Source organism: Salvelinus fontinalis, chromosome 1, assembly GCF_029448725.1.
Source record: "Salvelinus fontinalis isolate EN_2023a chromosome 1, ASM2944872v1, whole genome shotgun sequence".
Classification (NCBI taxonomy): domain Eukaryota; kingdom Metazoa; phylum Chordata; class Actinopteri; order Salmoniformes; family Salmonidae; genus Salvelinus; species Salvelinus fontinalis.
The window spans coordinates 23,645,226-23,789,404 of NC_074665.1; the positions used below are offsets into that span (position 1 = coordinate 23,645,226).

Below are 144,179 nucleotides of genomic sequence, written 5' to 3' on the forward strand. Positions count from 1 at the left end.
TCTTGTTGTACACCGGGAGCCTCTCCACAGAGTCTGTGGACAAGGCCTGTGGAGGGAAGGAGATCGAGTTGTATTTTGTGTTCAAAGCATCCCCCCAAAAGAAAGAAATATCACTTCTCTTTTCCCCACTAGCACGGCCTTTGCTGATAAATACTTTGTCGAGGGAAAAATGTAATTGATACGATTGTGATGTGTTGTCTCACCTAGCTATCTTAACACGAATGCACTAATTGTAAGTAGCTCTGGATAAGAGCGTCTGCTAAATTAAAAGAAAATACAAAATTCGAATGAATCCATAGTCAGACGAGTTAAATGACAATTACACGAGTCCCATTGTCTCAGTATGTAGCTTACCTTCATGTGGATGACAGCGTCAGTGCCGTAACCCTCCATAGAGTAGAGCTGCAGGTCTCCCTGGAAGTACTGAGCGTAGAGCCGGGAGATGGGCAGGCCGTAGCCAAAGCCAGCCTGGAGAGGAGACGACACGGCTCTAAACCATGGCTGCTTCAATAGTCTGATAAACATGGGTGTTTTGGAAAGTTCGGATAGAAATGTATTGTGTAGGACAGACATGCCTCTCTGACATGTAGAGTAAGGAATCATGTCAGCGCTACTTCACAGCATTTCTACCGGCAATGTTCAGTACGTTGCACCCTCCTGAATACGAACCTGGTCCGTGAAAGAATAGAGCAGAGGCACTCACCAATGGGGTCTGCGAGTGCTCACCCCTCTCTGGTGTGGGTGCCGTAGAGTACATGTAGCTGAAAAGATTCTCAATCTTCCTGAAAGGGACTCCGCCACCCCTGTCACTCACCTACGCATCGCCAGAGAGTGAAGGAGAGAAGTAGGGGAGAGAGAAAAATAAAGTCAGGCAGAGGAATGGCCAGTCATAAAAAAGGTGGAGATGCTGCCAGAAAGAAGGGTGCCCCTCGTGCCATTGGCTTGAATTCAACAGCCTGCCTAACGATAGGCCGAACCAAGGCATCCATTCTGCATATCCTCAAGGTAACTGGGAAACAAGGCCACTCAGTTTCCTCTGTTGTGTTTTAGTTCACTGCAAGGAGCATATTCCTTACAGAAAACATTTAAGAACCAAACAGAGCAAATTGAGTTTCTATTGAACAAATTCAGGTAGGTCCTTCCCCATTTAAGAAACATTTTGCCACAGAATCAGAGTAATGAATACTCCCCAGGTGCACCGGTCAGCTCACCAAAAGAACAAGCAGTACTGAGATCAAGTTACTGCAGGACAAGGTTAAAGGGGCTCTTAGTATGGAAGTCAATGTAGACCCAATCCTGTTAATCTAATCTGGGATTAGCAGCTTGGTTTAACATTAAACAGAATTAATAATGGGCAAAATCTTACATAAGAGCTTTAAATAAGGATTTTGGGGGGAGGGGTGGAGACAAATAAAATGAAAAGATAGTCAATTCATTATGCCACAGTTTATCATTAGCACTTGTGAGTTTGACAATGGTATTCATTGGGAATAGTGGCAATTGTAATGTTTTTAAACATAGCAATACAATTCACTAACATACTGTACCTTAATTGACAGGTCCTCTCCTCCAATGGCCACCATGACTTGAATGGGTGGTAGCCTGTTGCTGGATTCATGGTTCTCAATTGTGGCCCTCATAGCATTCTGGAAAATGGACCAATAGACAACGTAAGATTCACATTCACAAGTGACTAACATCTTCGATCTAAGAATACATTTTTAATGCAGGTTCTACCATACCTTGAAAAGCTCAAACAACATGTGGTAGAGATGGGAGGGCACATAGACAATGCTTATAGGTTGTTTCCGGTTGTTGACTGGGTAAAGCAGAAAATAATAAATGAATAAACATCTGCAGTATAATTAAAATACAAAAGCCATCAGGATGTAAAGCGTCATTGACAGATTCTGTTGACATCCATTTTGATTATTCTGGGAAGAGAGGGGAGTTTAGTCACAGTGTCAATATTGTTCGAGGCAGCCAGCCAGCCATCGCCACTTATCCATTACTTTTGCCTCGCTGGAATAATTACTTGGCCCTCAGGTCCAGACGGCAGAGATTGTTGGTACACACAGCGGTGGCGCTCAGACAATTTCATCCAAGATTCCCAAATGAGCATAAAATGGTCATCTACATGCATAGGTGATATCAGTGGAATAGATTAGTTCATCTTGGTTTGGTTCTTACCATTAATTTCTTGCAGCATCAGGTCTGGCGAGCTCAGATAGTACTGATCACACACCAACTTGGCACTCTGGTAAGCATCTGGAAAAATACAACACCATGAAATGACACAATAAGGGTGTTTGGGTACAAGAGAAATCCTGTCATTTAAAAAAATATATTTCACTCCATCAAAAAAAATACAATTGGTCACCTCTATTCTCTCCATGCACCCATAGATTATATAGACTTGTAATATCCTATGACAGCTCAAAACCACATTAAAGAGCCATTAATTATTATTTTCTACCTCTGACCACCTCTGAGACATCACAGTGAGGGTCGATGCTCCCTATTGTGTTGGGGTGAAGTGGATTCGTTGCTCCATCAAAGACAAGAGCTACAGAGAGTCCAATGAGTGGAAATGAGTCAGTTTCAAAATGGCCGACAATTGTCTATAAAATAATGGATAACTTAGTGGACTGACATCTGTACTCACTGTGCTGGTTGATAAGCATGCGGATAGATATACGGCTCATGTAGAAACGGTCCAGGAAGTACTGAATGTTCTGGTTGGTGACTGGGTCCTGGCCGAACACTGACTTGTACTCAATGACACCCTGTGCCATGGTGGGCACTACGTCATTATGCCTGTTCCTGATATTCACCAGGGTGTCCACAAACCTAGCGGATAAAAGGCAAGACAAACAGCATTAGATAGCCAGGTAGGCCCTCTCAATCTATCAAAGGTTATTGAGGACTTACTCATCCAGGACACTGTGGTTGTCAGGAGTCTTGTCCAAGAACTCCAGGATTTCCATCAAGCTCTGGACATACCTGAAAACACATTTTTTCAGTTTACATTATTCCTGAGTAGTGTGGTGTATATGTTTAACTGCAGCAATACAACTTATAACTAGGGTTGCAAAGCTACCGGTAATTTAACAAAGTTCACGGAATCTTCAGTACTTAACAGAAAACCAATGGCAATCTATTTTCATTTTGGTCATTTATACGTGAAGAACTTTTTAAAAATGTATTCATATATAGTATTCATTCATCAGTGTCCATATCGTCCATGAGTTTCTAGTAGACAAACCATATGGTTCAAGAGAAAATAGCCTAGATAAGAAAGCATCTAATCAACAATGGCATTTTCAATTAACTCGGCAACTCTTCCAACTATTGACTTTTTTACACAACTGCCACCAGTTTGACACCAAAACATTAACATATGGATATTGACATAGTAAAATAAATTAAAGGATATTTCATGCTGAAACCCTCATTAAAACACCAAATGGTAATCAACACATTGATAGCTTATATTTAGGATAATGTTTTACAGCTTCGTCATTCTATTTCTTATTTAATTACCTTATGTAATTATTTAACACGTGCTAAGGCCAGACAGAGGGTCAAGGATAATCTGAAGTACCCAAAAGAGCCACGTGATAGATTACATAAAATCCTTGAAAAATGTTCATTCTATAGCTAGAGGACTCCTGATATTACCAGAAGTGATAAGTATACTTTTTTTTGCCTTTATCTGTTGTGATATAGTACTGTGTTTTTGCTAGCTGGGGCCATCTACTTTAAGTGCTGCCTGTCTTCCCAGTGGCCTACTTGGTGTGTGAACTGCATCATTTGCAGATAGTTGTTGACACAACCAGGATCAAGGTAATCAGTGGCTGTATTGGAGGGGGAGTGGCTTCATCTCTACTAGGCAATCAGCAATTTGTACATGGAGGCGTGCTCTCCACCTCTGCTAAGCAATCCCCTGGTTTCTCAGGTTTGTCGCAAAACTAAGACCGTTGCCGAAACAAAAACTGTTTTGCTGAGTTCGAGGAATGAAAGGGAGGAAGGCTCCACACCACTCTCACTTGAGTATCTTACCTAGTTATTGACAGATTCAAATGTTGCTCTTTTGTAGCTTTGTGTGTTTTCTATACCCGTTTGCACCGCTCCCTGTAGGCTTTATAGACACTCCAGTCCCCACTCCTTGGCTGCAACCCTTGTAATTTAGTGTACCCTGCTCGCACAACCCATTTGGAATTCAGGGTCTCTGGCAGTGTTTGGATCTGCGGTCAAGAACGCTGAGCTCAACTCAGCCTATGCTGACCTTCAGTCCCTTGAATTTTTGGCCCGGACGGAGACCTGGATCACCCCAGAGAACACTGCTACTCCAGCTCCTCTTTATTCATCTGACTGTTCTCTCAGAGCATCTGGTCGTCGCAGTGGTGGCACAGGTCCACTTATTTCTCTTAAGTGGAGATTCTCTTCTCTCTCTCACCTGTCCATCTCATTTTAATTTCCATGCCGTCACTCACTTGTCCACTCAAGCCAAATGGGCGGTAATTTAGAATGCATAGGATACTGTATTTACGATAGCACAGCTTCTCCCTTTGTTCCTCAGTCTTCCCGCTCTTTCACTCAAACCCAACCCCCTTTTCTTTGTGTAACCAGCTGTCATATCTGCTCCGTCCGCTAGGGACGTTTTACTTTATGACGTCATTTGTAATCAATGTATGGTTCATTCTGTGTATATGTAATTGTGTGATTAGTTAGGTATTTAGTAAATAAATAAATACACCAAATTTTGTATTGCTGATTCAACTTGTTAGCCAGGGTTCGTGAAGATATCTGAAAGTTGTAAATTCTTGGTTGAGACACCTTATTAGGTGACGATTAATATTGACTGCTATTGATGTAAAATATTACTAGGTCTTTAAGAGTTTATTCGGAAGATAACAGCTCTATAAATATAATTTCGTGGTGCCCCGACATTCTAGTTAATTACATTTACATGATTAGCTCAATCATGTAATATTAATTACAGAGAAAGGATTTTATAGAATAGCATGTCATATCACTTAATCCGGCATAGCCAAAGACACGACAACTCCTTGATAAACTCATTTCCTGATATGGCTCACCGCTTTTCGTAATTGGCAACTAAAACTACCCGACGTCTGCTTTCGATTCGTTCCCCCCCCCCCCCCAACTCTTTCCCCTCCTTGCCTCTTGACCTTTCCCAACCCCCCCGACTCATAAAGCAGGCAATACGCTTGACCTCATTTTTAGAGGTTGCTCACCTTCTAATCTCACTGTATCCCCCCCTCTAGGTCTCTGATCACTACTTTGCCACTCAGCCCCTACCCAGATAGTCATGCGTTGTAGCAATGCCCCCCCACAACTCTTTCCTCTATCCTATCATCTCTCCCTTCTGCTAAATCCGTCTCCCTCCTGTATACTGATTCTTCAACCCTACTCTACTCCCTTTCTGCATCCTATGACTCGCACTGTCCCCTTTCCTCCCGCCCCTCCCCTCATGCGCGGTGGCTGAGTGACTCATTGCGAGCTTACAGAACATGGCTGCGGGCAGCTGAGCGAAAATGGAGGAAAACTAAACTTCCAGAGGTCCTATTATCCTTTAACTCTGTCCTCTCCAGCTTCTCTTCCTCTGAAAGCCAAGCAGCTGCCTCTAACCCTAGGAAACTCTTTTCCACCTTCACCTCAGTCCTCCAACTCTTCCCCTTCCGGACAACTGTCTACCACTTTGAAAAATGTACATTCACTCAGCCTATTGAGTCCACTGGTCTTACTCACACAGAACTACCGCACGCCTTGACCTCTTTCTCCCCTCTCTGTCCAGATGACATCCTGTTACTAGTGAGGTCTGGCCGCCTGACATCCTGCCCGCTCGAGCCCATCCCCTCAATTCTCTCAGAACGATCTTCCAGTCAGGCTTCAAGACCAGTCAGGCTGGTCTTGGCTTCAAGACAGGTCACTCAAACGAAACTGCTCTGTGTCATGGAGGCTCTCCGCACTGCCAAAGCTGACGGTTCTCATCCTCCTAGATCTATCCGCTGCCTTCGACACCGTGAACCATCAGATCCTCCTCTCCACCCTCAGGGCTGGGCGTCTCAGGCTCTGCACACTTGGTTTGCATCCTACCTGGCAGGCCGCTCCTACCAGATGACGTGGAGAGGATCTGTGTCTGCACCACATACTCTCACTACTGGTGTCCCCCAGGGCTTGGTTCTAGAACCTCTCCTCTTTCTATACACCAAGTCACTCGGCTCCGTCATATCCTCACATGGTCTCTCCTATCATTGCTATGCCTTCTGACACCCATGTTGCGACACACATCTCTGCATGCCTGGCAGATCTCAAATTGGATGTCGGCCCACCTCAAGCTCAACCTTGACAAGATGGAACTGCTCTTCCTCCCGGGGAAGGCCTGCCCGCTCAAAGACATCTCCATCACGGTTGATAACTCGAGTCACCATCCCAGAGTGCAAAGAACCTTGGTATGACCCTGGAAAACACCCTGTCATTCTCTGCAAACATCAAAGCAGTGACCCGCTCCTGCAGGTTCATGCTCTACAACATCCGTAAAGTACAACTCTACCTCACACAGTCCTAATCCAGGCACTTGTCCTCTCCCATCTGGACTACTACAACTCACTGTTGGCTGGGCTCCCTGCTTGTGCCATCAAACCCCTGCAACTTATCCAGAACGCGGCAGCCCACCTGGTTTTCAACCTTCCCAAGTTCTCCATTCTCCTCCACACTCCACTGACTTCCAGTCAAAACTCGTAGTGGATGTGAGACCATGGTGCTTACCTATGGAGCAACAAGAGGAACTGCCCCTCCCTACCTTCAGTCTATGCTCAAACCCTACACCCCAACACTCCGTAAGAGCCTCTGCTAAATGACAAAATGTAATAACAAAATTCTGGTAGTTTCTGGTAAACTTAAAGTTGTCACCCTCGTCATATGAATTTTCAAACAATATTTGCAAATCTGTGATCTGAATACAAAGGCTGACAAATGGACCAACATGGTTTTAGATAGGCCTTAAGTCTATGGAAATAGTTTTATTTTCTTTAAACAGCAGTGCTTTCCCTATATTAACGGCTTTCCCGATGCAAAGCCCACTGCAGAAACTCAGGAGGGGAAAACATAAATAGCTTATATGAACTACATTTTCAAAAAGTGAATGAAACAATATTACATTTACATTTTAGTCATTTAGCAGACGCTCTTACCCAGAGCGACTTACAGTAGAGTGCATACATTATTACATTTTACATAATGAAACAAGTATATCCCTACCGGCCAAACCCTCCCTAACCAGGACGACGCTATGCCAATTGTGCGTCGCCCCACGGACCTCCCGGTTGCGGCCGGCTGCGACAGAGCCTGGGCGCGAACCCAGAAACTCTGGTGGCGCAGCTAGCACTGCGATGCAGTGCCCTAGACCACTGCGCCACCCGGGAGGCTGTATAAATATAATATAAAACTTGATCTAAAAAAAAAAAAAAACTTCAGTATCACCCTCAAACTTAACTACACTTACAGAATAATCACTCTTACCAGCTCTGCACCATCTGCACGGATGGGGTCGTAAGCAATTGGTCAGGTAGCAAATTGATCTCCTTCATGATGTTAGATAGTCGCACAGGTAGCTCTTGTCTCAAAAAGACAAATGATGTCGTCTCGCATGCATTGGTGGAACCTGGGAAAAAATAATAATAATAATAAAGTAGAGGCAGGCAGGCCTAGCTTCTTTGCTCTGGGAGACCTGTACATAATGGGCTCCTGTCGCTGAAGGATACATCCTGTATTCCTAAAACATAAACCTATTTACCAGCCCTCTGGTTCGATAAACTTTTCCTGTCACCGAAGGCTTGCCTATAATCCAGAATGCCTTGCCAGTCACTAAAATGTGTTAACTATGGTAAAAATCAGCTTTTACATTTCCCGAAGCTCACTCCCTAGTCACCATACTCTGTAGCTCTCACCACAAGATTACTGCGTGATCTTAGATGGCGGCCCAGTAATCCCTCCTGAGGCAGATGACAAATACGACGTAAAGGAATAATAACGCCATCTGCTAGCCGGTTGGGCTAGGGAAGTACTAGCCTTCAATGACAGGAGCCCAGTGTGTAGGATACAAGGTCTCCCAGAGCAAAGAGTGCAGCCTGGCTAAATAACTTCTATAAATTTCTAGTAGGGGAAATTATACATAAGGTAGGCTACAATAGGAAATAATGTCAGTGTTTTTGTGCCAAATTATGAATCCATAAAGATAATTGTTGCAAGTGCTGTTGAGGAGAGGATAGCATACTTCTGATTAGTTTACTTCTGACCAATGTTCCCTCTAAGCTGTGTGTGGGCACGCTGTAGCCCTGAGACTACCGCACAGTTCCCCCAGGACTGATGCGCAGAAATATCTGCCCACGAAGAGAAGTGGTGGTCACCAACCAGTCGATCACGATTGACTGGTCACTCTCCAAGGCATTCCTAGTCGATCGACAAACATTTGTGAGAAGAAAAAAAACCTATAAAGACTTATGTTCCTGTAATTTTTTTTGTGTCTCAGGCTGTTAGGGTTATGTGCACCCGATTCAACTGCCCTGTGCTCCGGGTAGGTGAACAGTTGCCATTATGAGCCATTTCATGTCTGAAAAAGGTACAAAGTCTGCTTTCCCGGATAGAAAATCAAGTGCACTATAGGCCTACCGCTAGGCAATCGGATGGCTCAGATTAGTGTCTACAGTAACATAGCAGGCATTAAAGAAACCTAAAGCAATGTTATTACTGAGAGATTTCAAAACATTAAACCATGACTAGACAGATGGTCAACAAACTGCTGTGTTGAATTCATGTTTCAGTTCTTACTCAGCACTGTCAACAATTTGTATTCAACACTTCTATAAGCCATAAAATGCAGGCTCTTCTTATTTCCACTCAGGGAACAAACAAGCACCGCAGCATTAATGAATGAGTAGGAAAGTGTATCTATAGGCTTGCATTGTTGTTATTAATAGCGGCTTGGGTCTTTTTTTAATATCAAGTAATATTTCTCTGTTCATAAGAGTAACAATATTAATTTGTGCATGAGGCAGAAGTAATGCGGTGCGACTCGAGTTTCGCCATCAGCCGGAAGACGGTGTCCCTTTTTGGTCAGTGTCAGTGGAGGAAAGGGAGAGCAGAGGGACGTTGAGAAGCAGACACTCAGTCTGCTGCGCTCTCCCTCAGCTGAGACTGACCAGCTGATGCAGGCACATCAGCCCATTTAAATAAAAAGCAAACAATTAAAAATGTATGCTCACTCATCTGTGCCTCAAGTAGTACAACAACGGATCTATTACCGGTGTGATCATATAGACTACCTCAATGATGAAATGTTTTATTAATGGCCCAATCAATGCATTGGCAAGGAAATTCAAGCAAAGTCAACGAGGTGAAAATGTATTGGGCCTATAGCTTACTGCACAAACCTCATTGCTACAGTACTGTGTTTAATTGGTTAATGTTATATAGCCTTACATTTAAGTCACAAACAAAATCTGAACGGTCAATCTCTGCATTTTGACTGAAAGGGATCGATTCAAAGGTTGGTGACCGCTGTTCTACAGCTTTCCCTTTTAACACTATAAACATTTCCCTCTGCTGTGACAATTGTGATCAAATCAACTCAATATTAGCCACTTTCAATGCAACATCCCGAAACAAAACTATGCAAGAGATTTTGTTGTAGGCAGAACGCATCGGTGTAGGATTCTATTGCATTGACACACGACTCAGCCCGGTGCGGCATAACCAATCAGAGCTGCAGTAGGACTATATGCAAATAGACCATTGCCAAATATGGATGTGCCATTCACTTTGAGCTGGACTGTGTTAACATGAGCAAAAGGGCTTGTTCTGAGATCAAAGGGAGAGCTGCAAACTGTGCAGTTTTTGTCTTAAAGGAGCAGTGTTGTATTTTGAGACTGGCTACATAGCTTATTCAAGCCTATAGGCAGGATGGCATAATATCTGATTCTCTAATAAATGGTATGGGAATAAATATGCATTTTATTTAGTAGTGTATACTCGCATCAAACAACATTTTCAGCCACCTCTATCTGAAAGACAAGTGGATAAACAGGTTCATGTCAAGCCCTGCATGTTTTTTCTCACAAATCTCATGGAATGTAGGCCTACATTTAACACAACACATTGGCTGCTACGGTAGGCAGTGTGATAGAACAGCCATTTCCATGTTAATGTTATGGGATGCATTTAATCCATTGTTTTTGATGGTAGACCCACATTATGATGAAGTAGCCTACTTGGCCACTTAAAACTAACTTAAAGCGGGTACAGACTCAGTGTTCACAGTAAACGCGCGCTGGAAGTTCCAGAGTTTTCACAACGTTCAAGTTTGCGCTCAGCATAAATTACATTTGCTCAGCGGTGAAAACCATTTGAGGGAACATTGCTTCTGACTAGCAGTTAAATGGGAGTTTGCTACAAATGCTGACGCAATACGCAGCACTATGAAGTAGCCTAGTCTAGGAAAGGCAGACCAAAATATCCAGGAATTTCTCCCAGTAGAGTAAACTGAAACAAATGCGTACATGCCAAGACAAGCATAGTCTTGTATCTGTCATTCAAAACAATAATCTCTCTGAATCTGACCATTCAAAGTGGTGCAAAGTCATAAATCACACTAGCCGCCTATGTCGCTCCACAACAAGAGCGCGATTAAACTCCAATTTAATTGCATTGCCTCAGCTCAATGTTACATATTGCATTAAATAATTGTCAGTTGTCCAACATGGTAGCACAACATTGAAGGGCTACTCACCAAAATCGAGAAATTGTTTCATAGAGAGTGGTGAAGGCGAAAATTTTGCAAAATGTTCTATATGTTTAGGCACATTGGCCAATGTAGCATTTTTCATTATAAATCTCACGAATTTCATCGTTGGTGTTTTCAGTAAATCGCTTTGGAAAAGAAAAATAGGGCTACTACAAGTGCTCCTGCTGTTCCAGTGTTGATTGCCCTAAAGAACAGGCTCCGTGAAAAACCTGCAGCCAATAGGACACCAAGGGGGTTGATTTACCATCCAATAAAAAGGCGGTGGGTCGGAGGAGGGGAGGGGCTTCTGACTAGACAATTGACGCACCCACACTTTCACAGCTTCTAGCTTCTTACAAATAGGTTTATTTTCAATTTATTTTACAAATTGGCTTATTTTGAAATAGAAGGCTCTAGAAATATCAGGCTCTGGAAATAGAACTGCTGGACAGTTTGAGAGTAGAATGTCCTTTCATCCAAAGTTGCAAGATGCTCTGAATAAGTAGGCTTCCAATAGAGTACCACAGTATGAGTCATAATACCCATAAAACCTAGCGGTCAAACAGTGAAATGGTTCCAATCTTTTTTCCACCATAAATTTTTCCCATAGGGGATTTTAGAAACACTTAAAATAAGGGCTGTGTTTCATGTAGGCTTACCCTGGTCTGACGTTTTGATAAGCGTGTAAATCTCTCTAGGACAAGGTGACTTTTATCAATATTTGCACCACCACGAAACACAGCCCTTATTTTAAGTGTTTCTAAAAAATCCCCAATGGGGAAAAAATTAAGGGTGGCATAACGATTGGAACCATTTCCCTGTTTGACAGCTAGGTTTCATGGGTATTATGGCACCGCCACTGTGGGACTATATCTCTACGATGTGTTGACCACAGAAGCTGCAGCCATCATATGATAATTGCACCCCAATGCACTACCACTATAAAACACGTAAACAGTATAAACATGAACAGTTAAAGGCCCAGTGCAGAAAAACATTTCCACACTGAGGTGGGAATAATATTGTGAAAATTATCATAATGCCCTTTTAGTTAGTGATGGAGCCGTTTGAAAGACCACCTCAAATTGTTGCCTGTTTTCGTGGGATGGAATTTTGTCCTGCCTGGTGACATCATAACAGCTAATTTTCAGTCCGTCCCTCCCTCCTACTCAGACCACTTCCAGACAGTGAAAGAGAGCGACCTGGCTCTCTGTGTTTGCTGGTCTGTGATCCGCTAGCACCTCCCTGGGTAAGATGGGAATGAGGCAACCTCAGAGTTACACACAAGGATACTTTATTGACACACACAGTGAATGAAATGGACATGGATAGCTAGTGGTTCTGTAACAGGAGAAAACAGAAGCAATGAATGTACACATACCTAATGAATACACCAGGGCAAGAATGCACAGATATCAGAATAAAGCAGTAATAAATGATAAAGGACTATATGGAAATTTAAGCTGACATGCTGCTGAACAACTGGCCATAATATACACAAATACACAACTTTATACACGCACACCATCCCACATGTCCAGAGATATGAATTCGTCCAGTTGTGCAGGACAGAGATGACATCATACCCCTGCACATCAACTCAGTACTGGTACCCTGAGTATAAAGCCAAGTTATCGTTACTCATTGTGTATTTATTCCTCTTTATTCTTTTTCTATATCTCTTTTTTCTCTCTGCATTGTTGGGAAGTGCCCGTAAGTAAGCATTTCACTGTTCACAGTCTACACCTGTTGTTTAAGAAGCATATGACAAATAAAAATGACATTTGTTATGCGCGTTGCTGCTCTCTCTGTGACTGCTTGAAGGAGACTGAAAAGTGACAGATGGGCAGATGTCTGGCCCGCTAGCAACCGCCCTAACAACTACCCTGTCAACCAATCAGTGACCAGGGCCCTAGGTGTAAAAGGACAGTTTATGACATTATGACCCCTAACCTAGCCTGCTAGGCTCCAGTGCGGGAAGGTTGCCTACTGCAAAGGTTAGAAAGTTAGTGTTTGTGTCTCTGAGAGGACTGTGAGATGGTATGCTAAGAGTCTCCGGCAGGGAATTCATAACAGATAGTCCTAGCACAATTCTTGCTTGAGAAAAAACAAGCTGTTTTTGTTTCTTTTTGACCATTTTAATTTAAAATAATCACAGGAAGGTACTTGATTGTTACCCAGAAATGATTTGATATTGAGATAAAAACTGCTTTGGACCTTAAATATTCAAGAGTATTGCTGCATTCAAGTTCTAGTCAGAACTAGGAACCTCAGAGTTAAAAGGAACTTAAGTTATTTGCGTAGAGCTTCCTATTGGTTGATTCTGATATCTCCCAAGTAGTAAACTTGGGATCCGATTTAGGCATAACACATCAGCCCTTGATCACAGTAGGTTGGTGTCCCCTTAAATGGGGAGAATGCACTTGTGGTAATGACTGGAGGAGAGTCAGTGGAATGGTATCAAATACATCAAACACATGGTTTCCAGGTGTTTACCATTCCATTTGCTCCGTTCCGGCCATTATTATGAGCCGTTCTCCCCTCAGCAGCCTCCACTGCCCCAGATAGGCTAGATTTCTTTAAAATACAAGTGCACATTTTTCGGTAAGCTTGCATTCAATTGCCCCTCCCTGTTGCACACAACACGTTTCCATCCCCCCTGTCACAAGAGAAGCTATGGCTAATATAGGAGGATTTAGTAATTTTTCAGAATTTTACCTCTTGAGACGTGAAAACATGTTTGTTATGAAGTTGAACATGTTCTCTTTATGCCGGAATGTTAAAATTAGGTTAAATAAAGTGCACTACCAGAAAGGCACTCTATTCGTGGAATGACCCATCAAATAACCTTGAACAATAATTGTTAGGTGTGTGTATATGGATCACACATAGTACACTGATTAATATCTGTAATTTCAAATTTCATGACGCAAAAAAGAAAACTTCACAGCAGTTGATAATAACATTTTATTTGACATGGTACAATGCCACGGAGTGTTGTGTTATCAATTGTAATCTTATTTAATGGCATTGTATTTATTTACGTAAAGGTTTGTCAGCCGCTCAGTAGCCTACTGTATAGTGCTATCCATCAGCCACCCTGTCTGTACTGTCTGCATGGTCTGCATCCATGGTCCTTTCTCTCTCTTGGGCATGGAAATTGTCCCTCCAAGCTTAAGCCCCTGGCAACTGACAACCCGCTGTTTTGAATAGAAATGCCATTGTTGGGGGGTCCGTGCAATCCAAGATCCTTGGGAGGTCCCTACCCCATTGAAGTTAATGTAAAATAGTGAAGGTTAGGGTTAGGTAAAGGTTATGGTTAGGGATGTCCCAAGGATACTGTATAGCACTGGCCATTGTCAGGGGGGACATGCATTTTCACCATCAAATCCATCATTACATAAGCTATGCCAATAAGGTGCAAATTCATATGAAGTGATTTCTCCCTTGATCAACTTTTAGATAACTTGGCTATTCAAAACAACTCTCCAAAGATTACACTGTGCTGTTGCTGTATGATTGAAAGATTGTAAAATAAACAAGCTGGAGTGTAATTCAATAACTATGAAAGGTGCAAGAGAGTCATGCAGAATAAAGTCTTGTATCATCAAATTATTCTGCTACACCTATGCCTATCTAACTATTCGGTATTCATTTTGGCAGCAGTTCGCTAACTAATGGCCGATGCCTTAATACAGCTCAATCTGACAGTATTAGTCACTTTGTTTTCAGGTGTCAATAATGTAGAAATACCATGTAAAGCACTTCTACTATGATTATACACCCCCATGTGGTGATTATAAGAACATCATTCAGCATTATTTTCTAATCTACAACCCTTGCTCTTATACCTGTGTGTAATTACTAGTACCTAACAACGAATCAATATATTCTTGGATAATAATTCACTAATTGCTTTGAATTTGCATATTAATGGGATTGAGTGAATGCCCTCCCCTAAAATCCAGATGTGTTGGTCAATACTGAGACGTGGTTAAGAAAGAATGTATTGAACACTGATGTTAACCTTTCTGGTTATAACCTTTTTCGGCAAGACAGATCTTCCAAAGGTGGTGGAGTGGCAATCTTTACCAACAAACACCTTCAGTGCTCAGTTGTCTCCACCAAGTCTGTACCCAAACAATTTGATTCACTGGTTTTAACTTTAGCATTCAACTTTCAAATAGCTCATTTGTTGACTGCTGCTGGATGTTATCGTCCACCATCAGCACCGGCCTGTACTCTACCTGCCCTAAGCTCTCTCCTGGCCCCTTATACTAAGTCTGAATCTGTCCTGCTAGGTGACCTAAACTGGGACATGCTTAAACAACCTGACCAAGTCCTAAAGCAATGGGACTCCCTAAATATTTATCAGATTATTACCAATCCCACAAGGTATGACTCCAAACACCCAGAAAAGGATACTCTCCTTGAAGTTATCCTCACAAATAATCCTGATAGGTATCAGGATTATGTGTTCGTAATGGCTGCTCAGTGAAATGACCTGTTCTGATTTGTCATACACGCTTGCTAAAAAAGTTTAATGAGCAAGCCTTCCTTCATGACCTGGCCTCTGTAAATTCGTATAGAATCAGTTTCATTCCCTCTGTTGAAGACGCTTGGACCTTCTTTTTTAATATTTTCAGTGGTATTGTTAACAAACATGCCTCCATAAATAAAATGAGAATTAAAAACAGGTTCAGCCCCAGGTTTGACCTTGATCTGGCAGAGTTACTCCACCTCAAGAATTCAATTTGGCGAAAGGCTTGGCACACTAATACTCAGGCTGACTGGCTCTCGTTCAGGCAAATTAGAAATAAGTGCACTCAGGCCATCCGGAAGGCCTTTCATCTTTAAGGTTTCATCGCCAAGCCTATCTCTGACCTTATTAACCTGTCTCTCCTCTCTGGGGAAGTTCCCATTGCTTGGAAAGCAGCCACAGTGTGTCCTTTATTTAAAGGGGGAGATCAAGCTGATCCTAACTGTTACAGGCCAATTTCTATTTTGCTCTGTTTATCAAAAGTGTTGGAAAAACTTGTCAATAATCAACTGACTGGCTTTCTTGATGTCTATAGTATTCTCTCTGGTATGCAATCTGGTTTCCGCTCAGGTTATGGGTGTGTCACTGCAACCTTAAAGGTCCTCAATGATGTCACCATTGCATTGATTCTAAGCAATGTTGTGCTGCTATTTTTATTGACTTGGCCAAAGCTTTTGATAGGGTAGACCATTCCATTCTTGTGGGCCGGCTAAGGAGTATTGGTGTCTCTGAGGGGTCTTTGGCCTGGTTTGCTAACTACCTCTCAAAGAGTGCAGTGTATAAAGTCAGAACATCTGCTGTCTCAGCCACTGCCTGTCACCAAGGGAGTACCCCAAGGTAGGCCCCACGCTCTTCTCAATTTACATCAACAACATAGCTCAGGCAGGAGGAAGCTCTCTCATCCATTTATATGCAGATGATACAGTCTTATACTCAGCTGGCCCCTCCCCGGATTTTGTGTTAAATGCTCAACAACAAAGCTTTCTTAGTGTCCAACAAGCTTTCTGTACCCTTAACCTTGTTCTGAACACCTCCAAAACAAAGGTAATGTGGTTTGGTGAGAAGAATGTACCTCTCCGCACAGGTGTGATTACTAACTCTGAGGGTTTAGAGGTTGAGGTAGTCACCTCATACACGTACTTGGGAGTTTGGCTAGACAGTACACTGTCCTTCTCTTAGCACATATCAAAGCTGCAGGCTAAAGTTAAATCTAGACTTGGTTTCCTCTATCGTAATCGCTCCTCTTTCACCCCAGCTGCCAAACTAACCCTGATTCAGATGACCATCCTACCCATGCTAGATTACGGAGACATAATTTATAGATCGGCAGGTAATGGTGCTCCCGAGCGGCTAGATGTTCTTTACCATTCGGCCATCAGATTTGCCACCAATGCTTCTTATAGGACACATCACTGCACTCTATACTCCTCTGTAAACTGGTCATCTCTGTATACCCATCGCAAGACCCACTAGTTAATGCTAATTTATAAAACCCTATTAGGCCTCACTCCCCCCTATCTGAGATATCTACTGCAGCCCTCATCCTTCACATACAACACCAGTTCTGCCAGTCACATTCTGTTAAAGGTTCCCAAAAGTACACACATCCCTGGGTTGCTCCTCTTTTCATTTTGCTGCAGCTAGCGACTGGAATGAGCTGCAACAAACACTCAAACGGGACACTTTTATCTCAATCTCTTCATTCAAAGACTCAATCATGGACACTCTTACTGACGGTTGTGGCTGCTTGTTGTGATGTATTGTTGTCTCTACCTTCTTGCCCTTTGTGCTGTTGTCTGTGCCCAATAATGTTTGTACCGTGTTTTGTGCTGTTACCATGTTGTGTTGCTGCCATGATGTATTGCTACCATGATGTCCAAAAAGTATCCAACTCTACAGTATCTTACTCTCAGAGAGACTATTCTAACGGAACTCTCAGTGATTCACACTTACAGCCTCTCCCATCCACTGCTCAGCCCTGAGGGTCAAATAACTTAACCAGTAACTACTCTGGTCATTGTCCTCTCCCTTGCTAGTCCTAGCTGCAGTCCAGGCTGCAGTCCAGGCTGCAGTCCCCCATTGTAAATAAACAGGCTGTTATGTCAACCCTGATTGCCGGAGCATTCTGTCTGTGCCTTAGTGATTGCCAGATAGGAGAGTGGATAACAGCCCCAGTGGAATTTTCCTCTGCGGCAGGGAGGGGAGCTGATGGCCTACTTAGCACAACCAAACCACCCCTACTCCAAATGGACCAATGCACCGCTTGGCCACTTAATGAGATCAATCAGCTCCCATCGCATTGTTGGTGGATGAGGCTGTTCTGAGAACCACTCCAGCATTCACCTTTAGAGGGCATTTAATTGTGAATTGCTGAAATGCCAACATCATGTTGTGCTATGCCCTTAACAGAGTGCACAGTTGAAGTGCTACTTGTGAACAATTCAGAAGTGTAATTGGGGAGGTGAACAACAGTGCAGAATCTGCTGTCTGTCAGTGGTCATTGTCATCAGTCTTTTGCTTGTTGTGTTTTGGGGATGGGGGATGCAAAGAAAGAGGGTGATTCCTTTGAAATACAAGTGTTCTTGTAGGAGCATGGCCCATGTGAACAGAAGGTCCATGATTTGACAATACTTCCACCGTTTGAACTACGTAAAGAAAAGAAAAAGTACATGAGACAGACTGAAAGTGTGTGTGTGTGTGAGAGAGAGAGAGAAACTATGAGAGAGAGAAACTACTGTTTCTGTAGTTACTTTGAGCACACCTGAGACCACAACCAAAACATCATACATTTGCAATAAGCCTGACTGGATAGTTTTCTTGTGCATCTGTTACTTTGCTCACTGCAATGTCTACTATTGCCCAGACAGCACTGGTCTCTTGTGGCTCAGATGACTAATGGCTGTTGGTTTTCATGGTCAATTTATCCAAATAAACTTTTGCAGATGACAGCAGCAATGAGCTACCAGAGGAGAAATAAGATAATGGTCTTTTGAAATATGTGAATTGCAAGCTATTGGATTCTTGGAATAGACCAAGGTGGATAATACTGTACACAGCAAATTTGCAGGTGTTACAATCTTGGTGTTCAGGTAAAAAGTGTTGTGTGTGTTATATCTGAGTGTTGATTCTAGTGAGGTTAACACTAGCGGGATTGAAAATGACACCACATGGTGTTGTTACTCGACTATGTTGAGTTAATTTCTGCTATTTCCCAGCATGCTTTGAATTTTTTGTTTTTTTTAATAGTTTGTTTTAATATCCATGTTTCTGCATGCACATTGATTGAATTATTCTTGTACTATACAAATAATAATATAACTTTTTTTCTCCCCTTTTTCCGTGATATCCAATTGTTAGTAGTTACTGTCTGGTCTCATCGCTGCAACTCCAGTACAGCGTCGCGAGAGAGCCATGCGTCCTCCGAAACACAACCCAACCAAGCCGCACTGCTTCTTAACACAGCGCGCATCCAACCCGGAAGCCAGGCGCACCAATGTGTCGGAGGAAACACCGTACACCTAGCAACCTGGTCAGCGTGCACTGTGCCTGGCCCGCCACAGGAGTCACTAGTGCACGATGAGAGAAGGATATCCCTGCCAGCCAAACCCTCCCTAACCCGGACGACGCTAGGCCAATTGTGCGCCGCCCCATGTGCCTCCCGGTCGCGACAGAGCCTGGGCTCGAACCCAGAGTTTTTGGTGGCACAGTGCCTTAGACCATTATGCCACCCGGGAGGTCATAATTTACATTTTTCAAAACTTATCCAATCTGTTGGACTTATTGCAGCCGTTACTGAGATGGTTGTTTATATTTATATGGTTTAGGTAGTCTTTTACTAGCAAGTCGTTTTCTATAGCATTAATTCTGAATGCAGGTTACAGGTGTTAAAATGTTCCAACTGTTGAATATTCTCCCTGTAGCTGGACTCCTATAGGAATTACAAATCCCTTCACAAGCCAGCATATTGTTTACCTGGCTACCCAAACTCTTAGCTCTGGGCAAATGCTATGTCACGCCCACGGATGCTAGTTTGTTCTCTGCAATGAGTCTGGATCTGAGTAACTCCCCAATGATTTCTAGAACGCAAAAACATTCTAATTGTTCTGATTGGTCCCAAAAACCGATGTGTTGGGCCAGAGCCAGAACACAACTGGGTAAAGCACCGTTTGGAAAATGCGTCATTGGCTTTGATGGTTAGAAATGAACCAATCGCTGATGACTTTGTTTTGTACAACACCCCTCATTTTGACATCACCACGAACGACTTCAACGATGGCAGTCTCAGACTGATGTATGTAGCGAACAAAGCGGAATAATTATTTTTGAGCCGTCAGGCATGCATATTGTTACTTTCAGATCTGATGTTGGCCATGAGACCACAATGTTGGGGGAAAACTAGGTCATAACTAAAGGCCTTATGAAATGTATAATACATGGTCATAAATGGTTTGCTTTTAATTCCAAAGCATTTACTTAGTGAATGAAGGTTGGTGAAGGTTTCAGGACTGGAAATTATTGACTGCAAAAACCATGTCTCTGTTACTAACAAACACAGGGATACGTGGGTGTCTCTAACAGTCATTTGCAAGGCATGGTGGGAAATACTCTTAGGGTGTAAATTTGTCAACACTTTGAAAAGTGTTCATTTAACACTTTTTTGGTGGGTCACATATACACACTAAGAAACTGTTAAATTTAACACTGTGGGTATTACAATTATTATCTAAAATTTGCTATGTAGAATGATTGATGTTATAAGAGTAGTGCATAATCTGAAACATACATTATTTTGACAGATTAAGATTGTCTTTATAGTTCGTTTTCTTACAAACCGACAGACAAAAACGACTTATTGAAACGTTGAGACAGTGTGATGTGCTGTTGCTGCGTTTTTGAGCCGTATGACGTTCCTATTCCCGCGACAAGAATCCACACCAATCGAGCACAGAAGTGTGTGATCTCCAGTCATATCAGCGGTTACTGTGGAAGAAAGGAGAGGTGGAGAACACTGGCCACTATCAACGGACATTGGGACTCGCCGTGAACAAGCGCTTTTTGAGGTGCACTGTAACCCTCTTGAGCAATGGCATCAATAGATCGATCAAAGGGAACGTGTGAGTATTGTCTCGCCTTTTTTTATTACGATTTATCCTCCGTAGATTATATATATCGTACGGTGATGGTGATAGTAGAGTTTCCCATACAGCCTCTTGATGTGTGTGCAAGGAGACAGATGCAGACAAGGTTGAGAATGTAAAAGAAGCAACGCGCTCCATGTATACAGCCATGTTGTACAGATTGCACAACAAATGACCACGGAAAAGAACGGCACAGTAAGTCTTGATTCATTGTCAGCAGCAAGTGAACATACAATAAATTAGCAGTATCTTAAAGGAGACGCGCGCGTGTTTTGACAACATCAGCACCACCTCGAATGGATGGAGTTGTCATCTGATCCTGGCGACAGAAATCGCCCAACTTCCAGCGCCACGTAGGTGAGGGATGCATGCTCATACGATATTTTCAATAGACGATCAAACAATTTTCTCAAGGTAAAATTGTGCAGGTTTATTTAATTAGACCACTGATTTAGTAGCCTAGACGAATTACAATGATATACCAATACATCAATTAAGATAGTGTTTTGTTATTATTGAAAAGCAAGGAATATTTGCACTATGTGGGAAGGAGTTTAGGCATGGGACGCCTGCCTGCCTGTTGACTTTTGGTGTAGATCGACTTTTGCTCTCCAGTTATGTCAGAAATGTTTGGTTGGCTATAGGACAACCATAGCATGATGACGTGCAACTAATAGACCGTGTGATCTTGGGATGGAATCAGTCTAATGGAAAACCACAGTAGCAACATCTGGACTGAAACCTAAAGGGGAATGTGACATGACACAAGGTTTCATTGGATAGGCAATGACGTTTATTCTGAGGTGAGTGAAAGGCAATGCATTTTTTATTTATCTTGGATAGGCCTAAACTCACAATTGTGCATGTAATACCGGCATATAGTGTACCATTTACCTAAAGAGGAAGTATCATTTGTCTACTTGTGGGATATTATGTTTGAGTCTTTCTGGTGTCGAGGGAACCAGGTAGCGTATCGGTTAAGAGTGTTTGGCCAGTAACCGAAAGGGCACTTGTTCGAATCCCTGAGCCGACTAGGTGGAAAAATCTGCCGATGTGCCCTTGAGCAAGGCACTTAACCCTAATTTCTCTGGATAAGAGCGTCTGCTAAATGACTGCAATGTAAATTTAGTCATTGAGGAAGCCTGTATAAAATGACTAGCATGATGACAAATTCAATCACAGTACTGAGGTGCTTTAGGGGGATACGAGGTTGCCTTGAGAGGATAAATTATTATTGTCCAGTGGAGTGGACTGGACAGTCGGCTGCAGTGGCTCTACTGTGGCAATGAAGAGTGAACAGCGCCATGGTGCTGAAATTCATCCGCATCGCTTTGCGGAAATGTAAGGGTTTAAATAGGACTTTTCAGAAGAGCGAGAAGGAGGGATTGTTGAGTTCATCTCGACTGTAGGTTGTGCTTATATTGGGGTTTGGGTTCTCTGACAACCCAGGTCCTTGTGTATTGGTCGTCATGTATACAACCACCACCACTCTAACCTGTTCCCCCTGCAGACCCTTGTGTTGTCGCTTGTGCTCTGTTCAGCGTTCACGCCATGGCTTAAGCCTGACTTGATTACTTTGCGCTCCATTTGCAGTACTGCTGTACTGCTGGGCCCGCTGGGGCCTGTCCATCTGTGTGCAGTTGCTTATTTAAGGGCCTGAATCACTTTGTGTGTTAGCCTACCTGCTAATCACCAGCCACGTAACTACTGTAGCCTCTAACGGGGCTGTTGCTGTGTCTCTCAGCTAACCATGTTGTTTGTCTTTTCTCACCCCTAAATTGGATTGTGGGAGCAGCTCAGCTTGTTTCTGACGTCTTATGTTAAGTGTTGTGTTTGCGCTGTAATTAGCGCAGAACTGTGGAGCTGAGGTACTTGTTAGTAGGTTGTTTGTATGTCTATTTTGAGGCTTTACTGCTTCCTTTAAGGAAAACAAAGCACAGACATGCTGCACAGCAGAAGACCAACAAGGAGTACATAGGGAACCAATGGGAGAAAGATGTACAGTATCTCCAAACCACTGACAACCGTGGGGACATGTATTTACCAGTTACATCACCATGTGTGAAAGGGATAAGGCCATTTGCTGGTCCAGACCAATGTTGCCCTATCCGAGGTCCCATAGGACACAAATCTCTCCAGTTTCTGTCTTGTCTGGCGTTTTATGGGTCACCCATAATCAGAGGCCCGACCTATCAAGCAGCCGATTTGCTTCAGTCGATTAATTAAGACTGTTGGCGCTGAATTGTGCTGTCCGACCTTCACTAAGTGGGTTTAGCCTAGGGAACTCACCAGCTCCTTACTCTCCACTGGTGACAAATGGGGCAGTTTGGGACCATACTGTTGGAATGCTGAATAGAAGAGTGTTTCTCTCTGAAAGGTATCCCGCCGAGGGGGAGTAATGCGTGGAATCGAATTGGTCTGGAAATTGCAGTTTCTCTTCCCTATCATCGGAGTCAACTCTTTCCTTTAGAATTCAAACTTTTTGGGCAATCTGTGAGGGCCGGTGTGGGTGCAGGTTTTTGTTCCAGTCAGGCAGTATCACACCTCATTCTACAAATCTAACAACTAGTTTTCAATCAAGACTTCTTTAGAATTGGAACATCCAATAGCAGGAGTGGGCAGTCTTACCCACATAGGCTTGGTGTAGATGCCGGCTCTTTTGTTCCAGCTTTTCAATCAAAACTTTGATTAGTTGAATCAGAGGCGTCACCTCTTGCCCTTCTTGCCCCTCTCACCTAAACCCATACTGCAGTGAGATCTACCTCTGCAAAGCCTACCACCAGAGAGTATACCTGAGTGATGTGTCTTTAATACAGCCAGTACCTGCAAGACTGCCTAGCCTAGCACACTGGCTTATTGAGGTCATCCATCTCCGTCCATGGTGTCAACACCTGAGACCTGCATTCGTTCCACCTCTGGGCTCTCTGCTTAGCTATGCATGTGTAGTAACTTCATAAGCATGACTGAAGTACCCCTCACTACCAACCAAGAAACAGCCCTAACGTGACTCACGGCATAGCCTGCCCATGTATATAAAACAAATTCCATGTCTCACCCAGTGTCTTTCCAACGATGTGTCACTCATTTCTGCCTAGCCCATTCGACATTGATGCTGCTGGACATTTATGTAAGCCACTCACACTCTGACACATTTAGCTGATGATGAGGGAGGAGAGAGAGCAGGAACCCTGCTACATGATGGAATATTCATGGCCTGCTTTTAAGGGTTGCGAGGGATGATTGAAGGAGAGACGGAGAGAGGGAGAGAGACGGAGAGAGAGACAGAGAGAGAGACAGAGACAGAGACAGAGAGAGAGAGAGACAGAGAGACGGAGAGAGACGGAGAGACGGAGAGAGACAGAGAGAGACAGAGACAGAGAGAGAGACGGAGAGAGACAGAGACAGAGACAGAGAGACAGATGGAGAGAGAGAGACAGAGAGAGAGAGAGACAGAGAGAACCTGAAGTTGTGCACTGATCTCTTCTTCCTTCAAAAGTAGCCTACTGTATAACAACACACCTGGCAAATCTATTAAGTTGCATACTTTCTATGGCCCATTTCTTCTCTCTCCCTTTGTGATTCTGACTTGAACCCGAGGTGACCCAGCATAAACGTCTCTTCCTTTGATCTAATCCAGGTCAGGGGAGTTTTCCGGCTATTGTCTAAGTCAGAAAAGTGCAGCGTTAATTTGTAGAATGCAAACAGGTTTCGACCATCAAATGGCACATCACTTCGGTTGAGTTGTGAGGGAAGGAGGGGCATTCTCTCTCATGTTCAGGCTGATGAATATTGGGGAAACAATCACCATGTTAGCCCAGGGTCGTTGCTAGTGTCATTGCTAGCTCCTGCCCAGAGCTTTATCAACTACCAGAGACAGTGGAAGCTCTGCATCTCTTACTGACTGTCAATCATTAATTCCAAACATCAAAATCATCCATTCAAACAGACAAGCAGCAGAATCCAATTAACCATAATAGATCCTTAGGCGTGGCTACTGAGGGGAAATTGAAATGCATGGTGCTTTTTGAAGTATGACGGATAATACTGTTTGTTTGATGACTAGCCCACACAAGTGTTGCCGGGTGCTTGACTTAATATGAGCACAGTAGCAGCCACCGTAGAGCCAACTGTTGTTTGCCCAAAGCACAATAATGTGCAACCAGCTAGCACATACAGTTTGCGCTACTGTGCTTTTCACTGCAACACATACACCGGGTGGACAAAACATTAGGAACACCTGCTCTTCACATGACACGGACTGACTAGGTGAATCCAGGTGAAAGGTATGATCCCTTATTGAGGTCGCTTGTTAAATCCACATCAATCACTGTCGATGGAGGGGAGGAGACAGTTTAACGAAGGATTTTTAAGCCTTGAGACAATTGAGACGTGGATTGTGTATGTGTGCCATTCAGAGGGTGAATGGGCAAGACAAAACATGTAAGTGCCTTTTGAATGGGATATGGTAGTAGGTGCCAGGGACACCAGTTTGTTCCAAGAAGTGCAACGCTGCTGGGTTTTTCACGCTCAACAGTTTCCCGTCTGTATCAATAATGGTCCACCACCCAAAGGACATCCAGCCAACTTGACACAACCGTGGGAAGCATTGGAGTCAACATGGGCCAGCATCCCTGTGGAACACTTTCGACACCTTATAGAGTCCATGTCCTAACAAATTGAGGCTTTTCTGAGAGCAAAAGGGGGGTGCAACTCAATATTGGGAAGGAGTTCCTAATGTTTGGTATGGTCAGTGTAGACGTTAGCCAGAGATCTCCCGTTTCTAATGCAAAGCTTTCCCAATTCTTCGCTTGATATGAGCACAACAAATATCTGTCATGTCCAGCCAATTTGCTTCCCCAAGAGCATTCTGTCCATTTATGATCATCCTCATTATCACCTTCTATGCCTCGAGACTTGGTGCTACAATGTTTCCAAATGAGAGGTCAAACTTAAAGCAGTGACCACATTAAGGAAGTTTAAGTACAGTTTTGTTCTCTGACCTCTGGCAGGTTACAAGAGCCATAAACTGTATATTGCAACACATACCTGCCTCTCTAATGTTCCTCCATTCTCTCTTTCTTTCTCTCTCTCTCTCTCCCTCTTCTATGTCCATTCCCCTTCTCTCTTTCTTTTCAGTCTGGCCCTCTCTCTCTATGCCCCGTTCCCTCTCCCCCTTTTATTCCTCCCCCTTTCTCTATATCCCGGCTTCTGTTTTTCGCCTCTCTTTTCTCTCCCTCCCTCCTTCGCTCTCTCTTTCGTCTTGTCTCTGTTACATAACATATCATAGTCTGTGCGGAGACAGAGGCGGTGACCCCGCTTGACAATATTTTGACAGCCAGACAAAAGGTAGGGCTTGGCACTGGCAGCTGCCCTGTGTCTGAGCTCCTCCATCAGAGTGTTTGCTTCAGATGAGTCTCTGCTATGACTTATTCATTCTGGAAGGAAGGGGCCTCATCTTTCCATCCCTATTTGTTTGCTCCTCTCAATAAGACGCAACTCTACTGCTTGTCCAAGCTGTTTCGATAACTCTGCACACAGACTACTTCCCTAGCGGCTCCACTCTATTTGGTGCTTACTAGTTAGTCAGACAGTGTTATTGTGGGTTTGTCTCAATGTGACATATCTTTGCCTTGACGTTGCTGAGGCGTTGTGTCAGCGTTGGGAAGGTACATGGTCTCTGTTCTGTTCTTTCAGTGTAGAGAACACCTGGTTCAATTGGTGACTGACTGGGAGAGAGTGATGCAACTGAATTGAAATGGGACCTCTCTCTCTCTCTCTCTCTCTCTGAGCCCACTCAAGGCAATAAGCCCGACCATGGAGGCGTAATGTAATATAATCTGTAAAAAGAGAGCAAGGGGGAGAGAGAGAGAGAGAGAGCAGAGGAGTGTGTGTAACAGAGGTAGGGGGGATTTGATAGAGAGCAGGCTGTGTGTGTGTGTGTGTGTGTGTGTATGTGCTGTATGAGAGGGAGAGAGAGAAGGAAAGAGTGTGTGGGAGAGAAAAAGAGACAGAGTGAGAGAGAGTGTGTGTTGTGTGAGAGAGTTTGCTTTAGGCCCTTATTCACCCTGGGGATTTACAGGGTTCTTTTTGTATCTCGGAAAACCAGGTTACCCACTTGCCTGTCACTTGGTGCTGCGCTGGACTGCCTTAATTCCCCCAGGTGGCACTAAAAATAATCACTAATGCTCTGAGAATGCCCCGACTGCTTCGTTTGGCTGGAAAACCCTCTTTCCTTCTACTGACGTCTTCAACGTTAGCAGCGCCATGACAGCTATTGTTAACAGTCCTAATACTGCTGCAACCGAAGCATCACAGCCCTGCACATGAAATAAACCACAAGAAAGTAAATTGACTCAGAGGCACCGAAAAGTATTTCATCTGTGAGAAAATCGTTTGTGGCCGTAACAGAGCTCACGCGGCCAATAGATTTCCTATAAATATCTTCCAAAAAAGGCCAGCTGAGGAAACAGTGATGTGCTAGCTGCTAAGATGCATTGTTGGTATCTGGAGAGAACAGAGATTGAGAGGAAGCTGAGACTTGTCTTTGAACTCCATTTGTTGCAGTCTTTTGTCGAGCGGAGGGGAGTCTAAACTGGGCCTCTCTCTCTTTGTGCCTCCTAGCTGAGTCAGTGTTTGATGCTCCTAACAACTGACACGGACAGTTTTGTTGTTTTGCTGACATTGGTTGAGAGTAAGTGAAAAAAATATATATCTGGATCGCTTTGGAAGGGTTCTTTCCTGCAGTGCAGTATGGTCACTGTCCATGGTCTTGAATCTATGTGACTGTGTTCACATGTGATTATTAGGTTTCAGTTACCCCTAAATTACTTGTTCAGGACCTACTTTATACTTTCACTATTAAAGGGACAATCTGCGATTGTTACTTACATTTTTGGACTTTTAAGTTAATGATTGTCACGTTCCTGACCTATTTCTGTTAGTTTGTTATATGTGTTAGTTGGTCAGGATGTGAGTTTGGGTGGGCATTCTATGTTTTCTGTTTCTGTGTTGGTTTTGGGTTGCCTGGTATGGCTCTTAATTAGAGGCAGGTGTTTGGCGTTCCTCTAATTAAGAGTCATATTTATTTAGGTAGGCGTTGTCACAGTGTTCGTCGTGGGTGATTGTCTTCCGTGTCTGTGTCTGTACACCACGCGGGACTGTTTACGGTTTGTTCGGTTTGTGTAGCCTATGTTCCTATTCGTGCGTTTTCTTGTTTTATGTAAGTACGTCGTCTAGGTCTGTCTACACCGTTTGTTGTTTTTGTTAGTTTATCAAGTTCGTGTTTTGTTAAATAAAATATGTCTGTTCTTTACGCTGCGCCTTGGTTCCCTCAATACTCCTCCTCTGCAGAAGATGAAGAGGAGGAGGACAGCCGTTACAGAATCACCCACCAAGAATCCAGAACCAAGCAGCGTAATTTGGAGCAACGGGGAAGTATACAGGACTTGTGGAGTTGGGAGCAAATATTTAACGGAGAAGGACCATGGGCTTAAGTGAATCACCGTCCATGGGAACAGCTGGAGGCAGCTCGGAGAGTGGAGGAAAAGAGAGAGAGGAACCGGAGTTATGAGGGAACGCGTCTTGCACGGAAGCCCAAAAATCCCGTGAGTAACACCCAAAAATTTCTTGGGGGGGCTAAGAGGTAGTGGGCCAAGGGCAGGTAGGAGACCTGCGCCCACTTCCCAGGCTTACCGTGGAGAGCGGGAGTACGGGCAGGCGTCGTGTTACGCAGTAGAGCGCACGGTGTCTCCTGTACGAGTGCATAGCCCAGTGCGGGTTATTCCACCTCCCCGCACTGGTAGGGCTAGATTGGGTATTGAGCCAGGTGTCATGAGGCCGGCTCAACGCGTCTGGTCTCCAGTGCGTCTCCTCGGGCCGGCATACATGGCACCTGCCTTACGCATGGTTTCCCCGGTTCGCCTACATAGGCCAGTGCGGGTTATTCCACCTCCCCGCACTGGTCGGGCGACCGGGAGCATTCAACCAGGTAAGGTTGGGCAGGCTCAATGCTCAAGAGAGCCAGTACGCCTCCACGGTCCGGTATTTCCGGCGCCACCTCCCCGCCCCAGCCTAGTACCTACAGTGCCTACACTACGCACTAGGCTACCAGTGCGTCTCCTGAGCCCTGTTCCTCCTCCACGCACTCTCCCTGTAGTGCGTGTATCCAGTTCGGTGCCTCCAGTTCCGGCAACACGCACTAAGCCTCCTGTGCGTCTCCAGAGCCCTGTACACACTGTTTCTTCTCCCCCTACTAATCCTGATGTGCTTGTCCTCAGCCCGGTGCCACCAGTGCCGGTACCATGCACCAGGTATAGAGTGGGCTTTGAGAGTCCAGTGTGCCCTGTCCCTGCTCCCCGCACTAGTATGAAGGTGTGTGTCCTTAGGCCGGTGCCTCCAGTTCCGGCACCACGCACCAGGTCTACAGTGCGCCTTATCCGGCCAGAGCCATCCGTCTCCCCAGCGCCATCTGAGCCATCCGTCTCCCCAGCGCCATCTGAGCCATCCGTCTCCCCAGCGCCATCTGAGCCATCCGTCTCCCCAGCGCCATCTGAGCCATCCGTCTCCCCAGCGCCGTCTGAGCCATCCGTCTGCCATGAGCCTGCAAAGCCGCCCGTCTGCCATGAGCTTGCAAAGCCGCCCGTCTGCCATGAGCCTACAGAGCCGTCACCCAGACAGGAGCCGCTAGAGCCGCCCGCCAGACAGGAGCCGCTAGAGCCGCCCGCCAGACAGGATCTGCCAGAGCCGCCAACCAGACAGGATCTGCCAGAGCCGCCAACCAGACAGGATCTGCCAGAGCCGCCAACCAGACAGGATCTGCCAGAGCCGCCAACCAGACAGGATCTGCCAGAGCCGCCAACCAGACAGGATCTGCCAGAGCCGCCAACCAGACAGGATCTGCCAGAGCCGCCAGCGAGCCATGAGCGGCCAGAGCTGTCAGAGAGCCATGAGCGGCCAGAGCCGTCAGCCTGCCATGAGCGTCGAGAGCCGTCAGCCTGCCATGAGCGTCGAGAGCCGTCAGCCTGCCATGAGCGTCGAGAGCCGTCAGCCAGCCATGAGCGTCGAGAGCCGTCAGCCAGCCATGAGCGTCGAGAGCCGTCAGCCAGCCATGAGCGTCGAGAGCCGTCAGCCAGCCATGAGCGTCGAGAGCCGTCAGCCAGCCATGAGCGTCGAGAGCCGTCAGCCAGCCATGAGCGTCGAGAGCCGTCAGCCAGCCATGAGCGTCGAGAGCCGTCAGCCAGCCATGAGCGTCGAGAGCCGTCAGCCAGCCATGAGCGTCGAGAGCCGTCAGCCAGCCATGAGCGTCGAGAGCCGTCAGCCAGCCATGAGCGTCGAGAGCCGTCAGCCAGCCATGAGCGTCCAGATTCGTCAGTCAGCCATGAGCTGCCCTTCAGCCAGAAACGGCTATATACCCAGAACTGCCCCTCAGTCCAGAGCTGTCTCTCTGTCCGGAGCTGCCTTTCAGTCCGGAGTTGCCCCTCTATCTTGATCTCCCTCTATTTTCTGATCTATCCCTCTGTCTGGTGCTATCCCTCTGTCTTGATTTATCTCTCTGTCCCGGTGCTGTCCCTGTCATTGATGTTACTAAGAGGATTTTGTGGGGGTAAATTGAGGGTGGACATTTTTAGGGGGAGAGGGAGGCTAGGATTGATTATGGTGGGGTGGGGACCTCGCCCGGAGCCTGAGCCACCACCGTGGTCAGATGCCCACCCAGACCCTCCCCTAGACTTTGTGCTGGTGCGCCCGGAGTTCGCACCTTATGGGGGGGTTATGTCACGTTCCTGACCTATTTCTGTTAGTTTGTTATATGTGTTAGTTGGTCAGGACGTGAGTTTGGGTGGGCATTCTATGTTTTCTGTTTCTGTGTTGGTTTTGGGTTGCCTGGTATGGCTCTTAATTAGAGGCAGGTGTTTGGCGTTCCTCTAATTAAGAGTCATATTTAGGTAGGCGTTGTCACAGTGTTTGTCGTGGGTGATTGTCTTCCGTGTCTGTGTCTGTACACCACGCGGGACTGTTTACGGTTTGTTCGGTTTGTGTAGCCTATGTTCCTATTCGTGCGTTTTCTTGTTTTATGTAAGTACGTCGTCTAGGTCTGTCTACACCGTTTGTTGTTTTTGTTAGTTTATCAAGTTCGTGTTTTGTTAAATAAAATATGTCTGTTCTTTACGCTGCGCCTTGGTTCCCTCAATACTCCTCCTCTTCCGAAGATGAAGAGGAGGAGGACAGCCGTTACAATGATATAGCTATGGTTCTTGAAGAATATAACTTACACTATAAATTAGAGGTCGACCGATTAATCGGAATGGCCGATTAACTAGAGCCGATTTCAAGTTTTCATAACAATCGGAAATCGGTATTCTTGGACACCGATTTTTTTTTTTTACACCTTTATTTAACTAGGCAAGTCAGTTAAGAACACATTCTTATTTTCAATGACGGCCTAGGAATGTTCAGGGGCAGAACTACAGATTTTTACCTTGTCAGCTCGGGGATTCGTTTTTGCAACCTACTAGTCCAACGCTCAAACCACCTGCCTTACATTGCACTCGACGAGGAGCCTGACTACCTGTTATGCGAGGGCAGCAAGAAGCCAAGGTAAGTTGCTAGCTAGCATTAAACTTATCTTATAAAAAACAATCAATCTTAACATAATCACTAGTTAACTACACATGGTTGATGATAATACTTAGTTAGTTTATAGTTTATCTAGCGTGTCCTGCGTTGCATATAATCGATGCGGTGATTGTTAATTTCTTATCGAATCACAGCCTACTTCGCCAAACGGGGGATGATTTAGCACTGTTGTTGCACCAAACCTAACCATCAACATCAATGCCTTTCTTTAAAATCAATACACAAGTATATATATATATTTTTTTTTTTACATTTTACCCCCTTTTCTCCCCCATTTTCGTGGTATCCAATTGCTAGTAATTACTATCTTGTCTCATCGCTACAACTCCAGTACGGGCTCGGGAGAGACAAAGGTCAAAAGCCATGCGTCCTCCGAAATACAACCAAGCCGCACTGCTTCTTAACACAGCGCGCCTCCAACCCGGAAGCCAGCCGCACCAATGTGTCGGAGGAAACACCGTGCACCTGGCTCCCTTGGTTAGCGCGCACTGCGCCTGGCCCGCCACAGGAGTCACTGGTGCGCGATGAGACAAGGATATCCCTACCGGCCAAACCCTCCCTAACCCGGACGACGCTAGGCCAATTGTGCATCGCCCCACGGACCTCCCGGTCGCGGCCGGCTGCGACAGAGCCTGGGCGCGAACCCAGAGTCTCTGGTGGCACAGCTAGCGCTGTGATGCAGTGCCCTAGACCACTGCGCCACCCGGGAGGCCCTTCAAGTATATATTTTTAAGCCTGCATATTTAAGTTCATATTGCCTGCTAACATGAATTTCTTATAATTAGGGAAATTGTGTCACTTCTCTTGCGTTCCGTGCAAGCAGTCAGGGTATATGCAGCAGTTTGAGCCGCATGGCTCGTTGTGAACTGTGTGAAGTAAATTTATTCCTAACAAAGGCCGTAATTAATTTGCCAGAATTGTACATAATTATGACATAACATTGAAGGTTGTACAATGTAACAGCAATATTTAGACTTAGGGATGCCACCAGTTAGATAAAATACAGAACGGTTCCGTATTTCACTGAAAGAATAAACGTTTTGTTTTTCGAAATTCGACCATATCAATGACCAAAGGCTCATATTTCTGTGTGTTATTATGTTATAATTAAGTCTATGATTTGATATTTGATAGAGCAGTCTGACTGAGCGATGGTAGGCAGCAGCAGGCTCGTAAGCATTCATTCAAACAGCACGTTTTTGCGTTTGCCAGCAGCTCTTCGCAATGCTTCAAGCATTGACCTGTTTATGACTTCAAGCCTATCAACTCCCGAGATTAGGCTGGTGTAACCGATGTGAAATGGCTAGCTAGTTAGCGGGGTGCGTGCTAATAGCGTTTCAATCGGTGACGTCACTTGCTCTGAGACTTGGAGTAGTTGTTCCCCTTGCTCTGCAAGGGCCGCGGCTTTTGTGGAGCGATGGGTAACGATGCTTCGAGGGTGACTGTTGTCGATGTGTTCCTGGTTCGAGCCCAGGTAGGGGCGAGGAGAGGGACGAAAGCTATACTGTTACACTGGCAATACTAAAGTGCCTATAAGAACATCCAATAGTCAAAGGTATATGAAATACAAATGGTATAATAGTGTCACGATCGCTGATTTCGTGGAAATGACCGGACCAAGGTGCAGCGTGGTGAGTGTACATTTTGCTTTATTTTAAATGTCGCCAACAAAACAAGAAACAACAAAAACAAACGTGAAGCTTACTAGGGCTATACAGGCCACTAACAAAGGTGGAAAACAGGCTGCCTAAGTATGATTCCCAATCAGAGACAACGATAGACAGCTGTCCCTGATTGAGAACCATACCTGGCCAAAACATAGAAACAGAAAACATAGAAATAAAGAAACTAGAATGCCCACCCTAGTCACACCCTGTCCTAACCAAAATAGAGAATAAAAGCCTCTCTATGGCCAGGGCGTGACAAATAGAGAGAAATAGTCCTATAGTTACTATAATAACTACAACCTAAAACTTCTTACCTGGGAATATTGAAGACTCATGTAAAAAGGAACCACCAGCTGTCATATGTTCTCATGTTCTGAGCAAGGAACTTAAACGTTAGCTTTTTTACATGGCACATATTGCACTTTTACTTTCTTCTCCAACACTTTGTTTTTGCATTATTTAAACCAAATTGAACATGTTTCATAATTTATTTGAGGCTAAATTGATTTTATTGATGTATTATATTAAGGTAAAAGAAAAGTGTTAATTCAGTATTGTTGTAATTGTCATTATTACAAAAAAAAAAAAATGGACCGATTAATTGGTATCGGATTTTTTTTAATCGGTATCGGCGTTGGAAAATCATAATCGGTCGACCTCTACTATAAATACAAAAGTATGTGGACACCCCTTCAAATTTGTGGATTTGGCTATTTCAGCCACACCCGTTGCTGACAGGTGTATAAAATTGAGCACACAGCCATGCGATCTCCATAGACAAACAGTGGCAGTAGAATGGCCTTACTGGATACTGACCAAGACTCCCTGTGAGTTTTAGAATTTATTTGAAGATTCTTCGATTGATTTTCAAATCAATCCACGATTATGCACCCCAACACATATCAGACATGCTTTTAAGTTATGTATCCAGTACGTCCTCTGGAACTGGCCTTTTAACTATCCCAAAGCCTAGGACTAAGTGGCATGGAGAGGCTTTCCCTTAGGGTGCTTTTTACTTTGAATTGTTATTGTTTAAAACATTTTTATCCTCTTATGTTTGTTGTGTAGTAAGTCTTTTAGTTATTTGACTTTGTTAGTTTTTTTACTGTGAAGTGCTTTGTTGCATTCATGTCTGAAATGTGCTGTATATACTGAACAAAAATATAAACGCAACATGTAAAGTGTTGGTCCCATGTTTCATGAGCTGAAATAAAAGATCCCAGAAATGTTCCATTCGCACAAAAAGCGAGACCCAGATGCAGACACAGGAGGCAGATGGTTGGAGTCTTACAATGTTTATTAATCCAATAGGGGTAGGCAAGAGAATGGTCGTGGACAGGCAAAAGGTCAAAACCAGTTCAGAGTCCAATAGGTACTGAAGGGCAGGCAGAATCAAGGTCAGAGCAGGCAGGATGATCATGCAGGCAGGAAAGTAGTCCAGAGTCAGGCAGGGGTCAGAACCGGGAGGACTATAAAAAGAGAAAGAAAAGGAGTACGGGAAAAACACACTGGTTGACTTGACTAAACATACAAGACGAAGTGGCACAGAGAGACAGGAAACACAGGGATAAATACAGTGGGGAAAATAAGCGACACCTGTAGGGGGTAGAGACAATCACAGGAACAGGTGAAACAGATCAGGGAGTGACAATTTCTCTCAAATTTTGTGCACAAATTAGTTTACATCTTTGTTAGTGAGCATTTTAACCTTTGTCAAGATAATCCATCCTCCTGACAGGTGTGGCATATCAATAAGCTAATTTAACAGCATGATCATCACACAGGTGCACCTTGTGCTGGGGACAATAAAAGGCCACTCTAAAATGTGCAGTTTTGTCACACAACATAATGCCACAGATGTTTTGAGGCAGTATGCAATTGGCATGCTGACTGCAGGAATGTCCACCAGAGCTGTTGCCAGAGAATTGAATGTGCATTTATCCACCATAAGCCGCCTCCAAGGTCATTTTAGAGATTTTGGCAGTACGTCCAACCGACCTCACACCTGCAGGCCACATGTAACCACACCAGCCCAGGACCTCCACATCCGGCTTCTTCACCTGCAGGGTTGTGGAGTAGTATTTCTGTCTGTAATAAAGCACTTTTGTGGGGAAAAACTCATTCTGATTGGGGGTGCCTGGCTCCCAAGTGGGTGGGCCTATGCCCTCCCAGGCCCACCCATGGCCGCGCACCTGCCCAGTCATGTGAAATCCATAGATTAGGGCCTAATGAATTCATTTCAATTGACTGATTTCCTTATGTGAACTGTAACTCACAAAATCTTTGAAAAGTGCTGCATGTTGCTTTTAGTTCAGTATAAATAAAGCTTGATTTGATTTGGTGAGTAATGAACTTCAATTAACAACAAGTGTGCTATTTGGAGCGAGGGGTATGTAGGCCTGTACAAAGTGTGTGGAGAGTGCTGAACTGGAACATGTGCAATCATTGCTCCTTAACAAGCCTGTGTTTGTTTCCGAGTCTGTGGGTAATAATTGGCTGTCATGCACAGCTCACCGTTCTGTCACTCTAAATAGAAGGTGCCGCCTATTTGTTTAGCCTGCATCCATTCATCTCCCCTGCTATCTCTCTCTTTCCTTTCTCTATCTCTCTCTATCTCTCTTTCCTTTCTCTATCTCTCTCTATCTCTCTCATTCCTTTCTCTATCTCTCTCTAACTCTCTTTCCTTTCTCGATCTCTCTCTATCTCTCTCTATCTCTCTCTTTCCTTTCTCTATCTCTCTTTATCTCTCTTTCCTTTCTCTATCTCTCTCTATCTCTCTCATTCCTTTCTCTATCTCTCTCTAACTCTCTTTCCTTTCTCGATCTCTCTCTATCTCTCTCTATCTCTCTCTTTCCTTTCTCTATCTCTCTCTATCTCTCTCTATCTCTCTCTTTCCTTTCTCTATCTCTCTCCATCTCTCTCTTTCCTTTCTCTATCTATCTCTCTCTTTCCTTTCTCTATCGCTCTTCATATTTCGCCCTCTCTCTCTCTCTTTCTCCTTTTTCTGTGTCTCTGTCTGTCTCTCTATCTTTCGACCTCTTTCTTACCTCTGACCTTTTCTGTTATGTGTTTTTCTGTCCCTCCAGTTCTTCAGTTTCTTTTCCCTCTCTGAGTGTTGCGTGTTCTGTGCTCCGTTAGGTCCTTCCATCCCAGTCTCTCTCTCTCTCAGGTGGCAGCTGCACATCTCTGTCGTTAGCAGAGACAAGTGACGTCTGTTAGTACGTGCCTTCCACTCACTGTCTGCTGAGGACTTCTGTGTGTGTGTGTGTGTGTGTGTGACTGTGTGTTAGTGATGGGCGGGTTGACTCATAACCCGCAGTGCCCGCGGTTATATCCGTGGGGTGGGCGGGTTTAGGTTCATAAAATATTGTTTGGATGAAGGGCGGGTGGATGCGTGGCAGATTGAACAAAGAGAAAATAATGCATGTATACATCTTGTGTTATTTAGATCTATAGGAAACATTAAGGTTTTTCTTTCATATTTTTTTATCTGACGCTAAGCTTTAGGGCTTAACTGTACGCAGGCCAAATACACTCCAATTGCCGAATGCATTTAGGATCTTGGGAAGAAAAAGTTCACGTTGATCCACTGAGGTTAATTCAATAAGAGAAAAGCTGCAAAATGGAGAGTTGAAAATAAAAAGGGAGGGCTTCAGAACAGTAGCCTTATGTTTGGAAATATGTTTTTGATGATTGTGAGGCACTATACAAATTCAACAAACTTCAAATATGGCAGGTAAAGGGAACTGTACTGGTCAAATGGGTAAAATGGAATAGTAACTGAAATCTGGGCACTGAGTGTTGGTCTAACCTCTCACATACCCTTATATAATATTAACTCATGCAGAATTAAGCAGTTTGTGAAGTACAATGATACACTAAATGTACATTTTGACTCTAGAAGAGGAGTGGAGATATATGATTTATTTATTTCAGCAACTTGAGAGAATGAATGCATGGGTAGGGACTGTCTGCAAAGGTGCTATCTTTATCAGCACCATAAAAGCTAATAGTATTTCAACCACATAAAACATGCATCCAAGCCAAACTGAAATCTTATCTGAAACATATTGGGTCATTTTCATAGCTTTAAATTCCCTTAAAACTGGACAAACTGATGTAATTTGGAAATTTTGCACTGAAAACATTTCCTGTTTTTGATTAATTATTGCATTTTCTCCCCGGTCCCTTAACATCTTTGCCGCGCGAGAGAAGCAGAGATGAAAGCAAGAACTTTACCAATGTCAACTAGATTAAAGCATTCATAATGATGAATGACATATTTTCTGGTAAGCAAGGGTTTATTTAGTATTCTAGGGCAACAAGTAATGACAGAAGGTAAGCTGCATGTATCTAATTATAGGCAAGTTGACTAACAAATAGCCTACAGCGCATTTGTGGGTTAGGGTCAGGTGCAGGCCTCAGATTTTCACTTCATCACATATAGTCAGGCGGTTGCGGATGAACAAACACCTGACCCGCGCATCACCACTGTGTGCGTCTCTGTGCTCGTGTGTGTGCGCGCGCGTGCACGTCTTCATAGCGTCAACACTCCGCTGTGTACAAGTGACATTCAGCTTAACTCTCTCCCTGAGCTCCATTCTTTTTACTCCAACTAGAATGGAGAGACAGTACTCCTCTTTTCCCAGTCACCTTCTTACAGCCCTTTCTCTAGTTTCGCTGTGTTTCCATCATCTCTTCACCCACTCTCCTCCCCCTTCCCCCAGTCTGTGAGGAGATGAGCAGAGCGTCACAGGGATGGTGGTGGGGTGAGAAGAGGGGGGGCCTCTGTCCTCTGCCAAGGACACCCCAGGCTTTTCATTAGAGTAATGGACTAATGCCTTGAGAGAGAGGAACACGTGTGCACACACTCTGAGACACACAACTTGGCTGTGTTTACACAGGCAGCATAATTCTGATCTTTTGCCCAATTTATTGGCAAAAGATCAGACCTAATTGGGCAAAAGATCAATAAAATGGCAAAAAATCTGAATCGGGCTGCGTAAGCTGTGTAAACGCAGCTGTGTTTCTCTATCAAACCTACACAGACGCTGACATAGACACACTGCACTACACACACACACACACACACACACACACACACACACACACACACACACACACACACACACACACACACACACACACACACACACACACACACACACACACACACACACACACACACACACACACACACACACACACACAGAGAGTGAGAGAGGGCAATATTGCTTACGTTCATCAAATATTCCTCCTGATCCAACCCACTGCTTTCACACTCATCTTTTTCTCAGCTGCTGGTCCAGGCTGAGAGGAGAGTAAGACATGTGCTGTATTCATTAATCTGAATGTCATAGCTATGAATGTCATAGCAGTGAATGCCATAGCACTGAAAGTCAATTAAATCACACATATCGTTATTGATTGACTAATCAACACGGTCTTATTTATCATCGCTCGGCAGCAATATCCCTCGAGGAGTTTGCAATGGATTTCACATGACTGGGCAGGGGCGCAGCCATCAGTGGGACTGGGAGGGCATAGGCCCACCAACTTGCGAGACTGGCCCACCCACTGGGGAGCAAGGCCCAGCCAATCAAAATGGGTTTTTCCCCACATAAGGGCTTTATTCCAGACAATCCTGCAAGTGAAGAAGCTGGATGTGGAGGTCCTGGGCTGGCATGGTGACACGTGGCCTGCGGTTGTGAGGCCGGTTGGACATGCTGCCAAATTCTTTATAATGCTGGAGGCGGCTTATGGTAGAGAAATGAACATTCAATTCTCTGGCAACAGCTCTGGTGGACATTCCTGCAGTCAGCATTGCAATTGTACGCTCCCTCAAAACTTGGGACATCTGTGGCATTGTGTTGTGTGACAAACTGCACATTTTAGAGTGGCTTTTTATTGTCCCCAGCACAAGGTGCACTTGTGTAATGATCATGCGTTAATCAGCTTCTTGACATGCCACACCTGTCAGGTGGACGGATTATCTATTATCTATTATACATTTCTGGGATCTTTTATTTCAGCTCATAAAACATGGGACCAACACTTTACATGTTGCGTTTATATTTTTGTTCAGTATAGTTGACCTGGTTAGCATTGTACTACAGATGTAGGATCTTAATTTGAGCCACTTTGCTACAGCAGGAATATAATCCTGCAGCAACAGGAATTATTTTGTGGATTATAATTAATGGACCTTTTTGTAGGGGTTGATACATTTTTAGGGCAAATCAAGGTCTGAAATGTCAAAGTTGAAATTACAAACTTTAGAAGCCTTTTCAAAACTCAAATACACTACATGTTTGCATTTCTCAGCAACAAAAGGGTGATCAAATTAAGATCCTACATCTGTAGTTGATCTGGGATGAATACAACATGGGCATGTAGAAAAGTTGAAAAGGCTTTTAGTGGTGTGTGTGTGTATGTGTGTGTGTGTGTGTGTGTGTGTGTGTCTACGTAGCGACCCTGAAGACTGCACAGCACTACTTCACTTCTACATCACACACTCTTCTTCTCTGTGTGATTCTGGTCCTCTCTATCTCATCCTTCCATCTTATCTTTTTCAGTGACGTGTGGTGAGGTCGGTGGCAGGGTAAGCACTGGCTATTATCAAAGCCAAATTTACTCAAAAATAAACCTTGATGAATCCCAAGTTCACCATGCAACAGATAGCTCCAACAACCAGAGTGACCTAGGCTATTAACCAAAATGTACAAACAATTTTAACCAAATGTAAATACCAACGTAGCCAAGATACACAAGCGATCGCCTACGATGGCATCATATTTAAATTTCATCCAACCAAAATGTCACACTGATCAACTCAGGTCACCCAGAGACCGATGCAGCATCCACAGTTACAACTGAAAGGCACTAAAAGACCAATATATGGACACATTTAATCGGGAGAATTTGCAACACAAAATCCATAGCCTTTCACAATGGATTTACAATTCTTCCAATGATCATGGCTATTCTGTGCCACTAGTGTAAAGTGAAGTAGCTAGTTACATTGCTGGATAGCTAATCAGATGTGTGGCTTTCAGATCACAGACATCAGAAATGTAACACAACTTCAAGGATACATATAGTTATAGCTCGTTACAACTAAATAGCTAGCTACACTAGCTAGCTAGTAGCTGCTCTTAGCAACGCGGGTGTATTTACAGCTTTCCTTTATTAGATTATCACTGGGTAACCACTGCCTTCCCTGACTTCACGTCACTGATCTTTTCCAAGTAGCAATTGTTCACTCCAGTATTTATGCCTTCTGTGCATGTGGGCTGTACTCGGTGGCCTTGATGTTGCTCCGTAACGGCTGAGCAGCGGAAATTATGGGGAGGGAGTGTTTCACTGTGATCCTTCCTGGGTAAAGCCTCTGACTCACTACTGTGTGTTTGTGTGTGTGTGTGTGTGTGGGGGGGGGGGGGGGGGTACACTCATGTGTGTGCGTGTGTGTATGCACCTGCATGTTTGTGTGTTTACCCAATTGGTGGTGATTGGATGAAGAAAGACATTAAAAAAACAGACCAAAATCTCATTGTTTTCTCTTTTCACTTGGAGACTGCTGCAGACTTTGAGCTAGCCTTGAGAAGGAGGGACTGCAGTGCTAATAATGAGGAGATGAATGTATTTTGTGGGAAAGTTGTCATTGAAACTTGGTGCTGAGAGTAATTCCCCCTCCTTGGGGGGGTGTGATGAACTTTTCTGCTGGAGCTGCGGGTCCCCGCTCAGTACGACAGGGTGGATGACTGAGATGGAGGGAGGAAACGAGGGGAGGAAGGGAGGGAAGGCGATGCAGAGCCAGGCTCCCACAGGTTCGGGAGAAAGAGGAGGATAGGGAGAGAAAGATAATGAGCGAGAGAGGGGGAAGAAGAGAGAGGAAAGAGAGACAGAAAGAGAAGAGGCGAGAGAGAGAGAGAGAAAGAGAGAGAGCTCATTGTCCACCCCCTGCTCTCTCTATCAATCTAATGGGTGACAACCGCCTCTACATCCTCACACAAACCCCCTACACACACACAGCTCGAGGCTGCATTTTGCCAGGCTGCCTACGCTGATGCGGAGGTATGAATCATGGCATGGAATGGAATGGCACAGCATGACGTGATGGCTGTGCATTGTTAACACAGTACAGTTTGGTACAGTTATAGTACTGACATCCTGTATGGGACAACACAGCTGATGTCAGACTGTAGATACATGGGGACATGGTGTAGGTCAAGCAGCTATACACCTGAATTCTAATCGGACAAAACAGTACAGAGAAAAAAACCTGGTAAAAACGGTGTGCAGGTGAGGTTGGTGGAGTGCTGCAGATGGAGTGTAAGCAAAACCAAAACAGGTTTTTAGAAATGTTTGCAAATGTATTAAAAACAAAAAACAGAAGTACCTTATTTACATACTGTAACTATTCAGATCCTTTGTGATGAGACTCGAAATTGAGCTCAGGTGCATCCTGTTTCCATTGAACATCCTTGAGATGTTTCTACAACTTGATTGTAGTCCACCTGTGGTAAATTCATTTGATTGGACATGATTTGAAAAGGCACACATCTGTCTATATAAAGGTCCCACAGTTGACAGTGCATGTCAGAGCAAAAACCAAGCCATGAGGTTGAAGGAATTGTCTGTAGAGCTCCGAGACAGGATTGTGTTGAGGCTCAGATCTGAGGAAGGGTACCTCATTCTTAAATGGAAGAAGTTTGCAACCACCAAGATTCTTCCCAGAGCTGGCCACCCGGCCAAACTGAGCAATCGGGGGAGAAGGGCCTTGGTCAAGGAGGTGACCGAGAACCCGATGGTCACTCGGACAGAGCTCCAGAGTTCCTCTGTGGAGATTGGAGAACCTTCCAGAAGGACAACAATCTCTGCAGCACTCCACCAATCAGGTCTTTATGGTAGAGTGGCCAGACGGAAGCCACTCCTCAGTAAAAGGCACATGACAGCCCACTTGGAGTTTGCCTAAAGGCACCTAAAGGACTCTCAGACCATGAGAAACAAGATTCGCTGGTCTGATGAAACCAAGATTGAACTCTTTGGCCTGAATGCCAAGCGTCACGACTGGAGGAAACCGTGCACCATCCCTACGGTGAAGCATTGTGGTGGCAGCATCATGCTGTGTGCATGTTTTTCATTGCAGGGACTGGGAGACTAGTCAGGATCGAGGGAACGGTGAACTTAGCAAAGTACAGAGAGATCCTTGATGTAAACCTGCTCCAGGGTGATCTGAACGTCAGACTGGGGTGAATACAGGTGTGCCAAATACAGGTGTAGCATCATACCCAAGAAAACGTGAGGCTGTAATTGCTGCCAACGATGCTTCAAAACAGTAAAGGGTCTGAATACTTATGTAAAATGTGATATTTCATTTTTTTTATTTTTTTTATTAATTTGCAAACATTTCTAAAAAACAGTATTTGCTTTGTCGTTATGGGGTATTGTGTGTAGATTGATGAGGGGAAAAAACTATTTTAGAATACATTTTAGAATAAGGCTGTAGTGTAACAAAAGGTGGAAAGAGTCAAGGGGTCTGAATACTTTCCGAATGCACTGTATATGAAAACCACACAACAAATATAAGTACACAAAAAAAGTTTGTTCAATCAGTTAAGCATAGCAAAATCAGTTAAGCAAAGCATATTAATTATAATTGTACATGATATACTCAAAAACAAGAAACTATGTTTGATTATGTGTGCATGTGTGAGAGTTAGACTACATGGAGGGGATTATTGGAGCGTTTGGTCCATCAGGCTGACAATGTGAAGATAAGAATTCTATAGTATGCTACCTCTGTATCTGATAGAGAATTGACTGCGAGGTGCGGCAGTGGGGAGGGTGAAGGTTATCGAAACGTTTTGTGTTATATAGATGGATTTCAGAATTAACCTGGGAGAATCCATTGAAGGGTTTAGCTTGACCTCAACAGCAGATATAGTGGCACGTGACCACTTTTGAGGTCTGAAAATGTCAAACATGACACCAGCTAACCCAGAACGTAAAGATGTGTATACAGGCATGTCTGTCAGCACATATGGGCGCCGTTCTATGCCTGCTTTTTCCATCTCTGCCTGGCATACACACAAAGTCACACACTCACACATGCGAGCAAACATATGCATGCACATACACATGCAAGTGTGTATACGCACACATGTACACACACACTCCTCACTGGGGTGTTAATAGGTTCTCAGTGTGTGTGCTAGTACAGAGCTGGCCATGTCTCTCTAAAAGGAGACTCCTGCCGGGGGAGCAGGTGCAACTGAGGGAGACTGGGTATTACGTGGGCATTAGGCGGGCACATGGTGGCGGGCATGGGGGCAGAGTGGCACCCCCCTCTGAGCCCTGGACTGGCCCATTCAGGGTTGTGATGTCTGAATTATGTGCCAAGCTTCTGCTGGGTTTTCCCCTCTTTGTGCCACTGTTTCACACTAGAGGTTCAGAAAAGCGAAAATGTACCTACCTTCTCCAACTACAAACTCTCACGTTAATTCACACTCACAGTGACTCACTCCCCGAGTTCTTTGATTCTGAATCTATTGCCATTGGAATACATTCAGCTTGACCCATTTGGCGAGGGTTTGTCGCTTCTTTCACAAACGATTCATGCCCGGAGACAACAACACACTTACACAGCTTGCATCTTTGTGGAACAATTACTTAGGAAAGTATGCAAAGCCACTGGAGAATGGAGATGCCTTTGTGACCTTTGTGACCTTTGTGAGATTTCTGAGCTTTTAACAGACAACTTTTAGTTAGGGGAAGAGAAAAACAAACAGTAACTTTTTTTGTAACTTTCAATGTGACTGTTAGAATGGCCATTGAAAAAGGGAAAAGTACACACATCCCACTGGTTCAGGTGCTGGACGGAAAAACAAATGTGAAGAAATTAAGGATGTTTACAACTCTGATATATACCTAAATACATTCTAATGGGAATGTGAGCAGAGTTTTGCTCACATCCTTCATGTCTTTACTCAAAATGACTGTCCATGATAAATATAGATCATCCATGTTATGGGATATATATGTTACAGTACGAGAGATTGGGGTAAGTCGAGCCACCCTTGTTTCTAGGAAACCATACACAATATGTATCATTTGACCAAATATTTAGGAACCGGTCATTTCATTGAGTCTGTGAAGAAGCAAGTTAAGTCCAAAAAACGGATTTTCACCAAGTCAAATGAGTTTATTGTGTTAGTTTCTTGATGAGTTGGCACAATGGTTGAACAGATGTATGTTTTCTTCTCAGGCCTAACGCAAGCTGGGATATGAGGTAACAACAGGGCCTATGTTAAAAGTGTTTTTAAAAAGTACAAATCGAATCAAACTTTATTTGTCACATGCGCCGAATACAACAAGTGTGGACCTTACCGTGAAATGCTTACTTACAAGCCCTTAACCAACAGTGCAGTTCAAGAAGAGTTAAGAAAATATTTATCAAATAAACAAAAGTAAAACATTTGTAACACAATAGCATAACAATAACGAGGCTATACAGGCGGTACTGGTACAGAGTCAGTGTGCGGGGGTACAGGTTAGTTGAGTTTATTTGTACATGTAGGGGTGAAGTGACTAAAGTGACTATGCACTCCGGTGGCCATATGATTAATTGTTCAGAAGTCTTATGGCTTGGGGGTAGAAGCTGTTAAGGAGCCTTTTGGTCCAAGACTTGGCGCTCCTGTACCACTTGCTGTGCGGTAGCACAGAAAACAGGCTATGACTTGGGTGACTGGAGTCTATGACTTGGGTGACTGGAGTCTATGACTTGGGTGACTGGAGTCTATGACTTGGTGACTGGAGTCTATGACTTGGGTGACTGGAGCCTCTGACAATTTTATGGGCTTTCCTCTGACAACGCCTATTACAGTATATAGGTCCAGGATGGCAGGAAGCTTGGCCCCAGTGATGTACTGGGCCATACGCACTACCCTGTGTAGCGCCTTACGGTCAGATGCCGAGCAGTTGCCATACCAGACGGGGATGCAACCGGTCAGGATGCTCTCGATGGTGCAGCTGTAAAACTTTTTGAGGATCTGGGGACCCATGCCAAATCTTTTCAGTACAATGTTTTTGTTAGGTGTTAAGCCTGTGGTAAAATATGCTTAAAAGTATTAAAAGACCAACAAGTTATTGCGATTGTGTTGAATTGTGTTTGGGAAATAAAGATAAACATGGTTTTAAAAAGGTGGTGGTAATATTTAATTCTGTATAGACATTTGTAGGTGGCTTACCCCATACCCAGGAAAGTTGTGCCAAGAGACCACTTTTTTAGCGACAAGCTATGTTTCAAAACTGTAATGTTTACACGAACTCTGACTATTTCCAGGGATACACAACATCCTGAAATATATGTAGACATCTTTGTTAGAAAGAATACTATGTTTGAAATGACTGCAACACTTAACAAAGAGCTGCAGTTAGTTTCAGAATGGGTGGCAAGGAATAAGCTAGTCCTAAATAGCTGTATTATTAAAGGGAGGGTAAAGGGTAACCTCCCGGGTGGCGCAGTGGTCTAGGGCACTGCATCGCAGTGCTAGCTGCGCCCCCAGAGTCTCTGGGTTCGCGACCAGGCTGGGCTGGGTTCGCGCCCAGGCTCTGTCGCAGCCGGCCGCAACCGGGAGGTCCGTGGGGCGACGCACAATTGGCATAGCGTCAATCCGGGTTAGGGAGGGTTTGGCCGGTAGGGATATCCTTGTCTCAGTATGTAAAATGTATGCACTCTACTGTAAGTCGCTCTGGATAAGAGCGTCTGCTAAATGACTAAAATGTAAAATGTAAATGTAATAACAGAGTGACGCTGAATGTAAAGAAATGGATCAACGTACCCCACTCTCCCCTATGTGGGATTTACTGAATACCTATGTGGGATTTACTGATTTTACATACACAGATCAGATCTGATCTCAAGAAGAATCGATATCTAACCCCACATAGCAGGCACACCACACAAGACAAAAGGCTGGTGGCGACAACAGACACTGATTATGCAATATTATGCATGCTGATAACATCATTTTTCAGTAACTATCAATAAAGCATTCATTTCTTCCCTAATGAGGTCCTTTGATGAATCTGAACCACAACGCTGAATCTCCTTCTTTACAACATAAACACAGGTCTACTATTCTGTCAGTGTGTTACTGTAGCGACCTAACCCGTATGCACAGTATCTGGTGCTATATATGGCGGTAGTACAGCCATAAAAGGTGGAAGACGGTGCCGATTTTCTCTCGGGAGAGTGCTGCGGCGCTCTGTCTCTGTGTGTGCCGGTGCAATGTGTGCCATCTCAGCCCCAGGTAATGTATGACTTCCTGTAGCAATCGCTCTAATGAAGCAGGCAGGGAGAGGAGGCAGCTGGAGCCCAGTAGGTCTGAGAGATATAGAGTACTGAGAGAGAGAGGTGAGGGGTGACAGAGAGAGAGAGAGAGAGACAAAGAGAGAGATTATATTTTGTGGAGAAAAGCTAGCTAGCTGAGTAGGCAGCAGCCAGAGAATGGCCAGTCAGTGATAAATGCTCTGTCTCTCCAAATCAAAGTTTATTGGTCGGGTACACAGATTTGTAGATGTTATCGCAGGTGCAGCGAAATGCTTGTGTTTCTGTCTCCGACAGTGCAGTAATACCTATTAAGCCTTGAGCCGTTTGAGACATGGATTGTGTATGTGTGCCATTCAGAGGGTGAATGGGCAAGACAAAATATTTAAGTGCCTTTGAACAGGGTAAGGTAGTAGGTGCCAGGCACACCGGTTTGTGTCAAGAAGTGCAACTCTGCTGGGTTTTTCACGCTCAACAGTTTTGCGTGTGTATCAAGAATGGTCCACCACCCAAAGGACATCCAGCCCACTTTACAAAACTGTGGGAAGCATTGAAGTCAACATGGGCCAGCATCCCTGTGGAACGCTTTCGACACCTTGTATAGTCCATGCGCATGACGCATTGAGGTTGTTCTGAGAGCAAAATTTTTTTGGCCCATTCCTCCATGCAGATCTCCTCTAGAGCAGTGATGTTTTGGGGCTGTTGCTGGGCAACACGGACTTTCAACTCCCTCCAAAGATTTTCTATGGGGTTGAGATCTGGAGACTGGCTAGGCCACTCCAGGACCTTGAAATGCTTCTTACGAAGCCACTCCTTTGTTGCCCGGGCGGTGTGTTTGGGATCATTGTCATGCTGAAAGACCCAGCCACGTTTCATCTTCAATGCCCTTGCTGATGGAAGGAGGTTTTCACTCAAAATCTCACGATACATGGCCCCATTCATTCTTTCCTTTACACGGATCAGTCGTCCTGGTCCCTTTGCAGAAAGACAGCCCCAAAGCATGATGTTTCCACCCCCATGCTTCACAGTAGGTATGGTGTTCTTTGGATGCAACTCAGCATTCTTTGTCCTCCAAACACAACGAGTTGAGTTTTTACCAAAAAGTTATATTTTGGTTTCATCTGACCATATGACATTCTCCCAATCTTCTTCTGGATCATCCAAATGCTCTCTAGCAAACTTCAGACGGGCCTGGACATGTACTGGCTTAAGCAGGGGGACAAGTCTGCCACTGCAGGATTTGAGTCCCTGGCGGCGTAGTGTGTTACTGATGGTAGGCTTTGTTACTTTGGTCCCAGCTCTCTGCAGGTCATTCACTAGGTCCCCCCGTGTGGTTCTGGGATTTTTGCCCACCGTTCTTGTGATCATTTTGACCCCACGGGGTGAGATCTTGCGTGGAGCCCCAGATCGAGGGAGATTATCAGTGTATGTCTTCCATTTCCACACTTGTATGTCTTCCATTTCCTAATAATTGCCCCCACAGTTGATTTCTTCAAACCAAGCTGCTTACCTATTGCAGATTCAGTCTTCCCAGCCTGGTGCAGGTCTACAATTTTGTTTCTGGTGTCCTTTGACAGCTCTTTGGTCTTGGCCGTAGTGGAGTTTGGAGTGTGACTGTTTGAGGTTGTGGACAGGTGTCTTTTATACTGATAACAAGTTCAAACAGGTGCCATTAATACAGGTAACGAGTGGAGGACAGAGGAGCCTCTGTGAGAGCCAGAAATCTTGCTTAAATAAATTCATTAAAAATCCTACAATGTGATTTTCTGGATTTTCTTTTCTCATTTTGTCTGTCATAGTTGAAGTGTACCTATGATGAAAATTACAGGCCTCTCATCTTTTTAAGTGGTAGAACTTGCACAATTGGTGGCTGACTAAATACCTTTTTGCCCCACTGTATATACAGTGCCTTCAGAAAGTATTCACACCCCAGTACTTTTTCCATATTTTGTTGTGTTACAGCCTGCATTTAAAATAGATTACATTGAGATATTGTGTCACTGATCTACACACACCCCATAATGTCAAAGTGGAATATAGTTTGTAGAAAATAAGTATTCAACCCCTTTGTGAGGGCAAGCCTAAATAAGTTGAGGAGTAAAAATGTGCTTAACAAAACACATAATATTCTGTGAATAATATTCTCATTCTGTGTTCAATAATGACTACCCCATCTCTGTACCCCATACAATTATCTGTAACGTCCCTCAATCGAGCAGTGAATTTCAAGCACAGATTCAACCACAAAGGCCAGGGAGGTTTTTCAATGCCTCGCAAAGAATGGCACCAATTAGTAGATCTGTAAAAAATTAACAAAACAATACATTGAATATCTTTTTGAGCATGGTGAAGTTATTAATTAGGCTTTGGAGGGTGTATCAATACACCCAATCACTACAAAGATACAGGCGTCCTTCCTAACTCAGTTGCCAGAGAGGAAGTAAATAGCTCAGGGATTTCACCATGAGGCCAATGGCGATTTTAAAACGGTTACAGAGTTGATGATATGAGCAAACTGAGGATGGATCAACAACATTGTAGTTACTCCACAATACTAACCTAAATTACAGTGTGAAAAGAAGGAAACCTGTACAGAATAAAAATATTCCAAAACATGCATCCTGTTTGCAGCAAGGCACTAAAGTAAAACTGGAGAAAATGTAGCAAAGAAATGTACTTTTTGTCCTGAATACAAAGCGTTATGTTTGGGGCAAATCGAACACAACACACCACTCTTCATATTTTCAAGCATGGTGGTGGCTACATCATGTTATGTGAATGCTTGTAATCGGCCAGGATTACGGATTTCTTTAACATAACAATTAATGGAATACTATAAGCACATGCTTATAGCACAGCTATAAGCACAGGCAAAATACTAGAGGAAAACCTGGTTCAGTCTGCTTTCCAACAGACACTGGGAGACAAATTCACCTTTCAGCAGGAAAATAACCTAAAACACAAGGCCAAATATACACTGGAATTGCTTACCAAGACGGCATTGAATGTTCCTGAAAGCCTAGTTACAGTTTTGACTTAAATCGGTTTGAAAATCTATGGCAAGATTTGAAAATGGCTGTCCATCAATGATCAACAATCAACTTGACAGAGCTTGAAGAATTTTTTGAAAGAATAATGCCAAATATTGTACAATCCAGGTGTGCAAAGCTCTTAGAGACTTGATGCATTTTAGTAGAAACACAAGGAATAGAGCAGTAAAAAGATATGATTAAAATAGCTGAGTAGGCAATGCCTGACTCACGAAGCAAGCAGCACTGGAACTTATTACACACCTCTGTTATAAGCCAAATGGACTACAGTATCCACGGCCAGTTATAGTATTGTTGTCAAGTAGTACATATACCACAAAGACTTGATTTCGGAAAAGGTGTCCTACCACCATTTCAAAAGACATTTCAATTGGATCTTGCATTGGTTAGGTCCACACCTTTCTGCTGTTTGTTAAAGTAGTTGGATTACCCTCCCTGTAGGCCTATGTGACGCTCATGTGCAGTGAACTGCCACATAAATAGAGGTCACTGATGTCATCGTAGGTGCACTTCATCTTCCATGACAACTAACCCCCCAAAGTCATGGTGGAACGTGAGGAGACTGAGGTCAGGTTACTGTGAATTAGCATGGTTGGTCAGTTAGCATGGCTAGCTAGCATGCTCAGAGCATGAGGCTAGCCTAGAGTGTTAGCATAGGATATCTAGGGAAAAATGTCACAATATCATTACATACTGTGGTGAGGCGGCTTGTAAACTTGTCAGTCGCCACTGACGTCTATGCTTCTCACTGCCCTTTCACTCACTGAATATTTTACAGTGTCAGTGCCAGAAGAGTCTGGAAGTTCCCATTAGAGTCTGTTTATAGACATGCAAGGAGCGGCATTAGCCTTCCTGGCATTTTAGCAATGTCTTCGACAGGATGCTGAAAGCATGGAGTGATGATTTGAGAGCAGCCAGAAGCTCCAGTTATGAATATTACTGTAGTATGAGTACCTTTATACAGTTAGTGGAGACTGGACCAGGTGTTACACAGAAATTATGCAGAGCTCTTTGGCCATGCACACCAGTGGTGGATTTGGCATCGAAAAAAGGATGCAACTGGATGCACACCACACATATCTACATACAATATATATGCAAAAGTATGTGGACACCGCTTCAAATTTGTGGAATTCAGCCACGCCCATTGCTGACAGGTGTATAAAATCGAGCACACTGCCATGTAATCTCCATAGACAAACAATGACAGTAGTATGGCTTTACTGAAGCGCTCAGTTTACTGAAGCACTCACCTTTCCAACAAGTCAGTTGGTAACATTTCTGCCCTGCTAGAATTGCCCCGGTCAACTGTAAGTGCTGTTATTGTGAAGTGGAAACGTCTAGGAGCAACAACGGCTCAGCCGCAAAGTGGTAGGCCACACAAACTCACAGAACGGGACTGCTGAGTGCTGAAGCACGTAGCGCGTAAAAATTGTCTGTCCTCGGTTGCAATACTCACTACCGAGTTCCAAACTGCCTCAAGAAGCAACTTCAGCACAATAACTGTTTAGCTTCAGGAAATGGGTTTCCATGGCCGAGCAGCCATGCGCCGGCTGGAGTGGTGTAAAGCTCGCCACCATTGGACTCTGGAGCAGTGGAAACGCTTTCTCTGGAGTGATGAATCACGCTTCACCATCTGGCAGTCCGACAGACAAATCTAGGTTTGGCGGATGCCAGGAGAATGCTACCTGCCCGAATGCATAGTGCCAACTGTAAAGTTTGGTGGAGGAGGAATAATGGTCTGGGACTGTTCATGGTTCGGGCTAGGCCCCTTAGTTCCAGTGAAGAGAAATCTTAACGCTACAGCATACAATGACATTCTAGACGATTCTGAGCATCCAACTTTGTGTCAACAGTTGGGGGAAGGCCCTTTCCTGTTTCAGCATGACAATGCTCAGTGTACAAAGCAAGATCCATACAGAAATGGTTTGTCGAGATCGGTGTGGAGTAACTTTATATCTATATTTTATCCCCAATTTCGATCTTGTCTCATAGCTGCAACTCTCCAATGGGCTCGGGAGGCGAAGGTTGAGTCATGGGTCCCCCGAAACATGACCCGCCAAACCGCGCTTCTTAACACCTGCCCGCTTAACCGGGAAGCCAGCCGCACCAATGTGTCAGAGGAAACACTGTTCAACTGACGACCGAAGTCAGCCTGCCGGTGTCCGGCCCGTCACAAGGAGTCGCTAGAGCGCGATGAGCCAAGTAAACGGTGTGGAGTAACTTGACTGGCCTGCACAGAGCCCTGACTTCAACCCCATTGAACACCTTTGAGATGATTTGGAACGGCGACTGCGAGCCAGGCCTAATCGCCCAAAATCAGTGCCCGACCTCACTAATGCTCTTGTGGCTGAATGGAAGCAAGTCCCCGCAGCAATGTTCCAGCATCTAGTGGAAAGCCTTCCCAGAAGAGTGGAGGCTGTTGTAGAGCAAAGGGGGGACTAACTCCATATTAATGCCCATGATTTTGGAACGACATGTTTGACAAGCAGGTTTCCACATACTTTTGGTCATGTAGTGTATCTTCATACTAATTATCTCTCTCTCTTCCTTTGGCAGGTTGAGGCTCTGGGAAATGGAGTCTCTATTCGGCGGTGAGCTTAGGCTGCTGGGAGGTGGCGAGGGCTTAAAAGAGGACGGCTGTAGCGACGTGGGCTGGTCCTCCTCACCCCTCCCTGAAGACATGTACTCCGCATCCCACTTCACACTCATCACCGCCTACCAGGACATCAAGACACGGCTGGCGGGCCTGGAGAGAGAGAACAGCGGCATTAAGAGGAAGCTCAAGATCTACGAGATCAAGGTAGGCCACAGAGCTGATAGGTTGACAGATGAGCTTTTCCTGATCCTGACCATGTGACATGACCAGGAAATACTCTGAGCTCCAGTTAGGGGTCTGAGATGTTTCTGGGAAGGACAAACTCCTGGAATAGGAGTTAGAAGAGAGAAATGCCATGGTAACGGAATTACGCTGAGACTGCAATTTTTCACTTTCAAATGTATACCAAACTAAAACCATTGATTTCAAAGTATAACAAACCATAGAATTCTATGGACAAGGACTACTTTTAAAAAATCTTACAAAAACATTTTTTTTTTCTTTCACCCCTTTTTCCCCCAATTTCGTGGTATCTATTTGGTAGTCACAGTCTTGTCTCATCGCTGCAACTCCCGTACGGACTCGGGAAGGGCGAAGGTCGAGAGCCATGCGTCCTCCGAAACACGACCCAACCAAGCTGCACTGCTTGACACAATGCACGCTTAACCCGGAAGCCAGCCGCACCAATGTGTCGGAGGAATTAACGTACACCTGACGACCATGTCAGCATGCATGCGCCTGGCCCGCCACAGGAGTCGCTAGAGCACAATGGGACAAGGACATCCCTTCCTGGCCAAACCCTCTGATAACCCAGACAACGCTGGGCCATGGGTCTCCCTGTCGCGGCCGGCTGTAACAAAGACTGGACTCAAACCAGGATCTCTAGTGGCACAACTAGCAACTGCAATGCAGTGCCTTAGACCACTGCGCCACTCAGGAGGCCCTACAAAAACACATTTACAGGAGGAACTGTGCAGATTCAAAGTTTGGTAACAGAATAAAACTGAGGGAGATTTTACCGTAATTCAGTTTACACACTTTGCATCTGCACAGTCAAAAGTTAACACACACATCAGACCAAAAGACAGATTTTCCACCGGTCTAATGTCCATTGCTCGTGTTTCTTGGCGCAAGCAAGTATCTTCTTATTATTGGTGTCCTTTAGTAGTGATTTCTTTGCACCATTTCGACCCTGAAGGCCTGATTCATTCAGTCTCCTCTGAACAGTTGATGTTAAGATGTGTCTGTTACTTGAACACTGTGAAGCATTTATTTGGGCTGCAATCTGAGGTGCAGTTAACTCTAATGAACTTATCCTGTGCAGCAGAGGTAACTCTGGGTCTTCCTTTCCTGTGGCAGTCCTCATGAGAGCCAGTTTCATCATAGAGCTTGATGGTTTTTGCGAATGCACTTGAAGAAACTTTCAAAGTTTCAAAACATTTTCGGTATTGACTGACCTTCATGTCTTAAAGTAATGATGGACTGTTGTTTATCTTTGCTTATTTGAGCTGTTCTTGCCATAATATGGACTTTTTATTTATTTTACCAAACAGGGCTATCTTCTGTTTACCACCCCTACCTTGTCACAACACAACTGATTGTCTGAAACGCATTAAGAAGGAAAGAAATTCCACAAATTAACTTTTAACAAGGCACACCTGTTAATTGAAATGCCTTCCAGGTGACTACCTCATGAAGCTGGTTGAGAGAATGCCAAGAGTGTGCAAAGCTGTCATCAAGGCAAATGGTTGCTACTTTTTAAGAATCTCAAATACAAAGTATGTGTCTAAGCTTTTGACTGGTACTGTGTATATTTTTACTGTGTCAATTGTTCAAAGTAGTCATTGTGCATAGTTTGAATGGTTTGTTAAACTTTTATATCAATGGTTTTTGTTTTTAAACGTGGAATTGCCCAGGAGTCTCACTTACTTACTGACGGCGTTGTGGTTAGAGTGTCCACCCTGATATTGGAAGGTTGAGAGTTTGATCCCCGGCCGAGTCGTACCATAGACTGTAAAAATGTGACCCAATGCATCTTTTCTTAGCACTCAGCATTAAGGAGATATTTTGGGGGTAAGGCCCTGCGATAGACTAGCGTCCTGTCCAGGGGGTGTACTTGTACATCAAGCTGCCTCATGCTACAGAAAAAGGAGGCTGCTGCTCCTATGAGTTGTTCCAGCTCGCAGACGCCAAGTCTCGTGCAAGGCTACTTACTGACGAATCTAGCTTCCATATGCCCTATGTTGATGACTACCACTGTTGCGTGTTGCATGTGAGGGACGAGGGTCTCAGTATCCCGCTCTCTACATGCATGGAGTAGCAGAGAAGTAGTGTAAAGGAACACAGCTGGAGCAGCAGATGAACGGTCTGAGCTGTCCCACCTGGCAGGGGGGACTCTAATGTGACCCTGTGGGACAGCGCTGCAGGTGGGATGAAAGAGAGGAGAGAAAGGGGACAGGATGGAGAGAGAGGGGTGGAGGAAGAGAGAGAGATGGGTGAAGAACAAGGTACAGAGCGAAGGGCAAGAGAGAGAGAGAAAGAACGAGAGGAGAAGAGAGTGAGCGGGAGGGTGATGTAGAGAGTGCCTTCGGGGCTTGAGATTGCTATTTTTGTCTCTGTCCTGCCCCCCCAGATGTATGTACCCTCAGTAACAGACTGTCCATTAGGAAAGCAGCTGGCACTCAAGGCTTTTGGCCTCCATAAGGTTGCAGTGCGGTTGAATGCCTATAAAGTCTTTATTAAAATAACAGTTTGTTCAGTTTTAATCACCCCAAAAAAGAATGTGTTGATTTGTTTAGTACTGAATTATTCTCTTGTGACAGATGAAATAGAACAGCAAGATTTGGTTCTGGGTGCCGAGATTCCTACTAAATATGATGTTCTGTGCCTGTATAAATAGATTACGTAGCTAGTCTGTGCTTTTTTTTGATAATGCGATTGGTCTTTCCGAAATTGCACAAATGTGAGGAATTAGTTGGTCTGAATCTGAGTTGCAGATATGAAAATGTTTTCTCCAATGTTAAGGCTGGCTTAAAGTAAGATGGATGACAAGTAGAGAGTTGAGATCAGTGGCATCAGTTCAGCTAAACCTAGGGTATGGCAAAGTGGGGTGGGGGGGGGTCGATTCCCCCAAGGAATTTTTAGGAACTTTCAGGCTCATTTACTGTATTTCAACACAATTGAAAAACTCAAAATGATATGGAGAACAGCAAAAACAAACAAAAATTACCCCAGACATTAATTATCACTGCAATATTTGGCTTAAAGGTCTGTGAAACTGCGTGTACAATGTCAACTACAACTGTCAACCTCATCATAAATTAACTAATTTACTTGTGTAATGGCGCATACAGTGCAACATTAAATATAAGCATAATACACGCTATCGAGTCACAACTTCTCAGGCCGACTCTTTTCTCTGTATATATCAATGATGTCGCTCTTGCTGCGGGTGATTCTTTGATCCACCTCTACGCAGACGACACCATTCTGTACACATCTGGCCCTTCTTTGGACATCTGGCCCTTCTTTCCAAACGAGTTTCAATGCCATAAAACACTCCTTCCGTGGCCTCCAACTGCTCTTAAATGCTAGTAAAACTAAATGCATGCTCTTCAACCGATCGCTGCCCGCACCTGCCCGCCCGACTAGCATCACTACTCTGGACGGTTCTGACTTAGAATATGTGGACAACTATAAATACTTAGATGTCTGGCTAGACTATAAACTCTCCTTCCAGACTCACATTAAGCATCTCCAATCCAAAGTTAAATCTAGAATCGGCTTCCTATTTCACAACAAAGCCTACTTCACTCATGCTGCCAAACATACCCTCGTAAAACTGACTATCCTACCGATCCTTGACTTCGGCGATGTCATTTACAAAATAGCCTCCAACACTCTACTCAGCAAATTGGATGCAGTCTATCACAGTGCCATCCGTTTTGTCACCAAAGCCCCATATACTATCCACCACTGCGACCTGTATGCTCTCGTTGGCTGGTCCTCGCTACATATTCGTCGCCAAACCCGCTGGCTCCAGGTCATCCCCATAACATTTGTATTTACTTTTTTTGCTCTTTTGCACACCAGTATTTCTACTTGCACATCATACAAGTCTTTGCTAGGTAAAGCTCCACCTTATCTCTGCTCACTGGTCACCATAGCAACACCCACCCATAGCACGCGCTCCAGCAGGTATATTTCACTGGTCATCCCCAAGCCTGGAACAAATTGCAAAAATCACTGATGTTGGAGACTTATATCTCCCTCACTAACTTTAAGTGTCAGCTGTCAGAGCAGCTTCTCGATCACTGCAGCTGTACACAGCCATCTGTAAATAGCCCATCCAACTACCTACCTCATCCCCATATTGTTTTTATTTACTTTTTTTTGCTCTTTTGCACACCAGTATTTCTACTTGCACATCCTCATCTGCACATATATCACTCCAGTGTAAATTGCTAAATTGTAATTACTTCGCCACTATTCGCCTATTTATTGCCTTACCTCCTTAATTCATTTACACACACTGTATACAGATTTTTCTATTGTGTTATTGACTGTATGTTTGTTTATCCCATGTGTAACTCGGTGTAGTTGTTTTTGTCGCCCTGCTTTGCTTTATCTTGGCCAGGTCGCAGTTGTAAATGAGAACTTGTTCTCAACTGGCCTACCTGGTTAAATAAAGGTGAAATAAAAAATAAATATAGGGGGGGGTTCGGGGGCGTCCGCATGGTCCTAAAGCACACCGTTGCCTCGTTTTGTATCAGATTCCAATGATAAAACTGGGGGGGGGGCCAAAAATGCACCCCTGAATACATCAAAGGACTTACTTAATTAAGTCTACAATCGACAGGGACTCATACAGTGTAGGCTATTGCGACAGTGTCATTGTCTCCTGGGCCCCCCACCAACGTTGTCTTGTGTGCTTCCCGCTCACTTTTGCATTTGCCTGTCTGCATTATTCGCCAGGGAAGGGAAACCTTCTGCGAATATTGAAGAATTGTATCAACAAGGTAGCTCTGAGAATATTGAAACATTGTATCCAGGATCTAGGCTCAGAGAATATTGAAACATTTTGAATCAACAAATATTGATATTGCAACATAGCAATGAGGGGGCGGCTCACACATTTTTCCCCCGGGCCAGTCTGTCTCTGTCTGATATTATTGTGTTGCCTATGCAGTAGTTGCACTATCTGGGTGCTTTTTATTTTTAAAAAACAGCTCTACATCCACACTATAGCTAACGTAGCAATATTTAATTTGAATTGAGGAAGATGGACAAGCAAGACTGATAGAATGAGAGGTGGAAATTCATTATACCAGAGGCAGGTAGGCTACAGGTAGGGATTAGGGCAGCCCAGTCATTCAAGATTGACCGAAGTTGGACATCTATGCATGTTCTGATGTCGGAAATGCCTTCAAAACTGGCCACTAGGGGCAACAGTGAGCGCTATTACCATCAAGTAGACTTGACTTTTGGTGATAGATCAGAAGGTTGCGTGTTCAAACCCAGTCGTGGACAGTGGTTTTTTATTTTTGGTTTTAACCCTATCACAAACCTTAACCCTTACTTTAACCATTCAGAATGAGCGCCTAAACTTAACTTTGAAATGTGACGTTTGGAGAAATGGAACGATACAGAGCAGCAGGAGCAAATTTGACGTTTGGGGAACGTGGATGAACGTCTAATTCTGCAGTGAGACTGTGAAAACTTGTTGGCTTAGGGATACAGCCAGAGGATGATGATGGAGTCGGCCTACAGCAAAACGTTTTTTTAAAGTTAGCCCAACTAAGTAATAATGAATGATTTGCATGATCTCAATTCTCATTCTGTCACTGCATGACAATGTACAATTTGTTATAGTCTACAATTGTTATTGTCTTTGAAGCCAAAATGCGCTAAAGAGCAAGTACATGAATACCAATACATGAAACCAAAATTGCACTAGCCTACTGGATGAATAAATATCCATTAAGCCTACAGCTACCTATTTTTTTTTTTTTTTTTTTTTTTACCTTTATTTAACTAGGCAAGTCAGTTAAGAACAAATTCTTATTTTCAATGACGGCCTAGGAACAGTGGGTTAACTGCCTGTTCAGGGGCAGAACGACAGATTTGTACCTTGTCAGCTCGGGGATTTGAACTTGCAACCTTCCGGTTACTAGTCCAACGCTCTAACCACTAGGCTACGCTGCCGCCCCAGCTACCTATATTTTAATGGTAATAAAATAGCTTTTGGTTTTGAATGGTCACTGAAAAAGAGGGTTTCCCCACCTCCCACCTCCCAATTCAGCCCCTGGCTATCAGATTACAACCAGGCTTACAAGGCCAAGTTCAAATGCCGACATCAAATTCAAAGCAATCGGCGCACTGTCTAAATGGCTGACTCACAAAACAAACTGTCACTGTCTCTGCTCTTTGCTTCCTAAAAGTGAGAGACAAGGATGCAGGCTGGCAGCTGCTCTCCAAGCAATGCTGCGCATGGTTCTAAAGCCAGTCAGCAAATACGCTAAACAGCCAGACAATACGTTAAACAGACATTGCATTTTAAATCGGGATTGGACTGATTTTAGCCTACTTTACATTTGTTGTCTTGAGCTAGGTTATGGTGACTGCCATACCCTGCCATACCCAACTGACGCCCATGTTTTAGAGTGGCTGGTGCTTCACAGTGTGACGACTGTGTGGCCCTGGAGACTTCCTTCCAGAGTTCCAACACGCTCTGCTAATTCAGCCTGAGTAGAAAGAAGTGTTTCTCCAAATGGAAAATGTCTGTTTGTTCCTCACGTCAACCTCACTGAATGATTAAATTCATTTAGGTACTCCAAAAGAGAGACGCGCTGTAAGATGGAACCATCATTTGCTTTCTGGTTATATTATATAACTTGTGTTGTCCCTATTTTGTGTGGTTTCCCCAGATGCTCAACTCACTCATGTTGTCCCTCTATGCTGTTTTTCTCTGTATTTCTCTAACAATATAGGATCGCCGTGTTGCAGGAGAACTTTCCCGCAAGAAATGTAAAAGACGTAGTGTATTTGAGGTTTAAAAAGGCTTCTGAAGTTTGCAATTTGCCCTTTGATTTTCCCTTACAAGAAAAATGGATCACCCCCTACAAAAATGTCCATTACTTATAATCTACATAATAATCCACATATCCTGTTGCTGCAGCATTACTTTCCAGCTGTAACAAACTGACTCAAATGAAGATCCTACATCTGTAATGTCTAACTAGATTGAATTATTATTTTACACAGGTACAGTACCAGTCAAAATTTTGGACACACCTACTCATTCCAGTGTTTTTCTTTATTTTTACTATTTTCTACATTGTAGAATAATAGTGAAGACATCAAAACTATTAAATAGCATATATGGAATCATGTAGTAACCAAAAAACTGAAGTGTTAAACAAAATATATATTTTATATTTGAGATTCTTCAAAGAGCCACCCTTTACCTTGATGACAGCTTTGCACAGTCTTGGCATTCTCTCAACCATCTTCATGAGGTAGTCACCTGGAATGCATTTCAATTAACAGGTGTGCCTTGTTAAAAGTTAATTTGTGGAATTTCTTTCCTTCTTAATGCGTTTGAGCCAATCAGGTGTGTTGTGACAAGGTAGGTCAATATTATGTCAAGAACAGATCAAATAAGCAAAGAGAAACAACAGTCCATCATTACTTTAAGATATGAAGGTCAGTCAATTTGGAAAATGTCAAGGAAAGTTTCTTCAAGTGCAGTCGCAAAAAGCATCAAGCTCTATGCTGAAACGGGCTTTTATGAGGACCGTCATAGGAAAGGAAGACCCAGAGTTACCTCTGCTGCAGAGGATAAGTTCATTAGAGTTAACTGCACCTCAGATTGCAGCCTAAATAAATGCTTCACAGAGTACAAGTAACAGACACATCTCAACATCAACTGTTCAGAGGAGACTGTGTGAATCAGGCCTTCATGGTTGAATTGCTGCAAAGAAACCACTAAAGGACACCAATAATAAGAAGAGACTTGCTTGGGCCAAGAAACATGAGCAATAGACATTATACCAGTAGAAATCTGTCCTTTGGTCTGATGACTCCAAATTTGAGATTTTTTGGTTCCAACCGCCGTGTCTTTGTGAGACGCAGAGTAGGTGAACGGATGATCTCCACATATGTGGTTCCCACTGTGAAGCATGGAGGAGGAGGTGTGACGGTGTGGGGGTGCTTTGCTGGTGACACTGTCAGTGATTTATTTAGAATTCAAGGCACACTTAACCAGCATGGCTACCACAGCAAAATTATCCCCCTTTTTTCCCCTGTATGTATGTGTACATAATGCCATGATTCTCTCTCCCTTCTCAGTTCCCAATGATCAGTGAGTTTGGGGGGGACAGGAACTCCTACTGCAGCTTTGAGTCCAAGGAGAATGTCCTGCTGCAGTCAGAGAACGGCAACCTGCAACAGAGAGTCAACGCCCTCACTCACGAGGTGAGACACCAGGGGCTTAATTTAATTCCACCCACAATGCAGTATTTATGAAAGGCAGTTGCTGTCCTTTCCATGGTAAAATCAAATCACAGGATGATTTTGCGAATTGTGAAAACGTACCGTTATTATCAGGTAGCCTCCACTCTTAGGTAGATGCTTTTGGTTTTCAGAATAAGTGCGTGGGAGCAGGCATTAGTTTGTACACAGTGTAAACATTGCTAGAGCAGTGTTTCCTCTGGCCATAAAACAAAATAACTACTCTATTCTTCCTTGTAAAAAAAATTGTATATCACTTTGTCTATTGCTGAGAGAGGAAGGAGAGGCAAGAGAGGAGAGGTGAAGGGGAGCGGTGTGGAGGGAGTATACGAAGCTGTGAGAGAAAAAAAGAGCGAGAGGGAGGAAGTGGTTTATGGGGAGCGAGACAAAGCGTGCCCATGGAAGACACAAGGTCACAGCGCTGCAACACGGGCTTTTATAAAAGATTGAATGTGTCACGCCTCAGCGAGTATGCTCCATACTCAGTCAAGGCACTTTTTGCTTCCCCTGCTAACCTGAAACGGTGGCTTCCACCTAGTAAACTAGGGGCGGACTTGTCTGGTCCATTTTCAGCTTAGTGGGCCTGTCTAACTCATTTTTTTTGTTGCACAAAATTCTCATTATCTGGTTAATAATGGGGGCCTCAAAGAAAGAAATGGGTGTGTTAGAAATGCCAGGGCTGATTTCTGGTCCCAGTCCACCCCTGTATGAAGACGATGGTTGCTATCCACACAGCTATCCACTCCTCTTAGTCACGATGTTGACAGCCTGGCTCACCTTGGCCGTGATTTCAGTGTGTTACCATAGACACGCTGCTGCTGAATAATTCTCTGCTCAAGCATCCAGGAATGTCATATCTCTCTTTGTCCTAGCTCCCTTTCTCTCTTTCCCTCTCTCTTTTTCTGACTTTCTCTCTCTCTCTCTCTCTCTCTCTCTCACTCTTTCTCTGTCTCCCTCGCTCTCTTTCTCTCTTCCTTTCTAGGTCTCTTTCTCTCTCTCTCTCTCATCAGATGCTTTCCCGCCCCCTCCTTTGTTTCCATCTTGATCTCTTTCATTTGTCTTCTTCCAAAGTCATCTATCCATTTGCCCACCATGTCTCCCACATACATTATCAGTAATGAGTTTCTATGACTTTGACAACCTAGTTATCAGACAGGGCCCATGTTCACAAAGAGTCTCAGAGTAGGAGTGTTGATATAGGATCAGTTTAGCCTTTTAGATAATAATGAATAAGATTCTATGGCCTATCCTACTGCGAGATGCTTTATGAATACGGGCCTTGATCTGTGGATGTAAAAGTAACCAAGATACTATTGTTGCAAAGTCTTTTGTCTCAATGTTGAAAGTAATTGATGGAATGAGAATACATGTAAAGGCTGTCGAGACTGTCTGGGAGACACTGTAACCATGAAAGGCTGGTGATGGCACCATCACTGACTACAGCTCAGCGTTCAACACCATAGTCCCCTCCAAGCTCATCACCAAGCTCGGAACCCTGGAGACTGAACACCCCCCTCTGCAACTGGATCCTGGACCTTCTGACAGGCGCCCCCAGGTGGTGAGAGTAGGTAACAACACATCTGCCATGCTGACCCTCAACATGGGGGCCCCTCAGGGGTGTGTGCTTAATCCCCTCCTGTACTCCCTGTTCATCCACAACTGTATGGCCATGCACAACTCTACCATCATTAAGTTTGCTGACAACACAGTGATAAGCCTGATCACCAATGACAATGAGACAGCCTACAGGGAGGAGGTCTGAAACCTGGCAGTGTGGTGCGAGGACAACAACCTCTCCCTCAACGTCAGCAAGACAACGGTGCTGAGCGTGGACTACAGGAAACGGAGGGGGTAGCTTCCACATCGACGGAGCTGTTGTGGAGCAGGTTGGAAAGATTTGGCATGGCCCCTCAGATCCTCAAAAAGTTGTACAGGTGCACCATTGAGAGCATATTGACTGGCTACATCACCGCTTGGTATGGCAACCGCCTTCGATCGCAAGGTGCTACAGAGGGTGGTGGGAATGGCCGAGTACATCACTGGGGCCTACTTCCCTGCCACCCAGAACCTCTATACCAGACGGTGTCAGAGGAAGGAAAATTGTCAAAGACCCCAGCCACCCATGCCATATACAGTGGCGAACCCCCGCAAGGTTCGATCACGGCAAGCGGTACCGGAGCACCAAGTCTGGGACCAAAAGGCACCTGAACAGCTTCTACCCACAAGCCATAAAACTGCTGAACAGTTAATAAAATGGTTACCCAGACTATTTCATTGACCTGTGCATAGAGTCACTGACTCTCTAAGACTGACTCTATGCACACTCACTGGACTCTACCCAAACTCACTCACTCACTCACACACACTACACTGACACTCCAACACACACACATGCATATTGATGCCACACACACACACCCATACACACACTTTCATGCTTCTGCTACTCTGTTTATTATCTATCCTGATTGCCTAGTCACTTTTACCCCTAAAGAAGTACTCAGCTACCTCATACCTCGTGCCGGTACTCCTTCTATATAGCCTCGTTATTTGTTGTGTTACTATATTATATTTGCTAATGTTCTTACTTTTTAACTCTGCAATTTTGGGAAAGGGCTCATAAGTACGCATTTCACAGTAAAATCTACACCTGCTGAAATTCACCAAATGTGACAAATACATAATTGTTTTGTTGTTGACACTAACACTGTCTGAAGTTGTCCTGTATAAGGATCATTATGCAATATTTGTTCAGGCTTCAGACTGAGAGAAACATTTTTTTTAAACAAACTCAAATAAACAAGTGAATCTGTTTTGTTTCTAAGAAGTTTCAACAGTGACATGAATCAAAACAGGAAATTGTGTCTGGCCCTTCAGTCATATAATTCCTCATCTCTCTCTCCCTTTCTCTTTCTCTCTTACTCTCTCTCTCTGTTCCCTCCCCTCTCTCCCCCAGGCCCAGAAGAGGAAAGAGCGTGAGGAGCAGCTGGAGGATGTGATTCAGGCCTATGAGAAAATCCACATGGAGAAGAGCAACCTCCAGAGAGACCTTGACAAAATGGTCAGATACCTCCATGCCATACCTTCATCTCTGCGTCCCTCCACCCTTCAATCCAGCCATGTCCCATCCCTGCATCCCTCCTTCCTTCCTACCTTCCATCCATCCACTTCTTCATCCCTGCATCCCTCCCTCCCTCCATCCAACCAATCTACGATATATCCACAAATGTTCCCAAAATGCTTTTTGAACATCCATATAATGATATTAAATATTCATATTAAAACTTTTTTGGAACTTTAATTATTTATTTGAACACTTTCCCTAAGTTGCAATGACGACAGGGGGTCTAGAGCCTTGCCTAACCCCAAGCAGCTGTTCAGAGGCCCTATATCAGTAGAGGGTTTCTCATGATTAATTATGAGGCCATGCTTCTACCCCAGCCTGTGTGTTCTACCTGGTTACAAGCCTGATCGAATCCCAATAAAGCAGATATCCCCAACAGTACTTTACAAATTACTTCCCAAAAAATGATTTAAGAAAATCGTGTCTGAAATTGAAAAGCAACACTATGCACTCTCAGCATTTTGCATGTGTTCCAAAGGATATTAGATCACGTGTGTGAAAGAGGTTAATTGTAGAAACCACCCAGCCTGAAACCATTTACAGTAAATGTGAGGTTCTATAGAATGACTTTACACTGGCTAAGATTTTAACTACACTACTGTTCAAAAGTTTGGGGTCACTTAGAAATGTCCTTGTTTTTGAAAGAAAATCCCATTGTTTTGTCCATTAAAATAACATAAAATTAATCAGAAATACAGTGTAGACATTATTAATGTTGTAAATTACTATTGTAGCTGGAAACGGCTGATTTTGAATGGAATATCTACATAGGTGTACAGAGGTGTAATGAGTACGATGGGAGACTGGCACCTTCATTAAATTGTACCCGCAAAACACCAGTCTCAACGTCAACAGTGAAGAGGCGACTCCGGGATGCTGGCCTTCTAGGCAGGGTTGCAAAGAAAAAGTCATATCTCAGACTGGCCAATAAAAATAAAATATTAAGATGGGCAAAAGAACACAGACACTGGACAGAGGAACTCTGCCTAGAAGGCCAGCATCCCGAAGTCACCTCTTCACTGTTGACTTTGATCCTGGTGTTTTGCGGGTACTATGTAATGAAGCTGCCAGTGAGAAGTTGTGAGGTGTCTGTTTCTCAAACTAGACACTCTAATGTACTTGTCCTCTTGCTCAGTTGTGCACCGGGGCCTCCCACTCTTTTATTCTGGTTAGGGCCAGTTTGCTCTGTTCTGTGAAGGGAGTAGTACACAGCGTTGTACGAGATCCTCTGTTTCTTGGCAATTTCTCGCATGGAATAGCCTTAATTTCTCATAACAAGAATAGACTGACGAGTTTCAGAAGAAAGTTCTTTGGTCCGGGACATTTTGAGCATGTAATCGAACCTACAAATGCTGATGCTCCAAATACTCAACTAGTCTAAAGAAGGCCAGTTTTATTGCTTCTATAATCAGAACAACAGTTTTCAGCTGTGCTAACATAATTGCAAAAGGGTTTTCTACTGATCAATTAGCCTTTTAAAATTATGAACTTGTATTAGCTAACACAACATGCCATTGGAACACAGGAGTGATGGTTGCTGATAATGGGCCTGTGTATGCCTATGTAGATATTCCCATTCCCATTTCCATTAAAATTATTTTAATGGACAAAAAATGTGCTTTTCTTTCAAAAACAAGGACATTTCTAAGTGACCCCAAACTTTTGAATGGTAGTGTATGTTATACCTGCCATTATGAATACCATACATCAAACTCTAACCAGGACACTAACAAGCATTCGGTCTTGCACCCAACTTTCCACTAGTCTGATTCCAGATCTGTATGTGCCTTACCCAACTTCTCCGAATATCATTGTCAAAGCCATATGTTTGTGTCTCTGTATCTGATCCTAGACCAGTCTAGTGGAGAAACACGTAGAGCGAATCCTAGGTCTGGAGTCTGCTCTGAGACAGAGGGACAACTCGCTACAGAAGTTCAACACCCAGCTACACAGCAAGGACATCCAATACCTGCAGCTGCACAGCCCAGACAATCACAGTGAGTCTCTATTAAGGTGGCACAAGCCTTGAAACCCTTCTCACACACTATTGTCTGCCGACGCTTGCAGGATTGGATTAGTATTTTCATTTCAATACACTTTAGTCCAGGATCTGATTTAAAATATGATTAGTCAATGTCCTCATACATTTTTTTATTTTTAATTGGCAGCTTTACTACCTCCAGAGCTGGCCAAATTCAAATGGGATGGGCCCCAATCCTGTTTGTTCCAGTAGTTGGGTTTCTCTGTCTTATTTTTTCTATTCCTAGCATATCTTGCTGTGTTGACCGGGGTGTTTTTTTTAATGAGCTGTGGTCCTCAACTAACTGGTTAAATAAAGGTTAAATAAAGGTTAAATAAATACATTCCTCTAAGGACCACTCGCGCCCATCTTCTTCTTTGGGATAACCGCATTCGCAACAATTATATGTGCATTCCGCCACCTAATGTGTATTATAAAGATCCCCAAAATGGGGGGGGGGGGGGGAGAAATAATATATATATATATATATACACTGCTCAAAAAAATAAAAGGAACACTTAAACAACACAATGTAACTCCAAGTCAATCACACTTCTGTGAAATCAAACTGTCCACTTAGGAAGCAACACTGATTGACAATAAATGTCACATGCTGTTGTGCAAATGGAATAGACAAAAGGTGGTAATTATAGGCAATTAGCAAGACACCCCCAATAAAGGAGTGGTTCTGCAGGTGGTGACCACAAACCACTTCTCAGTTCCTATGCTTCCTGGCTGATGTTTTGGTGACTTTTGAATGCTGGCGGTGCTTTCACTCTAGTGGTAGCATGAGACGGAGTCTACAACCCACACAAGTGGCTCAGGTAGTGCAGCTCATCCAGGATGGCACATCAATGCGAGCTGTGGCAAGAAGGTTTGCTGTGTCTGTCAGCGTAGTGTCCAGAGCATGGAGGCGCTACCAGGAGACAGGCCAGTACATCAGGAGACGTGGAGGAGGCCGTAGGAGGGCAACAACCCAGCAGCAGGACCGCTACCTCCGCCTTTGTGCAAGGAGGAGCACTGCCAGATCCCTGCAAAATGACCTCCAGCAGGCCACAAGGGTGCTGCTCAGCCCCCTCCTTTACTCCCTGTTCAGCCATGACTGCGTGACCATCAACTCAATCATCAAGTTTGCAGACGACACAACAGTAGTGGGCTTGATTACCAACAACTACGAGACAGCCTACAGGGAGAAGGTGAGGGCACTCGGCAGTTTGGTGTCAGGAAAACAACCTCTCACTCAACGTCATCAAAACAAAGGAGATGATCATGGACTTCAGGAAACAGCAGAGGGAGCACCCCCCTATCCACACCGACGGAACAGCAGTGGAGAAAGTGGAATGTTTTAAGTTCCTCGGCGTACACATCACAGACAATCTGAAATGGTCCACCCACACAGACAGTGTGGTGAAGAAGGCACAGCAGCGCCTCTTCAACCTCAGGAGGCTGAAGAAATTTGGCTTGTCACATAAAACCCTCACAAACTTTTACAGATGCACAATTGAGAGCATCCTGTCGGGCTGTACCACCGCATGGTACGGCAACTGCACAGGCCTCAACCGCAAGGCTCTCCAGAGGGTGGTGCTGTCTGCACAACACATCACTACCTGCCCTCCAGGACACCTACAGCACCCGATGTCACAGGAAGGTCAAAAAGATCATCAAGAACAACAACCACCCGAGCCACTGCCTGTTCACCCCACTATCATCCAGAAGGCGAGGTCAGTATAGGTGCATCAAAGCTGGGACCGAGAGACTGAAAAACAGCTTCTATCTCAAGGCCATCAGAATGTTAAACAGCCATCACTAACACAGAGAGGCTGCTGCCTACATACAGAGTTGAAATCATTGGCCACTTTAATAAATGGATCACTAGTCACTTTAAATAATGTCACTTTAATAATGTTTACCCCTCTTACATTACTCATCTCATATGTTTATACTGTATTTTATTCCATCTATTGCATCTTGCCTATGCTGCTCGGTCATCGCTCATCCATATATTTAAATGTACATATTCTTATTCCATCCCTTTAGATTTGTGTGTGTTAGGTAGTTGTTGTGGAATTGTTTGATTAGTTGTTAGATATTACTGCACTGTCGGAACTAGAAGCATTTCGCTACACTACACTACAAATTAACATCTGCTAACCATATGTGACCAATCAAATGTTATTTTATTTTATTTTACATATGCGGAACACTTGTTGGCTGCTTTTCCTTCCCTCTACGGTCCAACTCATCCCAAACCATCTCAATTGGATTGAGGTTGGGTGATTGTGGAGGCCAGGTCATCTGATGCAGCACTCCATCACTCTCCTTCTTGGTCAAATAGCCCTTACACAGCCTAGAGGTGTGTTTTGGGTCATGTCTTGTTGAAAAACAAATGATAGTCCCACTAAGCACAAACCAGATGAGATGGCATATCGCTGCAGAATGCTGTGGTAGCCATGCTGGTTAAGTGTGCCTTGAATTCTAAATAAATCACTGACAGTGTCAACAGCAAAGCACCCCCACACCATCACACCTCCTCCTCCATGCTTCACGGTGGGAACCACACATGGAGATCATCCGTTCACCTACTCTGCGTCTCACAAATACACGGCGGTTGGAACCAAATATCTCAAATTTGTACTCATCAGATCAAAGGACATATTTCCACCGGTCTAATGTCCATTGCTCGTGTTTCTAGACCCAAGCAAGTCTCTTCTTATTGGTGAGCTTTAGTAGTGGTTTCTTTGCAGCAAATCGACCATTAAGGTCTGATTCACGCAGTCTCCTCTGAACAGTTGATGTTAAGATGTGTTTGTTACTTGAACTCTGTGAAGCATTTATTTGGGCTGCAATCTGAGGTGCAGTTAACTCTAATGAACTTATCTTGTGCAGCAGAGGTAACTCTGGGTCTTCCTTACCTGTGGCGGTCCTCATGAGAGCCAGTTTCAGCATAGCTCTTGATGGTTTTTGAGACAGCACTTGGAGAAACTTTCAAAGTTCTTGAAATTTCCCAAATTGACTGACCATGTCTTAAAGTAATGATGGACTGTCATTTGTCTTTACTTATTTGAGCTGGTCATGCCATAATATGGACTTGGTTTTTTACCAAATAGGGCTATCTTCTGTATACCACCCCTACCTTGTCACAACACAACTGATTGGCTCAAATGCATTAAGAAGGAAAGAAATTCCACAAATTCACTTTTAACAAGGCACACATGTTAATTGAAATGCATTCCAGGTGACTACCTCATGAAGCTGGTTGAGAGAATGCCTAGACTGTACTAAGCTGTCATCAAGGCAAATGGTGGCTACTTTTAAGAATATAAAATATATTTTTTTTTATTAACACTTTTTTGGTTACTACATGATTTCATATGTGTTATTTCATCATTTTGATGTCTTTACCTTTTTATTCTACAATGTAGAAAATAGTACAAATAAAGAAAAACCCTCAAATGAGTAGTTGTGTGTAACAGTCCTGACCTGTTTTATGTTGTTTTTTATGTGTTTATAGTCAGGGCATGTGTTTTGGGTGGGCAGTCTATGTTATCTGTTTCTATGTTGGTTTTGGGTTACCTGGTATGGCTCTTGATTAGAGGCAGGTGGTTTGCGTTTTCCTCTAATTAAGAGTCATATTTAGGTAGGGCGTTCTCACTGTTTGTTGGTGGGTGATTGTCTCCTGTGATGTCTCTCGTGTTGTCGATGTATATTCACATACGGGACTGTTTGGCTGTTCGTTTCGTTTCGATGTCGTCTGTTTCCTGTTCGTGAGTTTACGTTTCAGTTATGTAAGTTTATGTTCAGGTTTCGTTCTACGTCGTTTTTCTTGTTTTTGTAAAGTTTGGTAAAGTGTTTGTTTTCGTGTTGCCATCATCATCAGTTTTGTCGTTTATAAATAAAAAGATGGCTTATTTCCCACAAGCTGCGTTTTGGTCTGAAGATCCTTCTCTCCTCGCCTCATCCGAGGATGAGGAGAGTGACAGCCTTAACAGAATCACCCACCACGCTAAGACCAAGCGGTATGGGAATGCTCTACGGAGCAACAAGGACTCCTGGACTTGGGAGGAGATCCTGGACGGTAGAGGACGTTGGGCTCAACCAGGGGAATATCGCCGTCCAAAGGAGGAGTTGGAAGCAGCGAAGGCTGAGAGGCGCTGGTATGAGGAGGCAGCGCGACGACGCGGTTGGGAGCCCGTGAGTCAGACCAAAAAATTTCTTGGGGGGGGGGCACACGAGGAGTGTGGCAAAGCCGGGTAGGATACCCGAGCCAACTCCCCGTGCTTACCGTGGAGGTAGAAGGCGTCGTACTGGTAAGACACCGTGTTATGCGGTAAAGCGCACGGTGTCCCCAGTACGCGTGCTTAGCCCAGTGCGGGCTATTCCACCTTGCCGCACTGGGAGGGCTAGGTTGGGCATCGAGCCGGATGTCATGAAGCCGGCCCAACGTATCTGGCCTCCAGTACGTCTCCTCGGGCCGGCGTACATGGCACCAGCCTTACAGGTGGTGTCCCCGGTTCGCCTGCATAGGCCAGTGCGGGCTATTCCACCTCGCTGCACTGGCAGGGCTACGGGGATCATTCAACCTGGTAGGGTTGGGGAGGCTCGGTGCTCAAGAGCACGTGTCCTCCTTCACGGTCCGGTAGACCCGGTGCCACCTCCATGTACCAGTCCTCCGGTGGCAGCCCCCCGTACCAGGCTGTCTCTCCGGGTTCTCTCTCCTGCTGTTTCCTCCTCTCCAGCGCAGCCAGTGCCTAGACCACGCACCAGGCTGTCTCTCCTTCTCCTTCCTACAGAGCCATCCGTCTCCCCAGCGCCATCTGAGCCATCCGTCTCCCCAGCGCCATCTGAGCCATCCGTCTCCCCAGCGCCATCTGAGCCATCCGTCTCCCCAGCGCCGTCTGAGCCATCCGTCTGCCATGAGCCTGCAAAGCCGCCCGTCTGTCATGAGCCTGCAAAGCCGCCCGTCTGTCATGAGCCTGCAAAGCCGCCCGTCTGCCATGAGCCTACAGAGCCGCCCGCCAGACAGGAGCCGCTAGAGCCGCCCGCCAGACAGGAGCCGCTAGAGCCGCCCGCCAGACAGGATCTGCCAGAGCCGCCAACCAGACAGGATCTGCCAGAGCCGCCAACCAGACAGGATCTGCCAGAGCCGCCAACCAGACAGGATCTGCCAGAGCCGCCAACCAGACAGGATCTGCCAGAGCCGTCCTGCCATGACCAGCCAGAGTCGTCCAGCCAGGACCTGCCAGAGTCGTCCAGCCAGGACCTGCCAGAGTCGTCCAGCCAGGACCTGCCAGAGTCGTCCAGCCAGGACCTGCCAGAGTCGTCCAGCCAGGACCTGCCAGAGCCGTCCAGCCAGGACCTGCCAGAGCCGTCCAGCCAGGACCTGCCAGAGCCGTCCAGCCAGGACCTGCCAGAGCCGTCCAGCCAGGACCTGCCAGAGCCGTCCAGCCAGGACCTGCCAGAGCCGTCCAGCCAGGACCTGCCAGAGCCGTCCAGCCAGGACCTGCCAGAGCCGTCCTGCCAGGACCTGCCAGAGCCGTCCAGCCAGGACCTGCCAGAGCCGTCCAGCCAGGACCTGCCAGAGCCGTCCAGCCAGGACCTGCCAGAGCCGTCCAGCCAGGACCTGCCAGAGCCGTCCAGCCAGGACCTGCCAGAGCCGTCCAGCCAGGACCTGCCAGAGCCGTCCAAACAGGACCTGCCAGAGTCCCTCAGCCAGGACCTGCCAGAGTCCTTCAGCCGGGATCTGCCCCTTGTCCCGGTGCTGCCCCTTGTCCCGGTGCTGCCCCTTGTCCCGGTGCTGCCCCTTGTCCCGGTGCTGCCCCTTGTCCCGGTGCTGCCCCTTGTCCCGGTGCTGCCCCTTGTTCCGGTGCTGCCCCTTGTCCCGGTGCTACCCCTTGTCCCGGTGCTGCCCCTTGTCCCGGTGCTGGCCGTTTATTTAGGGGAAGGTAGTTTTAGGGTGGTCAGTGGAAGGGGTAGACAGAAGAGGGGAGTGACTATGGTGGTGTGGGGAGAGCGTCCAGAGCCGGAGCCACCACCGTGGTCAACTGCCCACCCAGACCCTCCCCTGGACTTTGTGCTGGTGCGCCCGGCGTTCGCACCTTGAGGGGGGGGTTCTGTAACAGTCCTGACCTGTTTTATGTTGTTTTTTATGTGTTTATGGTCAGGGCATGTGTTTTGGGTGGGCAGTCTATGTTATCTGTTTCTATGTTGGTTTTGGGTTACCTGGTATGGCTCTTGATTAGAGGCAGGTGGTTTGCGTTTTCCTCTAATTAAGAGTCATATTTAGGTAGGGCGTTCTCACTGTTTGTTGGTGGGTGATTGTCTCCTGTGATGTCTCTCGTGTTGTCGATGTATATTCACATACGGGACTGTTTGGCTGTTCGTTTCGATGTCGTCTGTTTCCTGTTCGTGAGTTTACGTTTCAGTTATGTAAGTTTATGTTCAGGTTTCGTTCTACGTCGTTTTTCTTGTTTTTGTAAAGTTTGGTAAAGTGTTTGTTTTCGTGTTGCCATCATCATCAGTTTTGTCGTTTATAAATAAAAAGATGGCTTATTTCCCACAAGCTGCGTTTTGGTCTGAAGATCCTTCTCTCCTCACCTCGTCCGAGGATGAGGAGAGCGACAGCCGTAACATTGTGTCCGAACTTTTGACGGGTACTGTGTCTTTATAATCTATCAATAGCAACATTTTTATTAAACTAAGTCAGCCTGCTTTTCTAACACCATTCTAATCAGGTCTCTACACAGGCCCAGAAGGATTCTGTGAGGGCGGGACATTTTCTGGCGACAGTAGTCCAAGCAGTGCTTCTGCTGTGAAGCGTTGGAGGCCCAAAAACGTGTTGGCTGCAGATACTGTATAATGATGTCCAGCTTCTTGGACTTCTTGTACAGTACAGTACAGTACAGTTAATAACAGTGGTTATAAATGCTACAAAATCCACCTTCATTACAATAAGTGTATCCAGATCACTTGATTGACGTACAACATTTGCAACTGGTTGCCGTCCACTGCCATATCTTCTTCAGCACAGTGGCCTCTTTCCCCTTCAACTCTCTTCACCACCTGTAGGAGATTTGCTGTACAGCCCTGATCCTTGACACCCCAACCTCTTTCACCCCCCCCCAGGGCACTCTGGGAATCCAGAAATATGATCCCCACCACATTTGCAACATTTTACATTCACAGACTCCTCAATAACATACTCTTTCCGTCTGCAAACACCTGACACGTGGGCAGACCTTTTACACTTCTTGCATTGCATCAGATTTTTTCACGAACGTTCTCACGTGGTATCTTATATATCCCATCTTTACATAGGTTGGTAGATACTCTTCATCAATTATCAATAATACAGATAAACTTTGCTCCTTTCCCCCGTTCTTCAAACAGGTCCAGCGGCATGCGTCCATGGCAACTGTCGGATGCATGGTGCTCTTGACAGAAATGTTCTTTCTTGCCTTGCATTGGTGTAGTGTGAGTGTTGTCTTGTTATTCCTCAGCACTGTTGTGGAGTACAACGTCTGTGCAGGTGCCTTATTTTGTGCAGAGGGAGAGAGCTCCCGTCTCACTTTGTTCATTGTGCCGACTAAGCTTGTTTTATTTCCAAGCAACTTGTTCGCCATTGACAGTGCAGTGAAGAAATTGTCCATGGTGACATTTTTCCCTTTGCCAACGTAAGGTCCCTCAAGCCTCGTCACCACATTCTCCGACACTCGCTCACCTGCTGTCTGATGTGGATCTTTTCCAAAACGGCGTCCGTTCCTCTCTCCCATCTCACCGTTTCATTTGGTGGTGGCGCCGGCTCCTGCTCAGTGCGCACCGTTCAGGCTTTTTACCACTTAGGGCTTGGAGGTGAAGGTTCGGGCTGGGGCTCAGAACCAGAAGAATAATCATCGGAGATGTCGTAATTCATTTCTTCCCCGCCATCTGAGTCGTTATCATTCAGATCTCGTAGCAGCGCTAACGGAGCATGTGCATCCATTCCCCTTGGTCTTCTTGCCACTGTAAATTACACACACTCTCACTGTGTACTCCAAGTAGACCAGAGTAGACTGATTGGATTGGGTGGACTGATATAGGGTACATAACATTTTGAGATTATAATTAGAATTTACCAATAAAATAGAATGGCCCGTCCTGTTCCTCATTCGCAATAGGTAATTACATAATTAGGCATTGCCCACTTCCCCTTGCTCATTAACTCACCCATTCACCCCCTTTCCACCCATCATAGTTTACTTAATTTATTTCTGTTGTTATATGTGTGAAATTACTTTCGGTATAGTTTAAGTTCAGTTTTAAAACAATTATCGGAGTGATTATCACCTGGCCACTGAACCTTCCAATGTCTGTAGAATGAGCAGAGCGGGCCCTACTGTCTGAAGAATGAGCGGAGCAGGCCCTACTGTCTGGAGAATGAGCGGAGCAGGCCCTACTGTCTGTAGAATGAGAGGAGCAGGCACTACTGTCTGGAGAATGAGAGGAGCAGGCCCTACTGTCTGGAGAATGAGCGGAGCAGGCCCTACTGTCTGGAGAATGAGCGGAGCAGGCCCTACTGTCTGGAGAATGAGCGGAGCAGGCCCTACTGTCTGGAGAATGAGCGGAGCAGGCCCTACTGTCTGGAGAATGAGCGGAGCAGGCCCTACTGTCTGGAGAATGAGCGGAGCAGGCCCTACTGTCTGGAGAATGAGCGGAGCAGGCCCTACTGTCTGGAGAATGAGAGGAGCAGGCCCTACTGTCTGGAGAATGAGCGGACCAGGCCCTACTGTCAGGAGAATGAGGGGAGCAGGCCCTACAGTCAGGAGAATGAGCGGAGCAGGCCCTACTGTCTGGAGAATTAGCGGAGCAGGCCCTACTGTCAGGAGAATGAGCGGAGCAGGCCCTACTGTCTGTAGAATGAGCAGAGCAGGCCCTACTGTCAGGAGAATGAGGGGAGCAGGCCCTACTGTCAGGAGAATGAGCGGAGCAGGCCATACTGTCTGGAGAATGAGCGGAGCAGGCCCTACTGTCTGGAGAATGAGCGGAGCAGGCCCTACTGTCAGGAGAATGAGGGGAGCAGGCCCTACTGTCAGGAGAATGAGCGGAGCAGGCCCTACTGTCTGGAGAATGAGCGGAGCAGGCCCTACTGTCTGGAGAATGAGCGGAGCAGGCCCTACTGTCAGGAGAATGAGCGGAGCAGGCCCTACTGTCAGGAGAATGAGCGGAGCAGGCTCTACTGTCTGGAGAATGAGCGGAGCAGGCCCTACTGTCGGGAGAATGACCGGAGCAGGCCCTACTGTCGGGAGAATGAGCGGAGCAGGCCCTACTGTCGGGAGAATGAGCGGAGCAGGCCCTACTGTCGGGAGAATGAGGGGAGCAGGCCCTACTGTCGGGAGAATGAGCGGAGCAGGCCCTACTGTCGGGAGAATGAGCGGAGCAGGCCCTACTGTCTGGAGAATGAGCGGAGCAGGCCCTACTGTCTGGAGAATGAGCGGAGCAGGCCCTACTGTCGGGAGAATGAGCGGAGCAGGCCCTACTGTCTGGAGAATGAGGGGTAACGGGGGAAAACCATTCAAATAATGACATTCCCTCCTTAAACTGGTAACAACTCCAGTTCTGTTTGTGATATTATGATTCTAACAACGGCAGTGTGTTATATAGACTTATTTAGGAAGAGAACGGAGGGGGACTTTAAAAATGACAAAGTAATTAAATAAATTAATGATAAGTTAATAAGTTAATGAGCAGTCGAAATGACTGCTTTAGCGGTTCTAGTGTTAACTACTCCTGGAATTATTTTCCTAAGTTATACACTATTAATGTCCAACGGGACGCCAGAGATAGCACCTTTTACCAGTGCCCTGCTCCGAAAATCAAAGCTGTCCACTGCATGCGTAGATAATTTTGCGAGCCACGATGCGCGCTCCTTTTGCTCTTTAGATATACACGATATCAACACCATACCGCTACTGGTTACTTTGACTGAATCCACTTTTCTCAATGCCTTCTTCACCATCCTCGTGACTTCAAAAGGGCTTCCCAAATTAACATCCTTATCCAAAAAAACGCACTCCAACAAGCAACGATTCATCAGACTCGTTATCCACAACCATTTTCCCCCTTTTCCATTCTTGGGCTTCACTGTTGTCCACTCATCCTTCTCACTAACTGTACTCAACGCACTCTCAGCTTCAAACAACACTTCTGCTACCGCCATCTCAACCTCTCTCCACTGTCTGCTGGCTAGCTACCTCCCGCTCTCACGAGACTTACGACAACACGATTTGATTTGGGGAACACAAATTGATTTGGGGAAACAGAACTACTATTGGCCAACTCTCTCCCATCTTGCCCTGCTACTTCCTATATGCTAATTACACAGTACCACCCACTCCAGCTGAGTGAAGCATGCTAGGTAGCAGGTCACTACTGAAGAGAACAGCTGCTATGGAGTCACAAGGCCTGAACTGTGACCCCCTAGTCAAAAGGATGCAAAATGCTGATGAAATGTGTCATTAATACCTCTCTTATTGCTGAGTCATGCCGAGGTGTATTTATGTGAAGGGTTGTCATTCAGATGGAAAGCGTTCATGATATGCTTTAGTACCATTACATGTTGAAATGTATTATTCTGTACACTACTGTTCACTACTGCCTCAACCACAGGCTGACCTGTACACATTAAAATAAAAGGGAAAGCCACTTAGTCTAGTACAGGGTACCTAACTGGCGAACAGTGGGCTGAATTTCACCCTGAATCTAGTTGATGATCCCAGCCCTAGTAGTTCAGCTGTGACTTGTACACAAACACGAATGTGTGCATTTGATGTAATTGCGGGAGTTGCGTGCAAGAGAGTGTGGGCAATATACTGTGTTAGAAAGGATTTGTGTGTTTTCTATCAGTGCGAGTTGTGTGTATGTTTTTTTTCTCCAGTGTCAGTGTGTCAATGCCTGTGTGTTGTGTGAGGTGGCTGGTGAAATGAGATAGACTCCTCTATCACAATAGCCACTGGCTCAGTGACGGCGTCTGTATGAGCTGGGCTCCGAGGCTGTGCCCACGCACGCTCCTCCACCCAGGTGGAAAATGAAGATACGTGGAGCTCTTATCTGGCTGGAAGTCCACATCACTGTCCCTTATCCCTTCCCTGGAAAGTATAAGGATGAATGGTATAAACCCTGGGATAATTAAGTCCCTCTAGATTGATCATGTGTGTGTGTCGGTGTTGTGTTCCCCCTCCGCAGTGCTGGACTGTCCTGCGCTGACCCTACAGAACTCTCGTAGTCTAGACACTCTGTCAGACCTGAAGCTGCAGCGTCTGGAGGTGGAGCTAGAGGGGGCGCGGCACCAGGCCCAGGGGGCGTGTCAGAGGGAACAGGAAGTGAAGGCCGAGTGTGAGAGACTGCAGGAGGAGCTGAAACAGATCCAGAACAACCACATAGAGAGGGTCAGTGGACAACACACACACACCTAACACACACACACCTAACACACTGGGACGTCTTACAAACTGGTACATTCTCCCTCTATTTTCTAAAGCATAGTCAGTTCTGTCTAACTCTTGTTCTCGCTTGGCTCTTGCTTCGAGCACCTGCATGCTAATCTGTTTTCCCGCTCTACTTCAGCAGGAAATGACATCGTCGTGTGAGCAGTGTGATGTGGAGTGGATCAAGAAGGTGGGAGATGAGCAGTAAGTGAAGACAACAACCATTTACTGTGTGACACCTCCCTAAGACCTGCAACCTTTTAGACTGCGAGAGAGACACGGAGAGAGATAAGAGGAAGAGAATAGTAGTAAACAGTAACGTTTCACAAAAAAAATGTATTCAGATTTTTCTGAGGGTGCACCCTCAGCACCCCTCCTTCCCGCGGCTATGCCTATAAGCCTTGCACTGGATAATTATGTGAACCTCAGTCTCTTTCAATGTGGGGAACAGACTTGTGATGAGGAGCCTAGTTGTGTGGTAATATATAATACAACAATAGAGGGCAGTGTGGGCACAAGGGCTTCCTGACATACAGCAGTCGTCATTTGTTGTTTCTCAGAGGAACCAAAACTCACGCTGTGGACCCCTGTTGAATACCCCTGTCCTAGACACAGTCACGCCACACACAGCTCGCCCACAAGCTAGTGCAAATCCACACTCGCGACAAGTTTGACAGGAGTGAAATGCAAAACACTGTTTCGATAAGAAAGTGGAAGTAAAGTGTATGGCAGAGTGGCTAAGGTTGAGTGTGCTAGAGGCCTGGGAGGGGAAGCCTGCTACTTTTCCAGTCACATCTTGCTTTCCTATCCTTACTCACCAACCTACCTGCTAGCTGTCATTTTCTTTCTGAATGGCCGCTGACTTCTTGTAAGTGCTCTCATTTATTGTAAATGGCTCAGATTCATGTGGAACAGGTCATGTGTGTTGCATGTTCTGGCGAGCAACAGTTTGGCCCTCACAGACACTTATAATTGGCTTCAAACGGTCAGGACAAATGTAGAGATTATTGAATGCGTTCATTTGATTGTGTAGATTGTTCTGGAATGAACTTGACTTGGTTGACATAATTGCTGACAATTGTAATTGCTTTGTTCAGTTCCATAGTATGGAGATCACGTTTTCAATGTAAAACAAATTCAGAAAGACAAAGAGCCAACTGTAAGGAACAACACATAATATACAGTAGATCATGTGTTATCACAGCCACTGGGCAAAAACTGGTTGAATCAACATTATTTCATCCCCAAATATCTACCGATGATGTTATTAAATCAACTCGAAAAACTGATTGGTTTTGGCAAAAAGTCATCAACGTATGGGCATTTTGTCTTTTTTTCGCCCAACTTTTAACCTAAATCCAATGACATGGTGATATTTTTTGTGGATTTCACGTTGAATTCATGTAAATTGGCAACTCAACCGAAACTAGACATTGAACTGAAGTCTGTGCCCAGTGGGTAGCTTCTGACACTGTGTAGGCTGTGGACATGAGTCGAAAGCCAGCACTCATTTAGTGCTTATCTTCATCAGAGACCTAAAGAGGGCTATGGGGCCTCATTACCTCTGCCTCTGCAACTTTATGTACCAGAATTTGTCATCCATTGCTTTTTCTTATGAAATATCATTGACCAAATGGAACTTTTACTGAGAAATGATATGATGTATGTACGTATATGTTGAGTTGTATTTAGGATCTGCGTTTCTTACAGTTGAGTGAGAGCAGACAGGCCGTACTCAATAGCAGAGCAAAATAGATATTAGAGCATACAGGCCAAGAAACTGTGTAGTAGTTACAGAAACAGCAAGCCTACAGTCCATACTCTCTAATATGTGTTCAGAGGTCAAATCCAGCTCATACGACCCACACACGCACTTCATCTCCCACACACAACCAGCATATAGATGGGCTGTCATGAATTTCTTCCTCGCTATATAACAGTCATCATCTTTCCTCCTACACGGGTGCACGCACACACACACACACACACACACACACACACACACACACACACACACACACACACACACACACACACACACACACACACACACACACACACACACACACACAGAAAAGGCATGCACGAAAACACATACACACACAGATGTGTGTGTTTCTGTTCCATGTATTTGAAATATACATTTGATTTACTTCTGAGTATTTTGTATTTTGTATTACACTGTGCTGAACTACACTCCAATGTATTTTGTAACAAGAGACTTTCGAGAGTTGCATTTTGTATTTTCAAAATACTAAATACTTTTCAATACCCTTTTTTTATAGCGATTCACCATTTTGTGGCCCTCGTTCACCCTGCATTGATATCAGAAGTCTGATGGCACTATGGTGTGATAAGAGTGTCTACTAAAGGAACTAAATATAAATGTACATTTAAAAATGAACAATTGCATATCATGCTGAATATGAATCTAATGAGCTCTGCCCCGAAACAAGGCCAATAATAAACCCAGTGTGCTTTGCAGTTCATTTTGGTATGTTAATTTAATACATACACAGTACATTTACATTTTGGTCATTTATCAGACACTCTTATCCAGAGTGACTTACAGTCAGTGCATTCTAAGTCAGATCAACAACAACATATCACAGTCATAGCAAATAAAATGTGTCTATAACTGTTACAGATAATGTTGTTGCTGTTTGGGCTGGCTTCTTGCAAATGTATTTCTGTATTTTAAAATACAATATACATGTATTTTAATTAAATACATTTCGAAATACAAGTATTTTGGAGTTTATTTTGATATATTGAGCTTGGTATTGGTATTTTGTAATTGTATTTTGTCGTTTTTTGCCAATCCTTGTACACACACAGACTCAAAACCTTCCAAAAAGCTTTTACAAAACAAAGATGGATGCAGCGCATTGAAGTCTTGGCAGTGTTTATGAACCAACAGAGGTGTTCACACATAAGATATTGCACAAGGTGCTGTGAGTGAGATGTGTTGCTTTCCAAGCCGTCTTTTCAAAGATTGTGAAAAGGCACAGGCGACGTTGAGACTTGTGTGAGCCGAAGTGTGAAAAGGAAGAGTTCCGTATGTCAAAACAGTCAATAAGTACAGTTCTGTGGGAGAAAATGGCGAGAGACTGGAAACTGTCACTCAGACATTCCCCTTGGACTGTAAAAGAAGGTAAGGGGATTTCAACTCAAAGCGAATACAGGTACTTCCATCTACATGAAAGAGTTGGATAGAGGCAGTTGGGAAGAAGAGGACTGTTTTTTTCCCGAATGTCATCAATGGTTTCCACAGTTCCTGTAAGTTATGGATGATCTATTGTATTTTCAGATTGTTGTGAAGGTGTTGGTGGAGAGTTATAATGAAGGGGCTTTAATAGCCCACTCTGTCTGGGTCACGCATAAATGTAGGGGTAGGCCTGTCTGAACAACTGATTCTACTGACTAACTGGTGGAACTTATGAATGCAATGTCTCTGTGGCCAAAATGACAGAATTTTGTGGAATGCTACCTTTTCATACATCTTTAAATAGAAATTAAATGAATTGATTCTTAGATAAACATTGAGATGTTCCATAGCTGTGGTTAATTTGTGGTGGCAGCATCATTCTCCTGAAAAATAAATGGTGAAGACCGATTACTATCGAGGGAAATGGAAAAGATTCACAATAATGACAAGTGATGACTGTAATTTCCATTATCTGTTGGTTTGGTGATGTTTACTGGTTAAAAAAAATCCATGCAACATGTGATATGTTTTCTATTGGTACTGCATGTGATTCCCTCTCCCTTCTACGCACAGTGGGTTGTGAGAGTACTCAAAATTTGAGACTTCTCATGGCCATATAGAATTATTACAATTTCTCAATTTCTGGTCGTGCAGTTGAAGTACAGTGGGGAGAACAAGTATTTGATGCACTGCCGATTTTGCAGGTTTTCCTACTCACAAAGCATGTAGAGGTCTGTCATTTTTTATCATAGGTACACTTCAACTGTGAGAGACGGAATCTAAAACAAAAATCCAGAAAATCACATTGTATGATTTTGAAGTAATTCATTTGCATTTTATTGCATGACATAAGTATTTGATCACCTACCAACCAGTAAGAATTCCGGCTCTCACAGACCTGTTAGTTTTTCTTTAAGAAGCCCTCCTGTTCTCCACTCATTACCTGTATTAACTGCACCTGTTTGAACTCGTTACCTGTATGAAAGACACCTGTCCACACACTCAATCAAACAGACTCCAACCTCTCCACAATGGCCAAGACCAGAGAGCTGTGTAAGGACATCAGGGATTAAATTGTAGACCTGCACAAGGCTGGGATGGGCTACAGGACAATAGGCAAGCAGCTTGGTGAGAAGGCAACAACTGTTGGCGCAATTATTAGAAAATGGAAGAAGTTCAAGATGACGGTCAATCACCCTCGGTCTGGGGCTCCATGCAAGATCTCACCTCGTGGGGCATCAATGATCATGAGGAAGGTGAGGGATCAGCCCAGAACTACATGGCAGGACCTGGTCAATGACCTGAAGAGAGCTGGGACCACAGTCTCAAAGAAAACCATTAGTAACACACTACGCCGTCATGGATTAAAATCCTGCAGCGCACGCAAGGTCCCCCTGCTCAAGCCAGCGCATGTCCAGGCCCGTCTGGAGTTTGCCAATGACCATCTGGATGATCCAGTTGAGGAATGGGAGAAGGTCATGTGGTCTGATGAGACAAAAATAGAGCTTTTTGGTCTAAACTCCACTCGCCGTGTTTGGAGGAAGAAGAAGGATGAGTACAACCCCAAGAACACCATCCCAACCGTGAAGCTTGGAGGTGGAAACATCATTCTTTGGGGATGCTTTTCTGCAAAGGGGACAGGACGACTGCACCGTATTGAGGGGAGGATGGATGGGGCCATGTATCGCGAGATCTTAGCCAACAACCTCCTTCCCTCAGTAAGAGCATTGAAGATGGGTCGTGGCTGGGTCTTCCAGCATGACAACGACCCGAAACACACAGGCAACTAAGCAGGCAACTAAGGAGTGGCTCCGTAAGAAGCATCTCAAGGTCCTGGAGTAGCCTAGCCAGTCTCCAGACCTGAACCCAATAGAAAATCTTTGGAGGGAGCTGAAAGTCCGTATTGCCCAGCGACAGCCCCGAAACCTAAAGGATCTGGAGAAGGTCTGTATGGAGGAGTGGGCCAAAATCCCTGAAGCAGTGTGTGCAAACCTGGTCAAGAACTACAGGAAACGTATGATCTCTGTAATTGCAAACAAAGGTTTCTGTACCAAATATTAAGTTCTGCTTTTCTGATGTATCAAATACTTATGTTGTGCAATAAAATGCAAATGAATTACTTAAAAATCATACAATGTGATTTTCTGGATTTTTGTTTTAGATTCCGTCTCTCACAGTTGAAGTGTACCTATGATAAAAATTACAGACCTCTACATGCTTTGTAAGTAGGAAAACCTGCAAAATCGGCAGTGTATCAAATACTTGTTCTCCCCACTGTATATGGGAAGTCGGTGTTTGTCTGACACCATATTTCTCTTATCTTCCACCATCACTATGTAGAGGAAGCGGAGTCAGATTCAAGTGAAACACAGAAGGTTTTATTGAAATGAGTTTGAGAGTGCAGATAAGCTTTACCAGATCTGTTTGGGTACACATTGGCACATATCTTCCTCCCTCCTCCCCATTTTAAAACGTTGTATGACATTTGTGGCGATATACCTGGTAGACATTATAATACTATACGTGGTTCATACAGTATAGTTCATGATCTTTGTCGTTTGGCTAAATACAGTAATCGTTTCTCTTCGGGATAAAGATCTTAGGCTTGTGTGCGGCTGTTCGGCCATGGAAACCCATTTCATGAAGCTCCTGAAAACAGTTATTGTGCTGAAGTTGCTTCCAGAGGCAGTTTGGAACTCTGTAGTGAGTGTTGCAACCGAGGACAGACGATTTTTACATGCTATGCGCTTCAGCACAAGGCAGTTCAGTTCTGTGAGCTTGTGTGGCCTACCACTTCATGGCTGAACCGTTGTTGCTCCTAGATTTTCCACTTCACAATAACAGTGTTGACAGGGGCAGCTCAAGCAGGGAAGAAATTTGACGAACTGACTTGTTGAAAAAGTGGCATCCTATGACGGTGCCACGTTGAAAGTCACTGAGACCTTCAGTAAGGCCATTCTACTGCCAATGGAGATTGCATGACTGTGTGCTCAATTTTATACACCTGTCAGCAACAGGTGTAGCTGAAATAGCCGAATCCACTAACATCTAGTCCAAAGCCTTCCCAGAAGAGTGAAGGATGTTATAGCAGCAAAGGGGGGACCACCTCCATATTAATGCCAATGATTTTGGAATGAGATATTCAACAAGCAGGTGTCCACGTATCTAGCTACAACCAGGACTGACCTGAGAAAAGACTGCGTTTCCACTAATGCGATTCTGCTAACAAGATAAAAGATGCACTCTCTATTTTTCAATGCAGTCTGATTTACCACACCTCTTAATTTTATTGTCTGTAAAATAAAATAATCTTAAAACTTGGCTGAGGTTTACACCGCAGACCAATTCTGATCTTTTTTCAGTAATTGGACTTCTGACCAATCACATCAGCTCCAGAAAAATATCTGATGTGAAAAGATCTGATATGATTGGTCAAAAGACCAATTAGTGGGAAAAAGATCAGAAATTATATTTTTTGTAAACGCAGCCATTGTGTCAGACTCTTTTCTTTTTTAAAGCTTCACATTTTCCATAACTAGCACCTCACGCAATAGGACGTGTGTTCATTTTCTGTCATATCACCATATTATCTACCACCATCATCAATGTTCAAGAGTCTTATGTGAAATTGTTTTTTGAGCTCAGATAAGCTATGTTTTATCAGATAATAGGCTGGATAGCGCATACGCACTGCTGCCATCGACCACAACCACCGCTTTTCCGCTCTTTTTATGTTTTCAAATACCACCGGTGTTGCCTTGTGACAGAGTTGTTTGAAATAGCTGCCTCGTTACCATGGAAAATGTCTGGGTGTAATGTTGAGGCAGCTGGCTGTCTGCTTTACGTCTGACTACTTTACAACGGTGTGATTCATGTGTGATTAATATGATTGGTATTCAAAAAAATACTCTATATTATGCAATGATATCAACAATGTAATTGGTATACAGTCAATCTGGAGATGAGAAAGGAATGCATCTAGGAACTGCTTAAATAGACGTATGATAGATGTCAAGTGTAAATAACCATAGACATTTTGAAAACTAGAATGCATTTAGTCAGGTAACCTCAGTGTGTACACACATTTGAAAGTAATATCAGTAGAATGATTTCAAAGGGGGATTTTGATTGTTTGATTGGTTGGTTGGTTGGTTGGTTGATTGGTTGATCAACTCGGTTCTTTCCCCCTGCAGGGTGAATTTGGCACTAGCCTACACAGAGCTAACTGAGGAGTTGGGACGCCTGCAGAAACTGAGCTCCAAACAGAAAGAGATCCTGAAGAAGACCTCCCAGGAGCATCATAGCCCGGGTTAGTAACATCGCTAGAGAATGATATATGGGCCACATTTACAGGCTAGCCCAGGTTAGCAACATACCTTCAGAAGTTTACATCTTAATAAAATGTATTTAAAAAATCGTTTAAAAAAACGTCTTAAAAACCTTTTTTTAAATATCCTTTAAACCTGACCATGACGTCACAAAATACTCTATAATATCGTTGTTGCAACCAGTTTTGTCCGCTGGGAACATTTACAACTTTCAAACTGCAGCGCCTTTTGTCTTCCTCTGTCATATCAACAGCTCCCTCTTTACCACAAACCCCAACCCAAAAAGGTGTTTCAATGCATGCTTCTTTTTTTACAGACACTGGGAAGGGTAATGAACAAGCTATATGCATACATCTTGAAAGCAGCATTGTCATGCTCACCTTACAAAACAATACTTGCTTTGTTGCTGTCACAGAACCCAACCTGACACACAACACACATCACAGGATGGGAGAAGCACAGGGGCTGCTGCAGAGCAACACCCCTGGAGCAATTACAGACAAAGAGCTTTGCTCAAGGGCACAACGGAGGTAGGGAGGATATGGGACATACAGTATACTACGGCTTACAGCTCACTCCCTCAGCTTGGGAATTTTAACCGGAAAAGATAGGAATGAACTAGACTATCGAGGAACTGGAATTGTGAGGTCGGGCACTGATGTTTGGTGATTAGGCTCGCAGTAGACGTTCCAATTCATCCCTAAGGTGTTCAATGGGACTGAGGTCAGGGCTTTGTGCAGGCCAGTGAAGTTCTTCTACACCGATCTTGACAAATAATTTCTGTATGGACCTCGCTTTGTGCACGGGGGCAATGTCATGCTGAAACAGGAAAGGGCCTTCCCCAAACTGTTGACACAAAGTTCGAAGCACAGAATCGTCTAGAATGTCATTGTATACTGGAACTAAGGGGCCTAGGCCAAACCATGAAAAACAGCCCCAGACCATTATTCTTCCTCCACCCAAACTTTACAGTTGGCACTATGCTTTGGAGGAGGTTGCGTTCCCCTGGCATCCGCCAAACCCAGATTTGTCCGTCGGTCTGCCAGATGGTGAACCATGATTCCTCACTACAGAGAATGCGTTTCCACTGCTCCAGAGTCCAATGGCAGCGAGCTTTACACCACAGCCGACGCTTGGCATTGCACATGGTGATCTTAGGCTTGTGTGCGGCTGTTCGGCCATGGAAACCCATTTCACCATTTTCCCAACTCCTGAAAACAGTTATTGTGCTGAAGTTGCTTTCAGAGGCAGTTTGGAACTCGGTAGTGAGTGTTGCAACCGAGGACAGACGATTTTTACATGCTATGCGCTTCAGCACAAGGCAGTCCAGTTCTGTGAGCTTGTGTAGCCTACCACTTCACGGCTGAACCGTTGTTGCTCCTAGACTTTCCACTTCACAATAGCAGTGTTGACTGGGGCAGCTCAAGCAGGGAAGAAATTTGACGAACTGACTTGTTGAAAAAGTGGCATCCTATGACGGTGCCACGTTGAAAGTCACTGAGCTCTTCAGTAAGGCCATTCTACTGCCAATGTTTGTCTATGGAGTTTGCATGGCTGTGTGCTCAATTGTGTACACCTGTCAGCAACGGGTGTAGCTGAAATAGCCGAATCCACTCATTTTAAGGGGTGTCCACATACTTTGGTACGGAAAAATGGAAAAAGTCAAGGGGTCTGAATACTTTCTGAATGCACTGTATAGTGTAAAGTAAGTAAGCCTACAGCAGTTTTTTTACTCTCCTAGGGTTGCAGAGCTACATATACAGTACAGATGTAGGATCTTAATTTGAGCCAGTTTGCTCCAGCAGGAAAATAATCCTGCAGCAACAGGAAATGTGAATTATTACATGAATTATAATTCATTATAATTGATACATGTTTTGTTAGGGAAAATGAAGTCTGGCATTTTGAAGTAGAAATTACAAACTCTAGAAGCCTTTTTAAACCTTGAATACACTACAAGTTTGCATTTCCTGCTATGCAGGACAATTCTTATCAACAAAAGAGTGATCAAATTAAGATCCTACATCTGTATGTGTGCTGAAATACATACGTTCTCTCCTCAAGTCTCTGTTTTCTCAAGTCTCTGTTTTCTCTCTATTTCAACACTCTGTGGAGAGTTCAAGAACACCATTTACCCTTTTTTCACTCAACCGCAGAACCATAAATGTTTCCCCTTTGAGATGCTTCTGATTCATCGATGCGCCCATCTTTTTTTTTTTGCTAAATTGCTGATAGCTGTCACAAGATTACAGGAAGCATCTCATACTGTACTGTAAAATGTGTCAACATTCAATTAGATCTGTCTTAGGTGAGGGGAAAATAATGTATTCAAAAATGTCTTTTTTTTGCCTATCTTGTCGAGTGCGCTGCTTGTGGAGAATTGATTCATGCTTTGTGATCAGACAAACCTATTTGCATTGCAAATCCAGAGCAACACAGCGTGTCTGACGCACTGTAGAAAGAAGTAGAGAAATATTATTCAGGAAAATAGCATAATGTGATATGGTAGATATGAAAGATTTTCTTCATTATCAAAAATATATTTCATTCTGTGTTATTGCTAGAGACTTTACCAGACAAAAACTCCTCCTGGCCCTAGTTACTTCTCATACAGATCACTCTGTTGTCACAGAGAATTTTCCTGCACAACAGAAAATACTCATTGTAGTGTATTTGAGGTTTTAAAAGGCTTCTAAAGTTTGTAATTTCGACTTAAAAATGTCAGACTTGATTTGCCCTAACAAAAATGTATCAACCCCTACAAAAATGTCCATTAATTATCACATTTCCTGCAGGATTACTTTCCTTGTGTGTGAAATGGAAATGTGTTTTTTTGGATATACAAACTCCCCCAGAGAGTGGGGTCACAGCCATTTTTGACAGCAACTCTGGAGTAATTAGGGCCTTGCTCAAAGGCAGATTGACAGAATCGAACTAGCAACCTTGCGTTTACTGGCCCAATGCTATAAACGCTAGGCAACCTGCCAACCACCTGTATGTACAGTGCATTCAGAAAGTATTCAGAACCCTTGCCTTTTTCCACATTTTGTTACATTACAGCCTTATTTTAAAATGTGTTAAATATAATTTTTTTCTCGATCTACACACAATACCCCATAATGACAAAGCGAAAACATTTTTATATTTTTTTATTTTAGCTAATTTATTAAAAATAGAAAACAGAAATACCTTATTTACGTAACTATACAGACTCTTTGCTATGAGACTCGAAATTGAGCTCAGGTGCATCCTGTTTCCATTGACCATCCCCGAGATGTTTCTACAACTTGATTGGACTCCACCTGTGGTAAATTCAGTTGATTGGACATTATTTGGAAAGGCACACACCTGTCCCACAGTTGTCAGAGCAAAAGCCAAGCCAGGTCGAATACATAAAAAAAAAAAAATCTATTTTAGAATAAGGCTGTATTGTAATAAAATGGGAAAAGTCAAGGGGTCTGAATACTTTCCGAATGCACTGTACTTATGAGTAACAAGTAACAACAGGCTTTAGTCCTATTTTGGCGAGATGTAATAACTTTTGTCTTCCAGAGACAGTCTTGTGTGCTGCTCTCTGACTCCCCCTGTCTCTTCTGTTTCCTCAGTCCAACGCCAATCCCACCCCCCATCTCCCATTCATCACCAACGCCACTCCCCTGTGCCCCAGCGCCACTCCCCCATCCCGCCCCAGCACCACTCCCCCATCCCCCAGCGTCGCTCCCCAGTTCTCCAGCTACAGCGCCTCTCCCCGGACATGCACCGACGCTCACCCCTGCTGGATATCAATGATGGGCCCGCCTCCTACTCCTGCCGGCCAGCCAGCCACCACCTGAGGGCTAGCTTCCAGGGCCGTCGCAGCTACTCCGAGGTCGCTGACCCTTCGGCCTACCAGCGGCCGCCGCGCCTCAGCCTGGACCCCGTGTCCACCCTGCCCAAGCCCCGGCCCTACAGGGACTCCAGCTACTCCAAGCAGCATCAGCAGCACCAGCATGGAGGCTCCCAGCATGGGGGGTCCCCCCACAGAGGAGGCCAGCTCCGAGGTTCCCAGTCTGGGCTGCAGAGGGCCGGCAGCGAGGTGGGCCTCCACGAAAGTTCCCGCCACTCTCGAGAGCTGCCCTTCCCCCTGTCCGAGGTCTCTCCGAGGTCTCACCTGCACTTTGAGCCTCTGCCACCCCCCACGCCCGCCCCCCAGCTGCCGCAGTCCTCTGAAGACGAGGAGGAGTGGACCTGCCCGCACCCCATCAGCCCCCCACGGACGCTGGGCGTGCCCAACAATGTGTCGCCTCATGGGGTCATGAGGGGGCCGGCGTCCTGCTCGCCCTTCCCCATCCCCTCCAGACCCAACACCCTGACCTGCCACCCGCCAAGTTACCTGCACACAGAGCACGCCCAGTCCTGGCCCTCCATCAATGTGAGTCACACGCACACTCTATCCCAAATATACTGTAGAATATCATTATTCTATCACAACAAATCTCTAAAATTGTAAAATGGGTTAGCAAGGTTAGCTTGTTATCCCCCTCAATCAAAATATATATTTGAAAGAGAACTGCCCTTGACTTATTAATGCCTTCCTGCACTGTGCTATTTAATGGGAAATGCTCTGTGTCACATGACATTTGTTCTAATGCACCTTTACATATGAGCTTATTTTCTTCATGAAATTACCTAAATGGTCCAAATATTATAACTGATAGTTGCCATTGACCAGGGCTGCCCAACCCTCTTCCTGGAGATCTACCGTCCTGTAGGTTTTCACTTCAACCCTAATTTAGCATATCTGATGCAGCTAATAAGTAGAATCAGGTGTGTTAAATTAGGGTTGGACTGAACCCCACAGGACGGTAGTTCTCGAGGACGAGGGTTGAGCAGCCCTGCCATAGACCCACACTGCTTGTTGACCTGAATGCTGTGTGTGTGTGTGTGCTTTGGATACAGCTGTGGATGGAGACAGAAGAGAGTGACATGAGGAGCTGCCCTCTATGCCAGCTCATCTTCCCCATTGGTTACCCTGACGACGCCCTCATCAAGCACATCGACTCGCACCTTGAGAACAGCAAGATCTGATCGCCATGGCAGCACTGCACCCTCTTTTTAGTTGCTACAATTTTTTACTTATTGTGGAGTTATTTTAGGTTTTGTTACGTTTTTAAGCTGGCTAGCTTTTGTTTGACAGTACTTGAGGGCTTTTTGTGGGTTTATTAGCATGTTTGGAAAAATAGGTTGTTTTGGAAATGACATGGATGGCGTTGCGGTTCATGACAGACAATTTCCTTGACAGACGCAAGATCAGGGACATTGCAGGCAACTTGCAGTCCATTTGTTTTTATATCTCACACTTTAGCAGTACTACTTGCTGTAAAGCGTCCTGCTTTACTTTCCTCTCTACCTATGTACAGCAATACAGACCAACACAATGAATTCCTGGAATTATTTGGGTGACTCTAATGGATAGATCCAGTCTGTTTTTTCTTCAGGGCTTTACGATGTGCAGTCAGAGGTCAGAGTTATGTTATGGAGAGAGGATGGCTGTGTTAATTGTGTGTAGAAAGGAATTTGTCCTGCAGGGCAGGCATGTAGTTGGCGTGACGACCTCGCTGTAGTGGAGTGGAAGGAACACATAGGCAGTTAATCTTTAGGCTTGTGGCCTGATCAAAACTCTATATGAATCTTAGCACCTTAAATTAACCTAAATGAGCCTATATTAAAGCATAATCCCCCCCTAAATTTTCCATTTAATGTGTAGTTTGATATATCCGTTCAGTAACAAGTAAAAAGAATCTTAAGATATATTTTCATTTTTTTTCTCCAAATGATAATGTGTCACACATGTATTGTGTTGGTGACATTTGACCCTCACAGGCGTACACACAGCTGTATATAGATAGTAGGAAAGGAGGACTCCTTATAGGGAAGAGCGCAGGGAAAATATTTGTATATGATAACAGTGATTCAACTGGGAGTCTCTAGTCTTCCTGAAGAAACAACCTGAAAACACTTGTAGTGGAACACTATTTATCACTTTTGTCCAAAAGAAAACATTTCTCAATCCTTACAGTCCAACACTGGCACACTTAGTATTTTGTATCTTATACAAAGATATTTCAAATATAACCTCCAAAATTCAGAGTGAGTGTTCGGGGTAATATTATGGAATCGTTTTTTTATTGAGTCGAATATGTTGTACATAATTGTTATCTGACATTTTGGTGAGACACAGTGGCTGCGTTTACACATGTCAAAACACACCAATCATAATGTAACAGATCAGAATTGGGCTGCCTGTGTATATACAGCCAATGTGAATGTGTCAATGTGTATCCATCAATGCATTTAGGTAGTTGTCAATTTTGGACAAGATTATATTCAGAATTCACCAACATGGCAAGTTGAACAATGAAATAACACAAGGGCCATACATTGATTTGAGCAAATCAGTGGCCTTTTATAAACCACAAATATTCTATACTGTTATGTATATTCATATATCACTCTGTGTAAAACTTTTAAAGCTGTGTACAGACAGGTATTGTAAGCCTAATGCAAGTTCTTCTGTGGTCAATAACTTTAATCAGGACATCTGCTATTAATCATCTCTATTATCCTGGCTACCAATTTAAAATATACACAGAAAAATCATATTCTGCTATTAATCTATTTTGTAACCTACTGGTTTGAAGTACCGTTCTTGCTAGCTTATCTTCAATCAATTTAACAACCTACATGACTAATACAGAATGCTGTTGATAAGCATTTGATATATTCTTGGCCCAATTTGTAATGTACCAAAGAAGAAATGTAGCACACCATAGTTTGGTTACTATAAGAGCTATATATATATATATATATATATATATATATATATATATATATATATATATATATATATATATATATATATATATATATATATATATATATATATATATATATATATATATATATAGTCCTATATATATACTATATATATATATATATCGTTTACTAAATATTCTATAGTAGGTCTACAAACGGGTGGAAAATTAACCAACTCACCTATGTAAAATCCTATGGTCATATGTAAAAAAAAAAAAAAAACGCAGACACATTTTTACATCTCAAAATGATTTCACTTTGGGAACTCTGTTCCCACGCATTCCTGCCCCTGGTAGTACATCTATATTATCTTTTGAAGCTAACAATGATGTATATGATTGTGCAGTTAGAATAATGGTGTCAATTGCTAGCCAGCCCACACAAAGACAACATTGTCTGTCATTGGCTGTGTACAGAATGTCATGTTGGATTGTACCTTTTGATTACTTTGAATGAAGTACCCTTTCATAACCAAAGAAACCTAGATTAGATTTATGTACAGGATATACACTTATCTCTCTTGATGATGACCAAGTATCAATTAAGCATATCATGTTCACACAGATATGAATGGAGAGATAATACACAGATATGAATGGAGAGATTACACACAGATATGAATGGAGAGATAATACACAAATATGAATGGAGAGATGATACACGGGAATGAATGGAGAGATTACTAAAATGTCAATGTAAATAGGAATGGAGAGATGATACTGTTTTAAGGAAAACATTCATGACCAAAATATGTTGACCAGCAGCTGTAGTACATAGCAAACACGCCTATCAGCTCACAATGTTAAGCAGTCAAATGTATATACAGTATGTTGTTAATGTAATGGCCACACACACACACACACACACACAACACACACACAGTCTGATTCTCAAACCACTATCCACAAAGAGGTAAGTTATGTAAAGATTTCCTCTCCTGCTTTTTTTTGTGCTGCAAATCCTCCGTCAAGTTTCAAATCAGATCAAACACTGACGTTGACAAAGTCTATAAACCCTCTTTCTAGCTTTGTGACTTATCTGATGATAACAGTAAACCCTTGCGTGGAAAAACCCTCTCTGCGGCACCCTCGACGACTGACTGATAAGAGCTCAACAGATCTTTCTAACAAGCTAAAGGGCCACTAATGAGGAAGAAGAATCACTATGGAGGTATTTTGTGCACCGCTGGATTTCAAGGACTTTCAACAACTTGTATTTAAAAATAAAAAATAGTTGCGTAAGGAGTTGTGACTTTTTCTTTCTGTATCTACATTTTCTGAAAAATAAACTGGAACTTGCACTGAAAGGACTCTCAGAATTGGTTGGTTTCACTTATGTAGAGATACGCAATAAATGCTATTTAGTAGTCAAGATAGCATTTATTGTGTACCTATACGTAATTCTTGTGTATCTCTACTATTCAGAGATAAACAGTTGTCCAGGCCAGTCTCTACTAAGCTGCTGTGGTGTCTAATTTCCAACCTATCCCATCTATCTCTCCCAGAGCCACTCCAGACTGCAGAGCGGAATCTAAGCACAAGGGGGAAGCAGACAGTTGGAATCACATTGGGAATCACAATCCATCCTCTTTACTGTCTATTTTATAAGTTACAGATAGGCATGAACCCAATCTCTCTCACACATACAGTTCGTATTGTTATCCTTGCTGGGACCAAAGAATTGATTACCATCCAAAATCTTATTTTCCCTAACCCCTAACCCTTAATCTAAACATCTCCCTAACCTTAACCCTAACCCTAAAACTATACCTAACCCTAACTCCTAACCCTAATCCTAAACCTAACCTAAATGTCTCCACTTGTCAGAATTGTCCTTGTTTTAATATCCTTGTGAGGACTTCTGGTACCCACAAGGATAGTTAAACAAACAAAAAACACACACACACAAGGTGTGTGATGAAATGTGTGTGCTATGTTGCACTGTGGATGCTGCTGTCAGTGCAGCACAAGCAGTGGCTCATCAGCAGCTGTAATCAGACTCATTTGTTCTAGGCCCAGTGCTGACTATACACTGTGAGAGAGAGAGAGAGCTGAGCTACTTGTGACAGCCTTTTCCTCACTACATCGAAAACATGTGCTGCCAATATGCCACACTATTTGAGAAGTAATCAACTCTGAGTAGAGCTCCGCTGTTGTATCAAGCTAAACAATTCCGATGATTCCACTATGGTTAAAGATGCACGATGCAGAAATCCCCCCGACATTTCCTGGTTGCTAAAATTGTAATAGTTTCAGTTTATGTGACAAAACAAGCAAGTACAGTGTGGACTATCATTGTACAATCTAAACCGCTGTGAAATATATTTTCCATAACCAAAAATATTGTATTTTCAGCTGTTTGCAGCTGGTGTACAAAACCGAAAGTAAAAGACGCAAAAACAAAACTTAAGAACGGCAAGCATAGCAATAGCAACACATACAACAGATCTACCTCTTATTAGACTTGCTTTCAATGAGAATGACAGAGCTATAACACACATTTCTATGTGAATTTGGTCGGGTCACCCAAAAAGTTCCATATTGATGCTTTATTAAAGTGAGGTTGTTTGATAACTAGTTTGCATTGATAGTGTAATAAATGTATAGTGCGTTTAGGGGCCAGTATATTTGTTATGCTAAATTGCCAGCCAATTTACAACTCTCAGTCCGGTGTGATTGTTTGTTATTGGTGAATCTACGGAAAAACCTTTGCAGGACCACATAGGCCTACACTCCACCACAGCATACACCACCGTATATATAGAGAGCCAAAATTTCGCAGCTCTTGTTCTGTTCTGTTTCTTGCCTCCTCTGTAAAACAGAATAGCCTAAACTCCAGTTGTCACCTATTACAAATCAGACAAAAGCAAATTCACGTTTTTGTTGAGACCTCAAACATGAGCAAATACACTTATGTTTATCCTCTGGTGTAGTATGTATTTCTGACGAAAACCCCCTCTCTACCCCCACACCATACCTCCGTTTCCTAGCTTCAGCTCTCAACCTCGAGTCATACCTCAAGAACTCGAACACTCAAAGCACCCACCCATCCGGTCCTTCCTAACCACAAACCCATAGCAGAGCTGAGCACAGGAGGTGGACTGAAGAGCTACAGTAACAAGAAAACACATCTATTTACCCATTCAAATAGTGATACATGCCATACACTCGTTCTCTAATGAAAAACAACTCCTTAACACTGTAAGCACGCACACACACGCGTATATATATATTCATACTCTGCATATCCTGTACTTTTTTCAGCCATCAGAAAAACATTTCACAAGTATTCCCAGATTTGTACACAATTCTGAGAAGGTTTTCATGTATTCACCATTTAAACCCTTCTGGTTTTGTGCTTGAAGCTTTGCTGCCTTGTAAGCAGGGCCTAATATACATAATAGCCCTTACACAGCCTGGAGGAACACTTGGGTCATTGTCCTGTTAACATTCTTCAAAGTAGCGAAAAGTACATTTCTTAATGCTTTTGAGCGAATCAGTTGTGTTGTGACAAGGTAGGGTTGGTGTACAGAAGATAGCCCTATTTGGTAAAATACCAAGTCCATATATTGACAAGAACATCTCAAATAAGCAAAGACAAACGACAGACCATCATTACTTTAAGACATGAAGGTCAGTCAATACGGACAATTTAAATAACTTTGAGAGTTTCTTTAAGTGCAGTCCTAAAAACCATCAAGTGCTATGATGAAACTGGCTCTCATGAGGACCACCACAGGTAAGGAAGACCAAACGTTACCTCTGCTGCAGAGGATAAGTCAATTAGAGTTACCAGCCTCAGAAATTGCAGACCAAATAAATGCTTCACAGTGTTCAAGTAACAGACACATCTCAACGTCAACTGTTCAAAGGAGACTGAATCAGGCCTTCATTGTTAAATTGCTGCAAAGAAACCACTCCTAAAGGACACAAATAAGAAGAAGAGACTTGCTTGGACCAAGAAACACGAGCAATGGACATTAGACCGGTGGAAATCTGTTCTTTGGTCTGACGAGTCCAAATCTGAGATTTTTGGTTTCAACCACTGTGTCTTTATGAGACGCAGAGTAGGTGAACGGATGATCTCAGCATGTGTAGTTCCCACCGTGAAGGATGGAGGAGGAGGTGTGATGGTGTGCTTTGCTGGTGGTGGTGCTTTGCTGGTGACACTGTCAGTGATTTATTTAGAATTCAAGGAACACTTAACCAGCATGGCTACCACAGCATTCTGCAGCGATATGTTGTTCCATCTTGTTTGCGCTTAGCGGGACTATCATTTGTTTTTCAACAGGACAATGACCCAACACACCTCCAGGCTGTGTAAGAGCTATTTGACCAAAAATAAGAGTGATGAAGTGCTGCATCCGATGACCTGGCCTCCACAATCACCCAACGTCAACCCAATTGAGATGGTTTGGGATGAGTTAGACCGCAGAGTGAAGGAAAAGCAGCCAACAAGTGCACAGCATATGTGGGAACTCCTTCAAGACTGTTGGAAAAGCAATCCAGGTGAAGAAGGTTGAGAGAATGCCAAGAGTGTGCAAAGCTGTCATCAAGGCAAAGGGTGGCTACTTTGAACAATCTCAAAAATAAAATATACTTTGATTTGTTTAACACTTTTTGGGGGTTTCTACATGATTCCATGTGTCATTTCATAGTTTTGATGTCTTCACTATTATTCTACAATGTAGAAAATAGTGAAAATAAAGAAAAACCCTTGAATGAGTAGCTGTGTCCAAACTTTTGACTGGCACTGTATATATTGGACTACAATAGGCTCCTAAACACACTTTCCAGTGGCAGACTGATTCACCCAATGATGATCATGGTGGCAATAGCCAACAAGCTGTTCAATATTTGGTGCACGTGTTGCCCAAATTGCAGCCTTCCCGACTGTAGTCATACCGGTAACTCCCAAAATAAAGGAAACACTTGAGTAAATGAGGGATACAAAGTATATCTTATGGTGTGGGGTGAATTTTCCTGGCATGGTTTAGGTCAATTTGTAGAATCTATGCCAAGTCGCATTGAAGCTGTTCTGGCAGCTCGTGGTGGTCCAACGCCCTATTAAGTCGCTTTTGTTGGTGTTTCCTTTATTATGGCCGATACCTGTATGTGCTTGTGAAAAAACTTTATCCACAGTTCTTTTTTAGAAACTATTGATCCTCTGTGGCTAAATTATGTTCTCTGGTGTATTTTGAAGATTGAGAGCAGGCTTCTGCCTCAGCAGCAATTTGTATTCATATGAATTTGTGTAAAATGTTATTGTGGCCGTCCCAGCTGTGCCCTGGACACCATATGTGAATTAATTGCCCCCCATCTATCTTCAGAGCTCGTGCTGCTAGGTGAACAAAACTGGGACATGCTTAACACCCAGGCCATCTTACAATCTAAGCTTGATGCCCTCAATCTCACACAAATTATCAATGAACCCACCAGGTACAACCCCAAATCCATAAACACGGGCACCCTCATAGATATCATCTTAACCAACTTGCCCTCCAAATACACCTCTGCTGTTTTCAACCAAGATCTCAGCGATCACTGCCTCATTGCCTGCATCCGTAATGGGTCTGCGGTCAACTGACCACCCCTCATCACTGTCAAACGCTCCCTAAAACACTTCAGTGAGCAGGCCTTTCTAATCGACCTGGCCCGGGTATCCTGGAAGGATATTGACCTCATCCTGTCAGTAGAGGATGCCTGGTTATTCTTTAAAAGTGCCTTCCTCACCATCTTAAATAAGCATGCCCCATTCAAAAAAATTGGAACCTGGAACAGATATAGCCCATGGTTCTCTCTAGATCTGACTGCCCTTGACCAGCACAAAAACATCCTGTGGTGTTTTTGTGCATTGGCATCGAATAGCGCCCGTGACATACAACCTTTCAGGGAACTTAGGAACCAATATGCACAGGCAGTTAGGAATCTAAGACTAGCTTTTTCAAGCAGAAATTTGCATACTGTAACACAATCTCCAAAAGGTTCTGGGACACTGTAAAGTCCATGGAGAATAAGAGCACCTCCTCCCAGCTGCCCACTGCACTGAGGCTAGGAAACACTGTCACCACCGATAAATCCACTATAAATGAGAATTTCAATAAGCATTTTTCTACAGCTGGCCATGCTTTCCACCTGGCTACCCCTACCCTGATCAACAGCCCTGCACCCCCCACAGCAACTCGCCCAAGCCTCCCCCATTTCTCCTTCACCCAAATCCAGATAGGTGATGTTCTGAAAGAGCTGCAAAATCTGGACCCCTACAAATCAGCCGGGCTAGACAATCTGGACCCTCTCTTTCTAAAATGATCTGCCGAAATTGTTGCAACCTCTATTACTAGCCTGTTCAACCTCTCTTTCGTACCGTCTGAGATTCCCAACGATTGGAAAGCTGCCGCGGTCATCCACCTCTTCAAAGGGGGAGACACTCTAGACCCAAACTGCTACAGACCTATATCTATCCTGCCCTGCCTTTCTAAGGTCTTCAAAAGCCAAGTTAACAAACAGATTACCGACCATTTCGAATCCCACCGTACCTTCTCCGCTATGCAATCTGGTTTCAGAGCTGGTCATGGGTGCACCTCAGCCACGCTCAAGGTCCTAAACGATATCATAACCGCCATCAATAAAGGACATTACTGTGCAGCCGTATTCATCGACCTGGCCAAGGCTTTCGACTCTGTCAATCACCACATTCTTATCGGCAGACTCAACAGTCTTGGTTTCTCAAATGATTGCCTCGCCTGGTTCACCAACTACTTCTCTGATAGAGTTCAGTGTGTCAAATCGGAGGGCCTGTTGTCCGGACCTCTGGCAGTCTCTATGGGGGTGCCACAGGGTTCAATTCTCGGGCCGACTCGCTTCTCTGTATACATCAATGATGTTGCTCTTGCTGCGGGTGATTCTCTGATCCACCTCTACGCAGACGACACCATTCTGTATACCTCTGGCCCTTCTATGGACACTGTGTTAACTAACCTCCAGACGAGCTTCAAAGCCATACAACTCTCCTTCCGTGGCCTCCAACTGCTCTTAAATGCAAGTAAAACTAAATGCATGCTCTTCAACCGATCACTGCCCGCACCTGCCCGCCCGACTAGCATCACTACTCTGGACGGTTCTGACTTAGAATATGTGGACACCTACAAATACCTAGATGTCTGGTTAGACTGTAAACTCTCCTTCCAGACTCACATTAAGCATCTCCAATCCAAAATGAAAACTAGAATCGGCTTCCTATTTCGCAACAAAGCATCCTTCACTCATGCTGCCAAACATACCCTCGTAAAACTGACCATCCTACCGATCCTCAACTTCGGCGATGTCATTTACAAAATAGCCTCCAACACTCAACGCAACAAACTGGATGCAGTCTATCACAGTGCCATCCGTTTTGCCACCAAAGCCCCATATACTACCCACCACTGCGACCTGTACGCTCTCGTTGGCTGGCCCTCGCTTCATACTTGTCGCCAAACCCACTGGCTCCAGGTCATCTACAAGTTTCTGCTAGGTAAAGCCCTGCCTTATCTCAGCTCACTGGTCACCATAGCAGCATCCACCCGTAGCACGCACTCCAGCAGGTATATCTCACTGGTCACCCCCAAAGCCAATTTTTCCTTTGGCCTTTCCTTCCAGTTCTCTGCTGCCAATGACTGGAACGAACTGCAAAAATCACTGAAGCTGGAGACTCATATCTCCCTCACTAGCATTAACCACCAGCTGTCAGAGCAGCTCACAGATCACTGCACCTGTACATAGCCCATCTGTAAACAGCCCATCTATCAACCTCATCCCCATACTGTATTTATTTATTTATCTTGCTCCTTTGCACCCCAGTATCTCTACTTGCACATTCATCTTCTGCACATCTACCATTCCAGTGTTTAATTGCTATATTGTAATTACCTTGGCATCATGGCCTATTTATTGCCTTTCCTCCCTTATCCTACCTCATTTGCACACACTGTATATAGACTTTTTCTACTGTATTATTGACTGTATGTTTGTTTATTCCATGTGTAACTCTGTGTTGTTGTATGTGTCGAACTGCTTTGCTTTATCTTGGCCAGGGTCGCAGTTGTAAATGAGAACTTGTTCTCAACTAGCCTACCTGGTTAAATGAAGGTGAAATAAAAAAAATAAATGCTGTTCTTTATGTGCAGAATTCTATTTAACGACTATAAAGCGGTGCTACCACTAAGAATAAACAATGTCACACTTCAGCAAGTGATACTTCAACTGTTAGAACAACAATGCGCTATATATGGGTTGGGGAGTTGCATGTTAGGGGTCTCGACCCCGCCCTGTGCAACTGGTTCCTGGACTTCCTGACGGGCCGCCCCCAGGTGGTGAGGGTAGCTAACAACATCTCCACCCCGCTGATCCTCAACACTGGGGCCACACAAGGGTGCGTTCTGAGCCCTCTCCTGTACTCCCTGTTCACCCACGACTGCGTGGCCATGCACGCCTCCAACTCAATCATCAAGTTTGCGGATGACACTACAGTGGTAGGCTTGATTACCAACAACGACGAGACGGCCTACAGGGAGGAGGTGAGCGCCCTCGGAGTGTGGTGTCAGGAAAATAACCTCACACTCAACGTCAACAAAACAAAGGAGATGATTGTGGACTTCAGGAAACAGCAGAGGGAGCACCCCCCTATCCACATCGACGGGTCAGTAGTGGAGAAGGTGGAAAGTTTTAAGTTCCTCGGTGTACACATCACGGACAAACTGAATTGGTCCACCCACACAGACAGCGTCGTGAAGAAGGCGCAGCAGCGCCTCTTCAACCTCAGGAGGCTGAAGAAATTCGGCTTGTCACCAAAAGCACTCACAAACTTCTACAGATGCACAATCGAGAGCATCCTGTCGGGCTGTATCACCGCCTGGTACGGCAACTGCTCCGCCCACAACCGTAAGGCTCTCCAGAGGGTAGTGAGGTCTGCAGAACGCATCACCGGGGGCAAACTACCTGCCCTCCAGGACACCTACACCACCCGATGTCACAGGAAGGCCATAAAGATCATCAAGGACAACAACCACCCAAGCCACTGCCTGTTCACCCCGCTATCATCCAGAAGGCGAGGTCAGTACAGGTGCATCAAAGCAGGGACCGAGAGACTGAAAAACAGCTTCTATCTCAAGGCCATCGGACTGTTAAACAGCCACCACTAACATTTAGCGGCCGCTGCCAACATACTGACTCAACTCCAGCCACTTTAAAAATGGGAATTGATGGAAATTATGTAAAAATGTACCACTAGCCACTTTAAACAATGCCACTTAATATAATGTTTATATACCCTACATTACCCATCTCATATGTATATACTGTACTCTATATCATCTACTGCATCTTGCCATCTTTATGTAATACATGTACCACTAGCCACTTTAAACTATGCCACTTTATGTTTGCATACCCTACAGTACTCATCTCATATGTATATACCGTACTCTATACCATCTACTGCATCTTGCCTATGCCGTTCTGTACCACCACTCATTCATATATCTTTATGTACATATTCTTTATCCCTTTACACTTGTGTGTGTATAAGGTAGTAGTTGTGGAATTGTTAGGTTAGATTACTTGTTGATTATTACTGCATTGTCGGAACTAGAAGCACAAGCATTTCGCTACACTCGCATTAACATCTGCTAACCATGTGTATGTGACTAATAAAATTTGATTTGATTTGATTTGATTTTTAGACATGTTTTTCATATTTTCATATTTAAGTAATTTCATTCAACATATCAAACAAGCTGTATATCAATACATGTATTAGTTTCTGAATAAATACACTACATGCCCAAAAGTATGCGGAGACCGGCACGTCGGACATCTCATTCCAAAATCAAGGGCATTAATATGGAGTTAGCCCCCCTTTGCTGCTATAACAGCCTCCACTCTTCTGGGAAGGTTTTCCACTAGATGTTGGAACATTGCTGCGGGGACTTGCTTCCATTCAGCCACAAGAGCATTAGTGAGGTTGGGAACTGATGTTGGGAAATTAGGCCTGGCTAGCAGTCCAATTCATCCCAAAGGTGTTCAATAGAGTTGAGGTTAGTGCTCTGTGCAGGCCAGTAAAGTTCTTCCACACCAATCTCCAAAAAACATTTCTCTATGGACTTAGCTTTCTGCACGGGGGCATTGTCATGCTGAAACAGGAAAGGGCCTTCCCCAAACTATTGCCACAAAGGTGGAAGCACAGAATTTTCTAGAATGTCATTGTATGCTGTAGTGTTAAGATTTCCCTTCACTAGAACTAAGGGGCCTAGCCCAAACCATGAAAAACAGACCCAGACCATTATTCCTCCTCCACCAAACTTTACAGTTGGCACTATGCATTCAGGCAGGTAGCGTTCTGCTGGCATCCGCCAAACCCAGATTCATCCGTCGGACTGACAGATGGTAAAGCGTGATTCTTCACTCCAGAGAATGGGTTTCCAGTGCTCCAGAGTCCAATGGTGGCGAGCTTTACACAACTCCAGCCGACGCTTGGCATTGCACATGGTGATCTTAGGCTTGTGTACGGCTGCTCGGCAATGGAAACCCATTTCATTAAGCTCCCGACAAGCAAGTCCTGTACTGATGTTACTTCCAGAGGAAGTTTGGAACTTGTAGTATTTGCATTTATTTTGTATTTCTTATGGATCACCATAAGAAATATCCCATACTCTTCCTGGGGTCCAGCAAAATTAAGGCAGTTTATACAATTTTAAAAACATTCAAATACATTCAGACCGTGAGCCCTCAGGCCCCTACTCCACCACTACCACATATATACAGTACAAAATCCATGTATGTGGTGAGTGTTGCAACCGAGGATAGACGATTTTTACGTGTTTCAGCACGGTCCCATTCTGTGAGCTTGTGTGGCCTACCATTTCGCGGCTGAGCTGTTGTTTCTCCTAGACGTTTCCACTTCAGAGTAATAGCCCTTAAAGTTGACCAGGGCAGCTCTAGCAGGGCAGAAATTTGACGAACTGACTTGTTGGAAAGGTGGCATCCTATAATGGTGCCACGTTGAAAGTCACTGAGCTCTTCAGTAAGGCATTCATACTGCCAATATTTGTCTATGGAGATTGCATGGCTGTGTGTTCGATTTTATAGACCTGTCAGCAACAGGTGTGGCTGAAATAGCTGAGTCCACTAATTTGAAAGGGTGTCCACATACTTTTGTATATAAAGTGTATATTTGTATCGACTTTTATAATGTCATACTAGTGTGCACAACACCCTCTCAAATACAATAAATTAGAATGAAAAGTACATCAATTAATCTTTTAAAAGTTTTTAAAATACAGTATTTGAAGTGTGCTGTGGTTAGATGCTTAAAAAACTACACCATTTCCTTTAAACAACAACAGCAAACAGAAGAAGAGAAGAGATCATGGTGAGTTTAACACCGGTAAATGTTTTTGACACTGTTGTGGTCTGTCAGCTTTGCACCCTAAAGTTTGAAGAAAAATCAAAAAATGTGATCCTTCACATATTTCAAGTATGCAGAATGGGCCTAAGCACTTCAACAATTGGCTCTTCTCCATAATTCTCCAACAAATATACATTTGGTCGCAAAACACAAATATTACAAATATATTCAATAAGATGTTTTGCAAAATGTATTGTTTTCAAATTCATTATTTGCCGTATGTAATACAACTACACTGAACAAAAATAAACGCAACATGTAAAGTGTTGGTCCCATGTTTCATCAGCTGAAGTGAAAAATCCCAGAAATGTTCCATTCACACAAGAAGCTTATTTTTCTTAAATGTTGTGCACAAATTTCTATACATCCCTGTCAGTGAGCATTTCTCCTTTGCCAAGATAATCCATCCATCTTAGAGGTGTGGCATATCAAGAAGCTGATTAAAGAGCATGATCATTACACATTGTGCTGAGGACAATAAAAGGCCACTTTAAAATGTGCAGTTTTGTCACACCACACAATGCCACTGATGTCTCAAGCTTTGAGAGAACGTGCAATTGGCATGCTGACTGCAAGAATGTCCACCAGAGTTGTTGCCAGAGAATTGAATGTTAATTTCTCAACCATAAGCTGCCTCCAAAGTCGCTTTAGAGAATTTGGCAGTGCGTCCAACGGGCCTCACACCCGCAGACCAAGTGTAAACACACCAGCCAAGGACCACTGCGGGATCGTCTGAGGGTAGGTGTGGGGGTGTTGAGAAGTATTTCTGTCTGTAATAAAGCCCTTTTGTGGGAAAAACTCATTCTGATTGTCTGGGCCAGGCTCCCCAGTGGGTGGGCCTATTCCTTCCCAGGCCCACCCATGGCTGCGCCCCTGCCCAGTCATGTGAAATCTATAGATTAGGACCTAATGAATTGAATTAAATTGACTGATTTCCTTATATGAACTGTAACTCAGTAAATTCCTTTAAATTGTTGCATGTTGCGTTTATGTTGTTGTTCAGTATAGATCAAAGTCAACACAAATCAACCCTGTCAAGGGGAAATCAATAGGATGTGTTTTGCTACATTTTACATTTTAAAGTAGCAAAGGAAGAAAAGGAAGAAAATGTTTTTTTATTTAATTTAACCTTTATTTAACTAGGCTAGTCAGTTAAGAAAAATATATTTTTTTCAATGGCGCTGGGCCAATTGTGCGACGCCCTAATGGGACTCCCAATCACAGCCTGTTGTGATACAGCCTGGAACTGAACCAGGGTCTGTAGTGACACTTCTAACACTGAGATGCAGTGCCTTAGACCGCTGCACCACTCGGGAGCCCCAGTGTGTGCCCCTTAAATAGTAAACAGGAACTGAGTAAAGAGAAGCTGTGCTGTTCGACACATTTTTAACAACATTTCACCTCAGACAATAACATATTAATTACATTTAGCCTTAACGCTGTTATAATTTAGAGCAACGCCGCGGAATCAAAAATAGAAACAATTCTCACTTCTCTGTTAGTCATCTTCATCACAGGCTCTGAGTCAGCCCTAGCTTTTAGCTGTACAGCAAATAAACTATTTTATTTTACAGTCTTTTATTTTACACTCATTTGGTATTTATAATATAATCACTTGTGTATATAAATACATTAAATACTTGATAATTACTTGAAATGCGTAATAAGTAATTCCCTGGCCGTGGACCCACTCTATGAGGGTCTCTCAGGGAGAGTTGAGATATGCAAAAAACACATTTCCAATTCACACGTGTATAATACACACTTGTATATGTGTAAAATAGGACATATATAAGCTACCACCAAAGTATTATTATAATAAGTCATTCTTAGTACATAATTATTAACAACAAATCATAAGGACATTTCGCTGTTACTCATTTCTACGTAATTTTCAGATGGTGACGGCAGAATGGGAGAGTTTGCAGCCCTGTCTCTGCTATCCAATGCTCCTCCTTTCACTACTGGCATGAATGTTCTGTCACATTGTGCTCTACCTCAAACAGAAACCACTGCCAGCCTTTCGCTGGGCTGAAAATGGTTCATACGAGGATTAGTTAGTTGCAAAGTATTTATTGTACTCTACACTCTTAATAATTGATTCAATGCTAAGCTATATTCAGCATTATGGCAGGTGTTGTCCCAATGGATCCCTGTCTTGTCCTGTATCCATGGCCAGAACATTCCACATTGCCCACTAGGTGGCCATTCAGAACACAACAACCACCTCACACATAACGAGGGCATCCTCCATCTCCACTGTCATCACAATCTTTTGAACAGCACTCTATGATTGTCAACCATAACCAACAAAGTGTCTTAATAGGGCGTTGGATGCGACACCATTCTTCCATAAGAAATTCCAACATTTGGTGGTTTGTTGATGGTGGAGGAAAGCGTTCTCTCAGGACCCATCCAGATTCTCCAATAAGTGTTCAATTGAGATCTGGTGACTGAGACACACGCACGCACGCACGCACGCACACACTTTAAACTTGTGTGGCGCAGTGGTTTGAAGCACTGTGTCGCAGTGCTAGAGGCGTCACTGCAAACCCTGGTTTGATCCCGGGCTGTATCACAACATGATACAGCATCGTCCTGGTTAGGGTTTGGACGGTCTAGGCCGTCATTGTAAATAATAATTTGTTCTTAACTGACTTGCCTAGTTAAATAAAGTTTTTTTTAAAAACACTATGCTCCTTTGAGACCCCTCTTTCAATGTCACTTAGATCTATTCTTCTAGCCATGGTAGCCAAAATAATGGGCAACTGGGCATTTTTATACATGACCCTATGCATGATGGGATGTTAATTTCTTAATTAACTCAGGAACCACACACCGTGTGGAAGCACCTGCTTTCAATATACTGTGTCTTCCTCATTTAGTCAAGTGTTTATTTTATTTAGGCAGTTACATGTATATTGATAATGGTAATAATGACAATAAAGATGTGATTATGATTATTCCTACTATTCATTGATATTATTATAATTTATCTTGTGCCAGTATCTTGTAATATCTTCTATATGACAGAAAAGTTAGGCTACTAAATACAGTATAAGTCCACTGATGAACAGAGTAGACAACACAGGCCAATGTATCTGAGAGTCACTACCTCTGACGTGCCCTCATCAGCATGTTAATTACATGTTAATTGCATGTTAATTGGAAACTGGCCCAGTCAAGAGTTTGAACCCTGGGTGCTGAGCCATGGTCAGTAAACACATGTTGGCATGAATGATAAGCTACAGACACACACACACACACACACACACACACACACACACACACACACACACACACACACACACACACACACACGCAGCTTTATTTTCGTAACATTTCAGGACTTTTTGTGAAGTAAAAGTGTTTGACTATTAAAAATCCTATTTTCCCTAAACACTAAACCTTAATCCTACCCCTTAACCTTAACCTCCAAAACCCTAACCCTAACCTTAACCCTAACCCCTAAACCTTGAACCTAACCCTTGAGCTGAAAATAGCATTTGAACAAATTCAGACATGAAAAAAGTCCTTACTTGTTTTCCCACGTTGTCAGGACATTGGGGTGAATTGTTAGGACATTGGGGTGAATTGTCAGGACATTGGGGTGAATTGTCAGGACATTGGGGTGAATTGTTAGGACATTGGGGTGAATTGTTTGGACATTGAGGTGAATTGTCAGGACATTGGGGTGAATTGTTAGGACATTGGGGTGAATTTTAGGACACTGGGGTAGGGAAACAAGTAGAGACACACAATCACACCCAAGAACACTCGGGTAGAGGCGTAGAGCGTCGCAGTGACGCTGTGACCTGCGTTTGAACCTCTGACCTGTGTAACTCAACCCTATTGATGTCGGGCCACGCTCTCGCTCACTCACAGCATAGCGCTTCAGCAAGCACAGCATGGCCCAAGGGGCACCGGTCGTCAGAGTAGAGGGGGAGTGGGACGGGGCAGGGGAGGGAGGGATGGAGGGATGGATAGAGAGAGAGAGAGTCAAAACTTCAACCGTACAACCTTGAATTGGATTCTTACTGCCAAGGACTGCCAAGGACTACCCAGCAAAACAATAACCAGCAAAAAAAGCCACCCAACCTGCAAGTGAGTGAGTAGATGCTCAATCTGTAGCTAATTCCAAGGACGAGAAGCAAAATAAAAATATTACAATTATCTCTAGATATCTTAATATAAGATGATACTTTCCTTTATGAAGTCCTGTCCTAAAGTGTGACGTGAGAGGTGTGAATGGCCTTGAATACAATGGCAGCAAAGTATTGCAATCTCCCCCACCCAAATGAAGAGGCCTCACACCCCTATGCGGAGGCCATCAAAGTACAGTTTCCCCAGAAGAAGAAAAAATGATGCTGCACGTAAAGGCCATCCTGATAAAGGGTAAAAAGATAAGCTCCTCAAGGAAAATCCTGAGACACTACTTGCTGACTGTTACAAGAATGGAAACGTAACCTCATCTTCCACACAGACCAGCTCCTGGCATGGCGCAGTGCTATAAGAGCACACTACCCCGCTGTCAAGAGAGACTGTATTAACCCAGGGTAGAAACTCAGCACAACGATACCCCCTCAACCGGACACGGAGAGATGTAGCGGGAGAGAGATGTGTCTGCACTCTGGACTGTGGTGACAAAACTCCAACAGGAGGGAGAGGAAAAACTGCCCAGCTGGAGGAGGAGAGGAGAGTGCTGGAGGAGGAGGTGAGAAAGCTGAGGTGCGACAATGAACAACTCATGAGAGAGCTGGCCATCCCTCAATAGAAGCCAACAGAACAGACCATTTCAAACCCCAACCACAGGCAGGACAGATAAGATAGGACCCACCAACCCATCAGATTCCTCCTCCTAGCCCCCCCTGATAGCCATCCTGATTCCCCCCCCCCCCCCCCCCCCCCCCCCCCCCCCCCCCCCCCCCCCCCCCCCACACACCCACTGAGGGCACACAAAAGCCAGAGATTGTTGCACCTAATAGACTGAAATGGGACATTTGTGCAGGAAAAAAACTCTTTCCTAAACACAAAGTGGATAAACTGTGGTGTCCAAACACCCTGCGTGCCCTGGAGCTGCTGTCAGAGGACAGACTAGGGTCCCCCAGCCACATCATAATTCACACAGGCACAAACGACCTGAGGGCCCAGCAGGAAAGAGTGGCCACAGCACTCAAGGGAGTGATTGAAAAAGCTTCTTCCACTTTCCCTAACACATGAGTGGTCATCTCCACCCTGCTACCATGAAAAGACGTTCACCCTGCCACCATACAGAGGGTGAATGCAAGCATTTCCCATGACTGTACCTCAAAACCAATGTTTACTTGGCCCATCACCGCATCCCTAGATTTGGACAGCCTCTATGACTAGGCACACTTCTACAAGGCCATGGTCTCCCCCTTGGCCATGGTTTCCCCCTGCCAGGACCCTGAAAGACATTGCATTCAACCACAGCCCCAGCACCTCACACAGGAGCAACAGAGCGATGAGCATGCAGAGAACAGCTGGCAGGCATATTCACTGAAATGTTCAACATCTCCTTGTCCCAGTCTGTAATCCCAACATGTTTTAAAATGACCACAATCATTCCTGTCCCCAAGAACTCTAAGGCTTCATGCCACAATGACTACCACCCTGTAGCACTCACTTCTGTAATCATGAAGTGCTTTGAGAGGCTGTTTATGGCACACATTAATTCCACCATCCCAGACACCCTAGACCCACTCCAATTTGCATACCGCCCAAACAGATGCAAAGATGACGCAATCTCAATTGCTCTCCACACTTCCCTCACCCACCTACATAAGAGGAATACCTATGTTGAATGAATGAATGAATGCTGTTCATTGACTACAGCTCAGTATTCAACACCATTGTCCCCTCCAAGCTTGTCACCAAGCTAAGGACAATGAACATCTCCCTCTGCAACTGATCCTGGACTTCCTGACGGGGCGAAACCAGGTGGTGAGAGTAGGCAACATCACCTCTGACCACACTGACCCTCAACACAGGGGCCCCACAGGGGTGTGTGCTTAGTCCCCTCCTGTACTCTCTGTTCACCCACGACTACGTGGCCACGCTCAACTCCAACACCATCATTGTTACGCTCGTTGTCTGAATGAGTGGACCAAGGTGCAGCGTGGTAGGCGTACATCTTACTTTATTCAATGAACACCGAAAAAACAAACAAATACAAACGATACGTAAAGTTTAGTAGGGCTAAACAGCACAATACCAAAACAAGATCCCACAAACTACAGGTGGGAAAAAGCTGGCTAAGTATGATCCCCAATCAGAGACAACGATAGACAGCTGCCTCTGATTGGGAACCATACCCGGCCAACAAAGAAATAGAAAACATAGATTGCCCACCCTGGTCAAACCCCTGACCTAACCAAATAGAGAATTTAAAGGATCTCTAAGGTCAGGGCGTGACAATCATCAAGTTTGCCGGCGACGATGAGTCAGCCTACAGGGAGGTGATCAGTGATTTGGCAGTGTGGTGCCAGAGTAACAACCTCTCCTTCAACGTCAGTAAGACCAAGGAGCTGATCGTGGACTACAGTAAACGGGGGAGCAATCACGCCCCCATCCACATCGACGGGTCAGCAGTGGAGCAGGTCGATAGCTTTAAGTTCCTCGGTGTCCAAATCACTAAAGGCTTAAAATGGTCAAAACACACGCAAACAGTCGTAAAGAAGGTGCAAACGCACCTCTTCCCCCTCAGGAGGTTGAAAAAGTTTGTCATGGGCCCTCAAATCTGCAAAAAAGTCTACAGCTGTACCATTGAGAGCATCTTGGGGCCTAGCTCCCTGCCATCCAGGACATCTATATCAAGGGGTGTGTTAGGAAGTCCTGGAAAATTGTTAAAGGCTCCAACCACCAACCACTTGCACGGCAAGTGATACCGGTGCATCAAGTCTGACACCAACAGGCTCTTGAACAGCTTCTATCACCAAGCAATAAGACTGATAAATAGCTAACAAAATAGCTACATGGACTATCTGAGTTAACCTTGTATCTTTATTGACCTATTGACCTCTATGCACACTCAGAGGACCCTACACACACACCCACTCCATCAACTGCTCACTCACACATAATATGCACATACATTTATACTGACTCTACACACACACACACACACACCCACTCACATACAAGCTGTTGTTACTCACTTTATCTTATATCCTGTTGCCTAGTCACCTTACCCCTATACATATCCCTGCACATTGTAAATACGGTATTGGAACAAATCCTGTATATAGTATGCTTGCTTACTTACTTATTGTGTTCTTCATATTTCTTCTTAATTTTCGTGTGTTTTTTCTAGTATTACATTGTTATTGATTATTGGGTTTTGAGTTTTCAAGAAAGGCATTGAAACTGAAACTATATCCCCCCAATTGTCACACCCTGATCTGTTTCACCTGTCTTTGTGCTTGTCTCCACCCCCTTCCAGGTGTCACCCTTCTTCCCCATTATCCCCTGTGTGCTTATACCTGTGTTCTCTGTTTGTCTGTTGCCAGTTTGTTTTGTTTGTCAAGCCTACAAGCTGTTTTTCCTGTGCTCCTGTCTTTCTCTAGTTCCTGTTTTCTAGCTTTCCCGATTTTTACCATTCTGCCTGCCCTGACCCTGAGCCTGCCTGCCGTTCTGTAACTTGTCACACCCCCCTGGACTACTAACCTCTGCCTGCCCTTGACCTGTCATTTGCCTGCCCCCCTGTTTCTGTAATAAACTTTTGTTACTTCGAAACTGTCTGCATCTGGGTCTTCTCCTGAGCCTTGATACCAATAGAATCCTCATACTACACTGCTCAAAAAAATAAAGGGAACACTTAAACAACACAATGTAACTCCAAGTCAATCACACTTCTGTGAAATCAAACTGTCCACTTAGGAAGCAACACTGATTGACAATAAATTTCACATGCTGTTGTGCAAATGGAATAGACAAAAGGTGGAAATTATAGGCAATTAGCAAGACACCCCCCAAAACAGGAGTGATTCTGCAGGTGGTGACCACAGACCACTTCTCAGTTCCTATGCTTCCTGGCTGATGTTTTGGTCACTTTTGAATGCTGCGGTGCTCTCACTCTAGTGGTAGCATGAGACGGAGTCTACAACCCACACAAGTGGCTCAGGTAGTGCAGTTCATCCAGGATGGCACATCAATGCGAACTGTGGCAAAAAGGTTTGCTGTGTCTGTCAGCGTAGTGTCCAAAGCATGCAGGCGCTATCAGGAGACAGGCCAGTACATCAGGAGACGTGGAGGAGGCCGTAGGAGGGCAACAACCCAGCAGCAGGACCGCTACCTCCGCCTTTGTGCAAGGAGGAGCACTGCCAGAGCCATGCAAAATGACCTCCAGCAGGCCACAAATGTGCATGTGTCTGCTCAAACGGTCAGAAACAGACTCCATGAGGGTGGTATGAGGGCCCGACGTCCACAGGTGGGGGTTGTGCTTACAGCCCAACACCGTGCAGGACGTTTGGCATTTTCCAGAGAACAGAAAGATTGGCAAATTCGCCACTGGCGCCCTGTGCTCTTCACAGATGAAAGCAGGTTCACACTGAGCACATGAGCTCGTGTGACAGACGTGACAGAGTCTGGAGACGCCGTGGAGAACGTTCTGCTGCCTGCAACATCCTCCAGCATGACCGGTTTGGCGATGGGTCAGTCATGGTGTGGGGTGGCATTTCTTTGTGGGGCCGCACAGCCCTCCATGTGCTCGCCAGAGGTAGCCTGACTGCCATTAGGTACCGAGATGAGATCCTCAGACCCCTTGTGAGACCATATGCTAACACATGCACATTTGTGGCCTGCTGGAGGTCATTTTGCAGGGCTCTGGCAGTGCACCTCCTTGCAGTAAGGCGGAGGTACCGGTCCTGCTGCTGGGTTGTTGCCCTCCTACGGCCTCCTCCACGTCTCCTGATGTACTGGCCTGTCTCCTGGTAGCGCCTGCATGCTCTGGACACTACGCTGACAGACACAGCAAACCTTTTTGCCACAGTTCGCATTGATGTGCCATCCTGGATGAGCTGCACTACCTGAGCCACTTGTGTGGGTTGTAGACTCCGTCTCATGCTACCACTAGAGTGAGAGCACCGGCAGCATTCAAAAGTGACCAAAACATCAGCCAGGAAGCATAGGAACTGAGAAGTGGTCTGTGGTCACCACCTGCAGAATCACTCCTGTTTTGGGGGGTGTCTTGCTAATTGCCTATAATTTCCACCTTTTGTCTATTCCATTTGCACAACACCATGTGAAATTTATTGTCAATCAGTGTTGCTTCCTAAGTGGACAGTTTGATTTCACAGAAGTGTGATTGACTTGGAGTTACATTGTGTTGTTTAAGTGTTCCCTTTATTTTTTTGAGCAGTGTATTTAAAAAAAAAACTTTTTATCCCCAATTTCGTGGTATCCAATTGGTAGTTACAGTCTTGCACCATCGTTGCAACTCCCATACGGACTCAGGAGAGGCGAAGGTCGAGAGCCATGTGTCCCCCGAAACAAGACCCTGCCAAGCCACACTGCTTCTTGATACATTGCTTGCTTAACCCGGAAGCCAGCCGCACCAATGTGTCAGAGGAAACAGTGTACAACTGGAGAACGTAGTCGCTAGAGTGCGATAGGACAAGGGCATCCCAGCCATCCAAACCCTCCCCTAACCCAGACGATACTGGGCCAATCATGCACCGCCTCTGGTCGCGGCCGGATGCAACACAGTCTGGGATCAAACCCGGGTCTGTAGTGACGCCTCTGGCACTGTGATGCAGGGCCTCAGACCGCTGCGCCACTCGGGAGGCCCTACGTGGAGGTGACAACATCCCCTCCCCAATATGCCCCCCTAGACACAAGTACGATAAAACAACCAACAAAAACGGGCCACAACTCCTGCAGCTCTGTTGCACGCTGGGTCTGTACAAAGTTAATGGTAGGCTTCGAGGGGACACCTACGGTAGGTACACCTATAGTTTATCTCTTGGCAGTAGTACTGTGGACTACTTTATCACCGACCTCAACCCAGAGTCTCTCAGAGCATTCACAGTCAGTCCACTGTCACCCCTATCAGATCACAGCAAAATCATAATCTACTTGAACAGAGAAATACTCAACCATGAGGCATCGAAGTTGAACAAACTGCATGCTATTAAGAAATACCATAGATGGAAGGAGAGTAGTGTAGAAACCTACCAAAAACAATTGCCAACAACAAATCCAATCCCTCCGAGACAACTTCCTGAACAAAATGTTTCCCTGCAATAGTGAGTGTGCAAACTTAGCAGTAGGAAGCCTGACCATTATATTTGACATATCAGAATATCAAAGTTAAATTCAGGCAGAAAACCTAAGGAAATTAACAACAATGAGAAATGGTTTGATGAAGAATTCAAAAACCTAAGAAAGAAATTGAGAAACCTATCCAACCAAAACATAGAGACCCAGAAAACCTTAGTTTATGCCTTCACTGTGGTGAAACACTAAAACAATACAGAAATACACTAAGAGAAAATAAGGAACATCATTTCAGAAATCAGCTCAATGTGATTGAAGAATCAAATCAATTCTGGGAAAATGTGAACACACTAACAAGCAACAATATGAAGATGCTGAGTGCTAACATTGAAAAGGTACTAAAAAAGTGATCAGGCATCAGTCCTTGCCCCGAAACAGGTACCCCTCATTGAGTCTTGTGTTAATCCACGTCCTCATTCAAGGCATAAAACAAATGGCAATCTTGTATCTATTCGATTTCAAGCCAAACATGAAAACCATGGCTATTTCATTCATAGGGTTACCTACTAAACATAACATGTTTGTGTTAGTGACTCTGATCTGAAATCCCGCAGCTGTGGCCTTGGACGGTTTCATGTAAATGTCATGTAAAAAAATATTTTTATTATAATTCTGCCTTCTCAATTTTTTATAATTACTGAGACTTGGTTAAAAAAGCCTGTGCCAGACTGATGTGTCTCTAAATGGACATAAGGTTTATAGATCTGACAGAGCTGGCAGAGGTGGGGGTGTTCCATACTCATAAAGAACAACTTGAATGTTGCTGTGTGTATCACCACCTCTGTCCCCAAGCAATTTGAATGTCTTGTCCTAACTAACGTTAGTGGGAGTTTATCGCTCTCCTTCAGCCCTCCCAATCGCTCATAGCAAATTGTCTGACTTGCTGTCTAGCTATGCTAAATCTGAATTATTCATATTGGGTGATCTTAACCTGGATTGGTGGATGCCAGTATCAGATAGACTGAAATATATTTGTACTGAGCTAAATTGATCTCAACTGAAAACTAAACAAACCCGCCCCAGCTTAAAACACTAGAAAAAATAGACTCTTTTGAATATACTTCTGACTAACACACCTCATGAATATACAGAATATTTGAGACAAGGCTTTAATTCTAGATACATGGAAAGTGGGATGTCTATGGAAGGTGCGGGGCAACAGAAGGCCACCAGCAGAGGGGCTAAGGACCTTATAGATGGGGAAAGGGTCGATAAAACGTGGGGAAAGTTTGCTGGACTCCACCCAGAGGGGCAGATCCCGAATGGAAAGCCATACCCTCTGCCCAAGACAGTAGCGGGGAGCAGGGGTCCGGGAGTGGTCCGCCAGTCGTCAATACCTGGAGGTGGTCTTGAAAAGAGCGGCCGGGCTCTCTTCCAGGTACGGCGAAAGCGACGGAGGAACATCTGGGCAGAAGGTATGCTGTCCTCTTGCTCCGGGAAGAGCGGGGGCTGATATCCCAGGGAACACTCAAAAGGCGAGAGACCAGTAGTAGAACAGGGAAGGGTGTTGGGGGCATATTCCATCCACACGAGTTGCTGGCTCCAGGTGGTGGGATTGGTGGAAACGAGGCAACGAAGAGTTGTTTCCAGGTCCTGATTGGCTCCTTCTGACTGGCCGTTAGACTGGGATTGAAAACCAGGGGACAGGCTAGCCGACGACCAAATGAGGGTGCAGAACGCCTTCCAGAACCGGGATGAGAACTGAGGACCACGATCGGAGACCATGTCGACTGGAAGTCCATGGATCCAGAAGACGTGCTGCACCAATAGCTGGGCCGTCTCCTTAGCTGAGGGAAACTTAGGAAGGGTGATAAAATTGGCGGCTTTGGAAAACCTATCCACCACCGTGAGGATGGTGGTGTTGCCATCTGATGGAGGGAGACACGTGACGAAGTCCAGGGATATATGGGACCAGGGGCGGTGAAGAACAGGGAGTGGTTGAAGGAGGCCAGCCAGAGCTTGCCGCGGAGTCTTGTTCTGCGCACACACAGTGCAGGCGGCAGTGAACGTGGAGACATCAGGAACCATGGTGGGCCACCAAAAACGTTGTCGGACGAAAGCCAAGGTCCGAAAGCCAACGTGAGAGTGCATCAGGCTTCACATTCTTGGATCCCGGGCGGTAGGAGATAGTGAAATGGAAATGAGTGAATAACCTTTTCGGGGGTGGTATTTTCACGTCCGGATGAAAAGCGTGCCCAAAGTAAACTGCCTGCTACTCAGGCCCAGAAGCTAGGATACGCATATAATTGGTAGATTTGGATAGAAAACACTCTAAATGTATGTCTGCGAGTAATACAGAACATATTTGGCAGGCGAAACCCCGAGGACAAACCATCCAGGAATTTGTTGTTGTTGAGGTGACAGTGTTTTCAATGAGATTTCTATGTGGATCTAGATTTCTAAGACACTTGCTTGCAGTTCCTATCGCTTCCACTGGATGTCAACAGTCTTTAGAAATTGGTTGATGTTTTTCCTTTGAGAAATGAAGAAGTAGGGCTGTTCAGAACGAGGGTCAAGTCTAGTGTATTGTTGTGGTTGGGGTGCGCGACCTGAAAGCTACCTCCACTTTGTTTTTATCCGCTATTGAACGTAGTTTATCCCATCTTCAACTTTATTGATTATTTATGTTAAAAATACCTAAAGTTGTATTAGGAAAGTTGTTTGAAATGTTTGGATCAAGATTACAGGTAACTTATTAGATATTTTGTAGTCATGTTGCGCGAGTTGGAACCAGTGTTTTTTTTTTTATCAAACACGCCAAATAAATGGACATTTTGGAGATATAACGATGGAATTAATCGAACAAAAGGACCAATTATGATGTTTATGGGACATATTGGAGTGCCAACAGAGGAAGATCTTCAAAGGTAAGGCGCCTCTATGAGAGAAACACCTGGCAATTTCCAGAATCTCCAGCGTAGCGCTCCGGAGGAGGTAAGCAAGGTTCTCGGGACACCGGGTTAGGCTGGGAAGAAGCACCACTGGTGGCGGGAATGCTGAGAGTATGAGGAATTACTGTTGGCTTGCTGCCTAGCTGGGAATCGGCCGAATTGCTCCAGCAATGTATTGAATGCATGGTCATGGCGTTCTGCCAGGGTATGGAGTCTCTCCATAAGGCTTTGCAGTAACTCCTCGTGTCTTCCAATGGTGGCTCCTTGGAAGGAGACAGCTTTGCGGAGCTGGTCCGAGTCTGCTAAGTCAGTCATGGCCAGTTTGTACTATCACGGCTAGAGGCCAGACCCAGATGCAGACACAGGAGGCGGATTGTACGAATCTCAGAGTTTATTACAGTACAAGGGGCTGGCAATCGGTAGGTCAAGGCAGGAAAAGAGTCGTAATCCATATCAGAGTCAGGCAGGTACAGGATGGCAGGCAGGATCAGGGTCAGGACAGGCACAAGGTCAGAACTGGGAAGAGTAGAAAAAAGCAAAAACTAGAGCACAGGAAATATCGGAACCCGCTGGTAGGCCTTGACGAGACAAGACGAACTGGCAAAAAAAACACGCAGCTATAAATACACATGAGGTAACGGGAGACACCTGGTAGGGGTTGGAGACAATCACAAGACAGGTGAAAAAGATCAGGGTGTGACAGTATGATTGGGAGGGTGTGTCCTCTATCTCTGATTCAGATCAGGCTGTTAAAGTAAGGGTAAAAGATGGATCTAACCCATGGTTCACGTATGAATTGTCTGAGAGTTCATGAAATATACTTAGCTTGGGCTAAGGCTAGATTGACTGATTCGACTTCTGACTGGCAGTCCTTCAGACATTTGAGAAATAGAATAGCCTGGTTAGAAACGTAACGTCAACATAATTCTTGAATTGTGTATCTGAAAGTGGTGGAAAATCTTTGAGACAAAAACCCTGCACCTCCTCCTTGCCACAGAAGGTTATGACAGCCTCTGGTCCCATAACAGACAAATATGACATTTGTGGTGCTTTTAATAACCATTTTGCTTCAGTTTCATCTATTTGAAAGAATTGTTTCTGAAAATACCTCAAGTTCAACTAGAGGGTCCTTTATTCACCTCTAAAAAATATAGCAGAGAATGATGCACTTCGAGGCACTCACTCTTTATTAAAAACATTTTATATAAATGATGTGTTAAGTGCCTTGTAAAAAGTGTATGTAAAAAAAAATCCCCAGGAGCTGATTCGCTTGATCCCTTTGTACTTCAGTTTCTGCCCCCCTCATTGTAGAACCCACATGTTGTATTCAACAATTGCTTCTGGTGCTATCCCTAAATTCTGGAAAGTGGCGCATGTCCTCCCCCCTTACAAAGGCGGGGATCCTTGTGACCTAGATTACTACCGCCCAATTTGTAAACTATCTTGCCTTGCAAAAATATTAGAATCACTGCCAATCTCTGAGCGAAGAATGTATTTAACTTCAAATGTGTAAAGGCAGTCATTGTTGTTCTCCCCCTTAGACGAGGAGGAGCATGGATAGGACCAAGATGCGGATTGAGGGAAATAAGCCATCTTTTAATGAAAACAGCAAACAAGACACTACAAAACTACAAAACAACAAACGTGACTAACCTTCAACCGTCCATGTGTGGACACAGGAACAAACACCCACAAAACCCCAGTGAAACCCTGGCTGCCTTAGTATGACTCTCAATTAGAGACAAACGATACACACCTGTCTCTAATTGAGAATCATACCAGGCCGAACACAAAAACCAACCTAGAAATACAAAACAGACTGCCCACCCAAAACACACGCCCTGACCAAAAACACATACAAAAACAACATAAAACAGGTCAGGACCGTTACAGAACCCCCCCCTCAAGGTGCGAACGCCGGGCGCACCAGCACAAAGTCCAGGGGAGGGTCTGGGTGGGCAGTTGACCACGGTGGTGGCTCAGGCTGAGGGCGAGGTCCCCACCCCACCATAATCAATCCCCGCTTCTTTATCCCCCTCCCAATGACCACCCTCCCACTAACACCACCTAAATGAAGGGGCAGCACCGGGATAAGGGGCCGCACCGGGATAAGGGGCAGCACCGGGATAAGGGGCAGCACCGGGATAAGGGGCGGCAGGTCCTGGCTGAGGGACTCCGGCAGGTCCTGGCTGAGGGACTCCGGCAGGTCCTGGCTGAGGGACTCTGGCAGGTCCGGGCGTAGGGACTCCGGCAGGTCCGGGCGTAGGGACTCCGGCAGGTCCGGGCGTAGGGACTCCGGCAGGTCCGGGCTGAGGGACTCCGGCAGGTCCGGGCTGAGGGACTCCGGCAGGTCCGGGCTGAGGGACTCCGGCAGGTCCGGGCTGAGGGACTCCGGCAGGTCCGGGCTGAGGGACTCCGACCGGTCCGGGCGTAGGGACTCCGGCAGGTCCTGGCTGGACGGCTCTGGCAGGTCCTGGCTGGACGGCTCTGGCAGGTCCTGGCTGGACGGCTCTGGCAGGTCCTGGCTGGACGGCTCTGGCAGGTCCTGGCTGGACGGCTCTGGCAGGTCCTGGCTGGACGGCTCTGGCAGGTCCTGGCTGGACGGCTCTGGCAGGTCCTGGCTGGACGGCTCTGGCAGGTCATGGCAGGACGGCTCTGGCAGGTCATGGCAGGACGGCTCTGGCAGGTCATGGCAGGACGGCTCTGGCTGGTCATGGCAGGACGGCTCTGGCTGGTCATGGCAGGACGGCTCTGGCTGGTCATGGCAGGACGGCTCTGGCTGGTCATGGCAGGACGGCTCTGGCTGGTCATGGCAGGACGGCTCTGGCTGGTCATGGCAGGACGGCTCTGGCTGACTGAGACGCACTATAGGCCTGGTGCGTGGTACCGGAACTGGAGGTACCGGGCTGAGGGCACGCACCTCAGGGCGAGTGCGGGGAACAGGAACTGGGCACACTGGACTCTCGTGGCGCACTCTAGGCCTGGTGCGTGGTACCGGAACTGGAGGTACCGGGCTGGAGACACGAACCATAGGGAGAGTGCGTGGAAGAGGAACAGGGCTCTGGAGATGCACTGGAAGCCTGGTGCGTGGTGTAGGCGCTGGTGGTACTGAGCTGGGGTGGGAAGGTGGCGCCGGATATACCGGACCGTGAAGGAGGACACGTGCTCTTGAGCACCGAGCCTCCCCAACCCTACCAGGTTGAATGGTCCCCGTAGCCCTGCCAGTGCGGCGAGGTGGAATAGCCCGCACTGGGCTATGCAGGCGAACCGGGGACACCACCTGTAAGGCTGGTGCCATGTACGCCGGCCCGAGGAGACGTACTGGAGACCAGATACGTTGGGCCGGCTTCATGGCACTCGGCTCGATGCCCAACCTAGCCCTCCCAGTGCGGCAAGGTGGAATAGCCCGCACTGGGCTAAGCACGCGTACTGGGGGCACCGTGCGCTTTACCGCATAACACGGTGTCTGACCAGTACGACGCCCTCTTACTCCACGGCAAGCCCGGGGAGTTGGCTCAGGTATCCAACCCGGCTTCACCACACTCCCCTTTAACCCCCCCCCAAGAAATTTTTGGGTGAGCCTCTCAGGCTTCCAGCCGCTCTGCCTTGCTTTTGCCTCATAAAACCTCCTCTCCGCCTTTGCTGCCTCCAGCTCCGCTTTGGGGCGGCGACACTCCTCTGGTTCTGCCCAGGGTCCTTCTCCGTCCAGAATCTCCTCCCATGTCCATTCCTCTTTTCCCCATTGCTGTAGTTCCTTTTCTCTCTCCTCAATCCGCTTGGTCCTGTTGTGGTGGGTGTTTCTGTAAAGGCAGTCATTGTTGTTCTCCCCCTTAGACGAGGAGGAGCATGGATAGGACCAAGATGCGGATTGAGGGAAATAAGCCATCTTTTAATGAAAACAGCAAACAAGACACTACAAAACTACAAAACAACAAACGTGACTAACCTTCAACCGTCCATGTGTGGACACAGGAACAAACACCCACAAAACCCCAGTGAAACCCTGGCTGCCTTAGTATGACTCTCAATTAGAGACAAACGATACACACCTGTCTCTAATTGAGAATCATACCAGGCCGAACACAAAAACCAACCTAGAAATACAAAACAGACTGCCCACCCAAAACACACGCCCTGACCAAAAACACATACAAAAACAACATAAAACAGGTCAGGACCGTTACAAAATGATTTTCTTAATGTGTATCAGTCTGGTTTTAGACTTGGACAAAGGACCGTTTCAGCAGCTACACTTGTCTTAAATTATATATCAAATTGCTTAGATCATAGGAATCACAGTGCTGCCATATTTATAGACTTATCCAAGGCCTTTGATACTGTCAACCATCCCCTACTCATTCAAAGGTTGTCTGAAATGGGCCTTGACCAGGCGTCTTGCAAATAGTTTGGGTACTACCTGTCAGATAGGACACATTTTGATTTTGTCAAGTTACCTCAATATTACTAAAGGTGTCCTGCAGGGGTCAATTTTAGGACCTGTCTTCTTCACAATGTATATAAGTAATATTGGTCTATCTGCAAAAACCTTTAAGATTCATCTGTATGCAGATGACACTGTTATGTACGCTATTGCCCCCACGGCTGACCAGGCTATGTTGGAGTTGCAATCTTATTTTGTTGCCTTGCAGAAAGTCCTTGTTGATTTAAAATTGGTAATTAAAGGTTGGCTGGTCCTCATTAAAGTACCGTAGATCACTTCATTACTCCCTTTTTGTTTATAAAGCTCTACTATACAAGCTTCCGACTTACCTAACTTCATTGTTAAAATATAAAAACATGAGATTTCGAACCCGTTCACAGGGTTGGTTAAGTGGAGACCTCAGGTCTCCACTGAACTAGGTAAATCCGCTTTTAGTTTAAACGCTCCAGTTCAAAATCCTGATGATGAATGAGTTCACAGAGGTGTGCAATTGTATTGATTGATTGACTTGAATCATTCCTTTATGATGCCTGTGATGTTTGTGATGTTATAATGTAATGTACTTGTTATTGTATCTTGTAATTTTATCTTTTATTTTATGTACTCAGGGCACCATTGAAAATGAGACTCTGATCTCAGTTGGGCTCCCCCGATAAAATAAAAGTTAATAATAATAAAAATATCCAACATGGAGATGGATAAACCACTTCTCCAACCTTTCACAAAAGAACTAAGAGCAAAAACATATACATGATGAATTAAAAACGTAGAATCAGCTACTAAAGAACCCAATGGATTCTCCAATTACATTAGATGAGCTAAAGGACAAAATACAAACCCTCCAACCGAAAAAGGCCTGTGGTGTTGATGGTATACTAAACAAAATGATAAAATATACAGACCACAAATTCAAATTGGCTATTCTTAAACTCTTCAACAATATCCTCAGCTCCGGCATCTTTCCCAATATTTGGAATCAAGGTCTGATCACCCCAGTCCACAAAAGTGGAGGCAAATTTGACCCCAATAATTACTGTGGAATCTGCATCAACAGCAATCTCAAAAATAAATCCTCTGCAGTTTCATCAACAGCAGACTCCAACATTTCCTCACTGAAAACAATGACCTGAGCAAATATCAAATTGGCTTATTATCAAAATACGACAGACCACGTATACACCCTGCACACCATTATTGACAAAAACAAAAAAAACGTATCATGCTTTGTTGATTTCGAAAAAGCTTTTGACTCAATTTGGCATGAGGGTCTGCTATACCAATTGATGGAATTGGAGGAAAAACATATGACATTATAAAATAAACACACAGGTTTCCTTCCTCGGGCCATGGGGTGAGACAGGAGTGCATTGAGCCCCACCCTCTTCAACATACAGTGCATTCGGAAAGTATTCAGAACACTTCACTTCTCCACATTTTGTTACGTAACAGCCCTATTCTAAAATTTTACAGAAATATCTTATTTACATAAGCATTCGGACCCTTTGCTATGAGACTCTAAATTGAGCTCAGGTGCATCCTGTTTCTATTTATCATCCTTGAGATGTTTCTACAACTTGATTGGAGGCCACCTGTGGGAAATTCAATTGATTAGACATGATTTGGAAAGGCACACAGCTATCTATATAAGGTCCCACAGTTGACAGTGCATGTCAGAGCAAAAACCAAGTCATAAGGTCGAAGGAATTGTCTGTTGACCTCTGAGACAGGATTGTGTCGAGGCACAGATATGGAGAAGGGTACCACATTTCTGCAGCATTGAAGGTACCCAAGAACACAGTGGCCGCCATCATTCTTTTTTTTATTTTATTTTTTATTTTTTTTATCCCATTTTCTCCCCAATTTTCGTGGTATCCAATCGCTAGTAATTACTACCTTGTCTCATCGCTACAACTCCCGTACGGGCACGGAAGAGACGAAGGTCGAAAGCCATGCGTCCTCCGAAGCACAACCCAACCAGCCGTACTGCTTCTTAACACAGCGCGCCTCCAACCCGGAAGCCAGCCGCACCAATGTGTCGGAGGAAACACCGTGTACCTGGCCCCCCTTGGTTGGCGCGCACTGCGCCCGGCCCGCCACAGGAGTCGCTGGAGCGCGATGAGACAAGGATATCCCTACCGGCCAAACCCTCCCTACCCCGGACGACGCTATGCCAATTGTGCATCGCCCCACGGACCTCCCGGTCGCGGCCGGCTGCGACAGAGCCTGGGCGTGAACCCAGAGACTCTGGTGGCGCAGTTAGCGCTGCGATGCAGTGCCCTAGACCACTGCGCCACCCGGGAGGCCAGCCGCCATCATTCTTAAACGGAAGAAGTTTGGAACCACCAAGACTCTTCCTAGAGCTGACCGCCCGGCCAAACTGAGCAATTGGGGAGAAGGGCCATGGTCAGGTAGGTGACCAAGAACTGTATGGTCACTGACAGAGCTCCAGAGTTCCTCTGTGGAGATGGGAGAACCTTCCAGAAGGACAACCATCTCTGCAGCCCTCCACCAATCAGGCCTTTATGGTAGAGTGGCCAGACGGAAGCCACTCCTTGGTAAAAGGCACATGACAGCCCACTTGGAGTTTGCCAAAAGGCACCTAAAGACTCTCAGACCATGGGAAACAAGATCTCTGGTCTGATGAAACCAAGATTGAACCAAGTGTCATGTCTGGAGGAAACCTGGCACCATCCCTACGGTGAAGCATGTGGCAGGTGGCAGCATCATGCTGTGGGGTTGTTTAACAGCGGCAGGTACAGGGAGACCAGTCTGGATTGAGGGATAGATGAAGGGAGCACAGTACAGAGAGATCTTATTCTAAAGTTGATTAAATTGTTTTTTCCCCTCATCAATCTACACACAATATCCCATAATGACAAAGCAAAAACAGGTTTTTAGAATGTTTGCTGAAATAAAATAGGTATTCAGACCCTTTACTCAGTACTTTGTTGAAGCACCTATGGCAGTGATTACAGCCTCAAGTCTTCTTGGGTATGATGCTACAAGCTTGGCACACCTGTATTTGGGGAGTTTCTCCCATTCTTCTCTGCAAATCTTCTCAAGCTCTGTCAGTTTGGATGGGGAGCGTCGCTGCACAGTTATTTTCAGGTCTCTCCAGAGATCTTTGATCTGGTTCAAGTCTGGGCTCTGGCTGGGCCACTCAAGGACATTCAGAGACTTGTCCCGAAACGACTCCAACACTCTCCTTGTTCTTTGCTCCGTTCATCTTTGCCTCAATCTTGACTAATCTCCCAGTCCCTGCCACTGAAAAACAACCCCAGAGCATGATGCTGCCACCACAATGCTTCACCGTAGGGATGGTGCCAGGTTTCCTCCAGATTTGTCGCTTGGCATTCAGGCCAAAGAGTTCAATCTTGGTTTCATCAGACCAGAGAATCCTGTTTCTCATTGTCTGAGAGTCCTTTAGGTGCCTTTAGGCAAACTCAAAGCGGGCTGTCATGTGCCTTTTACTGAGGAGTGGCTTCCGTCATTCCATTACAAGGCCATCACCTACAGAGAGATGAACCTAGAGAAGAGTCCCCTAAGCAAGCTGGAACAGACACGAACAGACCCCACAGAGCCTCAGGACAGCAACACAATTAGACCTAATCAAATTATGAGGAATTAAAAAGATAACAATTTGAAACACTGGAAAGAATCAACCAAATGAACTGAGCATATTGGAATGTTATCTGGCCCTAAACAGAGAGTACACAGTGCCAGAATACCTGACCACTGTGACTGACCCATAATTAAGAACATCCTTGACTATGTACAGATTCAGTGAGCATAGCCTTGCTATTGAGAGATGCTGCCATAGGCAGACTTGGCTCTCAAGAGAAGACAGCTTATGTGCACACCGCCCACAAAGTGAGGTGGAAACTGAGCTACACTTCCTAACCTCCTGCCAAATGTATTACCACATTAGATATACATATTTCCCACAGATCACACAGAATTGTAAAACGAATCAAGCATTGATAAACTAATTTATCTGTTAGGTGAAATACCGCTGTGTGCAATCACAGCAGCAAGATTTGTGGCCCGTTGCCATAAGAAAGGGCAACCATTGGAGTACAAACAGCATTGTAAATACCATCAATATTTATCTGTTTATCTTCCCCTACTATTCGTACTACAACTATTTGCACATTGCTAAAACACTAGCTGATAATATAACATGTATTTTTTATTGATGTTGTTTTGTGTCTTCTCACTTTTATTTTATTTATTTTACTTGCTTTGGCAATGTAAACACGTTTCCCATGCCAAAAAAGCCCCATTGAATTGAGTTGAAAGACAGAGGAAGAGAGAGAGAGAGAGGGAGGGAGGGGAAATCATTAGTATGAAGATATACAGAGCCTTTCTGAACCACTCAAAGCCATAGACTCGGGGGGATCTACCAAAACAAACAACTAGCTCCATATCCAGGAGTGCCATTCTTTATCCATTGTGAAAAACACTGTTTAGCGGTTTAAAGACCCTGCAACAACTCTGCTTTGGGTTCAAATAACATAAATCACAATGATGTTGTACCCTCAAGCCTGGAACTTGACCTCTCGTGCTCTAGCAATGATCTTCGAACGGCTTGTTTTCAGGAGTGTAGGCCTATCTTTACACTTGTAACTTCATTGTCAGATACAGTATGTAAGTGATTGTCACTTGAGGAATAGTAGGGCCATGTCCGCTGCCGTTTGGTGACAGCAGAGAGATATGAAAATGTCTGGGTGGTTATGTTGTTCGACTAGAGCCATTCCTTCTCATCATTAGGCGGCGCCGCATGGCAAACGGGTGGCGTAGGCCCTTTTTTTCAATGCGGCAGGTTCACAGCTCCGATCTGTCACCCTTCGCTCGCCCTAATGTGCGAAAGCAAGACGTGTTGCGCCTATTAGCACTTCCTGGCAAGGCTGGCACGCTGATCCCCCGTCCCCGGGGAGTCTGGCAATATGGTGCCGCGCGGTCACCGCCCGCCAGCCCAGGCTCCCGCTGTCACAACAAATCACGCATCCCCCCACCAACATTGTCACTGCCGCTGCCGCTGCTACCACAGCTCAGGCCACATCACAGCCAGTGTACTTGAACACCATGGAAGGGCCCACCCCATATATACAGACACCAGCATCAGGGGACACTGGGTAGAGCAGAGCAGCCTGTCAAGGTGGGCGGAAGTTCAAATCTTGGGTAAACATCTGTTATGAACATGAATGAACAGGAGGATGGCATAGATGAATAAATCAATTCTACAATGTAGAATGCACACAGACAGTTCTATCCAAACAAAACATTGAAATGGAAGACCGAAAGTGTCTCTGAAAGTCTATAATGTGTTAAGAGAGACACAGTGGGGCCTCCTGAGTGTGTCACAACCGACCGTGACCAGGAGTCCCATCGGGCTGCGCACAATTGGCCCAGTGTCATCTGGATTAGGGGAGGGTTTACTTGGCTCATCTAGCGACTCCTTGTGGTGGGCTGGGTGCCTGCAGGCTGACTTCGGTGATCAGTTGGGCGGTGTTTCCTCCGACACATTGGTGCGGCTAGCTTCCGGGTTAAGAGTTCCGGTGTTAAGAAGCACGGTTTGGCGGTTCATGTTTCGGAGGACGCATGACTCGACCTTCTCCTCTCCCAAGCCCGTTGGGGAGTTGCAGCGATGAGACACGATTGTAATTGGATCGCAATTGTATATCACAAAATTGTGGAGAAGGTCAGTAAGGTCTCTACTCATCCAGGAAAGACAGCATAGCATTTCCATTGACTCTGTGGGTAAAAAGTGTACAAAACATTAGGAACCCCTGCTCTTTCCATGACAGACTGAACATGTGAATGCAGATGAAAGCTCTGATCCCTTATTGAATCCCTTTTAAAATTGACTTTAATCAGTGTAAATGAAGGGGAGGTAACAAAAAAAAAAAGTTTTTTAAGCCTTGAGACAATTGAGACATGGATTGTGTATGTGTGCCATTCAGAGGGTGAATGAGCAAGACAAAATATATAAGATTTTTCACGCTCAACACTTTCCCGTGTGTATCAAGAATGATCCACCACCCAAAAGACATTCAGACAGCTTGACACAACAGTGGGAAGCATTGGAGTCAACATGGGCCAGCATCTCAGTGGAACGCTTTCGACACCTTGTAGAGTCCATGCACCGATAAATTGAGGCTGTTCTGAGGGCAAAGGGGGATGCAACTCCATATTAGGAAGGTGTTCTTAATGGTTTGTACACTCAATGTACATGTGGGAAGAACCACAGCCTTTCCATTTCATAGAAGACTAAAATGGCATCACTTTGTCACATTCAATGACAGAGTTCCCTTATCATTTGACTGCAAGTGATTTCTAACAGCAAGCTGGTGTTACACTTCCGTATGCTATCACGCTCTACCATCAGCATTTAGGAATGAATCGCATAAAGAAAAAAGTGTGAAAGGGTAATTTTTCTGCCAGAATGGCCGCAATTATATGATATTATACAAGTTGTGTTTTGTGTGAAATACTACATCTGAATATAATTATACGCACACTTGGTTTGCATGGACAACTTAACATACACAACGAGAATAACGCAGTTTAGAACTGCTGAAAAATAACTCTCTTGACTGTGAGCACAAGGATTGTGCAGAGGCATTGGAAAGGTCGAGCTAACCCACTGGGCAAAAACTGGTAGAATCAACATTGTTTCCACGTCATTTCAACCAGAAAATTCAATGTGATGACGTTGAATCAACATGGGAAAACTGATTGGAAAGTCATCAACATAAGGGAATTCCAGCTTTTTTTCACCCAACTTTTGACACACATCAAAACTAGACGTTGAAATGATGTCTCTGCCCAGTGGGAGAGGACTGTTAAACATTCTGACAGCATCAGTTGAGGCTGCCTTACCTGCACTTAAAGGTCAATAAATACCTAACGCCATATACCTAAAGTGAAGGTAGCATAAACCTATCCACATGTAACATGTACATTTTCCTTAGCATACCCATCAAAAGTCCCAATGCAAAGTTACACCTCACTCTTCTATTTCTCAAGTTATTATGTAAAACCGATCATAACCGATGACAATTTCATGACGGATTTTTTTGGGGAGCATTGGGTCAACAAGATCACTCTCAATCACATAGATGTGCATGCTACTGTATGAGAGTTTATCCAACATGAGAAAGAAACGTAAGCGTCTCGTTGTGACACTATGGCTCCTAGCGTTGAGTAATACCCCCGGAAGGTGCCTCGTTATCCCAGCCATCACCGCCGCTCCTCCCTGCCACCGTGGCAGCACCCGCCGGGCACCGCACCGCGTGGCATGGGGCTGCTTCCTAGCCTAGAACGGCCAGGCAGGTTCTGACCTGAAATTAAATTGAGATTTACATCTGCCAGGGGTGGTGCCGGCCGGCCGGGCAGGGATATTAGAGCTGTGCGCTGGGAGCAGGGGCTGCCGGGGGGTGGCAGAGGGGGATGCAGAGGGGAGGGAATGGGGGTGGAGGTGGTGGGGGTTGTCTACTGAACTGTCACAGCTCCACGCCTGGCTGGCCGCGCTCCTATTAACACTGCCGAGACAAAGGGGTGACACATTCCAGCCCGCAAGGGGCAGATATACACACACGTACACACACACATGCACCGGGTGCACACACACATTCAGGCGTATATACACTCCGACAGAAAACACACTCAAAACACAATATACAAACAATGATATAAACAACTGTCGCGCACAAAACCACGAACATATACACATGTGCACACTGACACATAAATCTATTGCTTGACTCACAGCAGGGGAGAGAGAACCGTGGTGTGGGGGGTCACACATCGACACAAACACACCAACACATCATGGTTCACAAACAGCTCGGCTGATGGATGGAGGGTGGTAGAAAGCGATGCCAGAGCATGACATGATTGAACTTTGGGACATCTCTGTTCTCGACAGCTTCAACAAGCAGAGGGCACCCGGTGGTCACCAGGGGCATGGCTTCGGTCAACGGGGGATGGTACAACTTCGGTCAACAGGGGGAGGGGAGGAGGCAGATATGGGAGAAGTGGGGGATGGGAGGGGGCACATGAGGCGTCAACGTGTCATCGTAATGTCAGCCGATGTCAAGTGTACTCATCGTTGGCTGTAATTTTCAGAGCAATTAGAGTGCTTTATATTGAGAACCTGGCTCACAAACAGAGGGGCTGGTTGGCTGTTGGATCGATCCTCAGAGCAATGTAGAGCGACACACGCACAGACACACACGCCATCCTCACAAACGCTGCCAGCTAGTAGCACTTCCTTTGGCTGATTTCTAACTTTTCTCACTAGCTGTCATTCCAGTCTTCTGCAGCAGATGATCAGTTCTAGTTTTCTGCTGCAGATTTCTCACTTTTCTAGATTTCATTCCAGTTTTCTGCTGCAGATTCTGACTTTTCTCATTTTCATTCCAGTTTTCTGCTGCATATCAAAATCAAATCAAATCAAATGTTTTTGGTCGCATACACATATTTAGCAGATTGCTGGTTTTCCTAACAGTAATATTTTCGACAATACACACCAATACAATAAAAAAGTTAAAGGATGGAATTAAGAAAAATATAAATATTAGGACAAGCAATGTCGAAGTCCGGAGTATAAATATATATATTGACAAAAAATATGCAACATGTAAAGTGTTGATCCCATGTTTCATGAGCTGAAATAAAAGATCCCAGAAATATTCCTTATGCACAAAAAGCTTGTTTCTCTCAAATTGAGTGCACACATTTGTTAACATCCCTGTTGGTTAGCATTTATCCTTTGCCAAGATAATCCAAACAGCTAACAGGTGTGGCATATCAAGAAGCTGATTAAACAGCATGACCATTACACAGGTGCACCTTGTGCTGTGGACAATAAAAGGCCACTCTAAAATGTGCAGTTTTGTCACACAATGCCACAGATATCTCAAGTTTTGAGGAAGCGTGCAATTGGCATGCTGACTGCAGGAATGTCCACCAGAGTTGTTGCCAGAGAATTGAATGCTCCTTTCTTTACCATAAGCCGCATCCAACGTCTTTTTAGAGAATTTTGCAGTACGTCCAACCCACCATGTAACCACGTCAGCCCAGGACCTCCACATCCGGCTTCTTCACCTGAGGGATCGTCTAAGTCGAGCCACAATGAGAGCTGATGAAACTGTGAGTTTGCACAAGGGAAGAATTTCTGCACAAACTGTCAGAAACCATCTCAGGGAAGCTCATCTGCATGCTCGTCATCTTCGCTTGATCTGACTGCAGTTCGGCATCGTAACCGACTTCAGTAGGCAAATGCTCACCTTCGATGGCCACTGCCACGCTGGAGAAGTGTGCTCTTCATGGATGAATCCCGGTTTCAACTATACTGGGCAGATGGCAGACAGTTTGTGGGCAAGCGGTTTGCTGATGCCAACGTTGTGAACAGAGAGCCCCATGGTGGTGGTGGGGTTACGGTATGGGCAGGCATAAGCTACGGACAAGGAGCACAATTGTGTTTTATCGATGGCAATTTGAATGCACAGAGATACCATGATGAGGCCAATTGTCATGCCATTCATCCACCGCCATCACCTCATGTTTCAGTTGGTAATACATGGCCATGTTGCAAGGATCTGTACACAATCCCTGGAAACTGAAAATCTCCCAGTTCTTCCATGGCCTGCATATGCAACAGACATGTCACCCATTGAGCATGTTTGGGATGCTCTGGATCGACGTGTTTGGGATGCTCTGGATCGACGTGTACGACAGCTTGTTCCAGTTCCCACCAAAATCCAACAACTTTGCACAGCCATTAAAGAGGAGTGGGACAACAATCCACAGGCCACAATCAACAGCCTGATCAACTCTATATGAGGGGGATGTGTTGCGCTGCATGACGCAAATGGTGATCACACCAGATACTGACTGGTTTTCTGATCAATGCACCTAATTGTTTTTAAGGTATATGTGACCAACAGATGCATCTGTATTCCCAGTCATGTGAAAGCCATAGATTTGGGTCTAATTCATTTATTTCAATTGACTGATTTCCTTGTATGAACTGTAACTCAGTCAAAATGTTGAAATTGTTGCATGTTGCGTTTACATTTTTGTTCAGTGTATACAGTGGCAAGAAAAAGTATGTGAATCCTTTGGAATTACCTGAATTTCTGCATAAATTGGTCATAAAATTATTGTATTTTTCTTGTCTATATTGAATACATAATTTAAACATACACAGCGTAGGTTGGAAAAAGTATGTGAACAACCTAGGCTAATGACTTCTCCAAAAGCTAATTGGAGTCAGCTAACCTGGATTACAGCCTTGAGTCTTCTTCGGTATGAGGCAACAAGCTTGGCACACTTTTATTTGGGGAGTTTCTCCCATTCTTCTCTGTAGATCCTCTCAAGATCTGTCAGGTTGGATGGGGAGCGTCGCTGCACAGCTATTTTCGGATCTCTCCAGAGAAGTTCGATCGGGTTCATGTCCAGGCTCTGGCTGGGCCACTCAAGGATATTTAGAGACTTGTCCCCAAGCCACTCCTGCGTTGTCTTGGATGTGTGCTTAGTGACATTGTCCTGTTTGAAGATGAACCTTCGCCCCCAGGATGAGGACCTAAGCGCTCTGGAGCAGGTTTTCATCAAGGATCTCTCTGTACTTTGCTCCCCGTTCATCTTTCCTTCGATCCTGACTAGCTTCCCATTCCCTGCCACTGAAAAACATCCCCACGCATAATGCTGCCACCACCATGTTTCACCATACGGATGGTGCCAGGTTTCCTTCAGACGTGCCACTTGGCATTCAGGCCAAAAAGTTCAATCTTGGTTTCATCAGACCAGCGAATCTTGTTTCTCATGGTCTGAGAGTGCTTTAGGTGCCTTTAGGCAAACTCCAAGTGGGCTGGCATGTGTCTTTTACTGAGGAGTGGCTTCCGTCAGGCAACTCTACCATGAAGGCCTGATTGGTGGAGTTCTGCAGAGATGGTTGTCCTTCTAGAACAGGGGTGTCAAACTCATTCCACGGAGGGCCTTGTGTCTGCAGGTTTTTGGTCTTTCCTTTCAATAAAGCCCTAGACAACCAGGTGTGGGGAGTTCCTAACTAATTAGTGATGTTAATTCATCAATCAAGTACAAGGGTGGAGCGAAAACCCGCAGACACTCGGCCCTCCGTGGAATGAGTTTGACACCTGTGTTCTAGAAGGTTCTCCCATTTCCACAGAGGAACTCTGGAGCTCTGTCAGAGTGACCATCGGGTTCTTGGTAAACTCTCTGACCATGGCCCTTCTCCCCTGATTGCTCAGTTTGGCTGGACGGCCAGCTCTAGGAAGAGTCTTGGTGGTCCCAAACTTCTTCCATTTAAGAACGATAGAGGCCACTGTCTTCTTGGGGACCTTCAATGCTGCAGAAATGTTTTGGTACCCCTCCTCAGATCTGTGCCTCGACACAATCCTATCTCAGAGCTCTACGGACAATTCCTTCGACCTCATGGCTTATTTTTTGCTCTGACATGCACTGTCAACTGCAGGACCTTTATATAGACAGGTGTGTACCTTTCGATATCATGTACAATCATTCGAATTTACCACAAGTGCACTGCAATCAAGTTACAGAAACATCTCAAGGATGATTGATGGAAACAGGATGCACCTGAGCAAAATTTAGAGTCTCATAGCAAAGAGTCTGAGGACTTATGTAAATAAGGTATTTCATTTTTAATACATTCGCAAAAAAATTCAGAAAACCTATTTTCGCCTTGTCCTTATGGGGTGTTGTGTGTGGATTGATGAGGACATTTTTTATTTAATCAAATAATAAGGCTGTAAGATTTACGTTACAGCCTTATTCTAAAATTGATTAAATAAATGTGTAAAAAGTGAAGGGGTCTGAATACTTTCCAAATGCACTGTATATATAATGAGATGTATAGACATTGTGGACAGTATATGGATAGAATATGTAGTATGTCTGAAGAATACGTAGGATAGAATAGTATACTGTATGTACAGCAATAGTTAAATAGGATAGGCCTTGACTAGAATACAGTATATACACTGCTCAAAAACATAAAGGGAATACATAAACAACACAATGTAACTCCAAGTCAATCACACTTCTGTGAAATCAAACTGTCCACTTAGGAAGCAACACTGATTGACAATAAATGTCATATGCTGTTGTGCAAATGGAATAGACAAAAGGTGGAAATTATAGGCAATTAGCAAGACACCCCCAATAAAGGAGTGGTTCTGCAGGTGGTGACCACAGACCACTTCTCAGTTCCTATGCTTCCTGGCTGATGTTTTGGTCACTTTTGAATGCTGGCGGTGCTTTCACTCTAGTGGTAGCATGAGACGGAGTCTACAACCCACACAAGTGGCTCAGGTAGTGCAGCTCATCCAGGATGGCACATCAATGCGAGCTGTGGCAAGAAGGTTTGCTGTGTCTGTCAGCGTAGTGTCCAGAGCATGGAGGCGCTACCAGGAGACAGGCCAGTACATCAGGAGACGTGGAGGAGGCCGTAGGAGGGCAACAACCCAGCAGCAGGACCGCTACCTCCGCCTTTGTGCAAGGAGGAGCACTGCCAGAGCCCTGCAAAATGACCTCCAGCAGGCCACAAATGTGCATGTGTCTGAGCAGTGTACATATGAAGTGGGTAAAACAGTATGTTAACATTATTACAGTGACCAGTGTTCCATGTCTAAGTACATAGGCAGCAGGCTCTAAGGTGCAGGGTTGAGTAACCGGGTGGTAGCTGGCTAGTGACAGTGACTAAAATTCAAGGTGGGGTACTGGGCGGAGGCTGGCTAGTTAGTGGTGACTATTTAACAGTCTGAAGGCCTTGAGATAGAAACTGTTTTTAGAAGCTGTTTTTCGGTCCCAGCTTTGATGCACCTGTACTGACCTCGCCATCTGGATGGTAGGCCGTGGCTCGTGGCTCTTGGTGACATTTATGGCCTTCCTGTGACACTGGTTGCTCTAGATGTCCTGAAGGGCAGGCAGATGAGCTGTCCCAGTTTTCCAGTTTTCTGCTCTCTATTGCTCTCTCTGTCATTTTCTTTCTTTCTGTCACTCATCGCCTCTCTTCATAACAATGTCACAGTCAGCAAAATATTTCAACATATTCCTCTCATGATTATACATTTGTGTAGTTTTTCTTTGAAATGTATTTTGATTTTCCCGTCATTGCTCAATTGCTACTGAATGTAGCAACTTCTGTGTGACAGAGGGTCCAATTTGAGGGTCCAATTTGAGCATCTGATTTGAGGGTCTGATTTGAGGGTCTGATTTTAAGGGTCTGATTTGGGGGTCTGATTTGAGGGTCTGATTTGGGGGTCTGATTTGAGGGTCTGATTTGAGGGTCTGGTTTGTGGGTCTGATTTTAGGGGTCTGATTTGGGGGTCTGATCTGAGGGTCGGATTTGGGGGGTCTGATTTGAAGGTCTAATTTGGGGGTCTGATTTGAGGGTCCGACTTGGGGGTCTGATTTGAGTGCCAAATTTGGACGTCTGATTTGAGGATCCAATTTGAGGGTCTGATTGGGGGTCTAATTTGAGGGTCTGATTTGAGAATCTGATTTGAGGAGGGCACCTCGTTTTGACACAGCTAATATCAGCCATGTGGTCCCAGTCCTTTTTCTCACACCTTGGGGGATGTCTGCCCCCCTTTTTGACATGAGTCTGGCTTCCTGCCTAGCGCCATCTCACTCCTAACACACTATCCTTACCACACTTCACCATGCAAACCACTATACCAGCTTCTGTCAACAGCATCCACAGCAGCCTAAGCAGACATAGTGGACCATGTGACATGATTGAAATTAAACAACAACAAACTCTACTGTTTTTTTTGTGGAAATGTTGAGTGTTTCCCACAGTCTACTAGGGGCAACTCAAACGCCTATTATCATCTATACTGAACAAAAATATAAACGCAACATGCAACAATTTCTAATATTTTACTGAGTCACAGTTCATAGAAGGAAATCAGTCAATTGAAATAAATTCATTAGGCCCTAATCTATTGATTTCACATGACTGGGCAGGGGTGCAGCCATGTGTGGGCCTTGGAGGGCATAGGCCCACCCACTTGGCAGCCAGGCCCACCCACTGGAGAGCCAGGCCCAGCCAATCAGAACGAGTTTTTCCCCCAAAAAAGTGCTTTATTCCAGACAGAAATACTCCTCAATTTTAGAGAAATAAGCTTTTTGTGTGTATGATTTTTTTCCCCCAGCTCATAAAACAAGTGGCGTTAATATTTTTGTCCAGTGTAGTAGGCTCCTAGGGCGTTGGGGATGGGGTTGAGGATGGGGTTAAACCGGGAGCTACGGCTCCGATGCTCACAGGTTAAATCCTAGTAGGCACTTGTTTGGTCATTTTTTGTTTTCTGTTTTAACCGGTTTTGACTGACAGATAACATAGGGCAAAATATTCCGTAATTAAAACGGCAACACACTCCATAATATTGCAGCAAAGACCGCCCCACTCGCCACAATAAAAACGACCAGCCATGCAATATCTCTGTTGCTGCAGTTATAGTCAGTGCTTGACTTGGGCAGGAGCTCATCGGAGCTGAGTACCGACACCTCAAATGTTCTACGGCTTGTGCTCCTGTTCCTCTTATAGAATATTAGCTCACATTATTGTGGAGCTCCTGCACATAAATATAAAGATTACCGGCACCTAAAATGAGTACCGGCACCTAAAATGAGTACCAGCACCTGTTTCAGTCCAAGTCAACCACTGGTTATAATGAGGTAGGGTGTTGTCTTTGGAGATTGTGTTGAGTGATTCATGTATAACTGTTCTAAGACATTAGCACTAAATAACAACACCATTTGAATCTTATTTTGTTATTGGCGACTTGGTTGTGTGAGAAAAGACTGGGAGAGAGATGGTTGAATGAGAGAGAGAGAGTGAAGAGAGAGAGAGAGAGAGAGAGAGAGAGAGAGAGAGAGAGAGAGAGAGCGGGGAGAGAGAGTGAGTGAAGAGAGAGAGAGTGAAGAGAGAGAGAGAGTGAAGAGAGAGAGAGAGAGGGGGGAGAGAGAGAGAGAGAGGAGAGAGAGAGAGATAGAGAGGAGAGAGAGAGAGAGAGAGAGAGAGAGAGAGAGAGAGAGAGAGAGAGAGAGAGAGAGAGAGAGAGAGAGAGAGAGAGGAGAGAGCAAGAGAAGTAGGTTGCTGAGAATGTCAGGTGCCAGTGTGGTAGGCTGGTGGCTGGTTGATGGTTGCTCTGGGTACATCCATATGTGCGCCTGGTTGAACACTGTTCTAAATCTGATACAGCTTCACAGCTCTGCTGCTATCATGGCTGCCTGGCTCATGCCTGGCTGACTGACTCACCAGGCCATCAGCAGGAGAGAGAAGCTGGGCATGTCTACTGGTATCAGACTGAAGTCAAAGCCCTCCATCCCTCCATCCCCATCACCTTCACAAAGCCTTAGTGTCTCCCTCCACTCGGGTGTCCTCCCGCGTCAGCCCACGCGTTAGTGACACACGTCTATCCTGGGCACTGCTGCCATCCCATTCGCCCCCTGTGCTCACGTCCTGTCTGCTTGCGTTGGCACCACCCGTGTCACCACCAGCCACTCGCCACCCCAGCGCTTGTGCCCAGACTGTCTCTGACTCCCTGTGCCCGCCCCAGCAAAGGGGAATTATTGTCACTGGAAGATTTCAAGCGCCCTCGCCATTGTAAGTCAAAGATGAGATGACACAAACACATTACAGTCTTCAGTGGTTGTCACAAGGCATATTGAAGGGGACAAACGGCTCTGGTTGTGACACTGGCATGGCTGTGTGAAACACGTTAGTGCAGAGTGGTTGGTTGGATGAGGGCACCAGTAGTGACAAAGGTTTGCAAGACTCAAATCGGAAGCAGTTTGCGAAATTAATAGAGAAGGGGTGAGGAAACTGGAACAAATGTATAAAACACATTTAAAACACCATATGCATAAAATGAACAACTTTAAATCAAGCTTTTTCATTAAACAACACATTCTCTGTGAGTACCAACTGTTCTGACACCATCTTTTGTATTAGTATTTATTTATTTTTTGCACTGATTTTGCTGTCGCTAAATGCCACACCGTGTCCTATGCGGTGTATCCTTGTCTGCTCCTTGACCATCTCTCTGGCCAATGAGTGGTTGTGACGGGAGAAAGAGAGAGAGGGGAGGAGGAGGCGCCGCCTGAGACCAGGGCCCGCTCTACTCTCGCCTCCCTCCATGTGTAGGTGCAGGATGGAGGATGGATGTATAAATATAAATATTCCTGGCCCCCCCAGGGGCCCGCTTGGTCCAGCAGGGCCCTCGCTGCCCCCCTCCCCCCTCTCCCCCCTCTCCCTCCACACCATCTAATTAGGATGTTGGGCCTTGTTAGGGCCGGCAACCCCAGGGCCTGCTGATACAAAAGTTGATTCTATCAGACGTAATAAGTCAAAGCTATGGGGACAGATGCTAATTTGAATTCATTCAAAGGAAGGGAAGGGTCAGCTACTGCGACAAACAGAGACCAGGGGGAAAGAGAGGGCCGACTGGTGCTGGAGACCTCACGTCCCCTCATCCCCTCTGAATGTTTACCAACGCACTGGATCTGATGACAGGTGCACAGTGGATCTGTGAGGTATTGTGAGAGCATGCCATGACAACTACAACCTCCAGACCCCTTATTGTGTAGTTGCCCTCTGTAGGGGATACCGGCTGTGGCAACCTCTGTGGGGGATACCGGCTGTGGCAGCCTCTGTGGGGGATACCGGCTGTGGCAACCTCTGTGGGGGATACCGGCTGTGGCAGCCTCTGTGGGGGATAACATCTGTGGCAACCTCTGTGGGGGATACTGGCTGTGGCAACCTTTGTGGGGGATATTGGCTGTGGTAGTCTCTGTGGGGGGATACCGGCTGTGGCAACCTTTGTGGGGGATACCGGCTGTGGTAACTTCTGTGGAGGATACCGGCTGTGGCATCCTCTGTGGGGGCTACCGACTGTGGTAAGCTCTGTGGGGGATACTGGCTGTGGCATCCTCTGTGGGGGATACTGACTGTGGTAACCTCTGTGGGGGATACCGGCTGTGGCAACCTCTGTGGGGGATATTGGCTGTGGCAGTCTCTGTGGGGGGATACCGGCTGTGGCAACCACTGTGGGGGATACTGGCTGTGGCACTCTCTGTGGGGGGATACCGGCTGTGGCAACCTCTGTGGGGGATACCGGCTGTGGTAACTTCTGTGGAGGATACCGGCTGTGGCATCCTCTGTGGGGGGCTACCGACTGTGGTAAGCTCTGTGGGGGATACTGGCTGTGGCATCCTCTGTGGGGGATACTGACTGTGGTAACCTCTGTGGGGGATACCGTCTGTGGCAACCTCTGTGGGGGATACCGGCTGTGGCAACAGACAGGACGGGGAACTCCATGTAAGGGCAACAGCCGGCTTAAATCGTTCTGTACTGCTTCCTCTTGATTTAGGACGAGGATCTGAGGGGAAATGCTATGAGAAGAGGCATAAAGCATTTTGGGTTCAGTCAATCTGCCAGTCTGTATTCATCTCTTGTCTCAAGCTACTCTGCTCAACCTCTTTCCCTCCTTCTTTCCCTCCTTCTTTCCCTTCTTCCATCTCACTCTCTGCATGGACGCTGTTGGTTTGTCACAGCTCCACTTCCCCCTTTGTCGTACGCCCTGTTCCCTCACTCCGTCCCACCATCCCACCATCCCTCCCACCCTTTCTCTCTCTCTTCCCCCTGACCTAGTTTTATCATTTGATCCTGACTGGAAGGTTAACCCCTAGAGGGTACACGGTGTCAGCCTTGCGCCACGTCAATTCCCCCACAAAGGGCAGCCTTTGTCACTTCATATTTTCAAGGCTCCAAAAGCAGCGTCTCTTCATTGTTGTTTATATATATGTATACCTTCTCCTATTGGGCGCCCTCGCCTCCCATCGCCCATTGCCTCCCCTCGTCCCCTCGTCCCCTGTTGCCAGTCACCAGGTGATCCTGCTACTGCTATTGGCGCTGATAGACACAAGTGCACTCAGTGGGGATCTATACGCCTCTATGCACAAACAATTCGTAGACTGGACAATGAATCTTCCAATCCTTTATAGACTGTTTAGTGTAAACAAAAATAGATTTGAGTTGTATCTCAGTATTCAGAGTATTCAACAAAGAGGGAAAAGTTTTGCTCCCTCAACTAGTTTCTCCGATCCCTCAGTCATCCATCTCCTCTATGGCCTGTGACTCGGAGAGACAGGGTGGTGTACAGGGTGGTTTAATAAAGGGAGGGCCTCTGTCTGATGAGACCAGGCACAAATTAGCCAATGTGTTGTCGTTGCCCCGGCCCGCATGGCTCGACAGCAGAGTGACTGGTGCCAGGGCGTTACAGGGTGTTGGTGCTCCTGGCAGGAAGTGAGCCTGGGCCCTGGTTGCGACCCGATACGGCCACGCTCTGCCAGGGGTCAGCACCCATCATGCACTGGGGCCTAATGCTACTGATGAGAGGGAGCCCGCCCCGAAAGTCAGTGCATCCGCAAGGTGTGGCCACACAGCGTCAGGATAACCTGAGCTGACAGACAGGCACGGCCACACACACACATACAGTGAAAACACACGTACATACCATAGGAGGCTGGTGGGAGGAGCTATAGGAGGACAGGCTCATTGTAATGGCTGTGTTTGAAACCATTCCATTTATTCCATTCCAGCCATTACAATGAGCCCCTCTTTCTATAACTCCTCCCACCAGCCTCCTCTGACACACACATCAAAACTATGAAATAACACATATGGAATCATGTAGTAACCAAAAAAGTGATAAACAAATCAAAATATATTTTATATTTGAGATTCTTCAAAGTAGCCACCCTTTGCCTTGATGACAGCTTAGCACACTCTTGACATTCTCTCAACCAGCTTCATGAGGTAGTCACCTGGAATGCATTTTAATTAACATGTGTGCTTTGTTAAAAGTTAATTTGTGGAATTTCTTTCCTTCTTAATGCGTTTTAGCCAATCAGTTGTGTTGTGACACGGTAGGGTTGGTATACAGAAGATAGCCCTTTTTGGTAAAAGACCCAAGTCCATATTATGTCAAGAGCCGCTCAAATAAGCAAGAAAAACGACAGTCCATCATTGCTTTAAGACATGAAGGTCAGTCAATACGGAACATTTCAAGAACTTTGAAAGTTTCTTCAAGTGCAGATGCAAAAACCCTCAAGCATTATGATAAAACTAGCTCTCATGAGGACCGCCACAGGAAAGGAAGATCCAGAGTTATCTTTCATAGTTTTGATGTCTTCACTATTATTCTACAATGTAGAAAATATTAAAAATAAAGAAAAACCCTTGAAGGAGTAGGTGTGTCCAAACTTTTGACTGGTACTGTATGTACAGTTGAAATCGGAAGTTTACATACACCTGCGCCAAAAACATTAAACTCTGTTTTTCACAACTCCTGACATTTAATCCTAGTAAAAATTCCCTGTCTTAGGTCAGTTAGGATCACCACTTTATTTTAGGAATGTGAAATGTCAGAATAATGGTAGAGAGAATGATTTATTTGAGCTTTTATTTATTTCATCACATTCCCAGTGGGTCAGAAGTTTACATACACTCAATTGGTATTTGGTAGCATTGCCTTTAAATTGTTTAACTTGAGTCAAATGTTTAGGATAGCCTTCCACAACCTTCCCACAATAAGTTGGGGTAATTTTGGCCCATTCTTCCTGACAGAGCTGGTGTAACTGAGTCAGGTTTGTAGGCCTCCTTGCTCGCACAAGCTTTTCAGTTCTGCCCACAAATTTTTTATGGGATTGAGGTCAGGGCTTTGTGATGGCCACTCCAATAACTTGACTTTGTTGTCCTTCAGCCATTTTGCCACAACTTTGGAAGTATGCTTGGGGTCATTGTCCATTTGGAAGACCCATTTGCGACCAAGCTTTAACTTCCTGACTGATGTCTTGAGATGTTGCTTCAATTTATCCACATAATTTTCCTCCCTCATGATGCCATCTATTTTGTGAAGTGCACCAGTCCCTCCTGCAGCAAAGCACCCCCACAACATGATGTGTTTTTCGGCATGCAAGCATCCCCCTTTTTCCTCCAAACATAATGATGGACATTATGGCCAAACAGTTCTATTTTTGTTTCATCAGACCAGAGGACATTTCTCCAAAAAGTACGATCTTTGTCCCCATGTGCTGTTGCAAACCGTAGTCTGGCTTTTTTATGGAGGTTTTGGAGCATTGGCTTCTTCCTTGCTGAGCGGCCTTTTAGGTTATGTCGATATAGGACTCGTTTTACTGTGGATATAGATACTTTTGTAACTGTTTCCTCCAGCATCTTCACAAGATCCTTTGCTCTTGTTCTGGGACTGATTTGCACTTTTCACACCAAAGTACATTCATCTCTAGGAGACAGAACGCGTCTCCTTCCTGAGTGGCATGACGGCTGCGTGGTCCCATAGTGTTTATACTTGCGTACTATTGTTTGTACAGATGAACATGGTACCTTCAGGCGTTTGGAAATTGCTCCCAAGGCTGAACCAGACTTCCAAGAGGTCTTGGCTGATTTATTTTGATTTTACCAAGATGTCAAGCAAAGAGGCACTGAGTTTGAAGGTAGGCCTTGAAATACATCAACAGGTACACCTCCAATTGACTCAAATGATGTCAATTAGCCTATCAGAAGCTTCTAAATCCATGACATAATTTTCTGGAATTTTCCAAACTGTTTAAAGGCACAGTCAACTTAGTGTATGTATATTTCTGACTCACTGGAATTGTGATACAGTGAATTATACGTGAAATAATCTGTCTGTAAACAATTATTGGAAAAATGACTTCTGTCATGCACAAATTAGATGTCCTAACTGACTTGCCAAAACTATAGTTTCATAACAAGAAATGTGTGGAGTGGTTGAAAAACGAGTTTTAATGACTCCAACCTAAGTGTATGTAAACTTCTGACTTCAGCTGTATATATTTATATGTGTGTGTATATATATATATATAAATATACACACACACACACACACACACACACACACACACACACACACACACACACACACACACAGAATCATAAAAATACACTAATTCATATGCATACATACACAGTGGCATAAACACACATACACAAAAATACAATCATACCACACAGACATGGACACCACAAACAAACGTTCATACAAACCTCACACACATACATATATACGGGGAAAGCACAACAGAAACTACTACTACTACTTTTCCATCTGTTTCCTGTCAATCTACAATGGTATTCATTTTTGGAATGCCCTGAGTGAGCATGCCCAAAGATAATAAAGGTCTATACAGTCAGAGTACTGCAAACGTGATAGTCCCTAATAACCAGCATGTTCATCTTATGCATTGCGCTGTCCTGTGCTCACGGTCTGAAAATGACAGAAATTGTTAACAACACGGCTAATAGTGTGGAAACTATCCACTGCTTTGTGTCCCGTGTCTCTGTCATGTTGGCTACTTGGTGCGTGTTTGTGTCAAACGGAGGAAAACGTACGCAGAGGCTAAAAGATGGATCCTTAAAGGTCAATAACTTGCACATTCTTCACGAGGCGCATAAAGATAGCATGTGTTAGGTTCTCAATAAGCAGAGTTGCCAATGATGATTACTTGTCAACTCCTATTTATGAACAGGGCTTTTCGGCAAACTCTATTTGATAGATTGATGAGCATTCGCCTTGATTCTCTACTCTTTTTTCTGAAGACAGTGACTGCTCCCTGAACATGTCAAGCCAAATGTCACAGTAGATGTTGGTGAAAGATCAGTGTGAGTCCATGATCCATTATGTGTAAATACAATTCTCAATATTTTTCCAGAGTATCCGGTGGTATCTGGGGGTCAGTGCCCTTTGGTCCCCAGATGCCCATCATGGTAGCAGGGGAGTGTGTATGTGTGTGTTTTTATGCTCCCTGACTGTCTAGCTTTCATTCCGGTGATTATTAGCGAGCTGGACACAGTCAATAAACTGTACGAATGTAGGTCCATTATAATTTCTACACGGTTTCAATTTGGTTGTTGTCATTTTTAAGTATATTGAGTTCGCCCCCCCCCCCCCCAAAATACATCCCAGTGAAGAGTATCCACTTACATCAACAAGGTGATAGATCTATGACTATAGACATAATACAATTCAAATTCAGTGGGTGTTAGGCTGAAGTAAAGACTGAGGTAAATCAAGGCTGGGGAGGAGGTAGTCAGAGCTGCTGGCAATGACCCTGATGCCACAGAGGAGAGGATGGGGTAGTGGGGTTTGGAGGGGACAGAGGGTTCTGAAGTGGATAGGTTGGCTGGGGGGGTGAAAGGAAACACCGGGGTGTTGATCTCCGGGAATGCGGCATGCCAGAGTGCTGGCTCGACAGGCACCAAACCCAAATACCTTTGCCCACCCTCTTCTTGTCTCTCTCTACCCCCCCCCCCCCCCCCCCCCCCCCCCCCCTTCTTCCTGCTCATCTATCCTGCAGGTTAGCCTTTTTTGTCATGAATCTTGTTCTGGAGGCAGCTCTGCAGAGTGGTCACAAGCTGGCACAGCCACAAAGTTATCAAATCTGATTTTAAACCGAACCTTAACCACACTGCTAACGCTAATGCCTAACACTAACCTTCAATTAAGACCAAAAAGCAAATTTTGATTCTCATTAATTTTTTACAATAAAGTACATTTTAACTTTGCAGCCTGCCATCTACCATAAACCGCTCAGTTCTGCCTTGAGGACAAGACCCATCCCAATAAACGTCAACCTGCATCTATCCTTGGGGATATGGAGTGGGCCTCAACTGCCCCCCCCCCCCTCCCTTTCCATAGCCCATGAAATAGGAGAGCACCGCTTCTCCGCTTCCTCCAAAAGGATCAGCGCTCGGCTCGGTCTCCGGACGGGACAGCATTCCTTCCCCCAGCATGCTGTCGCTGGCCGGCTGTCACACCGGGTGGCCAGAATAGCCCTGTGACGTCTGCCCCGGTTACTTGAAAAACCACCCTGTCCTGTGAACTGTGAGAGCATGGATACACAAGACAACATCCCTGGCCCAGATGTATCCCTATCTAACGCTGAGTGGGTAAGGTGGCACTCACAGGCGCAGGGCCGATGCACTGATACATAACATACACACCTGGACAGTTGACAGAAATACACACATTCTCTCTCTTTTGTTCCCTAATGTTGTTATTGTGACCTGGTCAATAGAAACAGTTGTCAAAGTTCATGTAGTGCCGACTAAACAATATTCAGTGTGTCCTTCATCCTTCAGTTCATAGATGTGTTGAGTTGTATTTAAGGAGAGTAATATGATTGGGTGGGGGTGACCTGGTGCCCGGGGCATGACCTCCAACTCCATTGAACGGACCAGTACCGTATGTGATGTACAATAACAGAACACCATGCTCCAACAGACACTGTGGCACGAGAGATACTGTCCATGATGTATCTGTTGTTAGACGTTTTTACCCGGTCTATACTGGCACGTCCCAGATGGCATCTATAGGTGGTTGACACAGGTTGTCAACTCTTCGTTCATATAAGAGTTAACAGAACAAAAGAACAAGGGTTGCCCACCAGCAACCTGGGGACGCTGGTGACTGGGAGGGAAGCGTCTGAGGCGACGCGATGTCAGTTTGTTCGCGTTTCACATGATGCGTGTTGACTGCATCCCTGCGTTTGTCAGAGAAGGTGTCTGCTCTGCAGTCAAAGTGCCACAGCCCCCAGATTGACACTCATTAGTGAGTGCCTCTAAGTCAGGGGCCTGTGGGGGGTATTAGGAGAGCGGCGGGGCGGGCAGGGGGGCGAGGCGGGCAACAAAGGCGAAGGGCCACATCCCACTAAAAATAAATGATGCAAATGATTGATACAGATAGC

The 144,179-nt window shown here is 44.9% G+C and overlaps 3 protein-coding genes across 6 annotated transcripts in view; 1 reads left to right on the forward strand and 2 right to left on the reverse strand.

The window, feature by feature from the left end:
- Positions 1-11,040, reverse strand: part of pdk2a (pyruvate dehydrogenase kinase 2a) — a 12,781-nt gene extending 1,741 nt beyond the window's left edge. The window contains exons 1-11 of the mRNA XM_055912502.1: positions 10,814-11,040; positions 7,549-7,690; positions 2,932-3,003; positions 2,666-2,850; positions 2,477-2,566; positions 2,191-2,268; positions 1,743-1,819; positions 1,548-1,646; positions 704-814; positions 355-468; positions 1-46 (exon numbers count right to left, since the gene is read on the reverse strand). The exon at positions 1-46 is cut by the window's left edge and continues 1,741 nt beyond it. Of these exons, the coding sequence (XP_055768477.1) occupies positions 1-46; positions 355-468; positions 704-814; positions 1,548-1,646; positions 1,743-1,819; positions 2,191-2,268; positions 2,477-2,566; positions 2,666-2,850; positions 2,932-3,003; positions 7,549-7,690; positions 10,814-10,931 (1,132 nt within the window). The 5' untranslated portion in view covers positions 10,932-11,040. The remainder of the gene's footprint in view (positions 47-354; positions 469-703; positions 815-1,547; positions 1,647-1,742; positions 1,820-2,190; positions 2,269-2,476; positions 2,567-2,665; positions 2,851-2,931; positions 3,004-7,548; positions 7,691-10,813) is intronic.
- Positions 11,041-19,993: 8,953 nt separating this feature from the next.
- Positions 19,994-92,574, forward strand: tbkbp1 (TBK1 binding protein 1). Of its 4 annotated transcripts, none has more exons than XM_055912676.1 (10): positions 19,994-20,461; positions 51,724-51,967; positions 60,113-60,238; positions 63,231-63,335; positions 65,251-65,395; positions 76,636-76,838; positions 77,017-77,081; positions 84,279-84,394; positions 88,019-88,824; positions 89,352-92,574. In XM_055912676.1, exons 2-10 carry the CDS (start codon positions 51,740-51,742, stop codon positions 89,478-89,480), a joined length of 1,923 nt encoding a protein of 640 aa, XP_055768651.1. In that variant the 5' UTR covers positions 19,994-20,461; positions 51,724-51,739; the 3' UTR covers positions 89,481-92,574. The 4 variants fall into 4 exon arrangements, with proteins under 4 accessions (XP_055768651.1, XP_055768679.1, XP_055768586.1 ...); XM_055912704.1 differs by lacking the exon at positions 19,994-20,461 and adding an exon at positions 20,490-20,842; XM_055912611.1 differs by lacking the exon at positions 19,994-20,461 and adding an exon at positions 20,852-21,288.
- Positions 92,575-136,861: 44,287 nt separating this feature from the next.
- Positions 136,862-138,757, reverse strand: LOC129842799 (proline-rich proteoglycan 2-like). Its single transcript, XM_055911815.1, has 2 exons — positions 138,672-138,757; positions 136,862-137,678 (listed from the first exon to the last, which is right to left on the reverse strand). The coding sequence occupies exons 1-2, from the start codon at positions 138,755-138,757 to the stop codon at positions 136,862-136,864; spliced, it is 903 nt and encodes a 300-aa protein (XP_055767790.1).
- Positions 138,758-144,179: the final 5,422 nt, after the last annotated feature.

Excerpts from the sequence above, each read along its gene's own strand:
- tbkbp1 (XM_055912611.1), top strand. Across the intron at positions 65,396-76,635 it reads GCACAGCCCAGACAATCACA|TGCTGGACTGTCCTGCGCTG; the intron begins GTGAGTCTCTAT and ends CCCCCTCCGCAG. Across the intron at positions 77,082-84,278 it reads AAGAAGGTGGGAGATGAGCA|GGTGAATTTGGCACTAGCCT; the intron begins GTAAGTGAAGAC and ends TTCCCCCTGCAG.
- LOC129842799 (XM_055911815.1), bottom strand. The coding sequence starts at position 138,757 with ATGGGTGCTGACCCCTGGCAGAGCGTGGCCGTATCGGGTCGCAACCAG. Across the intron at positions 137,679-138,671 it reads GCCAGGAGCACCAACACCCT|CCGGTATCCCCCACAGAGGT; the intron begins GTAACGCCCTGG and ends CTGTTGCCACAG.